Below are 144,179 nucleotides of genomic sequence, written 5' to 3'. Positions count from 1 at the left end.
GTGTTTTGAAGTAAGAAAGACAAAAGGACGATTTTAATTGAAAATATGCCTTCAGGTATGAGTTCTTCTGAATGCCATTGTTCCCTCCTCTTTTGAAACGTACTGGAACTTTGGAGCTGGTACTTTTGAGTTCAACCTCATTTACAATTGGGGTCAATGTTCTGAAGGATGAAATAGTGTGATGGTCTAAACACTAGAAGAAGAGGTCTCTTTAGACAGAGTAATCAGGGAAGGCGTCTCGGAGGAGGTGACTCCTGAAAGGAGACCAGAGATCATGCAAAGGCCCTGAGGGAAGAGAGAGCTTGGTGTACTTGAGGAACCACAGGAGATGTGAGAGATTAGTGACCAACCATAAAAGCCCTGGGAGGGAGGAGCCTGACCTTGTAGGGTCTTGTAGACCTACATGAACTTCCTGATGAGAGCTTGGATTTTATTCTAAAGGGAGTGACATACTCTGATTTTTTTTGGTTTTTTTAAAAATAAATAAATTATTTATTTATTTATTTATTTTTGGCTGTTGTCTCTTCGTTGCTGTGCGTGGGCTTTCTCTAGTTGCTTTGAGCGGGGGCTACTCTTCGTTGTGGTGCGCAGGCTTCTCATGGCGGTGGCTTCTCTTTGTTGCGGAGCATGGGCTGGCTCTAGGCGCACAGGCTTCAGTAGTTGTGGCGTACAGGCTCAGTGGTTGGTGGCACATGGCCTTAGTTGCTCCACGGCATGTGGGATCTTCCCGGAGCAGGGCTCAAACCAGAGTCCCCTGCACTGGCAGGCGGATTCTTAACCACTGCACCGCCAGGGAAGTCCCTCTGATTTGGTTTTAAACGATGTCTTTGGAGAATGTGTTGGAGAACAGCAAGGGTCAAAGCATTGGGACCTGTTAGGAACCACTGTAGTTGTCCAGGCAAGAGAGGATGACAGCTTGGATGAGCGAGATGTTGTGGACACAGAGAGAAGTAAATGGATTCAAGATCTCCTGAGGTGGAACCACCAGGATTTGCTGATGAAGTGATGTAATGTGTGTGTGTGTGTGTGTGTGTGTGTGTGTGTGTGTACATGCAGGCAGGCTAGGATTTGAGCCTGAGTAACTTTGTGTATGGTGGTACTATTTCTAGAAATAGGGAAGATGGGGGAAGAACAACTTTGAGAGGCAGAGGGGTAAGGGAAGTGAGAGTTCCTTTTTGGTCAAATTCATATCGAAATGCCTTTTTGACACCCATGTGAGATACCAAGTAGGAAGTTGGATAAATACATTAAGAGTTTTAGGGATGGGTCTGTCTGAGGAGGCACATTTCAGAGTAATCCACATTTAGATATTATTTAAAGCCAAGGGAGCTGACATTGGAAGGTGGCTGTATTTTCCAGTTTTTTTAACGTCTTTATTGCAAAGTTTCTGAGTGATAAGAAAAAGAACTTAAAGAGAAGGAAGAGAGAGAACAATTCCAATTTTATCTATAGCCTTTGTCTTGCAACAGAACAAGTGTTTGGATTTTGCAGGCTCCCTTTTTAGCAGGGCCTGGGGATGGCACACTTTTATGAGACATGGGACACACACACCACCTGCTGGTCATTCCTTGGCATTTTCCAACACGCCTTTCAGGGCAGAAATAAGTTTTCAGTTTAAGTGTAAGGTGCCATGGGAATACTAAAGAAATCAGGATCAAGGTTGCTGCCCTCCGTACCTAAGAGGCTCCCACTGGGAGACCACAGATGCCGTGGGTGCGGTGGAATAGTGGGTTTGGAGCAGAGAGAGCTGGGTTTGAATCTCACCTTTGCTTAAGCAAATGGCAAGGCTCTTGTAGAGGAGCATGTCCAACAAAACTTTCTGTGTTGTTAGAAATATTCTACATCTGATCCGTTCGATCTGGTGGCCACTAGCCACCCCTGACTGTTGAGCCCTTGAAATGTGGCTGGTGTAACTGAGGAGCTGACTTTTAAAATTGTAATTACTTTACGTTTAAGTTTAAATAGTCACCTGTAGCTAGTGACTACCGTATCGAACAACACAGTTTTAAAGAGTCAGTTTCCTCACCTGTACAGTGGGGATGACAGCAACCTACCTATGGGATCTTGTGCAAGTTAAATGAGATGATTTCAGAGTACATCTACCAAGATGCATGGCTGATAACAGCCAGTTATCATGTGTGTTCAGATATACACCCAGAGGAATCAGTAGAACATTCCACCTGCACACCCGTCACTAAATTTTTCATTAATCTCCTGCCTTGAATTAAAAAGGAAAACAGGGAAGATTCATTAGTACCACAGGTCTGTCTCAAAAAAAAAAAAACGACCATGCTGTTTGGAATGAATCAGTCAGTGTGGTGTTTTGTATTTTTTTTGCTCTCTCTCTCTGAGATGGGAGACTATATCAGCTTATGGTAAGAGAGCCATGCCAGTCAATGAATAATCAAAGGCAAAGCCAAGCAGATGATACATCTTGGCCTCCGTCCTGTGAAGCCACCCACTGAGCAACGTTGAATAAATCTGTTCAGGCTTAGCATATTTTTCAGGGTAATTGGTTGCAGGTTTTTCAGACTCGTCAATTGGTTAACCTTATCTTGGGCTTATTCCAAGCTAATGAAACAGAGAATGAAGTAAGTTCTGATTTTGGTTTTAAGTTTCAGGGAGGGGAACGGAGCATTAGACTTAGTGCTGGGAGCAAAAAGAAATGTTTGTTCAGGCTTCTCTACCCTGAATGCAGGGCAACACCTGGGTTTCTGTTATGTTCGTGGATGGTTCCCGTCTCCATGGAGAGGGCTACAGGTGACTTAGCGTGGACATCACAAGATACCATGTAATTAAACTAATTATGGCTCTGTGGAGGCAGGGTGTTAGCATTTTAAATCGTGGGGTGGGAAAGCTGTGAAGATAAACGAGAGGCACTCTCTAGAAATAGTTAACTGTGGGAGCTTAGCGTCAGGAGATCTGCGTTCAAGTTTTAGCTTCTCCCCTTGGCCACTGTGTGACCTTGAGTAAGTAAGATCTCAGAGCCTCTGTCTTCTTGTTAGTAAAATGGGCCTATTTCTCCCTACCTCAACAGATGGTTGTGAGGAGAAATAAGTTAATGCCTGTAAAGCACCAGCACAGTGCCTGGTTGTAAAGACTAAAAAAAAGGCTGGCTGGTGTCATGTCATCTCTTCTTTTGTGTGAGACAGCAATTGTTCTGAGAGAAAAACCCCACGACACAGCCTTTTTGTGTCCCCCCAATGTTTTCGGTTGCATTGTTTCTCCCCAAATTTGTATGTTGAAGTCCTAACCCCCAGTACTTCAGAATGTGACTGCATTTGGAGATGGGGTCTTCAAAGAGGTAACTAAGGTAAAATGAGGCCATGAGGGTGGGCCCTAATCCAATGTGATTGGTGTCCTTCTAAGATGAAGAAATTTGGATCCACACATGTACTGAGGACAGACCATGTGAAGACAGAGGGAGAAGACAGCCATCTGCAAACCAAGGAGAGAGACCTCACAAGAAACCAGCCCTGCCGACACTCAGACTTGTAGCCTCCAGAACTGTGAGAAAATATACTTCTGTAGTTTAAGCCACACAGTCTGTGGTAATTAGTTATGGCAGCCCTAGCAATCCAGTACACCCACTCTGCCTGGTACTCAGTCATTCTTTTTGTTTTAAATACGTTTATTTATTTATTTTTGGCTGCGTTGGGTCTTTGTTGCTGCACATGGGCTTCCTCTAGTTGTGGTGAGCAGGGGCTACTCTTCGTTGCGGTGCGTGGGCTTCTCATTGCGGTGGCTTCTCTTGTGGAGCACAGGCTCTAGGCACGTGAGCTCAGTAGTTGTGGCATGAGGGCTCAGTAGTTGTGGCATGAGAGCTCAGTAGTTGTGGCACACGGGCTCAGTAGTTGTGGCTTGTGGGCTGTAGAGCGCAGGCTCAGTACTTTGGCACACGGGTTTGGTTGCTCCGTGGCATGTGGGATCTTCCTGGACCAGGGCTCAAACCTGTGTCCCCTGCATTGGCAGTGGACTCCCAACCACTGCACCACCAAGGAAGTCCAGTCATTCATTTTTTTTCCAGCAAATGTTTTTATGCCTACTGTGTTCTAAGTTCTGAAGACACAAAAATGAAGAACACAGTTTCTATGCCCACGGAACATATCTTCTAGTTGAGCACACAGATGAGATAATTCTTATCGACAGTACAAAGGCCCCAAGGAAGAAATGAGCTTGGAGGGTTGATGGAGTAGATGGATGAGGGAGAATGGTTATGAGACAAGGTGGAGAGACAGGCAGGGTGCAACCAGCTCACCAACTCGTAAGTTTTCATGTGTGTTTGATTCATGAAAAGCCAGCACTGGAACTCAATCCTGCTGAGTCCCTGGCCTCCGCTGTCCTCATAAACGCCACTGTGATTCTTGTTGAGTGTTGAGCGTGATGGGCGCTGTGACGCACCACTCAGATCCTCCTTCTGGAAAGAAGGATTATGCCCCTAGGACTTGGGAATGATGCTGGAAGAGAGCCATCTGTGGTCATTCCACTTTGGGGCTTGCATTAACTGAAGAAAACTGCCTTGCCTCCAAGGTCATGCTTCCTTCCAGAGCAACGCATATCCAGTGACGGAGAGATGCTAGGGTGTAAAGCTGACCCTCCTGCTGCAAATCGAGACAATTCAGGAGGACCAGCTCAGCCTCAGAGCTGCCCATGAGATTAGCTGAGACCTTTGTTGAGAGTGCCTTGCGGGTCAGCTTGTCCCTCTGTCCAATCCTGCTTCTGTCCCTTCTCTTTCACAAATCTTGTCTCCAAGACCTAACAGTCATCTGGCTGCTAATCTCCATCTCCGAATCTGCCTCTCGGGAGCCCCACCTGTGACAATGTCCCTACTGAAAATCAAGCATGGGTGACCAGCAAATGCAGAAGATCTTCAAGGCTTCCAAATCAGAGGATGGCTGTGCGTCGGGCAACAGTGAAGCCGTGAGAGATGGAATATGATTTTTAGAGGGGATCATGAGTCTTCTGGGAGTGCTTGCTGTACTCCCACAATCCCTTCCCAGTGATCGCTGATGCTTGGGCCACCACATGACCCTGCATCTTGGCTCCAGCTGCCTGGACCAGGGGCAGGTGTCAGACTCAAAGGCACTCCTCTGTAGGCAGGCCACCAGCCAATGAGATGGCGTTTTGCAAGCACCGTGTCTAACAGATCCTCCTGTCTACCTCTCCAGACTCTCTGCAATGTGGTCCCTGACTTCACTTTCCAGGGATGCTGGCTTCCTGCAGCTTCTCCTTCGCTAAGGCATATCACATGGAACTGCCTCGGCCTGGAGCCAGAGGCATTCACCCCTCCCCATGCCTCTCCTCTACCGTCCTAGAATGACTACTTACCCTTTTATCTTTTTTTTTTTTTTTTTTTTTTTTTTGCGGTACGAGGGCTTCTCACTATTGTGGCCTCTCCCACTGCGGAGCACAGGCTCCGGACGCGCAGGCTCAGCGGCCATGGCTCACGGGCCCAGCCGCTCCGCGGCGTGTGGGATCTTCACAGACCGGGGCACGAACCTGTGTCCCCTGCATCGGCAGGCGAACTCTCAACCACTGCGCCATCAGGGAAGCCCCATCCTTTTATCTTTTAAAAGTCGCTTCTTTGAGGAACTTCCTTACCACTCCCTGACTTTTTGTAGTTTCCTTCACATAACTTACCCCAGTTTGTAAATCTATGTTAGGATTGATGTCTGGGAGCCACGCTCGGCTACCGGCCACTTGAGGGTAGGGTCCTGTTCCGTTCTGCTCTTCACTGTACTCCCAGCTCCCACCACAGTGCCCGGAGCATGGGGAGCACCCAGCACTGTTAGCTGAAAAACTTAATACAGATTTTCTTCTTGAAGGGTAACTGAATGAGCCAAATCCATTCCCTTTTCTTCAGATTAGAAGTTTAAATTAGGGATTTCCCTGGCGGTCCAGTGGGTAGGACTCGGCACTCTCACTGCCTGGGCCCAGGTTCGATCCCTGGTTAGGGAACTAAGATCCCTCAAGCCGCACGGCATGGCCAGAAAAAAAAAAAAAAAAAGAAGTTTAAATTAGAAAAATACACACAGAGAGAGTCAGAGTTGATGAGGCTTAGGGTGGAGCAGTAGTTCTCAAAGTGTGGTCCAGGGACCCCTGGAGGTCCCTAAAAACCTTTCAGGGGATCCACAAGATCAAAACTATATTCCTGTTAATTCTAAGATATTATTTTACATTTTATCACCCTCATTTTTTATGACTATATAGAATATGAACAGCTCCTTTTATAGTTTCAGATTCCACATTGTAACAAACTTTCAAGAGACTACCACTTGTCAAGTTTTGGGAAAATACCAAAAAAGAATACCCACAACTCTCTGAAAAGTCTTGTAAAATCTGTCTTTTTAAACAATACATATCTCTGTGAGGCCAGGTTTTCTTCACATACTTTAACCAAAGAACATATGGCAATGTCATTCTGCAGAAACATATATGAGAATTCAGCCATGTTGTATTAAGCCAGACATTGCAAGACAATTGAAAAAATGTGAAACAAAGGCATGCTTCTCACTGAATATATTCTATTGGAAAATGTAGTTATTTTTCATAAAAATATGTTGTTTATACTAACACGAAATGAGTTCATTGTGAGTTTTATTGACAGCTATAAAATTTCTCAATTTTAATTTCTAATATGATAAGTATCAATAATTCACACAAACAAAAGCTCTTTGGGGTCATCAATAAACTTTTAAATGGCACAGAGATTCTGAGACCAAAAAGTTTCAGAGCCACCGGGGTCAAGTATTACTCAGAATTCTGAGTAATTTTGGATACAAGAGACAAACTCAACTCAAACAGCCATAAGCCAAAGCCTGTGTCTCTTCACCTCTTGGTCCCTCACCCCTTAGAGTTAGCTTCATGCTCTGCAGGCATTCCTCAAGAGCAGGTGATGATGGCTGTCTGCAGCTCCAGGTTTAAATCCTATTGGCTTAGCAATCTCAGCACATCCTTTCCAATAGTTCCAGCAAAATCCACAGTGTAGACTCTCATTGGGCTGCCTCCCATCCCATTTTTGTCCCCAAGCCAATCAGCATGACTCTGCTCGGTCAGGTCTTGGTCTTCCATTCATCCCTGCAATGGTGAGTTGTGGGCAGTCAGTCGAATGAACCACGTGGACCAAGGAGGGTGCCTCATTGGAGGAAACTCAGAAAGCTTTGACCAGGAGAAAGGAAAAGGGTGTCATACGGGCAAACAATATTTGTCAACTTGGGAAGATAGGAGTAGAAAGCTGAGAAAATCAGAAGAGTAAGTTACCTCTGAGGAGAATTCGGAATAGGCAGACCTTAAGGGGTTTAAATTCTTTTTTTTTTTTTTTTTTTTTTTTGCGGTACGTGGGGCTCTCACTGTTGTGGTCTCTCCCGTTACGGAGCACAGGCTCCGGACACGCAGGCTCAGCGGCCATGGCTCACGGGACCAGCCGCTCCGCGGCATGTGGGATCCTCCCGGACCGGGGCACGAACCCGCGTCCCCTGCATCGGCGGGCGGACTCCCAACCACTGCGCCACCAGGGAAGCCCGGGTTTAAATTCTTGAATAAATAGCCCATGCCCCCTCCTTTCTCTCTCTCAAATCTTTCCTCTTATCTCCACCAACATCTTGAAGGATCGTTTTTAGAAAAGAAGACAGTAGACAGAGGGGAGGGTATTAGGGAAACCTGGGCTGGTGAGACATGTTGGGACAGGATTGGTAGAGGGAGGTGTTTCTGACTTCCTGTTCCTGTCTCACCCATGGGGCCTTGGTGATGATGAAAAATGAGTAGCTGTGGCCTGTGCTGACTGGATATAAGCATCTCCAGTATTTTGGGGTCTCTCTGCTCCCCAGTACAAACTGGATCACATCTCATGCTCTGACCTCCAAACGTATCTATCCTGGTCCTGTTTCCTGCAGCCTCTGTGCCATATTAGGGGACACTGAGGAAGAAGAGGTGACAGTAAAATAGTTAAGTCAAGACTGGAATTTGGAAGGATGACTTGGGGTCCAGAGTCCTTTAGCATCCCTCAGAAAAAACCATGAAAGACTTTGCCTGTTATTGCTGCAAAGGTGAAGGCTCCCCATGGAGAGCTAATCCTCAAGAAGACTGCCCCCTCTCTCTGCTCTCATATGGACAGAGCTTCACTGTGGACTTTTCCATGCGGAAGAAAATTTAGACTTGTTCCATGTGGACCCAAGACAGGAGAGAGGACCAGGGATGAGAAATAGAGGCAGAAATACTTTGTCTCAGTATAAAGGATTCAGTCCCCTCATCCGGAGCTGGAATGGGCTGCTTCCGATGTGTGTTTTGGGGGGACGGGTCACTTACGCACTGTTGCATGACTCCATTTTCTTCTAGGTCATCAGTGTTGGGAGTGCCGAAAACCAGACTACGAGGTAAGCACAAGATAAATTATGATTTACTCTGAAGGGCTGCTTCTCTTTCCTTCCCTCCCTCCCTCCTTTCTTGCTTGCCTTCATGAATATCAATACTTTATTTTGGTATAAAGACAGGAATCTGGAAAATGCATCATATTTGAAATTTCCTTCGCTCTCCCTCCTGTGGCGGAAAGCCTTCCCTCATCTCTTCAAATCCAAATACTTGAAAACTGCAGCAGCGATACAAACGCGTGACCGAAAGACACCCAGAGGGAGAAGGTAGCCTGAGCCAGTGGTGTCCCTCGGTGCAGACGCCCGGGGTGCTGCACGGGAGCTTCTCTTTCTGCTTTTCCTTGTCTGTCCTTCTTGCTCTTCAGAGAGGGCTTTTGAAGTAGTTGGTGGGTCCAGTGTCGTGAAGCCTCTTCGGTGGCTTGGCTGGAGGGATCTTGGAAGGGGGCACAGGGCAGGGTCTGAGTTATCACTCTCCTGATTGCTGTCCAGAGGGGCGGCAGGAAGCAGGCTGTTCTCATCTTTCTTTGGAGTGGTTTTGAGCCAAACATCTGCATTGGTTTTCCAACCCTTAGCATCTGGGCAAAGGAAGGAAAGGGTGAGTCTTGTTTCAGACTCCTGTTGCCAAAGGAGGACTGCCCTGGGGCAGCGGGTGACAGAGGGGTCAGCAGGAAGTCTACAAGGCGCTCTGCACTTCTGCTAAGAGGGCAAAGGGAGAGGGTGCCCTGGCCCAAAGCGGAGCCGGCGGAGCAGGTACAGGAATCAGAGGGAGGAAACTGCTGATTCTCTTGCGGAGCACAGGCTTCTGGCCACCCGCCCTGGCCCTTGTCTTCCATCTCCCTCATGCGCTCCCAGCAGCGTTCCTCCCAAGCCTTCTTCTGGTGCTGGGGCTCCCCCTTCTTCATGTCACCTGAGAGCATCTCTGGCGTTCCCTTAGCGACCATGGGGGAGGGCTCCGTTTCCTGAGGCTCGGTCAGCGATAGACCTACACTGGGTCTATCCACTAGCGTCTCCCACATGACCTCACGTGTACATCCGGAAAACACCAGCTCCCATCTCCTCTTTACAGAAGGACCCTGAGTGTTGGTAAGATGTGTTAGTGCCCAGAGATTCTGATGCTCCTTCCTTCTGGGTTCCTGGTACCCGAGTCTCCTAGGACCTGTGTTTCTATTGGATCACCTCACCCAATTTTCTAAGGTCCTGGTATCTAAGTAGGGAAACTGCTTGTATGCCTAAGTTCCTCTGGCCCTCTGGAAAGTGGCAGTGCAACAAAAAGCTGCCCGTTGATCTCTTTAATAGTATCACCAGCGTGTGTTGCATGATCACCTGTAGGGTAATGCCAGGAAGAACGAAAGCCTTCATTTCTTAAATACTTAGTGCCTTATGTGGATGAGCTCCTTTACTTCTCTCAACAATATTATGACATAAGTACTATTATTATGTGCATTTTACAGATGAGGAAACCAAGACTCTGAGAAGTTAATTGGCTTGGTCAAGAACACATAGCTAGATTAGCATAGAAAATGGAATTAAAAACCTAGTCTGCCCGATACCAGGGTGCATAATCTCGGCCATCGTACAAACTGCTTCTGGGTATTCCTAGTAATATCTCTATGAGGAGTTGTAAAGAGAATTAAAACACTGGATAGAGAGAGGAAGATGGAAGTTGGACTCTGTATTAATTAGGGAAATGCTAGCTACAAGAATGATTAAGCCTCCGATTTCAGAGTCTTAACACAGGAAAAAAGTATTCGTTACTCACATAACAATCTGATGAAGATCGTCCTGGTGGTGATTCAGGGACCCATATGGTGATTCAGGGACCCAAGCATGTCTCATCTCATGGCTCTGCCATCCCTTGAAGGCTTAGAGACCTCTGTGTCCAAGAGGAAGGGGAGAGAGAAGAAGTGACACACCCTCTTCTTAACTGCTTTGGCCAGAAGTGGCACACATCACATCTGCTCACTTTATATTGGCCAATACCAGTCACACGCCCTTGCACAAATGAAAGGCATTGAGAAATGTATTGCCTCCCTGGGCAGCCATGTTTCAGCCACAACTCTTCTGCATGGGAGGGGGAGCATGAAATATTTGATAAAAAGTTAGTTATTTCTGCCCTGGTCTCAATGAGTATAAGTTCCTTCTACCCCATACGTTCTACGGTTACATGATTTAATTTGTCTGGAATACATGGGAATTTGATGAGGGTTAAGGTCCTTTCAATAGGACAGTGTTCGTGTGAGAAATGATCAAGACAGAAAATGTCTGTGGTAAGTGAATTCTGTGGCCTGATGTTTTCAGCATCTGAGAAATGAGTGTCTGGATCCTTTTTCCATACTCTGATCAGTGTGGTCCATTACCGGATTCTAACAGGAGGGCAGCATGGACTCCAGAGGTGGCAGCCTTGCTTAGACTACATGACTCACTGCAGAGAGAGGTACCCAAAGACGTGGTTTTTACATACTGTTTAGAAATAAGCATCTGAGAAGTGTGGAAACATGCCGTCCTGATTTACCCAGCTCTATCGTTAAGCGCTGGCATTATCACCATCTGCCGAATGTGGAAGTTGTTTAAAAGTGAGTCACCTGGCACCAAAAATCATTTCTGCACAGAGCCTCCCCCACCGTCTCTTGGTATCAACAAAAAGTCTCTGCTGCTTGTAAGTTCTAAGAAGCCTGGGAGAGTGTGCGTCCCCCCAGGTGGCATTTGGTTATTTATCCTCCAGGGCAGAGGCGTCAATTTCCTTGAACCTTATTGGCACACTTACTTTCCAAGGATGCTGAATTACGTTGCATGGACAAATGCAGAATTATTTCTAAGTTCCTATGAGTACTGGCTGAATTACACTCCTTGGCACCTCTTTCCCATCTCATACCCAGTATTTCTTTGATAGGTGGCAGTTTAACCAATTAGAGGCATAATACAATTTGTCTCATACATCCAGAAACATGTTGAACCTGTCCAAAGTCCATTTTTTGGTGATTTCTTTTCTAGGTAAGTCAATGTCCCTTTGATATCCCGTAGCTTAAATAATGAAATATGAGGTGAACTACTATTAACACATCTTATTCTAGAGGCTAGAGCAATGAAAGAGGGGGAAAACTGGTTTGTGTATAAGCAAATATATTCATGTCAAATAAGGAAACATGCGCACAGCTATCACGGTCCTGGTTTCTGCGACTGATCGTGTGGTCGTAGCGGATATTTATGACCACTGTCTTCCTCTACCCACCCCATATTCAGTTTGCCCTTAGCAAGCACATTGTTCAGGGCTCCATGCCAGAGCCCACGCTTTCTTTTTTTTTTCTTTCCTTTTTTCTTGGCTGCGTTAGGTCTTCATTGCTGTGCACGGGCTTTCTTTAGTTGTGGCGAGCAGGGGCTATCCTTCATGGCAGTGCACTGGCTTCTCATTGTGGTGGCTTCTCTCTCGTTGCAGAGCCTGGGCTCTAGGCACGCAGGCTTCAGTAATTGCAGCACTCGGGCTCAGTAGTTGTGGCTCATGGGCCCTAGAGTGCATGGGCTTCAGTAGTTGTGGCACTCGGGCTCCAGAGCACAGGCTCAGGAGTTGTGGCGCACGGGCTTAGTTGCTCCGCAGCATGTGGGATCTTCCCGGACCAGAGATCGAACCCATGTCCCCTGCATTGGCAGGTGGATCCTTAACCACTGCACCACCAGGGAAGTCCCAGAGCCCACACTTTTATTCCTAACCCGCTTATTGTGTAACCCAAAAATCCATCAGTTTTCCGCAGGGCCTAGAACACAAGAAGACTGTGCCGTGGGATCAGGCTGCTGACTGGAGGTGCTTGCAGCACCTCAGCAGAGGGAAACTGTTCCGAGCCCCTGGTATGCCCCCTACAGGTGCCTCCCAGCGGAGAACCTTAGGATTTGGAGGCAAAGCTGAGTCATCCTCAGCCAATAACTATTCTCCTTTAAAGAGGCCTTGGGCCACCAGGTTACCAGGCGACATGAGGTGACCGTAGGGCCTAGGAGGTGTGCTGGCTTGCTCTCCATCAGTTGTGAATTATCAGAATATGTGTCCATCTTTAAGAGCCCAGACAGTTTTATCACAGGGATTTCTGTAAAAGTTATTAGGAGACCCGAGCTACGATCCTAATTGGTGTTACCAGCCAGATGGGTGACTTGAAAATCTACCTTCCTTGTCTGTAAAGTAAGGGTCCCATACTCACTGAGAAAGGACCAAGCAAACCTGGTACAGGGCAAGGTTCCATCCGGTGGATCTGCAGAGCAGTGGATTTGCTCCATAGAGGTTTTTACAAAAGGATTTTATGATCAAATCCATTTGCTAAGCCTAATCATGTCCGTTGCTCTCTTACATGACTTTAAAAAAAATTTTTTTTTATTTATTTATTTTTGGCTGCATTGGGTCTTTACGGCTGTGTGCGGGCTTTCTCTAGTTGCAGTGAGCGGGGGCTACTCTTAGTTGCGGTGCGCGGGCTTCTTATTGTGGTGGCTTCTCTTGTTGCAGAGCCTGGGCTATAGGCTCACGGGCTTCAGTGGTTGTGGCTCATGGGCTCTAGAGCGCAGGCTCAGTAGTTGTGGCGCACGGGCTTAGTTGCTCCGCGGCATGTGGGATCTTCCTGGACCAGGGCTTGAACCCGTGTCCCCTGCATTGGCAGGTGGATTCTTAACCACTGTGCCACCAGGGAAGTCCTTACATGACTTTTTATCATCTTTAATTTTCTAATGTGCATGTGATGTTCAGGAGAGCATGTGTATCATTTCCCAAACTTGTCAAAAAATACATATATTTTTCATATAAATATAAAAACTGGTAAAAACCCCTTCTTATTGCAGACACCTATTAATATCATCAGGAACCAGGCTTCCATGGAATACGGAGCAGGAAGTTCTGTTATGGAGTATTCTATAAAAATGATAAACAGCTGTTTAAATTGGTGAGTCCAATGTCTGGATTTATACATGAGATTTTTTTTTTTTTTTTTTTGCGGTACGCGGCCCTCTCACCGTTGTGGCCTCTCCCGTGGCGGAGCACAGGCTCCGGACGCGTAGGCTCAGCGGCCATGGCTCACGGGCCCAGCCGCTCCGCGGCATGTGGGATCCTCCCGGACCAGGGCACGAACCCGCGTCCCCTGCATCGGCAGGCGGACTCTCAACCACTGCGCCACCAGGGAAGCCCCTATACATGAGAATTTTTATAGAAAATAGATTTAGGTTAAAAGAAGCCAAAGATTAAATTGCATGTCCATATTGATGACATGGAAAATTATATCTAAGTACTTTGAAGAGGAGGGAAAATAAGAGCTAGGGTGTATTTGAGAAGTATGGGACTGTTTTTCCATATATTGGGGTTGATGATAGTCAGTTTAACCGATTAAATTATCAAGTGTTAGACTCGATGGGTATTTTTAAAACAGTGTCCCAGGTGGCCAAGGGTAAGGTCAGGGTTAAGGGGAGAATGAGGCAAGCTCTGAAAACCTACACTCTGCTTTAACTAAATCACCTCTGCCTTTATGTGGAAGCAGAGACACGGGCTGTGGAGTCAGGAACCCTGACGTCGAATCACACCTGCTACAGCCACTGGCAATGTGCCCTTGCTTGTCTCTGACCCTTGGCATCTTTCTCTGTCAATGTACAAAAGGAAGAACCTCCCTCTTAAGGCTGTAGACAGGAGGACATGAGATAATCCTGGCCAAGTGCAAAGCACAGTACCAGGCCCTGTGAAGTAAAATTCTTCCACTTAATGGGTTTCCATGTAAGTGCCTGAGCAAGGGGCCTCACAACTAAAAAGACTTGAAAAACACAGGACTAGATGATTTTTAAGGTCTTTTTCATTGTTAAGAGTCTGGGGGGGCTTCCCTGGTGGCGCAGCGATTAAGAATCCGTCTGCCAATGCAGGGGACACGGGTTGGAGCCCTGGTCCGGGAAGATCCCACATGCCGCGGAACAACTAAGCCTGTGTGCCGCAACTACTGAGCCTGCGCTCTAGAGCCCATACTCCACAACAAGAGAAGCCACCGCAACGAGAAGCTTGCGCACCACAATGAGGAGTAGCCCCCGCTCGCTGCAACTACAGAAAGCCTGTGTGCAGCAACGAAGACCCAACATAGCCAAAAATAAATAAATAAATTTATTTTTTAAAAAAGGAGTCTGTGATCCAACAATATAACAGGTATGTCCAGTGGCAGAAAATTTCCCCTGTTCCTGCTCCTCTGTTGTCACTTCTGGTCAAAAAGGAGAAGAAAAAAAAAGCATTTGTCATATAGTTCCTCAATCCTTGCTTTTTGCTAACTTCATTTGGTTCTTCTTCTAAATAGGAGAACTGGCAGAAATGTCCAAAGGGCTGCAGTTTGTCTTCATACAAAGGCACACTGAACTCTTGATTAACTGAGGAGATGAACAGGTTCACTGGCTTCTGTTTTCAATGTAAAAATTGTCCACTTAAAAAAATACGATTTTCTATAGAAAGTCTACATACTAGAGAGTATCTAAAAATGGACACAGTTTCTTTATAGGAATATGCTTCCTCCTTTGCCAGTGGTACTCACAAAGTGAGTTAAATTTTTACTGGTGAACAGACGGTTTAAGACTTGACTGATAGTGAAGTGAAGAGAATACCCATTGGGTGGGTAATTCTCCATTTGCCCCCAAGCCTTTTCTCCACCCTTCTAGACCCTGCTCTGCACCCTGGGAAGAGAAGCCCTATAGACTGTGTTTGTCACCTAAGTCATCTTGCCCTCTGGCTTCTGATTGGCCCATGGGAGGCACCAGCTAGAGGCTTGAGGGTGGAGGAGAGAGAAAGGTCTGGATATTTATTCCTCCTGACTTGGCTCGGTTTGGGCCATAGCTATATCCCTCTGTGACCTCATCCTCCCTTGGACAGCCCCTCTCCATGGTGCTAACTTTCAACCAGGCTCTGGTAACATCTTCAGGCCCACAGGTAGTAATGACTTCTCAAGGCACTAGTCCCTGGACGCCTCGGTGTCCCCATTACTTCCTTGAACCCCCGCCACCTCCAAAAATAGCTACTCAAAGTCTCTTTAAAAATTCCACCCGGGGCTTCCCTGGTGGCACAGTGGTTGAGAGTCCGCCTGCCGATGCAGGGGACATGGGTTCGTGCCCCGGTCCGGGAAGATCCCACATGCCACGGAGCGGCTACGCCCGTGAGCCATGGCTGCTGAGCCTGCGCGTCCAGAGCCTGTGCTCTGCAACGGGAGAGGCCACAACAGTGAGAGGCCTGTGTACCGCAAAAAAAAAAAAAAAGAAAGAAAAATCCCACCCAGATTTCCCTGGTGGTACAGTGGTTAAGAATCTGCCTGCCAATGCAGGGGACTTGGGTTCAAGCCCTGGTCCGGGAAGATCCCACATGCCACGGAGCAACTAAGCCCGTGTGCCACAACTACTGAGCCCACGTGCCACAACTACTGAAGCCCATGCACCTAGAGCCTGTGCTCCACAACAAGAGAAACCACTGCAATGAGAAGTCTGTGCACTGCAATGAAGAGCAGCCCCCGCTCGCCACAACTAGCGAAAGCCCATGGGCAGCAACGAAGACCCAACACAGCCATAAATAAATAAATAAATAAATAAATAAATAAATAAATAAATATAAAATCCCAGCCAATCATTCCAACTATATGACATGCTGGAAAGGACAAAACTATGGAGATAGTATAAAGATCAGTGATGGTCAGGGGTTGGGGGACAAGGGGATGGATGAAAAAGCAGAGCACAGAGGTTGTTTAGGGCACTGACAATACTGTGTATGATATTATAATAGTGGATACATGTCATTATACGTTTGTTCAAACCTATAGAATGTACAGCACGAACAGTGAACCCTGACGTAAACTGTGGATTTGGGTGATCATGATGTGTTAATATAGGTTCATCAAATGTAACGCATGGACCACTCTGGGGGCGATGTTGTTCATGGGACGGGTAGTGAGCGTGGGTGCAAAGGGGTATTTGGGAGATCTGTACCTTCTCAATTTTGCTGTCCTCTAAAGAAAAAATCTATGAATTAAATTCCCAACTGGATGTATTCTTTCCGTGACTGCCGTACAGCTGCTGTGTGTACACTAACAATGGCATCATAAGAATGATGGCTGTAGGGGCTTCCCTGGTGGTCCAGTGGTGAAGAATCCGCCTTCCAATGCAGGGGACATGGGTTCAATCCCTGGTCAGGAAACTAAAATCCCACATGCCATGGAGCAAATGAGCCTGTGCGCCACAACTAGAGAGAAGCCCATGTGCCACAACTAAGACCCAATGCAACCAAAAGCAAATAAATAAAATATGCATACAAAAAAAAAAAAAAAAAGAGTGATGGCTGTAGAGGAGGAGATAGGCCTGGGTAGCAAAACCAAGACAGCCAATGACCATACCAGACTGTATTAGATGTGAGGGTGCAGTGCAGAGACCCAAAACAATGGTGGCTTCAACAAGAGCCGTGTATCTCTCACACGTAAAACTCCATGCACTCATCTTGTGGGACTTCCCTGGTGGTCCAGTGGTTAAGACTTCGCCTTCCAATGCAGGGGGTGCGGGTTCGATCCCTGGTCGGGGAACTAAGATGCCACATGCCTCATGGCCAAAAGACCAAAACATAAAAAACAGCAGCACAAATTCAATAAAGACTTTTTTTTTTAAAGTGCATTATTAAAATAAATAAAATAAAATAAAAAAACAACTATGTGCTCATCTTTCAAGTGGAGATGATTGTGGGGCTTCCTCATTGGGTTGCTGTGAGGATTCACTGAGCTAATTTATGAGAACTTCATGACCAAGGGGGAGATCCTGCTTTGAACTAAGTAGCACAGGGCTGATTGCTGGTAAGAGAAGTAGGATATTTCCTTCCCCATCTGCTGTTGCTTCCCATTAAAGAAAAAAATTATGTGAGACAATACCAAAAGTAAAAAAAAAATCCCATTATTTAAAAAAAGCCTCAGTACAGCAGCTAGCATGTAATAAATGTAACTTTTATTGCTATTGTCATTTTCCCCCTCTCTCCTTACCTCCCTGCACCTGCCATGCTCCACTCATTCTTTTGATTCTGTTATGTGGAAAATGAAGTCCTTTAATGATATGCTAATCCAGGTTTTGATTTTATTTTGTTCCAACTCTCTTGTTAATTGGTTTTGGAGGACGGAATCCTTGGGCAGCCAGAGAGAGATTAGTGGCAAAAGGAAGGTGGTCAGATAGCAATTGAGAACTTAGATCTGGGAAGTGTCCCACATTGGTGAGCACTTGGTTAGAGGCTTTGCAGGACCTAGCATTTCCCTAAAATTATTTTAAAATATCTACTGTCTATTTTAAATGATGAGAGCATTTAGCTCCTGCCACGCTAAAACACGCCTGCCTCTTTCAACGTGGTGGTAATGTGTGCAGTAGAGACTGGAGCCTGGGGTTGGGGGGTGAGTGCCAGTGTGAGGGGTGACATTGCCAGGCCCCTCAGTACAGGATTCTGATGGAACAAGGTAGATCGCTTGGATGCTGGCATGGACCGGCCACTTCCTCAGTGCACAACCTAACCCACCTCCCGATCTGGGAAGCAGAAACCACGAAAGGACTGAGCTCGACCCTGAAATAACTGAGAAAACCAGGAACTGAGATTTTATTTTCTGCCACGTGGCAGAACAAGGGTTCAACAGAGGTCCAGTTGAAAAGTGGACCGATAGAGAAAGGTCCACTTGCTGCGTGTGGGCTGCTGTGGCTGTGAGAACGAGTCGTTAGGAATGATTGTATGTAACAATAATACAAGCTGAGACTCGCTGAATACAAATGAGTGCCAGGCCCTATGGTAAGAGACTTACATAAGGGATTTCGTCTGATCCTCCCTACAATCCTGGCAGGGAAATACGATGATTCACATTTTATAGAGCAGGGAAGCTCTAATGCAGGGGTCCCCAAGTCCCAGGACGCACAGCAGGCGGTGAGCGGCAGGTAAGCAAGTGGAGCTTTGTCCGCTGCTCCCCATTGCTGGCGTTACCTCCTGAACCACCGCCCACCCCGCCCCTGTCGGTGGAAGAGTTGTCTTCCACGAAACCAGTCCCTGGTGCCAAAAAGGTTGGGGACTACTGCTCTAATGGGTTCCCAGGAGTGAACTCACAGCAATGAAGTGACTGGCCCAAGTTCACGAGACTGGTTTCAAATCCAAGACCTCTTGGTGTGGAGGCCATGCCTCTACCCCTGAGACACACTGTCCCCTAGATCCATCACTTTTAACATACCTTACCTTCTGCTGTAGTTAGTTTCAACGTACCTTATTTTTGGCGACTAGGTTGCAATGTCCTTTAAGGCATGAGCTTGCCTGATTTGTCTTTTTAAACTTCTTATTGAGGTATAACTTCCTACCACAAACACAAATAAGTATATGCAATCACCTAAGTCGAGATTTTTTAGAACATTTCAGCATGAAACGATTTTCCCCTGAGCTCCATCCCAATCAAAATAGTGCCAAAGATGACTACTATTATTATTTCTATAGGTTTTTGCTGTTCTTGAATGTCATATAAATGGAATCATATATGAATATTTTATTTCCTTACATGACTTAGCACATACTTATTCAGGTTTAGTTAATGTGCTCAGGAAATGTTGAATAAATGTTCAAGGCAGGCATGAAGGGCCCTTACCCTTGGTGGCACACAAAAATCTTCATAAATATAAATCTGTATTCAAATCTGTGAATATATAATATATATTAGTAATGTATTATATGTTAGTATTTATTACATATTGCATTATTGTTATATATTACTAATATATGTTACATGCGTATATACATGTAGATGTGTACATAGGTGTTTGTGTATGTATACATACGTGAAAAGCTATTATCTGTGTAATAACACTCATTACACTGTATTTGATGAATCTGTTTAGTCGCCTCCCCTGCCAGCAGTGAGGCCCTCAGGAGCACAGTTGTTCTATTCATGGAGCACATATTTAATATTCAGTGAATGTTTGTAGAGTCAGTGGATAAACCATTCACTGTTTCCCTGTTCTTATTGTCTAATATCTTCTTTTATGAAGTGTCACTTTTGTCTTTTTAAAATTGGGTTAGTTGTCTGCTGTTATTGCATTGTAGGAATGCTTTGCATACCCTAGATAGAAGTCCTTTGTCAGGTAGATGTTTTGCAAATATTTTCTCCCAATCTGTAGCTTGCTTATGTATTTTCTTTTTTTTTTAATTTTTAAAAATGTTACTTACTTTTAATTTTGGCCGTGTTGGGTCTTCGTTGCTGTGCGCAGGCTTTCTCTAGTTGCAGTGAGCGGGGGCTACCCTTCGATGTAGTGTGCGGGCTTCTCATGGCGGTGACTTCTCTTGTTAAGGAGCACGGGCTCTAGGCGCGTGGGCTTCAGTAGCTATGGCACGTGGGCTCAGTAGTTGTGGCTCGCAGGCTTAGTTGCTCCATGGCATGTGAGATCTTCCCGGACCAGAGGTTGAACCCATGTCCACTGCATTGATAGGCAGATTCTTAACCACTGTGCCACCAGGGTAGTCCTTGTATTTTCTTAATTGTGTCTTTGATGAGCAGAAGTTTGAAATTTTAAGGAAATCCAACTTACCTAATTTTCTTTTGTGATTTTGCTTTCTGTGACCTAAGAAACTTTTGCCTACCCTCAGGTCCTGAAAATATCGTTCTACATTTTCCTCTAAAAGCTTTATGTTTTTTTCTTTCATTTACCAATGTTAATATTAAAGGTACATGGACAGATATTTTTTAAATTTAGTTGTAATGCTTAAAAAATGTTTTTTATGGTTTTCTTTTTTTTTTAACATCTTTATTGGAGTATAATTGCTTTACAATGGTATGTTAGTTTCTGCTTTATAACAAAGTGAATCAGTTATACATATACGTATGTCTACATATCTCTTCCCTCTTGCGTCTCCCTCCCTCCCACCCTCCCTATTATGGTTTTCATTTTATGACAACTTATACTAGTCTTCCACTTACGGAATCAACATACAAGTTTCTTTCTTTTTTGGGGCCACGCCCTGCAGCTTGTGGGATCTTAGTTCCCCCATCAGGGATTGAACCCGGCAGTGAAAGCATAGCCTCCTAACCACTGGACTGCCAGGGAATTCCCACAAGTTTCTTTTTCAGATAAACTTATTAAAGTCAAAAAAAGTGAGAATCGAAGTCTTAATAGAATGCATGGTAGTTGACACAAATCATGGAGATGAGATGATACCTGAATGAATAGAATTCGGAAAATGTTGAAATATACTGTGCAAAGCAGTATTTCTCGGGCTCTAGAGTGCAGGCTCAGTAGTTGTGGCGCATGGACTTAGTTGCTCTGCAGCATGTGGGATCTTCCTGAACCATGGGTTCGAACCCATGTCCCCTGCATTGGCAGGCGGATTCTTAACCACTGCACCACCAGGGAAGCCCCGGGAAGGCTTTATTAATTCCCTCTTCTTGCTCTCTCCCTCCCTTCTTCCCTCCTTCCCTCCCTTTTCTTTTCTTTCTCAAAAAGGAAATATAAGTAGAAGTTATAATGACTCAGTGTCTTACCTCAGTGGAAATTCTTCCATCCCATACCCTGTGAGTGAGCTCACATGTTGAAGATCAGAAGATACAGACAACCAAGCAAAAGATACTAGAGGAAGTAAATTGTTACTGTTTAAAAAAATATCCAAGCAGTATAATCGAAAGCCAAAGAGCATTTAGATTTTCTAGCTCTTTTTAATTTTAAAAAATGTCCAAGCTTTGGAATGATTTATGTCCTTGAGTAGATGATAGGGTATTGGCCGTATAGAATTTGAACATTTATCATATATACAAGATAATAGCAGCTATTCCAAAATGTTTATAAATGATGAAACAGTCTCTCCTTTGTAAGTTTGGGCATCGAGCCAGACCGCTGGAGGGCAGTTTTCTTGGATTGTCTTGGTCTCTGAAGGAGACCTTTTATTAAATTCTGCTTCGGCATCAGGCTCATGGCTTGTGTTGAAGAAAACCATAAGAAACAGCTGAAAGTAATTCACTGATATATTTGCTTTAGAGATGCTGTGGAGGAATAACCATTATATCAGCCAATAGCCCTTTATGAAAACTACTGTAGAAAGTTCCCTCAGGCATCAGTGCTAGCAATTCTGGTTTTGTCTTGAACAACTGACACACTGACTGGTGTATGTGTGTGTGAGTGAGTGTGTGTGTGTGTGTGTGTATGTAAAATCAATTAAAATATATTTAAATCTTATATTCAGGGGGCAGAATCCATATTGAAACTGTGTTTTCCTTTCTGCTTTGGCCACCTGAAAGTTTAGTACTTAATTTGCTGCCTACCTTTTAAAATTGTACAGGGCTGTAGAGCATCCTTTATCTTGTTATTGGACCTTGATTTTCCATACTGTGTATCTTTAAGCAAGAAAGAAAATCTTGTGCAATTGTATGCATTTTTTAAAAAGCAGCCTCGAGTCTATTTTAGCATTAGGCTAGGTGCAGTCTTAATTATGAAAATACCATTTCAATGTCCTTTAATCCGTATGAATAACCAATTATTCTAAATGATGGGCATTTTAAAATTTAAGATCACTGAAAAATCTAAAGACTATTGGCATTTATATCCTGCACTTTTTCTTTTAAGTCTCTCAAAATTTAAAAAAAATACTGGATCAATAAATAGCATTCCTTGGGGCTTCCCTGGTGGTGCAGTGGTTGAGAGTCCGCCTGCCGATGCAGGGGACACGGCTTCGTGCCCTGGTCCGTGAAGATCCCACATGCCGCGGAGCGGCTGGGCCCGTGAGCCATGGCCGCTGAGCCTGCGCATCCGGAGCCTGTGCTCCGCAGTGGGAGAGGCCACAACACTGAGAGGCCTGCGTACTGCAGAAAATAAATAAATAAATAAATAGCATTCCTTGATTCCCTTCCCAGTTCAAAACAATCGGGAAATAATACACAGCAGAGAGACAAATGGACATAAAAATGTCATCTCTATTACTGACAAAGGTGACTGCAGACAGTGGCTTCAGAACTGTGTCCCAAAGGGCTTGCTAACATTCCACTAGAATTAACAGATTTTCCCACCCAGGCTCTGGTGTGGATGAATTCCAGGTCTTTCCAAGAAAATAGATCCCAGCAGGGCCTGAGCTACCCTCCTCATTCCTTCTCCCAAAGCCACCAATTAGAGAAGTCATTCCTTCCCTGGGGTGGGGGAGGAAGGGGAACAGAGAGTTAAAAGAGTGTCACTCTATTGGGATGTTGCTGAATGGTTGCCATTGCTATATTAGGCAGGACAGTTTCTGGTTGAAGTGTCCTACACATTGTGAGATCTTTAGCATCCTTGACATGTGGCTCAGTTATTTAACCACCAAAATAATGCCCACATATTTCCAGGTGCACCTTTGCTTAAGAGGAAGTTCCTCCATGGAAACAGGAGGCGTGTGTGTGTGTGTGTGTGTGTGTGTGTGTGTGTGTGTGTGTGTGTGTAGGGGAAAGGGTGGAAGGGGGCAGAGATGGAAGTTCCTTGTTAATGTTAATGCCTTTGCTATTGTTAAACTTTCTATTAGCCATAAACTTTTAAGCTAATTCCTTAGAATGACAGTGAGGCAAGTTGGTGTCATTCTGACCCTACCTGGTGTCCCCAACACGGAGATGTCAGGAGTAGCAAAGTAAGGCAGTCAGCCAGCCTTCAGTTTGCCTCACTGGCTTCTAAGCCCTCCGGTTGGTAGTTCTCATATGAGATCTCAGGGATTGTCATAAGGGAACCTTGGGTGGCTTGAATCCTGATAAAATATCCTGCAAAGCTAAAGCGAAAGAACAGCGCAGGCACACAAGGTACCAAGGGAAAGCTTGTGGAGGAAGTGGGGGAGGCTTTGGCCTCTCCCGTCAGCCACCCTAAACAAACAAAACAGTAAAGGTAGTAATCTGCTCCATCACGGTCCCAATTTTAGCCATCCGAAGGAACTAACAGTTACCATTTTCAACTTCCATTTTCATCCTGAATCCATCACTCACTCTCAGAGATGGCCATTTTTTTTTTTAAAGATTTTTTTTTTGATGTGGACCATTTTTACAGTCTTTTGATTGAATTTGTTACAGTATTACTTCTGTTTTGTTTCATTTTTGGCCACGAGGCATGTGGGATCTTAGCTCCCCTGCCAGGGATTGAACCCTCACGCCCTGCATTGGAAGGCGAAGTCTTAACCACCGGAGTGCCAGGGAAGTCCAGAGATGGCCATTTTTAACGATTTTTAAGTTCCGAAAGTAGTTAACATTTATTTTCAACAGTATACATATTCATGTTCTGTTTTATCGACTGTAGATGGTATCTATTGCCTTCAGGCCATGAGTTATGAAGAACTCAGTGCAGTTTCTTTACTACCTTTATACGCACCACTCTTCCTTCCCTCTTTTTTTTTTTTGCGGTACGCGGGTCTCTCTCTGTTGTGGCCTCTCCCATTTCGGAGCACAGGCTCCGGACACAGAGGCTCAGCGGCCATGGCTCACGGGCCCAGCCACTCCGCGGCATGTGGGATATTCCCAGACCGGGGCAAGAACCCGTGTCCCCTGCATCGGCAGGCGGACTCTCAACCACTGCGCCACCAGGGAAGCCTTTACCAGTACGGTACTTTTAAAAAAAATCAGCGTGACCCTACAGTGACACATCATAATCACCCACAGTCCATAGTTTACATTATGGCTCACTCCTGGTGTTGTATATTCTATGGGTTTGGGCAAACGTATAAGGATACGTATCCATCATTGCAATATTATACAGTTATTTTCACTGCTCCAAAAATCCTCTGTGCTTTGCCTGTTCATCCCCCCTTCCCCTCAAGCCCTGGTGATCACTGATCTTTTTTACTCTCTCAGTTTTGCGTTTCGCAGAATGTCATATAGTTGGAATCACACTGTATGTAACCTTTTCAGATGGGCTTCTTTCACTTAGTAATGTGCATTTAAGGTACCTCCTTGTCTTTTCGTGGCTTAATAGCTCATTTCTTTTTAGTGCTGAATAATAACCCATTGTCTGGGTGTACCACAGTCTATTTACCCATTCACTTACTGAAGGACATCTTGGTTGCTTCCAAGTTTTGGCAGTTGTGAATAAAGCTGCTATAAACATCTCTATGCAAGTTACTGTATAGACATAAGTTCTCAACTCCTCTGGTTAAAGACCAGCTTTTAAAAAATAGAGTTTTCACTCTTTGCTTTTTGCTCTACATCGTAGGGGATTTTTTCAAGATTATCTTCTGGGTTGCTGTCTTGGTCCTCACTGTACCTTTTCTATTATCCAGCCAGTCCATCCAATAATTAACTTTGGTCAGATTCTTTTATTTGGCTTATGTCTTTCTCATATCAGCCTATATTATTTTATGGATGTAACATATTCTCAAGTAATTTTGATGGTCCTAATCAGTTTTTATTAAAAAATTAAATCTGTGTTTCCTGAATTTTTTTTCTTCCTTCCCGGGTCAGTTGTGTTTGTTCATCTTGACCCTTCACTGTTTTGGTTTTCCATAACTATCTGGTGCAGCTGGTCTAAACGTAATTTGTGGCAGTTTGTATTTTCCAAAGATGGGCACACGAAACTATCCCCTCTCGTATACTCTTCTTTTTTTTTTTTTGCGGTACGCGGACCTTTCACTGTTGTGGCCTCTCCCATTGCGGAGCACAGGCTCCGGACGCGCAGGCTCAGCGGCCGTGGCTCATGGGCCCAGCCGCTCCGCGGCACGTGGGATCTTCCCGGACCGGGGCACGAACCCGTGTCCCCTGCATCGGCAGGCGGACTCTCAACCACTGCGCCACCAGGGAAGCCCTAATATACTCTTCTTAAACCTGATGCTTACACTGTTCCATCAAGAAGTGGGTCTATGTTCTTTCCCCTTGAACTGTCTGCAGTGGAAGTGATGCTATACGACTTCCCAAGCTAAGTCATAAAGACAATTCAGTATCTGCCTGGCTATTTCTCGGGATATGTCCCTTCGGAGCCCTGAGCTGCCATGTAAGAAGCCAAACTGCCCTGAAGCCACCACACTGGAGAGACCATCTGTAGAAATCACACAGAGATACCAAGCAGCCCCTGGTGATCTAGCCCCCATGTTTGAACTGCTCCAGTGCTGAGAAGAGCAGACACAGCTGTCTCCAGTGAATTCTGCCTCAACTGTAGATTTGTAAGCAAATAAATATTGTCATTGTTTTAAGTTTTTGGTCGTTTGCAGCCCAGCAATACATGGCCAGAACACTGCTGTTATTCCCGTGATGGCCTCCCAGCTGCCCTTTCCTGTGGACTCCCACCCTCAAGCTTCTCTCATCCTCGGGAAGGATTGCTCTTTATCTGAGTGATTCCTCTCTATTCTTTTCTGTCTTCACCAAATTCCATTTTGCTTCTACCTTTTAGAATTCCCGCCCCGCCCCCCCGCCCCCAGTTTTAGCTCTGCTCCTGGCTCCTTTATTTTGTTTTCCTTCATAGTTGTGGTTTCAGTGGTATAAAAAAATTTCTTTTATCTTCTCAACAGACCTTGGGTGGCTAAATTCTGTGCACCATTGACCAGAGCCTTGAAAAAGTAACACACACACACACACACACACACACACACACACACACACACACGTATGTTTTCAAAATGGAACAAAAACTCTGAGTAGAAGTAACAAAGAAAACTTTTTGGGCATTCACACACAATGAGTTTTTAAGTACTGGGCTGAGAATTGAAGGAGGAAGTGAACGTTCAGCATGATGGAAAGCAAGGTTCCGGTATGAAAAGACTCCTTTATTTTGGTAAGAACACTTAACATGAGATCTATCCTCTTGGCAAGTTTTCAGTGTATAGTATATTATTGTTGACTGTTGGTACAATGTTATCGTGCACATCTCTTCTTACTTAACTAATTCTTCTTAACTGAAACGTCATGCCTGTTGACGAATAACTCCCCATATCCCCCTCCTCCTGGCCTCTGGTAACTGCTATTCCAGTCACTGCTTTTATGAATTTGACTGTTTTAGAAACGTCATAGAAGTGGAATCATGCAATACGTGTCTTTCTGTAATGGCTATTGCACTTGGTATAATATCCTCCAGGTCCACCCATGTTGTCACACATGGTATAATCTCCTTCTTTTCAAAGGCTGAATAGTATTCTGATGTATGTATATACCACATGCCCCCAGTCAATGGAGAACACACGGAGAAGCCAAGAGTTTTCCATGAACCTTCAAGAGCCTGCTTGCCCTTATCTCCTTCTGGGGAAAATATTCCTACAAGGGGCTTTCTTCCAAGAGTTGTCGTATAATTTGAAAAATGAACTCACGTCTCAGGTCATGTGTCATTGGATCAGAAATGGCACCAAAGCTGTCTGAACGTGAGAAACTCCACCCTCTGAGGCTGTGTGGGGTGTGAAACTGTTCAGAAGAGCATTCCACTCTGCTCAGTGAAGAGCTGACCAATCATAAGCCCTTTGGGGGGAAATATATATTCTAAATGAACAAACATAAAGATGGGTACTTGACTCGGGCCATCTCCTGAGCCTCAAGTCTCCGTGAACATTGATCAAAGAAGCATTGGGATGCAGATAGATTACATGGTTGGGGAAAGGTACCATGCTACCTCAGATTCCCTTGTATCCTTGCAATAACCTCCAATCTCAAAAGGAATCTCTGGGCATGTTTGCCAGGGACGACTTAAAGGAAACAGACTAATAGGGTGAGTGTAACAACCAAATTTAGAGTTTATGATTTACTTCTCTGTTCAGCATTAGGACTTTGGAGAGGGCAACACACCTGTCATTGTTTGCAAAACACAAAGTGATTTGTAAATGGAGCTGAAGTCCTTGTTGAGGAACAGTGGGTGTTTGTTTTCGTCTGACCATCTGCCTCAGAGCCAATTGTTGAGAGGTGTCTTGTTTAAAATACAAAAATCTGTGTCGCACTGGATACCTGATTAACTAGACTCTTGAGGGAGGGAGTCCTGGAAATTTGCATTTTATGTTTCCTGAAGCTTGAGAACCCATAAAATACAGGGAGCTTTCTTCAGAGGGTGTGTGTGTGTGTGTCTGGCATATGCACATCTGTGTGCCAAGGGTTTGTGGTAGCCATTCTTAGAAGAGATGGGGCCAATGCCATTGCCTAGAAAATATGGTGAAATCAGCATTTTATATCCAAAAGTTCAAATGACTCTTTGGGAAGCTCCCTTTGGGAATAAGAAGGAGGCAAGTGATGTCAGTTCCACCAGACTGCAGAGCCCACGCAGAGGCATACCCTTTGAGGAGGGATGACCTCATGGGAGCATGTCTGTAAGAACTGGGTTCAAATATTGTGGAGTGCAGTGAAGGGCTCCGTGGGTCAAGGAAAGGAACAGACATCATCTACCTTTCTTCAGGGAGGCACTGTCTAGGGCATGGAATTGGGCAAGCAAGAATCTACTCCCACCATCAGCAACCCCACTTGACAGACCATGAGCTGGGCTGTTTACCTGCCCACACAGGTGTGGCTCTGTGGGTGGTCGACATATTGGAATACGTTTGTAATGGCGGCTCATTAGCCACTGCCTCAATCCTCCGCCCACTCAAGTGTCCCCTCTACCGCGATGACTCTGATCTGGCTTCCCCACCCTCCCCTCCAGTATCCATGATCTAATGAACAAAGGTTAGGTTCAGGAATGATGGGGGTCCCAGCACCCTGCACTGGCACTGCAGCTTGCTTGTCTTCTGATCGGTTGATACCCATGGTATACAGATAGTTCAATATTTTGGGTCACCCCATGTAGTGGGTGGCTCATTTCTGACAATGACATCAAGTAGTAGCTTGGAACATTAGCAGCTCTGGTCAACTCTGGACTCAGAATTCAGGATGCTTCCTGTTGGAAGTCGAGCAGACCCCCTTCTTGGATCCTAAGATCCCCTCTAGAATCCTGCATGCCAAGGTAGAGAGAGCACCTCAACAGACAGATACCAGACTCCCTTCTAATCTTGATATATAAGGCTGTGAACGGGTCCTAATTCAATTTCAAAAATAAAGACATAAAGTTTCTGCTAACCCAGGGTTCAGGAAGCAATTCATACTGGTTAAATAAGCATAAGGAATTATTATTCTTATTAAATTACCACATATGTCACAGAAAGGTTACTGACAACAGATCATCAGGGACTGTGGTTTTCCTGGCCCATTTGAAGATCAGACCAGTAGAACAAACACTTCAGGAGGGTTTTCTTTTTTTCTGTTTTGTTCACTGAGATCCCAACGCCTAGGACCTAGGACAGTGCTTGACGCATAAGTGAGTCCTTGATCCATTTTTGCTATTATTATTACTTTTACTACCACGATTACCATTACTAACGAAAACTCACCAAACTGTCTAATAATGATTACCTCTCTGGAGAGGGAGTGAAGCTGGGGTGCCAGGGAGGGGATAGTGATTCATATTTTCTACTTTATACACATCTGGGTTGTTCAAAGTATTTATACCAATCAGAAGCTACTTCTATTATATATATATTATGTAAATTATTTTATAAAAAATACCTCTCATGTCAAAATTTATTTCCCCAAGTGCCTTTATCTTCTCTTATAAGCAACCAGTGCAATAACAATGAACGCTTTTTAAAAAAATCTGAAAGGTCGATTCAAGTGTTTCTGTTCCACAGCATATTTTTGGCCCCAGAGCAGTATGTGGAACCCCATGTTATTAACAAAGTTTTCTTTGGATGCCCTGAGTCAGTCTTCCGTCAGCACATCCGCAGGGCAGACCACCTGCCTGGGTCTGGTCAACGCCGGGGGCGTTTTGGACGGACGTGTCTATCCTGAAAGCTTCCAGGCCGCCTTTGAACTTGTCTTGGCAGCCAATGAAAATCTGCCGGAGCATCCCAGACGATCCCGCTGCGCGTGGGAGCAGTGGTCCCTCCTCTCGCAGCCAGGAGGAGCCCTGCAGTGCGCCCGGCAGCCGCCAGCTGGAGCTCAAAGGCAGCGGCGCCTCTCCGAGACCGCGGGGAGCCTCGCAGCTGGGGGCGCGTCTGCTCCGCCCGCCCCTCTGCCTGTGTGCATCCCGCCTGCCCGAATCAGAGGCATCCTTTCCGAAGCTGGACGAAGTTAACCTCCATCTCCCTTTTCTACGCTGGTCTCTTTATTCCATTACCAAAGGTTGCTTTAGGACTTTAATAAAACCAAACTGAAACGTTGTCAGAGAAGAGGGATCCGAACGTGGAGAGGACTGGAAACTGGCGTTCATTCATTGGGAAACATTTACAGATCGCCCTACCAGGGGTCAGACCCGCAGCTGGAGGCTTGGGACGCCAAGTTGAGTAAGACAATCCCTGCCTTCAGAGGGCCTCAGCCTTGTAAATAGTAGGGTAAAAGACGGTTCAGGGAAACCATCTGGTTCTGCTTTTGACTGAAGCACCAAAATAATAGATGTCACACGTCAAGGAGATGTGTCAGGTCGCCGTGCAGGACGTGCAAAAAGGGATGGCTTGGAGGTGCTGAACTCCTCGCACTGAGGGTAGGAAAGGGACCCAGAGGGGGAAATTAAAGGAAAAAGTGTTTGGAGAGAGAACCGTGGATGAGTTGAGTCCTTTCGTTCTCATTAACTTAAACCTAGGGCAAGGGGCTTTAAAGGGACCCCTTGGAGAGGCCGCCTGGGAAATCTAAAACGTGTGGCACTGGGTTGACTAGCTGTTCTGACTGAAGAGAAAAAGGTGTTACCACACTGGGGGCAATCTTATCCCCACAGTTTGTGAAGGCAAATTTCAGGGAGTGTTCTCAGGGGACCAGATGTGGGTCCCCTGTGGAGAGAACCGCAGTGGGGCTGTCTTAGGTCTTGTCTGCGGCGACCTCCTGGTGGAGTGAGGAGATCTCAGCAGAAAAAAGGCTCCTGGGTGCTCTGATTCTAAAAGAAGGCAACCTTAAGCCACCTGCTGAAATAGAGATGCACTTGTCTGAATCCAGTGAACTGCAGGTGAGATGTTTCCAGTGCTCCGTGAGGGAAACCATCAGCCTGAAATATCTACCTCACCCAGAGAGTGCCAGCACCTACGGTGGCCTTGTGGGTCAAGTCAACACTTTCCAGCCCCCCACACCCGGCTCCCTGCGTCCAGAGAGGCCTGGAACAGGTGCTCCCTCACATCCCTCAGAAGGAACCAGCCCAGCTGACACCTTGATCTCAGACTTCCAGCCTCCAGACTGTAAAACAAAACATCGCTGTTGTTTAAGCCACCCAGTCTGTGATCCTTTTTCACAGCGGCCCTGGGAAGCGAATACACCGGGAAACAGAAGCAGGCAATCTTGTCCTATATCCCTTCCCAAAGGTCCAGTCTGCAGCTGGCTCAAACTAGGCAGCAGGAGAAATTTTACCTGAAATAATTTTTTTGGTCAGTTTCTTAAAACTGAATCTATTTGTTACTGAACCTGAAGTGTGCGCAGCCATTTAAAGTGACAGCAGGTTGTTTTTTATGGTGTAAGAATAACGGGTGCAGGGGAAGAAGCACTGCCTCGAGCAATGGCCTAGCAAGGGGGAGGGATACTGGGTGCCGCAATGAAGGGGTGCATTTCCTGGTGAGAAGATAAACCCGATAACAAACCAACAGTGATTTATTTGCTTTTTAGTACTGCTGTGCTACAGTATTGAAAATGTCAGTGATAAAATACTCCTCCTACCTGGGGGCCCCTCCTGCCACTCCCACCATTGCCCCAGATTGGATTGGAAGGACAGGACAGCGGGAAATAGGAAAAAAACAAAAGAACGAATGTCGAATCTGGTGGTTTTTCAGCTGGGGGCAATCTTGTCCCCGAGGAATATCTGGCCGTGTCTGGAGCCGGTTTTGATTGTCATAACGGGGCGAGGGTGAAAGGTCAACATCATCATTCCTTGGGTTCTGACCAGTCTGGGATCTCAGCACGTTGTTACCATCCTCCACCACAGTGGGGCCTTAGTTTCTGCAAAACTTCGAGATCTGTGTCAGGTTGTTAGGTATATCCCTTGAGGAGGAACTAGGACTCTGTTTTGTTGCTGAACTATTGTTTTCTTGACTGCTTTTCTTTTGTTCCTGTCTTCCCTTGTTTACTTCAGATCATTAGTTACTGAGACCTGCTCAAAGATCAACATTGTGGCCAGGCTTAGATCACAAAATGGCTTAGGCCAAAAATGGCTTCTCTTATGTCAAGAAAGCCAGGCCTAGTTCTCTTTCTCCAGGACCGCCACTCCCTTCCCTATCTGCTTACACTTTTACCCCCGAAACCATAACACTGACCAGTAATCAAATCCACCAAAAAGCACAGATGACCTGGATGAAGGAGAGATCTATTTGAAAAAAGTTAATGCTTCTATCCAGTACCTGTATTCTTTTCTTTTTCTATTGTTTCTTCTACTTTGTTGCATTTTATTTCATTTCTTTACCTCACTTGGTTCCTTTCATAGACAGTTGAAACTAAAGCCCAGAGGAGGAAAGTGACTTGCCCAAGGTCACTGTTTAGGTTTTAAAGCCAGAATAAGAACTTTTTATTCAAGGTAAGGCTTTTCCTTGCCAGCAGAGTGCCCTTTGCATCGCCCCGAGCATCTGTTTAGTATCTGTTTTCCACCCTTGGAATTCTCAAATCATTGACTTTTCTTACAACGGGGTTGACGAGTTCAGTTTTAGAATAATGAGGAGTGTTCCTTCTAAAGAGAATTCCCTAACTGGTTCTTGCTTCCCTTTTCCCGAGGTTGACGCTCTCTTTTTAAAAGACAAAGCTGGCATTCTGCCCCTTGTCAATTTTGAAGGGCTCTCTCTGTGACCTGGGCTGACGTCCATGGCTAAGGAAAGATTCTGGCTCTTTGACTGACTTGGCCAAGATGCGGCCATGTCCTGTGGAGAAGGCTCAGGTGCTGTCATTTTAAAATGCTGTGAAACTGATAATTAGGCCAGTGGGAACATATGGAATGTGTCACACCCGTCTTATTCCTTGTCCAAAACTATTATCTCATTAGACAGATATGAGGCTGACAAAACAGACAGCTAAGAGATGAGACCCTAACTACTCATTTTCTCAGAATGACTTCATTAGTTTAAGTAGAAATGGTCCCTGTTCTTAAGATTACAACTGAAAATCATGTCGCTAGCTGTGATATTTCCTCCTCCGTGCCTCAGTTTTCTTCTCTCTCTCTCTCTTTTTTTGAGATCGACACAGCACAAGCTTTATTCAGTGGCCAAAGAATGGAGGAGCTGGAACTAAGTTCACAGATCAACTTCTCACCCACCTGGGGAGAGTTATTTATTTTATTGTATTTATTTATTTTTTAATTTTTAAAACTTTTTATTTTATATTAGAGTATAGTTGATTAACAATGTTGTGTTAGTTTCAAGTGTACAGCAGAGTGATTCAGCTATACACATACATGTATCTATTCTTTTTCAAATTCTTTTTCTGATAGCCAAAACTAGAATGGTCTTCAAGGATGTGTCCAGGTCTGATGCCATTTCTTATACAACAGCCATGTAGCAAACACATGGGTTATTCTGATCACTTGCCTTGTCCTCTTCATCCACATTCCCAGGACAATGGGATTCCTGACCTTTACGCGTGACTTGGGAATATATCTGAGCACATGATCCTGCATTCCCATTTTTATTATTTATTTATTTACATATTTTTTAACATCTTTATTGGAGTATAATTGCCTTACATTGTTGTTTTAGTTTCTGCTGTATAACAAAGTGAATCAGCTCTACGTATACATATATCCCCATATCCCCTCCCTCTTGCATCTCCCTCCCACCCTCCCTATCCCACCCCTCTAGGTGGTCACAAAGCACCGTGCTGATCTCCCTGTGCTATGCGGCTGCTTCCCACTAGCTAGCTATTTTACATTTGGTAGTGTGTGTATATATGTCCATGCCACTCCCTCACTTCGTCCCAGCTTTCCCTTCCCCCTCCCGGTGTCCTCAAGTCCATTCTCTACATCTGTGTCTTTATTCCTGTCCTGCCCCTAGGTTCTTCAGAACCTTTTTGTTTGTTTGTTTTTAGATTCCATATATATGTGTTAGCATACGGTATTTGTTTGTCTCTTTCTGACTTACATCACTCTGTATGACAGATTCTGGGTCCATCCACCTCACTACAAATAACTCAACTTCGTTTCTTTTTATGGCTGAGTAATATTCCATTGTATATATGTGCCACATCTTTATCCATTCATCTGTCGATGGATACTTAGGTTGCTTCCATGTCCTGGGTATTGTGAATAAAGCTGCAGTGAACATTGTGGTACATGACTCTTTTTGAATTATGGTTTTCTTAGGGTATATGCCCAGTAGTGGGGTTGCTGGGCCATATGGTAGTTCTACTTTTAGTTTTTTAAGGAACCTCCATACTGTTCTCCATAGTGGCTGTATCAATTTGCATTCCCACCAACAGTGTAGAAGGGTTCTTTTTTCTCCACATCCTTTCCAGCATTTATTGTTTGTAGATTTTTTGATGATGGCCATTCTGACTGGTGTGAAGTGATACCTCATTGTAGTTTTGATTTGCATTTCTCTAATGATTAGTGATGTTGAGCATCCTTTGATGTGTTTGTTGGCAATCTGTATATCTTCTTTGGAGAAATGTCTATTTAGGTCTTCTGCCCATTTTTGGGTTGGGTCGTTTGTTTTTTTGATATTGAGCTGCATAGGCTGCTTGTATATTTTGGAGAATAATCCTTTGTCAGTTGCTTCATTGGCAAATATTTTCTGCCATTCTGAGGGTTGTCTTTTGGTCTTGTGTATGGTTTGCTTTGCTTTGCAAAAGCTTTTAAGTTTCATTAGGTCCCATTTGTTTATTTTTGTTTCCATTTCTCTAGGAGGTGGGTCGAAAAGGATCTTGCTGTGATTTATGTCTTAGAGTATTCTGCCTATGTTTTCCTCTAAGAGTTTTACAGTGTCTGACCTTACATTTAGGTCTTTAATCCATTTTGAGTTTATTTTTGTGTATGGTGTTAGGGAGTGTTCTAATTTCATTCTTTTACATGTAGCTGTCCAGTTTTCCCAGCACCACTTATTGAAGAGGCTGTCTTTTCTCCACTCTATATTCTTGCCTACTTTATCAAAGATAAGGTGACCATAGATGTGTGGGTTTATCTCTGGGCTTTCTATCCTGTTCCATTGATCTATCTTTCTGTTTTTGTGCCAGTACCATACTGTCTTGATTACTGTAGCTTTGTAGTATAGTCTGAAGTCAGGGAGCCTGATTCCTCCAGCTCCGTTTCTCTTTCTCAAGATTGCTTTGGCTATTCGGGGTCCTTTGTGTTTCCATACAAATTGTGAAATTTTTTGTTCTAGTTCTGTGAAAAATGCCGTTGGTAGTTTGATAAGGATTGCATTGAATCTGTAGGTTGCTTTGGGTAGTATAGTCATTTTCACAATGTTGATTCTTCCAATCCAAGAACATGGTATATCTCTCCATCTGTTTGTATAATTTTAATTTCTTTCATCAGTGTCTTTTAGTTTTCTGTGTACAGGTCTTTTTTCTCCTTAGGTATGTTTATTCCTAGGTATTTTATCCTTTTTGTTGCAGTGGTAAATGGGAGTGTTTCCTTAATTTCTCTTACAGATTTTTCATCTTTAGTGTATAGGAAGAATTCCCATTTTTAAAACTTAACTCTAGATATAGTTCAAAGGGAAGAGTACCCACAGGACTTTGTATATGATGGACTGACTCCAGAAGAAAATGCCTCTTCAGTTAAAATATCAAATAAGGGTGGTATCCTTACCCCTATTTTACAAATGAGAAACTGAGCGCCTGAATTGCTAACCAAATGTCCTGAGTCGCTATGTTCCAGAAATAATAACTAGCATTTAGTGTATGTGAATGCTGCACCGGGTGCTATAATAAGAGTTTCATGTGAATTCATTTACTCTTCACAATAACCTTTTTTATTTGCTGATAGCAATATTACCTCCCTTTACAGTAATTAGAGGCACAGAGAGGTTAGACAGCTTGCACAGTTCACACAGCTGATAGGTAGAGGAGCTGTGATCAGAAGGTTCATTCTATACTATGAACACTATACACAAAAAGTGTATCATCTTGCCTTTCATTATCTTACTTAATATAATTTACTATTATTTTATTTAATTCTCACTTTAGTGCTATGAATTAGGTACTATCAGTAGTGTGCCAGTAAATGTCTAACAGCTGGCTCTCCAGGGAAGGGTAAATTGTAGCCTAAATTGTAGTGTTTGCCAATTTCCATGGTGCAAATACTCCCAGAGTGGTTAATTTCAAGCTACCAATGAGAATCGATGAACTCGGAGTTGGGAAGAAATGTTCTCCATTATATGGTATTTCCATCCTGTGGATACACTACTTGTAAATAGCTTCAAGAATATAGCCAAGGGCTTCCTTGGTGGCACAGTGGTTAGAAATCTGCCTGCCAATGCAGGGAACACGGGTTCGAGCCCTGGTCTGGGAAGGTCCCACATGCCGCGGAGCGGCTAGGCCTATGAGCCACAACCACTGAGCCTGTGCGTCTGGAGCCTGTGCTCCGCAACGGGAGAGGCCGCGACAGTGAGAGGCCCGCGCACCGCGATGAAGAGTGGCCCCTGCTCGCCACAACTGGAGAAAGCCCTCGCACAGAAATGAAGACTCGACACAGCAAAATAAATAAATAAATAAATTTATTTTAAAAAGAAAAGAATATAGCTAATAGTAAACTGTATTAAAGTGATTAGGAAATGATAAGTTTTGAGTATCTATTTGAATATTTATGCCTTTCTTTTTAATGAAATGTATTTAACTATAACTGAACAAAGGAAGCTCTAGAATAATACCTACAACATGTTCCCATTTTTGTGCATAAGAGAAAATTCTCTACCCCGTATATGTGTATAAATGTTTGTTTGATCAAAAAAGAGTAAACTCTTAAAATGGGTTACTTCAGAGATGGGGAATTGAGGATGCCAATAGACAGATTCTCTTTTTCTTATCATACCTCTCTACTAGTTGATGGTTTTACAACCATCATATTGTGCTTTTATGATAAAAAATAATTTATAAAGTTTTCTTTTCTTTTTTTTTGGCCCTGCTGCGTGGCTTGCGGGATCTCAGTTCCCTGACCAGGGATTGAACTCGATTGAACTTGGGCAGTGGAAGTGCTGAGTCCTCACCACTGGGAACACCTGATAAAAGGGGTTTTGTGTTTTTTTACTGTGAAACTAGAATCGGGAGGTAAGAAGTGACTTTTCTATTAAATGGTTTTAGAGGTGAAGGAAATTATGATAATTGTAAAGGTTGAGGAGTGTTCAACTTTTCATTTTGAAATTAGTTTGTTGACTTGTTCACTGTCTTTCTGTCTAGAACGGAAGGTCCGTGGCAGCCGACACCTAAGTGTGTCCAAAGTCTTGGGCCCAGCCACCAGCATCACTCCCTTACACTAGTATAAGAGCTTCTGAACCCATCTCACTGCTTCTGCTCTTTGCCTCTGTATTAATTTGCTAGGGCTGCCATACCAAAGGACCACAAACTGGGTGGCTCAAAACCACAGAAATGTATTGCCTCACAGTTCTGGAGGCCAGAAGTCCAAGATCAAGGTATTGGCAAGGTTGGGTCCTTCTGAGGCTGTGAGAGAGAATCTGTTCCAGTTTCTGGTGCCTCTCTTCCAATTCCTGGTGCCTCTCTTCCAGTTCCTGGTGGTTTGCTGGCAATTCCTTGGTGTTCCCTGGCTTGCAGCTGCAACACTTCAGTCTCTGCTTCTGTTGTCCCATGGGTCTCTCCCCTCCTGTGTCTGTGTATCTTCTAGTCTTCTTGAGGAGAAGAAGTCATTTTGGATTAAGGGTCCACCATACTCCACTAAGACCATCTTAACTGATTACATTGGCAATGGCCCTATTTCCAAAGAAGGCCACTCTCTGAGGTACTGGGGGTTAGGACTCCAATGTATCTTTCGTGGGGACACACTTCAACCCATAATGCCTTCCTACAGTCAGTTCTGCATGGAGCTGCCACAGAAAACTTTTAAAAATATAAACTGGTTCACTCTCCGAGTTCCCCATCATATCAAGACCTGAACTAGGGCGACCATACCCTACTTCCTCTGGTCCCTGCATCTTTCTCCATCCATATCTCTTAGTATTAGGATTCTGAGCTAACCACATGGACTGTCTTTCTCTTCCTAGAGCATTCCATGTGCCTTTCCCCTTCAGAGTCTTTGCTGTTCCTTCTGTCTGAAACATGCTTCCACCAGATGTGTGCCTGGCTCTCATTCTCATGTCCTCCAGGTCTTCCCATCCAGGGCCAACTCCTTTGAGAGGTCTACTCTGACCCTAACCCCTAGAACAGGGACCACTCCTGTGTCTTCTTATTCAGTTTTCTTTATAATGCTCAGTACTACTTGGCATTATATCTTATATTTATTTGTTTATTATGTTACATATCTCCCCCCTGGAATGTAAGCTCCTCAGGGGAAGGTATTTTTTAAAATTTGAAAACCTTGCAGATATTTTAGTGTACTTTTTAGTTAAATTAAACTTTTGAACAGGTGACTCATTTACATGGTTGAAAGTGAAAATGATATAAAAAGATATCCAGAGAAGGCTCGTTCCCATTTCTGGGAACTATCCAGTTTCTGACTATCCAGTTTCCCTGACCCCCATAGAAAACCATTTTTACTAGTCTCCCAGTATCTCTTTATGCAACTACAATACGTATTTGTATATATGTACATATATATTCTTGTTTTCCCATCTTGTACTGAAGATGTCGTTTAATACATAGTTGGCCTCTTGCATTTATGTTCCTTCAAAATATTTCCTGGACATCATTCCATATCAGTTTATATAGAACTTTCTCATTCTTTTTTAAACAGCTCTATAGTATTCCCTTTTGGGAACATACTGGAGTTATCACTTCTCTACTGATAAATACTTGTGGCTTCCATGTTTTATTATATACGACAGGGATTTCCATGCTGTATCCCCAGAGTTTTGAAGTCTTTCTGCACAGAGCGGACTGTCAATAAACAATTGTAGAGAGGATGAAAGATGAATGAACCAATATGAATGAGCCAAGGAGGGTAGTAGGTAGGAAAGGAGCCCAAGGGCGGCTCGCAGGTACGCGGTGCTGCACGGAGGCCCCAACAGGTGGCGCTGTAGGCGGCGGGCGCGCCTGGCCGGGGGGTGGGGGTGGGGGCCCGCCGCTCTTGCCGTGGGCGCAGACGGCAGCGCGGGGACAAGCGTGGGGGGTAGGGCAAGTCATATGACCCGTTCGGCTTCCTGGCTTCGGCCGCTGCCGCCGCCAGCCCGTGCCTGCCAGCGTCGAGCCGGGGTCCCGAGGAGCCGTTGCGGGGTTCGGGCCGAGGCCCACTTGTGTGGAGGTCGTCGTCACCGCTGCCTGCCCGCTCGCCCGTCCGTCCTTCCTCCCGGCCGCCATCATGCTGGCTCTCATCTCCCGCCTGCTGGACTGGTTCCGCTCGCTCTTCTGGAAGGAGGAGATGGAGCTGACGCTCGTAGGGCTGCAGTACTCGGGCAAGACCACCTTCGTCAATGTCATCGCGGTGAGTGCCCTCCCGCTCACCCGCGGGGTCCGCGGGCAGGCCTGGCTTGGGGGTCCCCTCTGCGCGGCGGGGCTCTTGGGAGTGTGTGTGTGTTGGGGGAGGGAGTAGCCATGCTTGTCACCTCCCCTAGGGTCAGGACTCGGAGCTTCGCGTGTGTTGGTGGCTGAAGTGTAGCGCTGAGATCGGCAGCTGAAGGGTTAATTCCATTTAGTAGTCTTCTTCCAAGCGCCGTGTTCTTAACGCGGCCGGGGTTTGGAAAGGGTGGAATTGGGCTTGTCACATTTTTAAGGCGCTTGGGGGATTGGGGTTTCCTTCGGGTTTGGTCTGTGAGGGCAGCGGAAGGGTTAACTCCAGCTTGTCACTTTCCTGAAGGGTGGGATTTGGCGACTCCGTGTGTCCCGTGAGAAAGCATAAAAATTGAGATCCTCTCAACTAGCCACTCGGGACGAAGAGCCCCGATGTAGGAAAGCAGGGGACCGGTGGGGACTCATTCCTGAATTCTGTGGGCAGCTTCTCCGCTGTAATTCAGTTACTGGTTTTCACCCGTTCCCCGAGGGGCCAAGATCAAGTTGATTGTGCTGCGCTCACCGGTAAAGCTGGGGAGGGACATTTCCAACCAGTCCAAAGTAGTGCATAGCTTTTATTTTATTTTACTTTACATATCTAATTGAAGTGTAATTGATTTATAAATGCACAGCTTTTATTAAGCCGAGCAATTAGGGGGTCTTTGCATTTCTAGAGCTAAATGTCCTCATCTAGGGGGTAAGATTTGCAGCCAGCGTAAAGTTAACTACGTTGAAAAAGCGGGGGTGGTCTTTTGTGATGGTGCTACTTAAATGAAGGGAGGGGAAGGGTCTGGGCAGGAACGTAGCTTATATTCCACGTCCAGGGAAAGGGTGTCTGGGAGGGAAATTGCCCTGGGAACCTATATATAATGTGGTGTTTATTCAGCAGTGATTGAGGGGAAGGAGGATGATTCAATATTGCTTGTTTGGTTGGCTGGGGAAGAAATAAGAGCGAAAGATTCTCGTCAATCTTTATTTACAGCCCAGGAGTTGCTGTGCCTCAGTCTTAGCTGATAGGGGCTTGTGCTTGCCCAGCTACTCCAAAGAGAGATGGCAGCAGTTCCTCCACCGTTTAGATGATGGGTGAAAAAATAGGCGACTAGCTGTCCAACTGGTTGGGTTACTGGAATTATTCAAACACGCCTTCCTTGTTAGGGAACACAACTTGTGTAACTCGTGACTCTCAGTCCTTGCAGTTATAGAGCAACAGGAATGAGTAAGACTTGGAGAAATAGAGATAAGCAGAAATCCAAACCTCCTTTGAGGAATGTTGCATGGCCTACTTTTTGGGCTCTTTTTGTATAATATGATTGGGGGGGGTGCTTGAGATGACTTTTTTCAACAGTCATAGAAAAGTGGAATGTGTGTCTAGTACCACTAAAATTAGTAAGGAAAAACTTTGGGCTAAGTATCCATATTCGAACTTTTGTATGATGTGGAAAAGATCAGCCTGAGTGCAGCTGAGCTCCTTTAACTGTAAATTTTCTGATATTCCTTTCAGATAAGAATTGGTGTCTCCTCCTAAATTCTATCTTTTTGACAAGACTGAGTTAATTTATAGTGTATATAGGTGTATTACTACAGTCAGTCTTGTTTGTTGCAGAGAAGTAGTTATTCTTGGGAAACCTAAAAAAAGTTTAGTAAATCTTTGAGGAACTTCTAAAAATACAAGCTCGATTTTCTTGCTTATGTTTCCAGTAGACAGTGTAGTTTAATATAATGAGCATGAACTTTGAAGTCAAGCATCCTTGGGTTTGCAGACCGGCTCTGCCACTTAGCAGCCTTGTATCCTCTTTCAGTCCTTGATTTCCCATCTATTAAGAGGAGATAATAATGGGTTTCTTACAGAGTTGCTGTGAGTACATGAAATGACAGATGTTAAGTGACTTGCATCATGCCTGACTATAGAAGGGGTTAGATAAATAGTAACTGATGTTATTATTTGTAGTGGGTATACTCGTTTAATGCAGAAACGATATTTTGAAAAATATTCAGAAAGGAATTAGCTGGGGTCATTTCCGTCTTTGAATTTGTGTATGTATCCAAATGTGGACTGCTGTAGTGGATTCCTAGATTGTGGCAAGTAATCACATCATGTCCTCCCCATTCCCCCCTTTTTTGCATTAGATTATTTTAACATCTGGAAAGCTGTTGAACTCAAAGTGAACTATTATTTTAACGTTAGACTCTTCGTTGCGTTTTGTTTTGGCCGCGCAGTGCGAGTTGGGGGATCTTAGTTCCCTGACCAGGGATTGAACTTGGATCTATGGCAGTGAGAGCTCTGAGTCCTAACCCCTGGACTGCCAGGGAATTCCGTATACCATTCTTTTTGAAATGATACGATGTGGGTAGGTTCTGTTAAGAAAAAAATAGTGAGGGTAATTGCCCGTGACCTTTAAGATGCTGGGAAAAAAGAGACCTCAGTAAATTTCATGCCTTTTTTTAAACCTCAGACTTTAATCTAATCTGTGGTTCCTATAGAATATATTGAGGGTGAGGAAAAAGTTAGTAATTAAAAGTGAATTTACAGAGTTTTAGATAGAAACAGTGTGTCCAAAATAGTAAATTTAGCTTTATCTTAAAAAAAATCAACTGCATTATTCTTTGTATAAAGTGTTTGATGTATAGACTCAGAAATTCAGACGCGTTGACTCCTACGTGTTACTTTAGAAAGTTGGCTGTTTATTTCTCAAATTCAACAAGTAACTTTCCAGGTAGGAAAAGCTTCAAGTGAAGCCAAGTTTCTTGGGTAAAAATCAACTTTTTGTAAACGTCAAATTAAAATGTGTCTTTATTTTCTGCCTTAAAAGTTAAGAAAACTTTGAGTGATGTCATTTAACTTACTCAAAAGGTTTGTGAAGCTGAATTACTTATATGCAGGGTTTGGTCCATTCTGAAATTAGGCAGTTTGCTTACGGAGAGTTTCAGTCCTCAAATTCATATTCTTATGGTTTCAAACCCCAAATGATACTTCATGTTATCTAATGTTTTATGTAGAGACACTTAATATACATAGTGTTCTCTTTGTTTTGAACATTAAAAAACGAAAAGAAACACATCTAGTCTTTAATTTTTTTGATTAGTGTTAGGAAATGAAATACTGCCCATTGCTAAGTATTATGGCAGTTATTACGTAATAAAGCATGTGTCTTGTATGTGTAATGTATGTTGAGTAATCTTTATTTTTAACTGAGACCCTTAGATGGGTTATAGGATACTTATGAAGACATGTTTAATAGGATTTACCAAAATGTTATGGGATAAGTTTTATAGACATTGTGTATTTTGAAATTAGTAGTATTATAAAAATTTGTCTACATTTTTGTGAAGTATCGAGAGCTCAAAGGTTAATCCAAGGAAAAGTTTATTACTGCTGAGAATTAGAAAAAGGAGATATTTGGGAAAATGGTAGAAATCTGGACCTAGAATAATTTTTTTAAGAGTTTGTAAAAACCTTAATTAAGTGGTCTAATTTTACCCTCATTTTATAGTTGTAGGTAGGAGATCCAGAAAGGTTAAGTGAAATTCCTAAGGCTAATTAGTAGCAGAGATAAAATTAGAACCCATGGCCAGTGCACTTTCTGCTTATCTGCGTCTGTAGATTTACCTGAGGTTAGAACCATAGAGCTGTGAATTGGGAGCTCTTAATCCTTTAAACATCTGTTTTGAATATAAATATACTCCTCTTACGAATCTGGATAGCTTTTTAGATCGAACCTTCTTAAGCATATTGACTAACATTTGAGGAATACACACACACACACACACACACACACACACACACACAGTGTTTGTGTATTTGAGGACATCAATTAGAGGAAAGAATGATAATCTATGGAAAGTAGCAATAGTGGAATATTATAATACTATGTTTGGACATTTAAATAACTGACTAACAGGCATTGTTGGGTTATTGAACTACGTTTAATATCTTTTAAGAGCAGAAATAGTTCTGTGATCAGAGTGCTTCTTATTGAATTACTTTGGAGTAAGAAGGGCAAAAATAGTTTTTAAAGAAACCATGCTCACCTGTAAAGTTTAGCAAATCTGAAACTTGACTGTAGGAGCTGGCCTTCCAGTGAAGTCATCTTCAGATACAGATTCAGAGTTGTGGAACAGGAGGCATCCTGCCAAGGAGCATTTCTTCAAAGTTCTTTACCCCCTTCCCCTTTCCCATTGTGTTTTCCATGCAGGCTTAGAATCTCAAAACAAAATGTTCTCGTTAAGAAGCTGTTAAGAGTGCATTAAGGCACTTTAAATTACTAACTTAGAGGATATTTCACAACTTAAAGCACTGTGTTTCTCAGAGATAAAGTGGAATGTCAGTGAACATGGATACAAAATGCATTGCACCTATTAAAGAATAGTTATTTACATATTATTTTTAGAATATCTTTTTTTTCCCCTAATTATCAAAATAGCACAGGGTCATTAGTAGAAATTTGAAAAGAATACTATAAAATAGAAGAAACCGCTTGTTATCTCCACCATCCAAAGTTAACTACTGTCAGCATACCAGAGTATTTCCTTTTCATCTTTTTTTTTTAAAAAAAAGTATGTATCTAAACGGCTAAAAAAGTCTTGAGATAATGTTTATAATGTTTGTATCCTGGTTTGTTTTCTTTTAATTACGGTGTACACATTTTTCTGTGTCTAAAACCGTCTTTAATTCCTTCATAATTTATCCTGTTATAGCATATCTCGTGGATATACCACGTATATTTGATCATTTCCTCATTATTGGACAGTTGAGTGGTTTGCAGGGTTTTGCTGTTGTACATCAGTTTGATCTGCATTTCCTGAGGATGGGTTCCAGAGTTGGCATCACTGGGTCAAGGGTGTGAACATATTTCATGTCAAATGGCCAAATTGCTTTCCAGAAAGTATGCACTCCTACTGAGAAGGTCTTCTGAACAAAACTTGGACTTTATTTAAGCACTTTGTCCTGTGGTATTTTTAGGGCATACTTAGTTTTGTTGGTAAGGTAAAGTTAACCAGCAGTATTTTAAAACTATCCTATCAGATAATTGCTCTGTTTCTTTGTTTAATGTTTTAAGAAGTACCTATTTATGCTTCAGCAACTGCTAAGACTGAGACTATAGAGAACATAATTCCTTTTTCAATTTTCTTTTTTACTAAACTTTGCAGGCAAGCCATATAAATACAGCTCATCCCCTTTAGCTATCACAGCCTAATTTGTTTTAAACTTCCTGGTGGATTGTCTTAGGGGTTTGTACTCCAGAATTACGGCATGTTTCCGTGCAGTCCTTACCTAATCTTGCCTATTATAGTGGGATGCTGCTCACTTTTTTTTGCGGGGGGTGTATGAAAAGCAGTTTTTCCTAAACCAGAGTCTAAGAAAGTTTGCCAGGTAGACCACTTTTTGAAGCTATAGCATATGAAATTTTTACGTTTATAACTTGAGTATCATTTTTACTTGTAAAAGTTTATTTATGTCTTTTGAACTCTTGTACGAAAAAAAAAAAGGAAAGAAATATTAACCCGTCTGCTGAATAGGTCAAAATCAAACGATAATTTAAGGCATTTAGTTTTTCTGAGACAGGACAAACCAAAATTGAAATCTGTAATGGAGTGATTTGAGTTAATTTCTTTCTTCAAAGTAAAAACCGCAAGTCTTACACTCTATTGTGCTATTTTTTAAAGGTTACATTGTTTTTTGTTTTTAATAAATTTATTTATTTATTTATTTTTGATTGTGTTGGGTCTTCGTTGCTGTGCACAGGCTTTCTCTAGTTGTGGTGAGCAGGGGCTACTCTTCATTGCAGTGCGGGGGCTTCTCATTGCGGTGCTTCTCTTGTTGCGGAGCGCGGGCTCTTGGCGCGCGGGCTTCAGTAGTTGTGGCTCGCAGGCTCTAGAGCACAGGCTCAGTAGTTGGGGCGCACGGACTCAGTTGCTCTGTGGCATGTGGGATCTTGCCAGACCAGGGCTCAAACCTGTGTCCCTTGCATTGGCAGGCGGATTCTTAACCACTCTCCCACCAGGGAAGTCCCGTTATATTGTTTCCTAAATTAGATATTGGATCTTGTATTTGGATCTGATTTCATAGTTTTCCCAGTTTTATATAATAGAATAAGATTCTTACTTCATATCCGGACAAACTTTTTTTAAAAATTAAAATATTAATAAAGCTTTAGGGTTCATTTAGAAATTATCTCTAAGAATACTGTATGTTTTAAAAATTATAATACTGGCAAAATAATTTTAGGATTCAGGTACCTAAGTAGTGACACTTCTCTTGAAAATTGAGGCCTTTCCTCTTAAACTGGGCTAGAAAAGTAATCATTTGTTGTTAAAAAAAAATTGTATGATGATTGGCAAAATGCTTCTAAAAATGTCTTTTGTATCAATTTCCTTGATGACAGTTACTTAAGCATCTACCAAAATAGTGTTACTATAAGAATATATTTTGAGCCTAAATTTGTTGGTATATGAATGTGGTATGGTTGAGTTCATTTGGAATATGTATAAGTGGCTACATGAATTAGAATGCATGGAGGTTGGGAGTTGAAAGCCAGATTATTTAGGTCCAGATCCTGACTCTTAACACCTGTACTATTTTTGGCAAGTTATTTAACCGCTCAGTATCTGCTTCCTTACTTGTAAAATAGGAATAACAGTAGTTTCTACCTCATGGAGTTATTACGGGTTTATACTTCTAAAACACTGAACAGTGATCAAAATAAGGCATGTGTTAGCTGCTAGGTTACTATAATGTGATCTCCTGGAGAGCAGGGAATTCTCTCTTTTTTGTTCACTGATGTGTTCCAAGTGTCTTAAACAGTTTCTGGCATACACTGGGTGCTAACATGTATTTTGCAATGGACAAATATTACATTTAAAATATAAAATTAAGAACAAGTGTCTTTATGAGCCCATATTCATATTTCAGTATGCAAAGTGTAGCATAAGGTTAGGAATGAGAGTTTTGGAGTCTGATAGATTTGGATTTGAATATTGACTTGGCTATATATCACTTGTATTAGCATCTGTGTGTTTCATTTTTTCCTCCTCTGTAAAATGTAGATGGTCAAAGAACTGCCTCCTGGAGTGGTTTTCAGAATTAAATGAATGTATGTAAAGTGCTTAGCACTGTGCCTGGCACATAGAGAGCGCTCTAAATGGTAACTGTTATGTGTCAGGGGTAACATTTGATGTAATCATCAGCCTTTATGCTCAATTATTTTTTAGATTTCTCTTAATTATATTTAAATATTTGTAGCTTTTGTTTAGGAAGTAAGGTTTGGTTTTGTTTAATTCTTGGAAAAGTTTTGAGCACGTTATATTTTACCATGTTGAATTTTTTTGGTAGCTGAGATGGGCTGGTAGAAAAAATGTTTTAGCCTCCTGGATAGGCTAGTTATTTTTGATGGACCTACTCATATAATCCTTCCTTTTAGAAAATGAGGTTAATAGATCTATATACTTCTCCTTGGACTGTGTGTGTGTGTCTGTGTATATATAATTGTATTATTTGTTATGGAAAGAATTTACAGGGAATTGGAAATATGAGTTCTTTTGTTTGTCCCACCACTGACTAATGGCAGGACTGTGGACAAGTCATTTAACTTCTCTGTTCTTCGGTTTTGATGCTTGTGAAGAGTGAATAAGCACTGACAACCTTATTCTTTGAGAATTTAGTGGTGCTTTCCTATATCTGGAATTGGAACTCTTACTCATAGATCAGAGAATAAAATAAAAGTATAAAGGCTCCAATATAAAATGCCGGTTATAAGATCCCAGCCTCTCGCCAGAAGAAAAACTGAGATGGTTTGCTGCTTTGTTTAAGAGGTGGAAAGGTAGACGGATCCCAACAGGAAGAAAAGAGTGAACCTTTTGAGTAATACCTGCCCTCTAGAATTCAGGTGTCCTGTACAAATGTATGCTTAGATGAACTTTTAAAATTTGTATTAAACCATAGTAGTGCTTTTTGTGTATGTTTGTTGTAATTTTTAAACCAGGATTTAAGATCCAAGTGGATTTTAGTCACTGTTGACAGCTGTAAATTTGCAAGCCCCAGCAGGCAGTATGCTGTGTCTGTGTTGGCCTGTTCTCCTAGATGAGAACTGGGCTCTGCAGACTGCACGCAGGCTGGGCCAGAAAGGGCTTTTGGCAGAGTTTCCTTTCTTAAGGTGGCTTAAGGTCTGGTTTAGACACTCATCACTAGGCTACCTTTTCTTTACTTTTTTTCTTGAAAGCTCATTTTGTCTGGAGAATGGTTTAACACGAATATATAGATTTGATCATTTCTGAATAGTTTCTTTCAGAGGAAAAACTGGGAAATGGAGGAAATTCACTTTTTTCTCCCTCTATAATCTACCTGTTTCATTCCACTAGCTGTTGGTTTCCTTATTTTGATCTTATTATTTCTTCATTCAGTGGCTGAATTAAAAAACTTAAAACGTTTAAAAAATACACAAAATCCATGTTGTTTAAAAAAGTAGTGTGGATATACAGATTGGAAAAAATAATCTTTAATACCATTAAGATTTAATCACTATTAATATTAAGCTGTATATCCTTCAGATTCTTTCCTCTCCCTTTATATATACAAATATCAGCTTTTAAAAAATTGATGTATTTGACATATAATATATTAATTTTAGTTGTATAATGTAACGATTCTATGTTTGTATATACTGTGAAATAATCACTGCAGTAAGTCCAGTTAACATCACTACCATACATAGTTAGAATTTTTTTTCTTGTGATGATTACTCTCGTAGTAACTGCAAATATACAATACGGTATTCTTAACTATAGTCACTTTTCTGTACATCTCGTGACTTCTGTATGTATTTTGTAACTGGAAGTTTGTACCTTTTGATCTCTTTTCACCTATTCCAGCCCCAATCTGTTCTCCGTCTATGAGTTGGGATTTTTTGTCTTTTATTTTAGATTCCGTATATGTGTCTTTCTCTGTCTCACTTATTTCACTTAGCATAATGCCCAGTATATGCTTTCTTGATAACATTGATGGGATCATGCTGTACATGCTGAGTGGTCTCGAGTAGTCTACTTGATTTACCTACTTTGACGACTAATAGGCAATTCACATTCAGTCAGTTCAAGACGGAATTCCTGATCCCTTCCTCTCTCAATCCAAGGAGCCAACATCTACCCTTATCTTAAAAATATTTTTTTACAAAAGAAAAAAAGGATGTTACAGGCTTTAAATAACCCTTATGTGTACATTTTGGTTACAGGCATGATTTTCCACTGTTGAGTGATTGAAATGTTGGCGCCTAAAACTTTCATTTTGTAGTTTTCTTTGGAGTTCCAGGAAGTGGCCCAAATGATTTGACCAGCTTTAACCTTTACATTTTCCTGTCATCCTATGTATGGTAGGTATCTTCCCCAGTCAGGATTGATCATGTCACCTCCATTGTAATTTTCACCACACTTACCACCATCAGAGATTATCTTGCTTGTTGTCTTCATCTGTCTTCTGAATATAAATTCCATAGGGGCAGGGCTTTTTCCTTTTTTCATTGGTGCATCCCAATGCAAAGAACAGTGCCTGGCACATAGTAAGCTCTCTAAATATTGACTGAATGAATGAATATAACAGCAAAGTAGTGTATCTATTCTTTTATACTCAGACTGTGTGCAAGGCATCATGGTAGGAGATGATTCATAAATGTATCAGGCAAGGTTATTTGTGGTAGAGTATTTGCCTCATAATAGCCATGTATAGGATAGAAATATTAAGTGCCTTAAAATTGGCACATAATGTTATGGGAATCTCCCCACGGAAGACATCAGGGGAGTTTTAGAAAGGCAGTTTGCTGGCTTTGGGTGGGACTGTGTTGAGAATGGCCATGGAGCTGAGCTTTGAGTAGGGTGGTTTTCATTCATTCAGTGGATATTTGAATCAGTGTTCTAGGCAACATATGCATAATGAAGAACAAAAGAGATACGGTTCCTTCTGTTGTGGAGCTTCCAGTGCCACGAAGGAACAGTAGGAGAAGCAAAGACACAGTTGAGGGCAAGAACTTTTGTCAGATTGAGTGTAACCTGCATGAAGGGAAAAAAACCCAAAATCCTAGAAAAATAGGTTGAATCAGTTAACACAAAGCCTTGAGTAAATTTGAATCTGTAGGCATGGGGAGCCATTGAAGATTTTTGTTCATGGGAATGAAGACCTGTGTTTCCAAAGGATTAATTTAGTAGCAATATAGAGAGCATCAAGAAGGAAATTGGTTGCAAGATTATTACAGAAGTCTAGTTGAGAGATAATTAAGTGGGGTGGGGAGTAAGAGAAAGTAGTGAGCTTTATTATGGAAGTGGTGGGTACAGTTGAGCAGTTGAATCAGATGTACAGGGCAAAGGGGAATTTGTAGTCAAAGACCTTTTTAAGGATTTAAGTGGAAGATGGTGGAAGAGTGAGACGCGAGATCACCTTCCTCCCCACAGATACACCAGAAATACAATTTCACAATTTGTATGGAAACACTAAAGACCCCGAATAGCCAAAGCAATATTGAGAAAGAGAAACGGAGCTGGAGGAATCAGGCTCCCTGACTTCAGACTATATTACAAAGCTACAGTAATCAAGACAGTGTGGTACTGGCACAAAAACAGAAATATAGATCAATGGAACAGGACAGAAAGCCCAGACATAAACCCACACACCTATGGTCACCTTATCTTTGATAAAGGAGGCAAGAATATAGAGTGGAGAAAAGACAGCCTCTTCAATAAGTGGTGCTGGGAAAACTGGACAGCTATGTGTAAAAGAATGAAATTAGAACACTCCCTAACACCATACACAAAAATAAACTCATAATGGATTAAAGACCTAAATGTAAGGCCAGACACTGTAAAACTCTTAGAGGAAAACTTAGGCAGAACACTGTGACATAAATCACAGCAAGATCCTTTTCGACCCACCTCCTAGAGAAATGGAAATAGAAACAAAAATAAACAAATGGGACCTAATGAAACTTAAAAGCTTTTGCACTGCAAAGGAAACCATAAACAAGATGAAAAGACAGCCCTCAGAATGGGAGAAAATATTTGCCAATGAAGCAACTGACAAAGGATTAGTCTCCAAAATTTATAAGCAGCTCATGCAGCTTAATATGAAAAAAACAAACAACCCCATCCAAAAATGGGCAGAAGACCTAAATAGACATTTCTCCAAAGAAGATATACAGACTGCCAACAAACACATGAAAGAATGCTCAACATCATTAATCATTAGAGAAATGCAAATCAAAACTACAATGAGATATTATCTCATATCAGTCAGAATTTCCATCATCAAAAAATCTAGAAACAATAAATGCAGGAGACTGTGTGGAGAAAAGGGAACACGTTTGCACTGCTGGTAGGAATGTGAATTGGTACAGCCACTATGGAGAACAGTATGGAGGTTCCTTAAAGAACTACAAATAGAACTACCATATGACCCAGCAACCCCACTACTGGGCATATACCCTGAGAAAACCATAATTCAAAAAGAGTCGTGTACCAGAATGTTCATTGCAGCTCTATTTACAATAGCCAGGAGATGGAAACAACATAAGTGTCCATCATTGGATGAATGGATAAATAAGATGTGGCACATATACACAATGGAATATTACTCAGCCATAAAAAGAAACGAAATTGAGCTATTTGTAATGAGGTGGATAGACCTAGAGTCTGTCATACAGAGTGAAGTAAGTCAGAAAGAGAAAGACAAATACCGTATGCTAACACATATATATGGAATTTAAGGGGAAAAAAATGTCATGAAGAACCTAGGGGTAAGACAGGAATAAAGACACAAACCTACTAGAGAGTGGACTTGAGGATATGGGGAGGGGGAAGGGTACGCTTTGACAAAGCCAGAGAGTGGCGTGGACATATATACACTACCAAATGTGAAATAGATAGCTAGTGGGAAGCAGCCACATAGCACAGGGAGATTAGCTCGGTGCTTTGTGACCACCTGGAGGGGTGGGATAGGTAGGGTGGGAGGCAAGGAGACCGAAGAGGGAAGAGATATGGGAACATATGTATATGTATAACTGATTCACTTTGTTATAAAGCAGAAACTAACACACCATTGTAAAGCAGTTACACTCCAATAAAGATGTAAAAAAAGTTGTTTTTAAAAGGATTTAAGTGAATGGTGGGAAATATGATTGTGTGATCAACAAGTAGCACATATTGGGGTAGAGAAGTTGGAATGGGTGAAGAGAAGGGGATAAGTTGAGTATAGAACGTATTATATAATTAATGATATAAAGGGAATGCTGTTTGGGAAGGGAATTAGTACTATATTTACGTACAGTGGCACTAAAACTGAGGATTGAAATTTCCTCCAAAATCTTGCCAGTGTTTTGTATGCAAGGACCAAGCAGAATATCTCCACTCCTTCAGAATTGCAGTTGGACTATCTTTTTTTTTTTTAAATAAATTTATTTATTTTAGTTTTGGCTGAGTTGGGTCTTCGTTGCTGCGCGTGGGCTTTCTCTTCTTATGGCGAGTGGGGGCCACTCTTCGTTGTGGTGTGTGGGCTTCTCATTGCGGTGGCTTCTCTTTGTTGTGGAGCACAGGCTCTAGGCATGCGGGCTCGGTAGTTGTGGCTCACGGGCTCTAGAGCGCAGGCTCAGTAGTTGTGATGCATGGGCTTAGTTGCTCCGCGGCATTTGGAATCTTCCTGGACCAAGGATCAAACCTGTGTTCCCTGCATTGGCAGGCGGATTCTTAACCACTACGCCACCAGGGAAGCCCCAGTTGGACTATCTTGATTTATTTTTGGTGCTTAGGTACATTAATCTGTGCCCAGAATGCAGGCCTTACATAACAGGTCCTTTCTGCTGCTGAATGAAGGCTGTGTGTTCAGAGTGACTCATACTCTTTTATAGTCTTGGAAGCCCTTGCTACTTTGAAGAGGAATGTTTCTATCCCTGGAACATGTCTGGTTTAGTGTCTTTCTACTGAAGAGAAAAGTTGGTATGTGTAATTTATTTTCTTTAAACATAAAGAGTATCCGATTTGTTGGGATTTTTTCTTAGATGCTGGGTAAGCTTGTAGATAGTATTAGGCTCAGAATATCATTTTTTCTTTCTTGTCAGTTTACATTACTGATTATTTTACTGTGTGGTTGTGAAAACAAAGTGTGATCCTCAGTTCTCATCTCAGGCAGTTTGATATCTGCTTAGAGCCTCACTTAGTGCAGTCTGTCGTGGATTTATAGTGCTCAAAGCGCTCAGACACATCAGTTCATCTTGGAACGTGGACATTACCATAAAACAAGACAGGAAGTGGCTGTGCCACGTACACTATGTCGTTCTCAAGGGTGGTTAACACAAAGAATGTTCCTAGACCTCCTATTTCTTTTAATTTCTTTAATTTCTTTATTTTTAGCTGCATTGGGTCTTCATTGCTGTGCGTGGGCTTTCTCTAGTTGTGGCAAGCGGGGGCCACTCTTCGTTGCGGTGTGCGGGCTTCTCATTGCAGTGGCTTCTCTTGTGGCAGAGCATGGGCTCTAGGCGTGCGGGCTTCAGTAGTTGTGGCACGTGGGCTCAGTAGTTGTGGTGCGCAGGCTCAGTAGTTATGGTGCATGGGCTTAGTTGCTCCAAGGCATGTGGGATCTTCCTGGACCAGGGCTCAAACCCATGTCCCCTGAATTGGCAGGCAGATTCTTAACCACTGTGCCACCAGAGAAGCCCCATCCTACTATTTCTTAATCCTCCTTTTCCTTTATTTCCATCACACAGGGCATTCAAGAAAAATCTTTTCATTCATTTAGTTGATGAAACAGTTGACTGTTTTATGAAGTGCTTTCGCACACAATGCATTGTATGATTTTTTTTGGCTCCTTTGTTAAGTGGGTATTCATTATATAGGGTAAAGGAAGGTTTAAGTGACACAGTTTTTAGATAGATCTGGAATTCAACTCCATTGCTCAGCCTGAATGTTGTGTTCCATAAAGAAGGCAAACTATGATGCATCTATGGTGACCGAAAAATCCTTTAGGGTTTTACTTTGCCACCGGATAAGTACAGTTCTTCCAAGTCCTGTGACAGACTAGTTTGGAAATTGGACATGACCTTGTGTTGTTCCATATGCAATTTTAGCTTTCTTTGGCTGTTTGTTGCCAAATACTTTGTCTCCTTTACTGGTTGTTTAAATAGCCCCTATTTTATCGTTTCTAGGAGCATTTCTAAATCTTAGTGTTTTGTTGTGTTTTTGTGAGACTTAGGAGGGGGTCTTAAATTTGCCAGTGTGGGTGTGGGGAGAAGGATAGAGGAAGCAGGCCTTTGGAATCCATGTTAGACTGTGGTAATGAAGGAGAATGAGACACCCAAGATATCAACACCCCCCCCCCCCCCCCGCTTTTATTTTGGCCTACAGTACAGTTTTTATCTCCCGGTGTTCCTTTTCCCTTACATGACACTGTCTTACACATTGTTTAGGTCCCAGATCTGTGAAACCTTGCCCCAGCTCTTCTCCCAGGCAAAGTTAATTGTCCCTTGCTCTGTTGTCATAATGCTTTGTTCAGAGTTGTATTTGAGCCAGTTATCTGTTCATCTGTCCCTAATTCCAGACTGTAAACTTACTTATTATTATTTATGCCCCCTAAGTGTAGCTCTGGGCCTGACTCAGTAGGTGCTTCATAATTACCGACTTAATAGAGTGAAGCAGAGTCAGGTCATGTATGTTGGGTCAGACAGGCCTAAATTTGAAATCTAGATCTGTCAAAGCTCTGTGATGCCCTCAGAATTTTAGTTTGCTCATTGGTGATGTGGGAGTGAGACTAGGTACCCCAGGGACTCATGGTATGAGGTAAGGTAATCAGCACAATCCCTGGCATATAGTGAATGCTCCATAGTTAGTAATTATCATTGTGGTTGATGTGATGTTTGGGAATTAGGGCAGGGCCATGTGCTCCATTTAGATGGTAGGTGAAATGGAAACCCCTCACTCCTCAAGTGAGCACTGAGTAGGGATTCAGTTGCAGTGGGGGATGAAAGGCTCCTGAGTGTCAGGGTAGAGGTGTAATGGGTGCTAGGGACCAATTTCTGATTCTTGATGAAGGTTTTCCATTATTGTGAGAGAGAAACTAAAATAACAGATTGTCCTTTGCCGTAATCCACTGTAGATGTGCCAGGATGTTTAGAGCAACCGTTTGAAAATTTTGCTGGTTTATTTGGTTTGTCTTCCTGTTTGTACATTTAGTTGTGGTTACTGGTTTTGGCTTGGTGGGAGAGCTTCTGATTGCTCTAAGTTGGTATTTTACTGCACATGCTAGTAGAATACTAGCATAGTATCTATTTACAGCCTCTCAATTGACCATTGAGTGTGTATTTTGTTGTTGTTGCTTTTGAGCATCCTAACGTTGCCTTCAAGCTTCTGGACAGATGATGACCTTTGCTTATTTATCAACAAATAACCCTCAAATGCCTGAAGTATTATATTCAAGTAGTGAATAACAGGGCTTTGAAGTTCAGACTTGGATTCAAATCCCAGTTTTGCCACTATTTATAGCTGAGTGTGTGACCTTGACACCTTGACCTCTAACTTCCATTTCTGTAAAGTGAGGCCAATAAATCAAATGGTGTTGTGCTGCTATGGTTATTTTTATTGTTATTAATAGGGTAAGCCAGCAACATGTATCCTAGCTAATAACTAATGTATTCTTGATGCAGTAATCACATATAACTGGAAAATATTCTTGTTACTTTCAGCCTCTTTCTGCACTTTCAGTTCCCTGCCAAGCTCCCCGCCCGGATGGTAGTAAGTGGGGTTGTAGACAGCTACTGAATTAATAATGATGTTAGCATCTCAGAAGGCTCTGCAGTTTGGAACCTGAGCAGTGTACAGTGACTCAGTGTTTCATGACTGTCCATCATTTAAGAGCTGAGTTTCAGTATGAAGCAATTCTGATTACACTGACTGGGCTAATGGAGTAACCTTACAGTGTTTAATGTTTCTTTGGGGACACCCAGAGAGCCAGAGGGTGAAAAATAGCCATTGAGAGAGAACGTATTCAGATCATTTTGTGCAGCCATGCCACTGTACTGCCAAACTGATAAACATTGAATAAGAGATGCCTCCGCTGATACACAAATAAATAGATAGCTAAAAGAATTGATGTATTTTAGTTTAATATGTTTTTAGGGAATTATTAACTTTAATATTTAAAAAAGTAAACAGCGCTACTAAACATTTTACAGTGGGGGAAGACAAAGCAACCCACATGATGTTATTAGTGGAGGAGATAAGTTTGTAAATCCACAAGGCCAGAAAATGTTACAAGTAGGCAGTAAAGGACTAATAAATTAAAATCCATGTTTTAATGTACCCTAATGATAGGTCCCACAGTTTGCTTTCTCCAGAGTCTGACATCAGAATTGTGTTTATAAACATTTTCTTGCCTCCACTACTTCTGTCAAGAATGCCTAGGCTAGGGCTTCCCTGCTGGCGCAGTGGTTAAGGATCCGCCTGCCAATGCAGGGGACGTGGGTTCAAGCCCTGGTCTGGGAAGATCCCACATGCTGCAGAGCAACTAAGCCCTTGCGCCACAACTACTGAGCCTGCACTCTAGAGCCCATGAGCCACAACTGCTGAGCCCGTGTGCCACAGCTACTGAGCCTGTGCTCTAGAGCCCGTGCTCCGCAACAAGAGAAACACTGCAATGAGAAGCCCGCGCACCGCAACAAAAAGTAGCCCCCGCTCTCTGCAACTAGAGAAAGCATATGTACAGCAACGAAGACCCAATGCAGCCAAAAATAAATAAATAAGTTAAAAAAAAAAAGAATGCCTAGGCTAGTCTTTAAAAGATAAGGGAGGATTGCCTATCTGTTTTATGAAATAATTGTGGAGCATGGTTTTAGTAGCTTCATTTATCTTCCAGATGGAAACGAGAACTGATAAGAGATCATATGCTGTCATCAGGCAAGATATGGTGTAATCCTAGGTTACATTTAGAGGATTTTTCATTCTAACATTTAAGGGTTTCAAGTAGCAATAGTAGTCATGGATTAAGTTCTAAACTAGGAGATGGTTTCTTGGTACCTTCTAAGTAATGTCTTTGACATTTGTTTGATTGCAGATCTAAAAAGCCACTAATGGATATTACAGTTTCAGTGAGCAGTGAAATTTGTTTGCCTGGAAATAGATTGAGGCATACTCAGACAATTGTGCAAAACGTTGCCAACAGTTAGATTTCTTCATGGCCTAGAAAAACTCCTGTATAACTTCCCTTAAAGAAGTGGAGCTGGGCTTCCCTGGTGGCGCAGTGGTTGAGAGTCCACTTGCCGATGCAGGGGACACGGGTTCGTGCCCCGGTCCGGGAGGATCCCACATGCCGCGGAGCGGCTGGGCCCGTGAGCCATGGCCGCTGAGCCTGCGCGTCCGGAGCCTGTGCTCCGCGGCGGGAGAGGCCACAACAGTGAGAGGCCCGCGTACCGCAAAAAAAGAAATGGAGCTGAACAGGAAGCAAAAGTAGTTAATGGATGATATTAGATCTGGGAGTTCTGAATGTGTCAGTTCAGTTCCTACAGGGTGTCCTGTCTAAGAGAAGTTAGGGGAATATGCGATACAGAGCTCGCGGGGCTCCTAGTGACCTTCTTACTCATATTCTTTCAGAGGTGGCAGTGGTCATGGCATCATCTTCCTATACAGGATGTGATAGCTTGTTTTCTTCACTTTGGGGACCATGTGTGGCAGTTTTAAATTTAATGCTCTTTTGGTGCCTCAGGAACTAGGCTTCATGGATAAATTCCAACACAGATTGATCTTGTCTTTATTTCTCTATTTAGAGAACATTGGAGCAGGTTTTCACACTGCTTAAAACTGAAATGTGAGTACAGTCAGAAGAGAAAAGACACCCTTGGGGAAGCAGCTGTATGTGTGGAACTGATTTGTTGTATTCTGAAAATTAGAATAAATGGTTCCTGGGATACCAGGAACTATCGAGGAGTTATCACCAGTAACCTCCTGGCAGGGGAGCTTGGCATGCTCCCACTCCGCTACCCTTCCCCACCAATCTCTGTCTGGGCCTAGAGATTTCTATTTAAGAAGATTTAAAATTACTTATTCCATTTCTTTAATAAATAGAGGACTGTTGAAGTTTTTCTTCCTTGGTAAGTTTTGATAGATTGTAACTTTTAAGGAATTGGTCCATTGCACTGGAGTTGTTGAATTTGTGTGCATAGAGTTCATAGTATTTCCTTATTATCCCTTTAATGTCTGTAGAGTTTAGTGATATCTCTTCCTTCATTGTTGGTATCCATAATTTTTGTCTCCTCTTTTTTCATTTGTTAGTTTATCAGTTTTATTTATCTTTAGAGAACCAGCTCTTGGTTCCATTGATTTACTTCTATGGATTTTCTGTTCAGTGTTATTAATTACTGCTCTTACTATTTTCTTCTGCTTGTTTTGGATGTATTTTGCTCTCCCTCCCCCCTCCCCAGTTTTATTGAGATATAATTGACATAAGCACTGGGTAAGTTTAAGGTATACAGCATAATGACTTGACTTTCATATATTGTGATGAAATGATTGTCGCAAGTTTAGTTAATACTCATCACCTCTAGATACAAAAAAAGAGGAAAAATTTTTTTTTCTTGTGATGATAACTCTTCGTATTTTACTCTCTTAACAACCTTCAAATATACCGTACAGTAGTGTTAACTATAGTCATCATGTTGTACATATCTTTTCTTTTTCTAAGTTGTTAATTTGATACCCTTCTTTAATATAAACATTTGAGTCTTTGAATTTCCTTCTAAGCATTGCTTTAGCTGCATCCCACAAATTTGGATGTGTTTTTGATTTAGTTCCTTGAGACTTCCTCCTTGCCCCATAGATTATATATAATCAAGTATTTGGTTATTTCCAGATACTTTTGTGTTAATTATTTCTAGTTTAATTCCATTGCAATCAGAGAACATACTTTGTATGACTTGAACCTTTTAAAATTGCTTAAGTGTTGTTTGATGGCCAGCATATGGTTTATCTTGAATGTTCCATGTTTACTTGAAAATAGTGTATATTCTGCCCTTTTTGAGTGGAGTGTTCTATAAATGTCAATTAGAGCTAGTTGATTGTTGGTGATGTTAACTTCTGCACCCTTGCTTGTTTTCTTGCTATTTGTTCTATCAGTTAAGAGAGGAATCTTGAAGTCTCTATAATTGTGGGTTTATTTCTCCTTTTAGTTCCATCAGTTTTAAATTTATTTTGAAGCTTTGTTGTTAGGTGCATACATGTTTAGGATGTTATATGCTCTTGGTGAATTGATTTATCATTATTTAGGGTCCCTCTTTATCCTTGGTAATTTTTCTTGCTCTGAAGTCTGTTTTGATATTAATATAGCTACTCCAGCTTTCTTTTGGTTAGTCATTGCATGGTGATACTCTTTCTAGCCTTTTCCTTTTAACCTACCTCTGTCATTATATTTGAAGTGGATTTCTTTTTTTTTTTTTTTGCATTACGCAAGCCTCTCACCGTTGTGGCCTCTCCCGTTGCGGAGCACAGGCTCCGGATGCGCAGGCTCAGTGGCCATGGCTCACGGGCCCAGTCGCTCCGTGGCATGTGGGATCTTCCCGGACTGGGGCACGAACCCGTGTCCCCTGCATCGGCAGGCAGACTCTCAACCACTGTGCCACCAGGGAAGCCCTGGATTTCTTGAAGATAGCATATAGTTGGGTCTTTTTAAAAAAATGTATATTCCAACAGTCTGTCTTTTAGTTGGTGTGTTTAAACTACTTACTTTTACTGTAATTATTGGTATGTTTAGATTTAGTTCTACCATTTTGTTTGTTTTGTTTGTCTCCTTTGATTTTTGTTCCCTTTTTCCTCTTCTGTTTTCTATTCATTCTTCAGTATTTTAATTTATTGAGGTTTTGACTGTTATCTTTGTATGGCTCCTTTAGTGGTTATTCTTGGGATTAAAATATACATACTTTACCTAGTTTACCTGAAATTAGTACATTATCACTTCATGTGGAATGTAGAAACCTTAACCACCATATAGGTTCATTTACCTTTTTCCCTTTATGTTGTGCTTGTCATATCATATCTACATACATTGAAAATCATACCAGACAATGTTGTAATTTTTACTTTCAACCATCAAACATTTTATAGTAAAGAGAAAGTAAACACTTTATTACATTTACCCAGATATTATCATTTCTTTTGCTTTCCTTTAATTACTGAAGCTCTAGGTTAGTTTCTTTTATGGCTGAAGAATTTCATTTAGTATTTCTTTTAGAGCATTATCTGCCAGTTGCAAATTCTTTTAGTCTTCTTTCCTTTGAGGATGTCTTTATTATCTTCATTTCTAAAGGATGTTTTCCCTGGATATAGTGTTCTAGGTTGACAGTCCTTTTTTTTCACCCAGCACTTTTGAATAAGCATTTATTATTTGTGATGAGAAATTCATAATCATTCAAATTGTTATTCTCATGTCATATATCATTTCTCTCTGGCTACTTTCAAGATGTTTTTCTTTGTCTTTGGTCTCAGCAGTTCAATTATGATGTATCTGGGTGTGGATTTCTCTGAGCTTACCCCACTTTGGGTTTGTTGCATTTCTTGAATCTGTAAGTTTCTCTTTTGGCAAATTTTGAACATTTTCAGCCGTTTTCTCTCTCTTTTTTTTTATTGTGTAATTGACATCGAACATTATGTTAGTTTCAGGTGTGAAGTAAAATGATTCAATATTTGTATACATTGCAAAATGATTACTACAATAAGTGTAGTTAACCTCTGTCACCTTACATAGTTGCCAAGAAACTGTTTTTCTTGTGATGAGAACTTGAAAGATTTACTCTTAGCAACTTTCAGATATTTAATATAGTATTATTAACTTTTGTCACCATGCTGTACATTATATCCCCATGACTTACTTATTTTATAACTGGAAGTTTGTAACTTTTGACCCTTTCACTCATTTCTCTTACCCCCCATCCCGCATTTCTGGCAACCAGCTGTTTGTTCTCTATCTATAAGCTTAGTTTTTTTGCTGTTTTGTCTTGCTTTTATATTCCACATATAAGTGAGAGCTTTTAATATTTGTCTTTCTTTGTCTGACTTTTTTTTCACTTAGCATAATACCCTTGAGGTCCATCTGTGTTGTTCCAAATGGCAAGATCTCATTCTTTTTAAAGACTGAATAATGTTCCATTGTGCGTGTGTTTGTATGGGTGTGCACATGTGTATATGTCTATTAATCTGTCACATTTAAAAACTTTTCATTCGACACTGGACACTTAGGTTGCACCGAACGTAAGGATGCATATATCTTCTTGGGTTAGAGTCTTCATTTGCTTCAGATAAATACCCAGAAGTGGAATGACTCGATCATATGGTAGTTCTGTTTTTAATTTTTTGAGGAACCTCTAGACTATTTTCCAAAGTGGCGCAAAGTGCCAATTTACATTACCACCAAGAGTGCACAAGGGTTTCCTTTTCTCCACATGCTTGCCAAAACTTGTTATTGCTTGTATTTTTGATAATAGCCATTCTAACAGGTGTGAGGTGATATTTTCTTGTAGTTTTAATTTGCATTTCCGTGATGATTAGTGATGCTGAGCACTGTTTCATGTACCTGTTGGCTATCTGTATGTCTTCTTCGGAAAAATGTGTTTTCAGATCTTCTGACCAGATTTTAACCAATTGCTTGTTTTGCTAGCTTTTGAGTTGTATGAGTTCTTACATTTTGGATATGGGCCCTTTATCAGATACATGATTTACACATATTTTTCCTATTTGGTAAGTTGCTTTTTCATTTTGTTGATGGTTTCCTTTGCTGTGCAGAAGCTTTTTAGTTTGATGTAGTTTCACTTGTTTATTTTTGCTTTTGTTGCTTTTGGTGTTAGATTAAAAAAATTGTCACCAAGACCTGTGGCAAGGAGCTTAGTGCCTATGTCTTCCAGGAGCGTTATGGTTTGAGGTCTTTTATGTTCAAGTCCTTAATTCACTTTGAGTTAATTTTTTTTAATATGGTGTAAGACAGTGAGTGGTACAGTTTCATTCTTTGGTCAGTGAACCTGGACCACTATCCAGTTTTTTGGTTGTCCAGTTTTCCCAATGCCATTGATTGGAGTGACTGTCTTTTCCTTATTGTATATTCTTAGCTCCTTTGTCATAAATCAGTTTATTTCTGAGTTCTCTATTCTCTTCCATTGATCTTTGTGGTTTTTTTAGGCTCATACAATACTGTTTTGATTACTGCAGCTTTGTAATAGAGTATGAAATCAGGTAGCATGGTGCCTCTAAATTTGTTCTTTATTCTCAAGATTGTTTTGACTCTTTGAAGTCTTTTGTGGTATCATTCTTTTTCTCTTATTCTTGGATTTCAATGACATGAATGTTAGACGTTTTTATAGTCTTATGGATCCTTGAGACTCTGTTCATTTTTTCCCCCAGTCTTTTTTTCTGTTTCTTTCAGCTTGGAATAATTTCTCTTGATCTATCTTCAACTTCATTGAGTTTTTTTCTGTCACCTCCATTCTTCTGTTAGCCCATCCATTGAGGTGGTTTTGGTTTTTTTGTTTTGTTTTTGTTTGTTTTAAATTTTGGTTATTGTATTTTTCAGTTCTAAGATTTCCACTTGGTTCTATTTTATGGCTTTTATTTACCCTCTGAAACTTTCTTTCCATTCATTTCAACAGTGTTTGCCCTTCTTGGAGTATGGTTATGATAGCTAGTCTTTGATATTTCCATTATTTGTGTTATCTTGATGTTGGCATCTGTTCAGTGTCTTTTTGCCTTGCTACTTGAAATTTTCTTAATTCTTCACATATTCAGTTATTTTGGACAGTTTGAATATTATGAGACTCTGGGTTTTGTTTAAATTCTTTGGAGAATGTTGATTTGTTATTTTGTTTTAGCAGGCATTTGGCCCAGTTAGGTTCAGGCCACAAGCTCCAATCAACCTTCTTTGGTCTTTGGTTCTTATGTCAGTCCAGTTTGCGGTAGTACTGTTTGGATCATTCCTGCCTGTATGCTACTGAGGGGATTAACCAGAAATCTGGCTAGTGGTCTACTTCATAGTTTAGTTCTCAAGGCCTTTGTTTAGGGTCAGACCCACATATCACAGTTTGAGGATGAGCCCAGGAGTTCAGATACAACTTATGGGGTTCATTTCCCTAGTCCCTTTCTTTATGAATCTCCCTGATACTGACTCATAGGGCTCTCCCCCTCCCCGCTTCCTGATCCTCTGGCTATAAAGTTGTGGGTGGTTGGATGGAGTCAGTCTCTTTGCTTTGCTGTGCCCTTCGCTCAACTGAATCGCTCAGGAGCTAAGTGGTAGGAGAGAGAATAAAGACCAAAGAAAAGAAAAAAAAAAAAACAGGGATTTCTCCCTCTATCACCCCCAGTGCTCTTCTCATCCGCCCCACCCCCAAGTACTTTCCACAGTTGCTATGGTTAGAGAAGATTCCTCCTCTCAAGGTACTTGCTTGGCCATAGCTGCTGTTAGGTGCTCACAGCTTCAAGACTTGGTTTGTCTGGGGGCTATGGCAGGAGAAAGGATAAAACCCAGGGCATTTCTCCCACTTTCTCTGTCCTATTACCCACCTCCCTGCCCGCCCTCCGCCCCCCCCCCCGCCCCCCCCCCCCCAAACACCCATACACAGTCCTCCTACCAAAAAGAGAAGACTCCTCTCTAAGCTTTTTCTGTTCATGCTTGGTATACATTTCTGGCAATTGGGCTGCCTTTAATCCAGGCTCTGGGAGATTGAAAGGGAAGAAAAAAAAGCAAAGAAGCAACTAGGAAATAGCATCAGATTGCTTATGTTGTGTTTTTTGTTTTTTTGTTTTTTTTTTTTTGAGGATATATTTATTTAAAAAAATTTTTTTAATAGATGTTTATTGGAGTATAATTGCTTCACAATACTGTGTTTCTGTTGCACAACAAAGCAAATCAGCCATATGCACACACATGTCCCCATATCCCCTCCCTCTTGAGCCTCCCTCCCATCCTCCCTATCCCACCCCTCTAGGTCATCGCAAAGCACCGAGCTGATCTCCCTGGGCTATGGTGCTGCTTCCCACCAGCCAACTATTTTACATTCGGTAGTGTATATATGTTGATGCTACCCCAGTTTCGCCCTCCCACCCCATGTCATCAAGTCCATTCTCTGTGTCTACCTCTTTATTCCTGCCCTACAGCTAGGTTCATCAGTACTTTTTTTTTTTTTAGATTTTATATATATGCCTTCGCATACGGTATTTGTTTTTCTCTTTCTGACTTCACTCTGTATGACAGACTCTGGGTCCATCCACCTCACTACAAATAACTCAATTTCGTTTCTTTTTATGGCTGAGTAATATTCCATTGTATATATGTGCCACATTTTCTTTATCCATTCATCTGTCCACGGACACTTAAGTTGCTTCCATGTCCTGGCTATTGTAAATAGTGCTGCATTGAACACTGTGGTACATGACTCTTTTTGAATTATGGTTTTCTTAGGGTATATGCCCAGTAGTGGGATTGCTGTGTCTATGACAGTTCTATTTTTACTTTTTAAAGGAACCTCCATGCTGTTCTCCATAGCGGTTGTATCAATTTACATTTCCACCAACAGTGCAGGAGGGTTCCCTTTTCACCACATCCTTTCCAGCATTTATTGTTTCTAGATCTTTTGATGATGGCCATTCTGACCAGCGTGAGGTGAATACCTCATTGTAGTTTTGATTTGCATTTCTCTAATAATTAGTGATGTTGGGCATCTTTTCATGTGCCTCTTGGCCATCTATTTGTCTTCCTTGGTGAAATGTCTATTTAGGTCTTCTGCCCATTTTTTAACTGGATTGTTTGTTTTTTTGATATTGAGCTCCATGAGCTGTTTGTATATTTTGGAGATTAATCCTTTGTCTGTTGTTTCATTTGTGAATATTTTCTCCCATTCTGAGGGTTGTCTTTTTGTCTTGTTTATGGTTTCCTTTGCTGTGCAAAAGCCTTTAAGTTTAATTAAGTCCAGTTTATTTGTGTTTTTATTTCTCTTACTCTAGGAGGTGGATTAAAAAAGATCTTGCTGTGATTTATGTCAAAGAGTGTTCTTCCTATGTTTTTCTCTAAGAGATTTGTAGAGTCCAGTCTTAACATTTAGGTGTTTAATCCATTTTGAGTTTATTTTTGTATATGGTGTTAGGGAGTGTTCTAATTTCATTCTTTTACATGTAGCTGTCCAGTTTTCCCAGCACCACTTATTGAAGAGGCTGTCTTTTTTCCATTGTATGTTCTTGCCTCCTTTGTCGTAAATTAAGAGATTGCTTGTGTTTTGAGTTCTGATTTCGTTGTCTAATCTATCTGCTACACTTACTTTCAGAGTTCTCAGTTAGCTGCTGCATGCATTCTGTCCATGGTGTTTAGTTACATTCAGTGGAAGGGACAGGGTGGAGTGTGTTTACCTAATCTTAACCAGAACACTGTGAACTACTTTTTAACATCACATTTCTTGGACTCTATGCGATGATGATAGCAAATATTCAATGCTTCCCCTGTACCTGTAACCAGTGCCCGAAACAGGCATTGTTCTAAATGGTGTATGTATTTTAAATCATTTAACTTGAGGTAGAGACTTGGTTATCTTCATTTTACATTTGGAGAAAGTGAGTTTTAATAAAGACTAGGCTTTTGGTTTTTTTTTGGCTGCATCGGGTCTTCGTTGCTGTGCACGGGCTTTCTCTAGTTGCGGCGAGCAGGGGCTACTCTTTGTTGCGGTGCACAGGCTTCTCATTGTGGTGGCTTCTCTTGTTGCGGAGCATGGGCTCTAGGCGCACAGGCTTCAGTAGTTGTGGCACACGGGCTTAGGTGCTCTGTGGCATGTGGGATCTTCCCGGACCAGGGCTCAAATCTGTGTCCCCTGCAATGGCAGGGGGATTCTTAACCACTGTGCCACCAGGGAAGTCCCCTCTTATTTTGTTTTAAAAGAGTTCAAGATTCATTTTACCATTTGTAGGTTACAAGTTGTGATTTCCATCACAGTGTTTTTCTTAAGACTAAAAGGCTTTTGTTATGTATGTAACTCATTGATGTGTAGCATTTGGTTGGTTTTAGGAATCCCCTTTTTAAATTTAATAATAGAAGCCTATTTTAGGATTTGAAGGAAAGTTTTTCTTTTTATAATTTTTTTTTGAACAAGCTGTACATGCACACACAGAAGGGCATACAGTGAAAAATAAGTCTCTTTCTCATTTTAGTTCCATCAATACCCAGTTCTTCCCAGAAAGAGGGAAAGAAACTTTTAAACATAGAAAATAACTTATTTTGTTCAGTATAACTGACGTATAGCACTGTATAAACTTTTAAGGTGTACCGCATAATGATTTGACTTATGTACATCATGAGATGATTACCATAATAAATTTAGTGACATCTATCATCTCATATAAAATTAAAAGAAAAAAATTCCCTTAGAACGCTTAGGATTTACTCTTTTAATAGTTTTCATATGTAACATCAACATTATAATTAATTATATTAATCATGTTGTACATTACATCTCTAGTACTTCTTTATCTCATAACTGGAAGTTTGTACCTTTTGACTGCCTTTATCCAATTCCCCCTCCCCCCACCCCTCACCTCTGGTAGCCACAAATCTGACCTCTAAAAAGAGTGTTTGTTTTTGAAGCATAATTGACCTGTAATACTATGTTAGTTCCTGATGCACAGTATAGTGACTTGATATTTCAGTACGTTACAAAATGATCATACCGTAAGTCATCATCTGTTACCATATATACTTATTACATTATTATTAACTGTATTCCCCCACGCTTGTACATTTCATCTCCATGAGTCATTTATTTTGTAACTGGAAGATTGTACCTCTTAATTTTCCTCAGCTGTTTCACTCATCCCCTCCACCCTCCTCCTCTCTGTTTTCTCTGTATCTGTGGCTCTGTTTCTGTTTTGCTACGTTCATTTGTTTTGTTTTTTAGGTTCCACATATAAGTGAAATCATACTGTATTTGTCTTTCTCTGTCTGACTTATTTTGCTTAGCATGATATCCTCTAGGTCCATCCATGTTGTCACAAATGGCAAGATTTCATTCTTTTTTATACCTAGTATTCCATTGAATGTATATATATCTATACACATGCACGCACATATCACACCCATCACACCCCACATCTTTTTTTATCCATTCATCTATTGGTGGGCACTTAAGGTTGCTTCCTTATCTTGGATATTGTCAGTGATGCTGCAGTGAACATGGGGTGCATATATCTTTTCGAATTAGTGTTTTTGTTTTCTTTGGAAAAAACCGAGAAATGGAATTGCTGGATTGTATGGTAATTCAATTTTTGATTTTTTAAGGAACCTCCATACTATTCCATAGTGGCTATATCAATTTATATTCTCACTGACAGCACACAACAAGGGTTCCTTTTTCTCCACATCCTTGCCAGCACTTGTTATTTGATGTTTTTTGATAATAGCCACTTTGACAGGTGTGAGGTGATATCCTATTGTGGTTTTGATTTGCATTTCCCTGATGATTAGTGATGTTGAGCATCCTTTCATGTGTGTGTTGGCCATCTGTATGTGTTCTTTGAAAAAATGTTTATTCCTGTCCTCTGCCCATGTTTTTTTTAATATTTATCTCTGCTGTTGAGGTCTTAAGATTAGCACCTTTCAACATTTTTATTTATTTATTTTTACATTTATTTTTGGCTGTGTTGGGTCTTCGTTTCTGTGTGAGGGCTTTCTCTAGTTGTGGCAAGCGGGGGCCACTCTTCATTGTGGTGTGCGGGCCTCTCACTATCGCGGCCTCTTATGTTGTGTAACACAGGCTTCAGACGCACAGGCTCAGTAGTTGTGGCTCACGGGCTTAGTTGCTCCACGGCATGTGGGATCTTCCCAGACCAGGGCTCGAACCCATGTCCCCTGCAGTGGCAGGCAGATTCTCAACCACCGTGCCACCAGGGAAGCCCTGCCCATTTTTAATTGGACTGTTTTTTGATGTTGAGTTTTATGAGTTCTTTGTATATTTCGGATATTAAATCCATATCATGTTATCTTCTCCCATTCAGTAGGCAGCGTGTTTGTTTTGTTGATAGTTTCCTTTGCTGTGCAAAAGCTTTTTAGTTTGACGTAGTCACATTTGTTCAGTTTTGCTTTTGTTTCCTTTCCCTGAGGAGACATACCCAAAAAAATACTGCTAAAGACTGATGTCAGGGGACTTCCCTGGTGGTCCAGTGGTTAAGACTCAACTCTCCCAATGCAGGGCGCCCAGGTTTGATCCCTGATTGGGGAACTAGATCCCATATGCCCCAACTAAAAGAGTCCTCATGCCGCAGCTAAAGATCCTGCATGCCTCGACGAAGATCCCGCGTGCTGCAACTAAGACCCAGCACAGCCCAATAGAAAAATAAATATTTTTTTTTTAAAAAAAGACTGATGTGAAAGAGCATATGGCCTATGTTTTCTTGTAGGTGTTTTATGACTTTAGTTCTTACACTTAATGTAGCTGTACAGTTTTCCCATCACTATTTATTGAAGAGGCTTTTTCCCATCATGTATTCTTGCCTCCTTTGTCATAGATTGATTAATCTAGTGTAAAATCCAGCAAAGGGCATGTGTGCCCATGGTGCCGAAAGCCAAACTCTGATAGTGGTAGTTTGCAGCAAAGTAAGGATATGTTGCAGGATGCCAGCAAGGGAGTAGGAGGCAAGCCCCAGATCCACTCCAACTTGGTCTTTGAGTTAGTTTTTTGTTTTTGTTTTTTTAAAGGGGGGAGAACAAAGAAGCTGGGATTAATCATTGTCATGGGACATTTCTTACTTGAAGTTTTGGGAGTTTGGTTTATGAGTATCTGCCAAGTGGTCCATGGGTTGGGGGTCTGTTAGCTCATCTTGCCCTGGAGAACAACCTGAGTTTGTACGTTATTGATGGTATGATGATATCTATGATAGCAGTTTTAGTACATTATCGATGTCATTGACAACAGCTGTTTCAGTCATCCAACTGGTTGATTAGTATTAAGTTAGCACAGCATTGAGGTCAGAGGAGACAAGAAAGGGAATAAAGTATAGGACAGAGAGATTAATGATAAACTTGGTAAGGGAACTTAGTTTTAGGGAGACTCAGTTTCAAGTGTGGGTTCATTTCTGGGCTCTCTGTTCTGTCCATTGATCTATGTGTCTGTTTTTCTGCCAGCACCGTACTGTTTTGGTTATTGTAGCTGTGTAGAATAGCTTGAAATCAGATAGTGTGGTATCTTCAGCTTTGTTCTTCAGGATTGTTTTGGCTATTCAGAGTCTTTTGTGTTCTTATACAAATTTTAGAATTATTTGTTCTACTTCTGTGAAAAGTGCCGTTGGTATTTTGATAGGAATTGCATTGAATCTGTAGATTATCTTGGGTAATATGGTTATTTTAACAATATTTATTCTTCCAATACATGACCATGGTATATCATCTTACATCTTGTGTCATCTTCCATTTATTTAATCAGTGTCTTACAGTTTTCTGAGTACAGGTCTTTTACCTCCTTAGGTAGGTTTATTCCTAGATATTTTATTCTTTTTGGTGCAGTTGAAAATGGGATTTTTTTTCCTTGCTTTCTCTTTCTGATAGTTCACTGTTAGTGTGTACAGACACAATAGATTTCTATATATTAACTTTGTATTCTGCAATTTTACTGAATTCATTGATGATATTTTTTTTTTTTTTTTTTTTTTTTTTTTGGCGGTACGTGGGCCTTTCACTGTTGTGGCCTCTCCCGTTGCGGAGCACAGGCTCCAGACGCACAGGCTCAGCGGCCATGGCTCACAGGCCCAGCCGCTCCGCGGCACGTGGGATCTTCGCAGACCGGGGCATGAACCCGTGTCCCCTGCATCGGTAGGCGGACTCTCAACCACTGCACCACCAGGGAAGCCCGATGAATTCTTTTTGATGGTGTCTAGAATTTTTTATATGTACTATCGTATTATCTGCAAACAATGGCAGTTTTACTTTCTTTCCAGTTTGGATTCCTTTAATTTCTTTTTATTGTCACTTTCTTTATGAAAAGGTATTTGTTACAAAGGAAAGTAAAACTAAAAAAAGTAGTCGAATTGTCTAGAGACCAACCAGTAGTAATAGTATCAATGCCTGAAAATGTGACTTGTATGCTAATTCCCCTGACCCTCATGCTTCGGACTTCAGAACCTGCTTCATCCTACATGTAGAAGATTAGTAGACTTTTTTCATACAAAGATACAAGTATTTATTACAGATTTATAGTGGGCTCTTGATGTTCATGGGAAATACATCCAGACATGTTAATGACTTGACAAGTTAGCAAATACTGTATTTGCTAAAGCTCTCCAGCACTGATTTCTTTTGGGGCCCTTTTTTCATTGTTATTGCATCATCAGAATTTCTGACTGAGTGAAGATGCTGCACTGTGGTGTGGTTGCCCAGTGATTGAGTAGGATGCTTACTAGCAGATTGTTCTATAGACTAGCAAATTAATTTTCTTCAGCAGTTATTGGATGTAGATTTAGTAAAACCGTTACTAATGTGCTGTTAATGAAAGTCGTAGTGAACATAGGAAATAGTCATTAGAGACCTTTTGAAGTGAATTTTCTTCAGGAATAGAGGTTAGCAGGAATGAGAGTTTTCAGGCTCCTAATTGAAATTGTGGGTTTGAGAACATTTTAATCCTCAAGACTTGTCTTTGTTAAGGAGATTGCTGCATAGTAGCTCTATTGGTATTAGCAGGCAGTAGGGATTAATTAGTTGCTTGAAATGAGTTGAATTAGAGCGACAGGCATTTAATTAGTTCCCTATGTCATTATGCTTAGTAAAAAGTTTTTTTTTTTTAATTCGGCTGTGAATTTCAATTAATTTATTTTATTTATTTTTGGCTGTGTTGGATCTTCGTTTCTGTGTGAGGGCTTTCTCCAGTTGCGGCAAGCGGGGGTCACTCTTCATCGCGGTGTGTGGGCCTCTCACTATCACGGCCTCTCTTGCAGAGCTCAGGCTCCAGATGCGCAGGCTCAGTAGTTGTGGCTCACGGGCCTAGTTGCTCCACGGCATGTGGGATCTTCCCAGACCAGGGATTGAACCCGTGTCCCCTGCATTGGCAGGCAGATTCTCAACCACTGTGCCACCAGGGAAGCCCGCTTAGTAAAAAGTTTTTATCTAAAGAATTCTCATCTGTTATATTCAGATTTCATAGTTTCATATCAAAGAAAACATAGTGTCTTTCACCTAGTTTTAATGTTGCTACCTGAAAATAACTTTTAATTCACCTTGCTACTATTTGGGGTGCATAGATAAAACCTAACCAATAGTTAACTTTAAAAATAAACTATTCACCTGAAGTCCCTCCCAAGGCAAAACTGATTGCTTGCCAAATTACCATAAATTTACCATCAAAAAAGAACAAAACAAAAAAACCTGGCAATTTCAATCCTAAAACCTGGAGACTTGCCTAACTGGACCCTTTAAAGGAGTGGTCTTCAGTCCACAAGTATATCAAGAGTGCGTCTGACAGCAGAGAGACAGTTCTTGAGTGGTTTATGAGGATCAGTATAGCAGTTAAGGGTTAAATATTACATATTATGCATCCGAGTGGGTCTGGGGCCTTAAATATCACTCCTTCAGAGAGGCTTTCCTTGGGTACCCAGTCATCCTGCATTATCTCCTCTGTAGGATATATTTGTTGTGTGATGTTATTATATTTGTTTCCTAGTTACTTTTCTTTTCCTTTTCTCTGTTGTTGAATAAGTGAGTGAATAAATGAATGAATAAAGGCAGGGGCACAGTAGCTTTGTGGGTTGATAAAACCATAAAGGAGGGGGTGAACAATAATAGGTGTTTGTGAATCATTACAATACAGATTCATTATCTGTGTCTGCTGTTGATGATTGGATCATCTGCGAAGCAGGCTTTTATAATTGGCCTGCCGACATTAGAACATCTAGACCAGAGTTTGTAAATGCCTAGCATGAGAGCCGCAAGCATGTCTCCCTCATCTGTGTGGATAACACAGATGAAAGAAGAGCACAGCACTCACTGTGCCCAGGTGGAAGCCGCTGCCAGTCAGTTTGAGTTGGCAGACCAGATGGAAAACATTGGCATCTAGACCACAGTCTACACGGGGGCCTGTCTGTGCCAGAATCTAGGGATGCCTTTATCTTTTTGGCTAGTGCTTTTTGAAGAGTTAGAAGTTTTTTTTGAGTCAGTATTGTTGCAAATTACGCCATTTTTTGAAGGGTAATCCTGGAACTTTATGATTCTGTAGAAAGTTTTTATTACTTAATTTGCTTCAGAAAAATAGCTCTTCAGTTTGGTTTATTTGGAATGATGGCCCATTTTCAGAATCTGGGCCATTTGGAGATGAGAGGCCTTAATTGATTATGCCCCTAAGAAACCTAACATTTAAAAATTTTGCATGCTACTTAATTTTTTCTGGTAAGGACTGAAGAGAATCCCTCCCTCTCAGAACAAACAAAAAACACAAACAAACCCACTGGGATTCTGAGAGACATTATTCCTTGGTTACTAATATTTAAATCTCAAATGAATCTTAACATGTGCTTTTAAACTGACATCCTGTGGGAAGGAATTTTGTCTGTAGTTGGAAGTAACTCTGGCACATAAAACTGAGAACAAATTACTGTCTTTTGGGAAGTTATTTAAGGAAATGTCCAAAATGTTCTAAAATAGAAAATGAACATTGTATGATCCTTGAAATACTGCTGTAGTGAATGATCTTTTCTAGCCCCTTAAAAAGAGGTTGTAGGGAGATATCCTTAGATACGATGTATGTGTTCACAGTGGTAACTACTGTATGAAACGTTTAGAAAGAAAAGAAGAAGAATATGTGTTAAGTGGGACAGTTTTCCCCAAAAGTAAGAGGAATTTAGACTTGGAAGAGCACACTATGTTTAATTCATTTCCCAGCTTATAAATAAATATTAAAACATTGGAGTAGATTTTAAAATGCCAATTTTAAAGCTCAGAGGCATTTTCCTTATACTGAAACTATAAAACATGGATTTTTCTATTAGAAGACATTTGTAAGTTAGTATTCTTTTAGAATATTAAAGGACAAAACAAGATTAGCAATGACTTGTTCCTGAACTAGTTGTCATAATTCCTTGTGATTGAATGTATTCATGAATTTCACTACTATTGTAGTAGATAATTTATCTTCTAATTCTAGTTGTGTCCTAGATATGATATACAAGAAGATGGTATTCGATTATTCCATTTAAGAAATCTTTTATTTGGAAACAATTTCAAATTTACAGAAATTTTGAGGGAATAAAAGCATTCCAAAAAACATTTATATACCCTTTATTGAGGCCAAACATTTTACCTCATTAGCTTTATCATTCATGCACTGCGTGTGTCACCTGAGGTAAGTAAGGTCTATGCACCATGGCCCTTATTCCTAAATACTTAAGTTTGTGTTTTCTAAGCTTAGGAATATTCCCTTGCATAACTAATTTAGTTGCCAACTTCATTATGTTAGAAAATGATACCTCACATTTTATCTCTTCCTGTTTTGTCACTTGACCCGATAATGTTGTTTATAGTGTTTTTGTTCTCCAGTGCAGGATCCAGTCTAGGGTCAGCCACTGCATTTAGTTGTCGTGTCGTTTTAGTCCCCTCTATCTAGTCTGAAACATTTTTACAGCCTTGATCTTTTATGACATTGACATCTTTGAAAAATTACCCTCCCTCCCCCGCCTTTTTAAGAGAACGTTCCTCTGTTTTGGATGTTTCTTCATGATTAGATTATGAAGAAAATATGTTAGAAAATGATAACCTCACATTTTACCTCTTCCTATTTTGTCACTTGACCCGATAATGTTGTTTATATTGTTTTTGTTCTCCAGTGCAGGATCCAGTCTAGGGTCAGGTACTGCATTTAGTTGTCATGTCTTTTTAGTCCCCTCTATCTAGTCTGAAACATTTTTACAGCCTTGATCTTTTATGACATTGACATCTTTGAAAAATTACCCTCCCTCCCCCGCCTTTTTAAGAGAATGTTCCTCTATTTTGGATCTTTCTTCATGATTAGATTTAGTTTATGCATTCTCAGCTGAAATACTATATGGGGGATATTGTGTCCTCGTAGTAATACTTCTGTAGGCACATGAAGTCCATCTGAGAAGCCCATGTGAAGTCAAGATGTTGTCTGATTTCTCCATTGTAGAATTGCTTGTTTTTCCCTCTGCAACTGATGCGTAGTTTGTGGGGTACACTTTAAGATCATGGAAATACCCTACTCCTCATCAGAAGTTCCCCTAGATCTACCTTTCATTTTAAATAACTTTAGTAAAAAATAGGTTGCCATTTTTTTAACTTTTGTAAATTGAAATAAAAGAGCAATATTATCAGTAATTCTACTTATTAGTGAAATATAAGAAGCGTAATAATGCTACAAACTAGGAAAATGGGTATTGATAATAACAGTTTTCCATTTGAATTAAAAGTTCTTGGAAAGCAAAATGACTAACTTGTGTATTTATTGGCCATGTCTTCTCACTTGTCAAGTGTGTAAATTTTGGCGATTAAACAAGTGAGTCATAGTGTGAGATGACCACTCTGCTTAACATGCGAAAGTAGTTTCTTTGGCTGAAAGGAGAAATTTAGTATGAGTATTTTGTTGTGCTCTTTATTTCATTCTTTAGCTTGATAACTAAAGCCTTAAAAAATAAAAAGATTCTTAGAGAAAGAAACTGTGAGACATTTGTCAAAGCAGGTATTTTTCCACTTGTGTTTAAAGTTTATTGAATTGGATTGGACTGCTACTACAGAGGAACAGATTAAGCAAAAAGAAACTTTTACTACCATGTTGTTAATAGCTTGATTTCCACATTTGTTCATTTAAAAGAGCAACGGTAAAGTCTAATCTGTTCCATTTGGAGTCCCTACTTTAAAGTCCTGAAATGTATGAGTATTTCACTGTGTTCTCACTAGTGTCAGATATCATGGTATATAAGCGGCCAGTGCTGCATGGTACATCTCTGTACATTAACCTGTTTACAAAGAATAGACCCCTCCCCCATTCTTACTGTCTTAGAGTACACTCAATGAAGTGTCCTTTCACTAATACAGGTCCACTGCCTCCTGTTTTCTGCCTTCGTGGTGTTAACTTTTGCCTTGGTTGTTCTCTTTCCTTCCCCTTTTCTATTTGTCTCATTCCTACGATCTGCAGTAATAAATTTAGGTCAGCTCTGTTTGCTGAAGTTGACACTAACAAAACTTTATGGGACAAGGTCTGCTTTTAGCCTTTGGTATACTAATGAATTTTTGGAGAAAAAAAAAAGAGCCACATTTTTCCTACTGCTGTAGGCATTCATCTCTTAACTATATTTTAAATGAGAGGCCTATGAATAAAACATAAAACCATAAATGTTAGAGCTCGAAGTGATTTTGGAAATACTCTTCCAAGTACCTTCTTCTCTAGTAAGAAAGCTTAGTCTTGAGGGTAAGATGACTTGCATGTGGTTAGTAAGTAGTGTAATTGGTTGTAAGATTCCTGGACCTTGAGATAGTCTTTTTTTTCTACCATTTTATTTTGCTTCAATTTTATCTTGTCCGAAGCCAGATTCCAAAGATGCTACCTTGTGACTTTGGGTACACATTGATAACTGCAGTTCTGTCCACTGTCACAAAATCACAGTGAGTGCCACTTGTGATCTTGAATTTGTGTTATTAAGAGAAGGTCAGTTTATGTTTCATATCCTATTTAGGAAGACAGGTATGAAAGCATATTTTTACTTCTCTTCACAGATCTTAAAAATGATGGGACTTTGAGCAAATGACTTAACCTATCTTTGCCTTGGTTTTCTCATCTGAAAAATGGGCATAATGCTACTTACTTCATAGGGTTGTTATAAGGATTAAGTAAGTTAATACTGATTAATATTTACTAAGTACTTAAAACAGTGCTTCACATTATTTAAGTGTTTGTTAAAATAAATAGCATGATTCACAAGTAAGTAGTACTTTTTTTTTTTTTTTTTTTGGCGGTACGCGGGCCTCTTGCTGTTGTGGCCTCTCCCGTTGCAGAGCACAGGCTCCGGACGCGCAGGCTCAGCGGCCATGGCTCACGGGCCCAGCCGCTCCGTGGCATGCGGGATCTTCCCGGACCGGGGCACGAACCCGTGTCCCCTGCATCGGCAGGCAGACTCTCAACCACTGCGCCACCAGGGAAGCCCAAGTAGTACTTTTAAAGCATCTACTTGTTTCCTGAATTGCTAGTCTCAGCCTAGTGGCATTTTGACAGCATAGAAATAAATTCTGTTATTTAGAGCCCAACTGCCAACTTAGTGGTTTAGTTATTCAACACAAACTTTGAAAAGTGACGATTAAGATTTGATACGAAGAAAGAAGTTGAAAATGCTTCCAAGTCTGTAAAGTTGTTATACCACAGAATCCATTCATAAAAGCTAATGAATGATTTTTGAACATTTTGCTGTACTCAAGACATTTGGGGATTAAAAACCCGAAGATTTGATTACCTAATTTTCAGCCATTGCAGATTAGCAGTGCCAGGTGAATTAGGGAAAGTTATTGTTAACATCTGCCAGCAGTGAGAAGTAATGGTGAAGAGAGAGATGAACATTTATGAAAGTTCAGGGGCAGCCGTGTATACTACAGCCCCCTACATCATTTCATCATGGGCTGGTACTATAATTGATGGTCGTAATCATAAAATTTTACTACCAGAAGGGCCCTTAAGGGTTATCAAATTTAGTTTTGCTTTTTTAAAAAAAATATTTTAAGTATTTTCACTTTTTTTTTGGGGCCACACTGCGTGGCATGTGGGATCTTAGTTCCCCAACCAGGAATAGAACCTGAGCCCCCTGCAATGGAAGCACAGATTCTTTTTTTTTTTTTTTAACATCTTTATTGGAGTATAATTGCTTTACATTGTTGTTTTAGTTTCTGCTTTATAACAAAGTGCATCAGCTATACATATACATATATCCCCATATCCCCCCTCTCTTGGGTCTCCCTCCACCCATCCCTATCCACCCTCTCTAGGTGGTCACAGAGCACCGTGCTGATCTCCCTGTGCTATGTGGCTGCTTCCCACTAGCTATCTGTTTTACATTTGGTAGTGTATATATGTCAGTGCTACTCTCTCACTTCGTCCCAGCTCACCCTTCCACCCTCCCCTTGTCCTCATATCCATTCCCTACGTCTGCGTCTTTATTCCTGTCCTTCCTTTAGGTTCTTCAGAACCTTTTTTTTTTTTTAGATTCCATATATATGTATTAACATACGGTATTTGTTTTTCTCTTTTTGACTTACTTCACTTTGTATGACAGACTCAAGGTCCATCTACCTCACTACAAATAACTCGATTTCCTTTCTTTTTATGGCTGAGTAATATTCCATTGTATATATGTGCCACATCTTCTTTATCCATTCATCTGTCGATGGACACTTAGGTTGCTTCCATGTCCTGGCTGTTGTAAATAGTGCTGCAGTGAACATTGTGGTATGTGACTCTTTTTGAATTATGGTTTTCTCAGGGTATATGCCCAGTAGTGGGATTGCTGGGTTGTATGGTAGTTCTATTTTTAGTTTTTTAAGGAACCTCCACACTGTTCTCCATAGTGGCTGTACAAATTACATTCCCACCAACAGTGTAGGAGCATTCCCTTTTCTCCACACCCTCTCCAGCATTTATTGTTTCTAGATTTTTTGATGATGGCCAATCTGACTGGTGTGAGGTGATAGCTTATTGTAGTTTTGATTTGCATTTCTCTGGTGATTAGTGATGTTGAGCATCCTTTCATGTGTTTGTTGGCAATCTGTATATCTTCTTTGGAGAAATGTCTATTTAGGTCTTCTGCCCATTTTTGGATTGGGTTGTTTGTTTTTTTGATATTGAGCTCCGTGAGCTGCTTGTATACTTTGGAGATTAATCCTTTGTCAGTTGCTTCATTTGCAAATATTTTCTCCCATTCTGAGGGCTGTCTTTTTGTCTTGTTTATGGTTTCCTTTGCAGTGCAAAAGCTTTGAAGTTTCATTAGGTCCCATTTGTTTATTTTTGTTTTTATTTCCATTTCTCTAGGAGGTGGGTCAAAAAGAATCTTGCTGTGATTTATGTCTTAGAGTGTTCTGCCTATGTTTTCCTCTAAGAGTTTTACAGTGTCTGGCCTTACATTTAGGTCTTTAATCCATTTTGAGTTTATTTTTGTGTATGGTGTTAGGGAGTGTTCTAATTTCATTCTTTTTCATGTAGCTGGGCAGTTTTCCCACCACCACTGATTGAAGAGGCTGTCTTTTCTCCACTGTATATTCTTGCCTCCTTTATCAAAGATAAGGTGACCATATGTGCGTGGGTTTATGTCTGGGCTTTCTGTCCTGTTCCATTGATCTATATTTCTGTTTTTGTGCCAGTACCACACGTCTTGATTACTGTAGCTTTGTAGTATAGTCTGAAGTCAGGGAGTCTGTTTCCTCCAGCTCCGTTTCTCTTTCTCAAGATTGCTTTGGCTATTCGGGGTCTTTAGTGTTTCCATACAAATTGTGAAATTGTTTGTCCTAGTTCTGTGAAAAATGCCATTGGTAGTTTGATAGGGATTCCATTGAATCTGTAGATTATTTTGGGTAGTATAGTCATTTTTCAATGTTGATTCTTCCAGTCCAAGAACATGGTATATCTCTTCATCTGTTTGTATCATCGTTAATTTCTTTCATCAGTGTCTTATAGTTTCCTGCATACAGGTCTTTTGTTCTTAGGTAGGTTTATTCCTAGGTATTTTATCCTTTTTGTTGCAGTGGTAAATGGGAGTGTTTTCTTAATTTCTCTTTCAGATTTTTCATCATTAGTGTATAGGAATGCAAGAGATTTCTGGGAAGCGCAGATTCTTAACCACGGGACCGCCAGGGAAGTCCCTAGTTTTCTATTTTTACAATTTGTAAAATAAGCCTGAAACACCAAGAACACATTAAATCATGTTCTATAGACTGTGAGAAGTTAGCCAAGTATGTATTTCATTTTAGAAAGCTTTCTGTGCTTTTTAAAAAGTTTTGTTATCTAAAAACTTTAGCTACAATTTCTGGCTGCTTTATTATGTATAGCACCTTTTCCTAATATACTAAATAAATGAAGCATTATCTCATACACACCTCTCCTCAGATATTAATTAAAGCCTATTACAGTTCACAATGGCGATCTGTAAGACATGTAATCAGCAACTATTGAGCTATGTGACCTTGGGAATTTATTTCTTGTTCTGTGAAGTGGTAGTGATAATTGCCTCCCTTTACATCATACATTTCTAAAAAATGTAAAACACACAAAACGTTAAAATTACCATCTTAACTATTTTTGGGTGTACAGTGCTATTAAATACATTCACATTTTTGTGTAACCATCACTGCTGTCCATCTATAGGACCTTTGATCTTCCCAACCTGAAATTCTGTACTCAGTAAGCATTAACTCCTTGTTTCCCCCTTCTCTAGCCTTTGGCAAGTACCATTCTATTTTCTGTCTTAATGAATTTAACTACTCTAGGCTCCTTATTTAAATAGAATCATGAAGTATTTGTCTTTTTTCTGACTGCCTTACCCTTAGCATAATGTCTTCAAGGTTCATCCACGGTGTAGCATGAATAAGGTTGGGTTTTTTTAATGTCTTTGTTGGAGTATAATTGTTTTACATTGTTGTGTTAGTTTCTGCTGTATAACAAAGTGAATCAGCAGTACGTATATACGTATATCCGCATATCCCCTCCCTCTTATGTCTCCCTCCCACCCTCCCTGTCCCACTCCTCTAGGTGGTCACAAAGCACCGAGCTGATCTCCCTGTGCTATGCGGCTGCTTTCCCCTAGCTGTCTGTTTTACATTTGGTAGTGTATATGTGTCAGTGCTACTCATCCACTTTGTCCCAGCTTACCCTTCCCCCTCCCCATGTGCTCAAGTCCATGAATAAGGTTTTTAAGGCTGAAAAATACTGCATCGTAGGACTAGACCACACTTTATCTGCTCATCTGCAGGTGGACACTCAGGTTGCTTCCACTTTGTGGCTATTATGAATAATTCAGCTGTGAACGTGGTTATACAAATATTTCTTCAAGTTCCTGCTTTCATTTGGGTATATACCCAAATGAACTGGAATTGCTGGATCATATGGTAATTCTATTTTTAATTTTTTGAGGAACTGCCATATTGTTTTTCATTCTCCAGCCCCTGACAGCCACTGATGTTTTTACTGTTTTCATAGTTTTGACTTTTTCATAATGTGATATTGTTGGAATCATACAGTATGTAGTCTTTCCACATTGGGTCTTTCATTAAATACGCATTTGAGGCTTCTCCATGTCTCTTGTTGCTTAATAGCTAATTTCTTTTAGTACTGAATAATACTGCATTGTCTGGATATACCAGTCTATCCATTCACTTATTGAAGGACATCTTGGTTGCTCTCAGGTTTTAACACTTATAAATAATGATGCTGTAAGCATTTATTGTGTGAGTTTTTGTGTGGACTTAACTTTGCAAGTCCTTTGGGTAAATACCAAGGAGTGTCATTGTTGGATTGTATGGTAAGAGTATGTTTGGTTTTGTAAGAAACTGTCAAAGTGTCTTCCAAAGTGGCTGTACCATTTTGCAAACCTATCAGCAATGACTGAGAGTTCCTCTTGCTCTACATCCTCATCAGCATTTGGTGTTACCAAAGAATACCAGATTTGGGCCACTCTTATTGCTTTGTGGTGGTATCTCATTGTTTTAATTTGCATTTCTCTGGTGACACATGATGTGGTGCATCTTTTCATATGCTTATTTGCCATCTGTATATCTTCTTTGATGAGATGTCTGTTAAGATCTTTGGCTCATACTTTAATTGGATTGTTTGTTTTTGTACTGCTGAGTTTTAAAAGTTCTTTGTATATTTCCCATAACAGTCCTTTATAGAATATCTTTTGCACATATTTTTCTCTTATTCTGTGGCTTGTTTTCCGAGTCTCTTGGCATTGTCTTTTGCAGAGCAGAAGTTTTTAATGAAGTTATCTTATTATTTCTTTCATAGATTATGCCTTTGGTTTTGCCTTTGCCCATTTTCAGGTTATATTTTTTGTTCTTGTGTTATGGCTAGTTATGATATATGTAGTTCTGATATCATGACTAGATCTTCACACATATAAATCGTATATGTGAAAGTTGTGAAAATTATAATGTCTGTATGTATAAATAAAGTAGTGATTATGGTTGTGTTAACTTTCTTCCTTTCTCTTCTTTCCATCCTTTTATTTCTTTTTTTCTTTTTCTTTCTTTCTTTTCTTCCTTCTTTCCTTCCCTCCCTCCCTCCCTCCCTCCCTCCCTCCCTCCCTCCCTCCCTCCCTCTCTTTCTTTCTTTCTTTCTTTCTTTCTTTCTTTCTTTCTTTCTTTCTTTCTTTCTTTCTCTCTCTCTCTGTCTCTCTCTCTCTCTGTTTCTCTGTCTCTCTGTCTCTCTGTCTGTCTCTCTTTCTCCTCTCTCTGTCTCTCTGTTTCACATTTTTTTTGAGATTAGCCCAAACTCCACTGAACAGGAGGGGAAAAATTTTTTAAGTAGAACACTTTTGGGGTTATGTAGAAGAAATTAATTTGTAAAATTGGAATTCATTGTGCTTGGTACAATTGGTACTTGTAGACAGTTTTGGAATGAATGTGTGGCAAACAATTGGCCAGTGTTAGGGCCTTGAAAATAGTTCCATTTGTTTAATTACTCCCATGTTGATATATTTCATAATCCCTAATAAATAAGAAACCACTTGAGAAATAAACATTTGGCAAATAAAATATATGAATATGTAAATATATAAAATCTCTGTCAATTGTGACTCATTAGGTCTACTTCATAATTGCAGTCAAAATAAAGAATATGACAAGAAAGATGGAAGACCTGTTAGGAGAGAATTATGATACTTCACTCAACGATATAAGGGATTTGAATGTTTGAGTGGACAAACCATGTGCCTAGGTGGAGAGACTTGGTTAAGTATCAAGAGTTGATAAAGGGCAGTTAGTATTTTAACAGAATTATTAATTTCTAAAGTTTATTTCAAATGCGAGAGATGAAACACATTCCTGAACATTCCAACTTCTTGATCTGCTATATAGAATAATATGTAGGATAAGCTACAGTAATTCATGTAGTCCTAATTTATTTCCAATTAGAAATAAACAGACTAATGGAAAAGAATTGAAGACTCAGATATAGAACTGTCTCTATATGGAATTTGGCATATCACATCAATCTAGTTAGGAAAGTGTGGATTTTTAAATTAGGAGTGAGGGCATCCCTGATGGCGTAGTGGTTAGGAATCCGCCTGCCACTGCAGGGGACACGGGTTGGACCCCTGGTCCAGGAAGACCCAACATGCTGTGGAGCAACTGGGTCTGTGCGCCACAACTACTGAGCCTGTGCTCTAGAGCCCCCCAAGCCACAACTACTGAGCCCACGTGCCACAACTACTGAAGCCCACGCACCTAGAGCCCATTCTCTGCAGCAAGAGAAGCCACTGCAATGAGAAGCCCGTGCACCACAGCGAAGAGTAGCCCCAACTCGCTGCAACTAGAGAAAGCCTGTGCACAGCAAAGAGGACCCAACACAGCCAGAAATAAATAATAAGTATAAATACATAAATATTAAATGAGGAGTGAGGTGATTATAGGTTATACATTTATAAAAAGGACCTTTCTTGCATTGTATAATCAAATCCTAGATGGGTGAACATTTTAAATTTAAAAATACAAATACTCTTAGAAGATATTTAATTTTAGTCCTCTGACAGGAAAGTCAGAAACCAAAAAGAGAATATAATTGATTACGTAAGGGAGGATCATGTTCATGAAGAAAACATTTTATAAGCCTTGTTAAAAGACTGACTCAGAAAAGCAGCAGTGAATTTTAACAGTATTGTCAAAATAATTTCAATCGTAAAAATAGAAAACTTTGAACTTTTACTTCTGATTTACTTGTACCTTGTATGCAAAAATTCACGTGTAGGTGCACAAATTAATAAATGTTCATATGTAGTTGTACAGTATTTCTTAAACTTAAAAATATGTAAAAATTATAGTAGTTTCAGAAGTATCTTTAATGGAAGACTGTGTCTTTGAATGAAAAAAATAATGCACCTCTTCAAGATTTATGGCTATTAGGAGTGTTTTCTTAAGGTATATTGTTACCGTCACTAAAAAATTAGTTATTTGCTAAGATGGGTACAGAGTAATGTTGATGTGAAAGGTTTGCAGTGTTACATGGTTTAATAAACAACGATTAGTCTAAAAATGTTTTCTTTCAGTCAGGTCAATTCAGTGAAGATATGATACCTACAGTGGGCTTCAACATGAGGAAAGTAACTAAAGGTAACGTCACAATAAAGGTACGTCAGCTTCTTGCCATACTTGATTTACATTGTTAGCAGATACAAACTAGGAATTTTTCTGTTTGTTTCTTTGCGTTTTACATGAGTATTGGCAGTTCTTAATTAATGAGTGGGCATGTTCCAAAAGAGTGTAAATCAAGTTTTTTTCTGTCTTGCTCTAATAGATCAAAATGTGTGTGTTGAAATGTTGTTAAGTGCCCATAAAAAACTTAGCATATGGGTTGGCAGAAGTATTATTTGGGATTTAGGTGTTCCTAGGAAAGAAAAATCCCATCTTCAGAGTATTTGGAATGTGATATTATTACATTATTTCATGAATGATATTTTATATTGAAAGATAATAATTGTTTATAATGTTGGTAATTTAGTATTATATTTGTGGTAGCAAATATGGTAAACTAGTTTTCCCTTTCTTTGCTAATAAGCCCTAAAATTAAAACTATAAAACAATAAAAAGTTAACTAGTTTAACATAATTTTGTTTCTAGAATAAGTTTCATAGGTTTGAATTGTGGACTGTTGGACTGTTTTTTAATTTATTAGTAGTATTATTTTTGGCTTCCTTGTTCATGGGGGGAGTTTACTTCTATAGCCTGAACTTTATGGCCATTTTACCCAGTTCTTGTGGTTCACAGAAGCTGTTTACTAAATTCGTTCCGTAGCTTATCTAATGAAGCTGCTAATTTTTCGTGTGTGTGTTCATGCATGTTTCCAGTGTCTATGGCTAAATTGGAAGCCTCCTAAAGATAAATATCATGACTTCAGACCTTTACATAGCCCTACAGAGTAGCCATAATAGTGAAATTACTGTGGGTAGTAGCTTTCATATGGGTAAAATAATTTTATATAAGAAAAGCACCTAGGTAGGAATGTTTTCTGTTATGTACAGAATAACTAAAAACGATTAGATGTTAATATATACCCAGTCAGACAACTAAACTTAAATAGATTCTGAATGAACTGTTTTTTTCTGTCTTGGACTCCAAATATGGATGATGGCTGACTATGCAGATTCTAAGAGTGCTATTTCAAAAAATACGTATTTTCAATATTGGAAATTTATTGGTTAACAGGCAAAGAAAGTATTGCACAGAAACCAAACGTTTGCTCAAGCACCACCTATTAGATCTAATGTAAACATATTAAGTATGAGCTTCAAGTTTAGAAGTGGCCCCAAGAACTTCCAGATTAAGAGCTTGTTTGACCTCAAGTTTTTCAAAAGCAGTTTGGCTCTAACACTGGAAATGAGCATATCTGCTTGATCTTTCTCCCCTCCTTCTGCTGCTTTTTTCTTCAATGTGTTATTTGAAATATCTTTATTAAGAACTGTCTATCTTGATTTGAAGATTTGGGACATAGGAGGACAACCCCGCTTCCGGAGCATGTGGGAACGGTACTGCAGAGGGGTCAACGCTATTGTGTAAGCTGCTTCCACGCCCCTCCCCCCCGTCTCGCCCCCTTGCAGTCAGTTTAGGTTTCAAGGGAAAAATGCTGGTTTTCATACTTCTAAAGGCTCAATTTTTATTTTGGGCAATAACAGTCTTTCTTAGATATTTTCTTAGTGTAATCCCATTAACATCAGACTTTAAAAATAGAATGAGAGTTTTATTTGCTTTTTATGTAGCTAAGAGCTAATGGATATAAATGTTTTACTATCATGTATTAGCCCCCTAAGAACAGTCTACCTATCTACTTATTTTATTGAAGTATAGTTGATTTTCAGTATTGTGTTGGTTTCAGGTATACAGCATAGTGATTCAGTAGTTTTAATTATATTCCATTATAGGTTATTACAAGATAATGGGTATAATTCGCTGTGCAATACAGTATATCCTTGTTGCTTATCTAATTTTATATATAGTAGTTTGTAGAACAGTCTATTAGAAAGTATTTTTGGGTGCCAGCCTTTTAAAATCGAGGACTGTATTTTAATGAACAGTTACAGTATAAATTAAGAAAATTAAAACATCTATTAATTGCGATCATCAAAGAATATGGTGGAGACATATTGAGATCACTTTATGTTTCTGTAAAGCTACATGATAGATGCTGCAGATCGTGAAAAGATAGAAGCCTCTCGAAATGAACTACATAATCTTCTAGATAAGCCACAGTTACAAGGAATTCCAGTGAGTATGGAGTACTGGTTAATTTTACATTATATAATTATAATATTTATAATTATTATTACAAGTATAATTATACATTTTTATTTATTGTGTTTGAAATCAGTAAAATGTCTTTTGTTTTAAAGCGTGGAAGGCTTACATTTACTGAGTATCTGCCACATACTGTGCAGTGTGCTGTTTATTCATTTCTTAACCAGCTGTTTATTGAACTGTATGTAGTAAGAGCAGTGCTTAGTCCTGGGGAAATAGTAGTGAGCAGAAGTGAAAAGAAACACGCTGCCTACAATCATGGAGCTTATGGTTTAGTAGGAAGCTAGGTAGATGATATGAAATCATTTCAATAATACGGCTGTGATCAGTGCTACAAGGGAGAGGTACAAGGGGCTATTGAGTTGTAAGTTAGAGGGGAGATTTAATGTAGTTTGAGGGAAGAAGGAAGGATTCCCTGAGGAAGTGCTGCTTGAGCTGAGATGTGAGGATGTGTAGGCATGTGAGGGATGTGACAGCTGGAGGAAAAGGGAGTTGCAGGCAGAGGCTCTTTGGTAGGAGGAGGTGGGGCACTGGGAGGAAGCCAGTGTTTCTTGAGCACAGAGGAGAGTGAGGAGGGTGGGGTAGAGTGTGGCGAGCTTGCGGCGGCCCGGACACTAGAAGAGGCTGTGTGGGGCGGGACTGGTTGTTTCTCTTTATTTATTTATTTTAATATCTTTATTGGAGTATAATTGCTTTACAATGATGTGTTTCTGCTGTATAACAAAGTGAATCAGCTATACATATACATATATCCCCATATCCCCTCCCTCTTGGGTCTCCCTCCCACCCTCCCTATCCTACCCCTCTAGGTGGACACAAAGCACCGAGCTGATCTCCCTGTGCTGTGCACTTGCTTCCCTCTAGCTATCTATTTTACGTTTGGTACTGTATGTATGTCCATGCCACTGTCTCACTTTGTCCCAGCTTACCCTTCCCCCTCCCCATATCCTCAAGTCCATTCTCTAGTAGGTCTGCATCTTTATTCCCGTCTTGCCCCTAGGTTCTTCTGATCACTTTTTTTCCTTTTTTTAGATTCCATGTATATATGTGTTAGCATTGGTATTTGTTTTTCTCTTTCTGACTTACTTCACTCTGTATGACAGTCTCTAGGTCCATCCACCTCACTACAAATAACTCAATTTCGTTCCTTTTTATGGTTGAGTAATATTCCATTGTATATATGTGCCACATCTTCTTTATCCATTCATCCGATGATGGACACTTAGGTTGCTTCCACCTCCTGGCTATTGTTAAAAGAGCTGCAATGAACATTTTGGTGCATGACTCTTTTTGAATTATCGTTTTCTCAGGGTATATGCCCAGTAGTGGGATTGCTGGGTCGTATGGTAGTTCTCTTTTTAGTTTTTTAAAGAACCTCCATACTGTTCTCCATAGTGGCTGTACCAATTTACATTCCCACCAACAGTGCAAGAGGGTTTCCTTTTCTCCACACCCTGTCCAGCATTTATTGTTTCTAGATTTTTTGATGAGGGACATTCTGACCGGTGTGAGATGATATCTCATTGTAGTTTTGATTTGCATTTCTCTCATGATTAATGATGTTGAGCATTCTGTCATGTGTTTGTTGGCAATCTGTATATCTTTGGAGAAATGTCTGTTTAGGTCTTCTGCCCATTTTTGGATTGGGTTGTTTGTTTTTTTGATATTGAGCTCCATGAGCTGCTTGTATGATTTGGAGATTAATCCTTTGTCAGTTGCTTCATTTGCAAATATTTTCTCCCATTCTGAGGGCTGTCTTTTCATCTTGTTTATGGTTTCCTTTGCTGTGCAAAAGCTTTGAAGTTTCATTAAGTCCCATTTGTTTATTTTAGTTTTTATTTTCATTTCTCTAGGAGGTGGGTCAAAAAGGATCTTGCTGTGATTTATGTCACAGAGTGTTCTGCCTATGTTTTCCTCTAAGAGTTTTACAGTGTCTGGCCTTACATTTAGGTCTTTAATCCATTTTGAGTTTATTTTTGTGTATGGTGTTAGGGAGTGTTCTAATTTCATTCTTTTTCATGTAGCTGGGCAGTTTTCCCACCACCACTGATTGAAGAGGCTGTCTTTTCTCCACTGTATATTCTTGCCTCCTTTATCAAAGATAAGGTGACCATATGTGCGTGGGTTTATGTCTGGGCTTTCTGTCCTGTTCCATTGATCTATATTTCTGTTTTTGTGCCAGTACCACACGTCTTGATTACTGTAGCTTTGTAGTATAGTCTGAAGTCAGGGAGCCTGATTCCTCCAGCTCCGTTTCTCTTTCTCAAGATTGCTTTGGCTGTTCGGGGTCTTTAGTGTTTCCATACAAATTGTGAAATTGTTTGTCCTAGTTCTGTGAAAAATGCCATTGGTAGTTTGATAGGGATTGCATTGAATCTGTAGGTTGCTTTGGGTAGTATAGTCATTTTCGCAATGTTGTTTCTTCCAATCCAAGAACATGGTATATCTCTTCATCTGTTTGTATCATCGTTAATTTCTTTCATCAGTGTCTTATAATTTTCTGCATATAGGTCTTTTGTCTCCTTAGGTAGGTATTCCTAGGTATTATATTCTTTTTGTTGCAGTGGTAAATGGGAGAGTTTTCTTAATTTCCCTTTCAGATTTTTCATCAGTAGTGTATAGGAATGCAAGAGATTTCTGTGCATTAATTTTGTATCCTGCTACTTTACCAAATTCATTGATTAGCTCTAGTAGTTTTCGGGTAGCATCTTTAGGATTCTCTATGTATAGTGTCATGTCATCTGCAGACAGTGACAGCTTTATTTCTTCTTTTCCGATTTGGATTCCTTTGATTTCTTCTCTGATTGCTGTGGCTAAAACTTCCAAACCTATGTTAAATAATAGTGGTGAGAGTGGGCAACCTTGTCTTGTTCCTGATCTTAGTGGAAATGCTTTCAGTTTTCACCATTGAGGATGAAGTTGGCTGTGGGTTTGTCATACATGGCCTTTATTATGTTGTGCAAAGTTCCCTCTGTGCCTACTTTCTGCAGGGTTTTTATCATAAATGGGTGTTAAATTTTGTCAAAAGCTTTCTCTGCATCTATTGAGTTGATCATATGGTTTTTCTCCTTCAGTTTGTTAATGTGGTGTATCACATTGATTGATTTGCGTATATTGAAGAGTCCTTGTATTCCTGGGATAAACCCCACTTGATCATGCTGTGTGATCCTTTTAATGTGCTGTTGGATTCTGTTTGCTAGTATTTTTTGAGGATTTTTGCATCTATGTTCATCAGTGATATTGGCCTGTAGTTTTCTTTCTTTGTGGCATCTTTGTCTGGTTTTGGTATCAGGGTGATTGTGGCCTCATAGAATGAGTTTGGGAGTGTTCCTCCCTCTGCTATATTTTGGAAGAGTTTGAGAAGGATGGGTGTTAGCTCTTCTCTAAATGTTTGATAGAATTCGCCTGTGAAGCTATCTGGTCCTGGGCTTTTGTTTGTTGGAAGATTTTTAAGCACAGTTTCAACTTCAGTGCTGTGATTGGTCTGTTCATATTTTCTTTTTCTTCCTGGTTCAGTCTCGGAAGGTTGTGCATTTCTAAGAATTTGTCCATTTCTTCCAGGTTGTCCATTTTATTGGCATATCGTTGCTTGTAGTAATCTCTCATGATCCTTTGTATTTCTGCAGTGTTAGTTGTTACTTCTCTTTTTTCATTTCTAATTCTATTGATTTGAGTCTTCTCCCTTTTTTTCTTGATAAGTCTGGCTAATGGTTTATCAATTTTGTTTATCTTCTCAAAGAACCAGCTTCTAGTTTTATTGATATTTGCTATCATTTCCTTCATTTCTTTTTCATTTATTTCTGATCTGATTTTTATGATTTCTTTCCTTCTAACTTTGGGGGGTTTTTTGTTCTTCTTTGTCTAATTGCTTTAGGTGTAAGGTTAGGTTGTTTATTTGAGATGTTGTTTGTTTCTTAAGGTAGGCTTGTATAGCTATAAACTTCCCTCTTAGAACTGCTTTTGCTGCATTCCATAGGTTTGGGGTCGTCGTGTTTTCATTGTCATTTGTTTCTAGGTATTTTTTGATTTCCTCTTTGATTTCTTCAGTGATCTCTTGGTTATGAAGTAGTGTGTTGTTTAGCCTCCATATGTTTGTATTTCTTACAGATTTTCCCCTGTAATTGATATCTAGTCTCATAGCGTTGTGGTCGGAAAAGATACTTGATATGATTTCAGTTTTCTTAAATTTACCAAGGCTTGATTTGTGACCCAAGGTGTGATCTATCCTGGAGAGTATTCCATGAGCAGTTGAGAAGAATGTGTATTCTGTTGTTTTTGGATGGAATGTCCTGTAAATATCAATTAAGTCCGTCTTGTTTAATGTATCATTTGAAGCTTGTGTTTCCTTATTTATTTTCATTTTGGATGATCTGTCCATTGGTGCAAGTGGGGTGTTAAAGTCCCCTACTATGAATGTGTTACTGTTGACTTCCCCTTTTATGGCTCTTAGTATTTGCCTTATGTATTGAGGTGCTCCTATGTTGGGTGCAGAAATATTTACAATTGTTATATCTTCTTCTTGGATCGATCCCTTGATCATTATGTAGTGTCCTTCTTTGTCTCTTGTAATAGTCTGTGTTTTAAAGTCTGTTTTGTCTGATATGAGAATTGTAACTCCAGCTTTCTTTTGATTTCCATTTGCATGGGATATCTTTTTCCATCCCCTCACTTTCAGTCTGTATGTGTCCCTAGGTCTGAAGTGGGTCTCTTGTAGACAGTATATATGCAGGTCTTGTTTTTGTATGCATTCAGCCAATCTATGTCTTTTGGTTGGAGCATTTAACCATTTACATTTAAGGTAATTATCAATGTGTATGTTCCTGTTACCATTTTCTTAAGTGTTTTGGCTTTATTATTGTATGTCTTTTCCTTGTCTTTTTTTTCCTGCCTAGAGAAGTTTCTTTAACATTTGTTGTAAAGCTGGTTTGGTGGTGCTGAATTCTCTTAGCTTTTGCTTGTCTGTAAACCTTTAATTTCTCTGTCAAATCTGAATGAGATCCTTGCTGGGTAGAGTAATCTTGTTTGTAGATTTTTCTCTTTCATCACTGTAAATATGTCCTGCCACTCCCTTCTGGCTTACAGAGTTTCTGCTGAAAGATCAGCTTATGTTAACCTTATGGGGATTCCCTTATGTGTTACTTGTATTTTTTCCCTTGCTGCTTTTAATATTTGTCCTTTGTATTTAATTTTTGATAGTTTGAATAATATGTGTCTTGGCATGTTTCTGCTTAGATTTATTATGTCTGGGACTCTCTGTGCTTCCTGGACTTGATTAACTATTTCCTTTCCCGTATTAGGGAAGTTTTCAACTATAATCTTTTCAAATATTTTCTCAGTCCCTTTCTTTTTCTCTTCTTCTTCTGGGACCCCTATAATTAGAATGTTGGTGTGTTTAATGTTGTCCCAGATGTGTCTGAGACTGTCCTCAATTCTTTTCATTCTTTTTTCTTTATTTTGCTCTGCAGTAGTTATTTCCACTATTTTATCTTCCAGGTCACTTATCCGTTCTTCTGCCTCAGTTATTCTGCTATTGATCCCTTCCAGAGAATTTTTAATTTCATTTATTGTGGTGTTCATCTCTGTTTGCTCTTTAGTTCTTCTAGGTCCTTGTTAAACGTTTCTTGTATTTTCTCCATTCTATTTCCAAGATTTTGGATCATCTTTACTATCATTATTTTGAATTCTTTCTCAGGTAGACTGCCTATTTCCTCATTTGTTAGGTCTGGTGGGTTTTAGCCTGGCTCCTACATCTGCTGTGTGTTTCTTTGTCTTCTCATTTTGCTTAACTTACTGTATTTGGGGTCTCCTTTTTGCAGGCTGCATGTTCGTAGTTCCCGTTGTTTTTGGTGTCTGTCCCCAGTGGCTAAAGTTGGTTCAGTGGGTTGTGTAGGCTTCCTGGTGGAGGGGACTAGTGCCTGTGTTCTGGTGGATGAGGATCTTGTCTTTCTGGTGGGCAGGTACACATCTGGTGGAGTGTTTTGGGGTGTCTGTGGCCTTATTATGATTTTAGGCAGCCTCTCTGCTAATGGGTGGGGTTGTGTTCCTGTCTTGCTAGTTGTTTGGCATAGGGTGTCCAGCACTGTAGCTTGCTGGTTGTTGAGTGAAGCTGGGTCTTGGTGTTGAGATGGAGATCTCTGGGAGATATTCACCATTTGATATTGTGTGGAGCTGGGAGGTCTCTTGGGGACCAGTGTCCTGAACTTGGCTCTCCTACCTCAGTGGCACAGCCCTGACACCTGGCTGGAGCACCAAGAGCCTTTCATCCACACGGCTCAGAAGAAAAGGGAGAAAAAAGAGAAAGAAACAAGAAGATAAAATAAAATAGTCATTAAAATAAAAAATAATTATTAAGAAAAAAATGTTTTAAGTAAAAAAAAATGGACAGACAGAACCGTAGGACAAATGATAAAAGCAAAGCTAAACAGACAAAGTCACACACAGTTGCATATACATACACACTCAGAAAAAGAGATAAAGGGAAAAAATATATATATAGCATTGCTCCCAAAGTCCACCTCCTCAATTTGGGATGATTCGTTGTCTGTTCAGGCATTCCACAGATGCAGGGTACATCAAGTTGTTTGTGGAGATTTAATCCGCTGCTCCTGAGGCTGCTGGGAGAGATTTCCCTTTCTCTTCTTTGTTCGCACAGCTCTGAGAGTTCAGTTTTGGATTTGGCCCTGCCTCTGTGTGTAGGTTGCCTGAGGGCGTCTGTTCTTCTCTCAGACAGGATGGGGTAAAAGGAGCAGCTGATTCGGGGACTCTGGCTCACTCAGGCCGGTGGGAGGGAGGGGTACGGATGCGGGGCGAGCCTGCAACGGCAGAGGCCGGCGTGACGTTGCACCAGCCTGAGGCGCGCCGTGCGTTCTCCCAGGGAAGTTGTCCCTGGATCCCGGGACCCTGGCAGTGGCGGGCTGCACAGGCTCCCATGAGGTGAGGTGTGGATAGTGACCTGTGCTCGCACACAGGCTTCTTGGTGGCGGCAGCAGCAGCCTTAGCATCTCGTGCCCGTCTCTGGGGTCTGCACTTTTAGCCGCGGCTTGCGCCCGTCTCTGGAGCTCATTTAGGTGGCGCTCTGAATCCCCTCTCCTCGCGCACCAGGAAACAATGGTCTCTTGCCTCTTAGGCAGGTCCAGACCTTTTCCCGGACTCCCTCCCGGCTAGCCGTGGCGCACTAACCCCCTGCAGGCTGTGTTCATGCAGCCAACCCCAGTCCTCTCCCGGCGCTCCGACCCTGAGCCTCAGCTCCCAGCCCCGCCCGCCCCTGCGGGTGAGCAGGCAAGCCTCTCGGACTGGTGAGTGCCGGTCGGCACCGATCCTCTGTTGGGAATCTCTCCGCTTTGCCCTCCGCACCCCTGTTCCTGCGCTCTCCTCCATGGCTCTGAAGCTCCCCGCCTCTACCTAGTGTGTGGAAACCTTTCCTCCTTCACAGCTCCCTCCCACTGGTGCAGGTTCATCCCGGTTCTTTGTCTCTGTTTATTCTTTTTTCTTTTGCCCTACCCAGGTACGTGGGGAGTTTCTTGCCTTTTGGGAGGTCTGAGGTCTTCTGCCAGCGTTCAGTCGGTGTTCTGTAGGAGCAGTTCCACGTGTAGATGTATTTCTGATGTATCTGTGGGGAGGAAGGTGATCTCTGCGTCTGACTCTTCCGCCATTTTGAAGCTCCCTGGGTGTTTTGTTGTTGTTGTTTTTTGCGGTACGCGGGCCTCTCGCTGTTGTGGCCTCTCCCGTTGCGGAGCACAGGCTCCGGACTCGCAGGCTTAGCGGCCATGGCTCACAGGCCCAGCAGCTCTGCGGCATGTGGGATCTTCCCGGACCGGGGCATGAACCCACATCCCCTGCATCGGCAGGCGGATTCTCAACCACTGCGCCACCAGGGAAGCCGTCCCTGGATGTTTTTAAATGATGAGATTTATCATCTAAATCATTCTGATGTCACTTTAAGAATGGATTGAAGCGTGACTATAAGGAGGACAGTTTTAGGAAGCTATTGAAGTTGTCTTGGCAAAATAGAGTGCCATGGATTAGGGTGGTCGTAGACAAGGTTGTGAGAAGGAAATAGACTGCAAGGATCTTTAGGAAGAGTGGCCACCAGACTTGGTAATGTTTTACATGCGAAGATATGAAGAATTATTCCTAGTTCCTGGCTCTTTTAGTTAGATGGAAGGTGGTGCCGTTTGTTGAGCTAAGGGATGCTGAAAAGGACTAGGCTTTACCCTCATGACCAGTTCACGAGTGTCAGATCCTCGAGGTATGTTGTCTTAGTTAATCCTCACAAGGTATTGAGGTCGATGGTGTGATCCCTCGTTTGTAATAGCTGTTATTCACTCAAGATCACATGGTCATTAGCATTTTGGCACAGCTAGGTTTTGACTCCATGTCTTTCTGACTTCAAAGTCTATTCTTCTTCTTCTATGTTAACAACTAGTTCTACATACCATGAGTAAAAGAATCAGTCTTATCTTGGTCACCGTAAGAGTTCTCAGTTGCAAGCAATAGAAAGCTGATTTAAGTAGAAAGGAATTTACTGAAAGGATATTGGGTAGCTCACCGAGTCTGGGAGAAGGCTGCCCATAACCATCTTCAGAAAATAGGCTGGAACAAGGGAGGCTCAGCAGCTGCTAGGACCACATCCAGACTTACACCATCGAGTAAGTCTGGTGACTTCATGCAATTTCTGAACACCAGACACAGTTGCTCCGATTGGAAGGTCATTTAGTTGATGCCCGTTCCCTAGCAGAATGGATTCTCTATCCCCACTTTCTTGCAGTACTGACTCTGCATTCATAGTTCTGGTTGATCCTAGATTATGTGTCCATTCTCTAGCAGAAAGGAAGGCTGGAAAAGAAATTGTCTACAGAAGCAAGAAGCTTTATCGGGAGGCAGGTTCATAAGGTGGAAGATGTCTTAAATGTAGGAAGAGGGCTAAGATGTCAGGCAACCCCCAAACTGACAACTGATCACAGATGACCATGATGCAGTTTTTAAAACTCACACAGGTCCAGGTTGAGAACGTGGGGTGACTTAAATAAGAGTGTAGAGAGGGGTAAGAGTTGGGGAGGGGAGGACGGGCTGACCGAAGGTGTTGAGATTTGGCTTTTGGCTCTCTGACCCCTGTGATTTAGCATTCCCCGGGGAGCTCCTGGTGACCCTGGCTGTCTGTCTCCGTCCTTGGCTCTTTCTCCTTCGTGAGAACTAAGCGTCTAGGGCCTAGAAATAGAATCAGTCACCATGTTTGGAGTTAGGGGTCGGGGTAGGGGCATGTATTAAGTGAAAGAAATAGGTTTGACAAGTGTTTAACAAGATGACAAGGTAGACATGGCGTGTACTTTCTTAGGATTGGTCAAAGATACAGTTTCTTAGAGAACGTTGACTCAGTAAGGATGTTATCAAATACGTTATATGTACTCATAGGTTTTGCTTTTCATAAGGCAGAAAGGATGTACCTGGGAAAGATAGAGTGATGATTGGGACGCCCCTCTCCGCTTTCCTTGTTTTTCAAAGCACATCTACCAATCAGATGGTGATATTTATTCTCAGAGTTTATGGCTACTGCATTTATTCTGATCCCCAGGCTTATCCATTATCTTAGAATATTTATACATTATATTTTATAGGATGGGTGTAGAATTTTAAAGGCTTATTTACATGTTTACTGTTAGATTAATGACTAACAGATAAAAATAGTTTAAACTCATTCCTCCACCCTTGGTTGTTAAGATCATATTCACTTTTTGGTAAAGATTTATTAAGAAATAGCAGAATGTATACTGTAGCCTTAGAATATTTCAAATAGAAGTTGGCAGCCACATATTGAATTAAGGACATGTGCATGGTAGGAGTTAGAGTAAATTCTAATTTGAATGATTAAATGAATGAGATAGGCCACCAGTCACATAAATATACTTTAATTATGGCATGACGTAACATCCTGATTTTAATGTCTACAGATATGCATATGGTATGCTTCTGTGACATTTTCTTATGTAAAATTTATTCAGTATCTTTTCTTTTTAAAGGTGCTAGTACTTGGAAACAAGAGAGATCTTCCTAATGCTTTGGATGAGAAACAGCTAATTGAAAAAATGTATGTCTTAAGAATGAATGATGGTTTTTTAAAAATAATTTGGTTCTGAATTATACTGTTTTGCTCACTGCTTTGTTTAGCATTGCTGTATTATTCAGTAATGATCATAGTCAGATTTTGGAGTACATAAACTTGACATACTAGAAAAGTGAACCCGTAAATTTTTTTTCCCCCTTAAACATTGTTTTTTTAATGAATGAATGAATTAATTTTTGGCTGCATTGGTTCTTTGTTGTGGTGCACAGGCTTCTCATTGCAGTGGCTTCTCTTGTTGTGGAGCGCGGGTTCTAGGTGTGCGGGCTTCAGTAGTTGTGGCACATGGGTTCAGTAGTTGTGGCACACGGGCTTAGTTGCTCCGTGGCATGTGGGATCTTCCCAGAACAGGGCTTGAACCCTTGTCCCCTGCATTGGCAGGTGGATTCTTAATCCCTGCGCCACCTGGGAAGTCCCCGTAAAATTTTAGTATCAGTAAAATAATTTCTTCTGTATAGTAATTCAAAAAACAAGCAAAATTGAGCAGTGAGTGAAAAGATGACAGTTGTTTTAAGCACAGACTTATTTTCTTAATTCTGCTTTTTATAGGAATCTGTCTGCTATTCAGGATAGAGAAATTTGCTGCTATTCAATTTCTTGCAAAGAAAAGGATAATATAGGTAAGAAATGACTGGTGTTTGTGGAAGAAGTGGGTATCATTAGGAGGGATGTCTCATGCTTTTTACTGTTTATTATCTCCATTTCTGTTTAAGTGATTTCCCTTATAAAGTACTATTGCTTTTGTCTCAGGAAAAAGAGTACACATTATACCTTTTGACAACAAATATAATATCCTGAATCTGCTCCACGCTATTTAAAGAAGTAAATGCAAAAGACACACGAAGTTAAGCATTATGTGATATCAATTTATTGTATTAATTTTTGCAGAGCTAGTGTCCAGCTGTGCATTATAACAGGATGATGTTTTTGAAATAAGACTTTACAAAAATTGGTCTATAGACATTATTATGATTTTGCATGTGTCAAAATCAAAATATATTACTGCAATATGTTAGCTGTCTAAAGGATAAGCCCAGAATACCCTTTATCTACTTAATGTCTGTATTAATTTCCTAGGACTGCCATAGCAAAGTACCAGTCCTGCTTAGCTGCCTTGTCCTGTCAGTCTAAGTGCCTTTCCTGGCTATTCTCGGCCACTGTAGCTTCAGTTGCCACCTCTACGATGCTGTCTTGCCAGTCTCCATCTTTTCCTCAGATCTGTACAGATGAAACTACCTGCTGGACATCTCCATGTGCTACCTTCTCCATCTCAAACTTGGTGTGCCTACTGCCGAATTCTTAGTCTTTTTTTCTCAAGCCTGTTCTTCCTTTAGCTACTGTTAGTCAGCAGCTCCATGACACACACACTTATTCAGGCCAGAAGATTCTTTCTCACCCCCTGCATTTGCTCAGTCCTGTTAGGTTCTATATTTTGAACATGCTCCTCATTTTATTCCTCTCCATTCCTACAGCACTTGATTTGCTTCAGGCCTTCGGCCCTTTCCTGTTCCTGTTGTGATAGTCTCTATAATGGCAGCCTTCCAAGTTGCCCTCCTCGGTTGCCATTGTTGAACTTACTACAGTAAACTTAACAGTTTACAATAAACAGTATGGTTTCCCTGCTTAACATTCTCCAATGACTTCCTGTTGACTTGAGAATAAAATCCAAACTTCTGAGCATCTTAGAATGGCACACAAGGTTATCTGGCTCCCTCTAGGCCTGTGGTTCTCAACTGAAAACAGCTGAGCTCCACAGGGGACATTTGGAGATAATCTGGAGCCATTACTTGTCACAGCTGAGGATGGGGGGGGTGGTGATAATGGCTTCTTGTGGTCAAGGTTATAGATGTTGCAGAATATTGTACTATGCACAGCAAAGAATTATCCAGCCCCAAATGTGAAAAGGGTGAGCTTGAGAACCCCTGCTCTAGCCGTAGCAATGAGTGGCACCCCCGCTTACCCATCCCTGTGCTTCAGCCACATCTTATCACTTGTAATCCAGCCAGAGCTCCACATAGTTTCATGCCTCTGCTTATGCTATGCGTTTTGCTCTTTCATTTGCCTGGAATTCTGTGGAGGCTGTCCTCCAAACCCAGACGACTACCTGCATGTTTTCCAGCATACTGAAAGCTCCTCGAGGGTGGAGAGTGGTTTTCCCATCTCTTTGCATCCTGGAGCTTCACACACAATACCTGATCTTACAGGCAATCAGTAAACTTTTGAATGAATAAAGGAAGGCACAAGCTGTTCTGTACACAATTTAGCTTTTAAATTGGAGACTCTTCAGTCTCTCGTGTTTCCAGATTAACCTCTTGAAGGTCAGGGAGTGAAGAATAGTAGGATAGATACAGATATCTATATAACTATAGTAGTATAGAGGCAGAAAAGAAGAGGGCAGGCCCAGGATATGCTTTGAAATAGCTGCGTTTTAAATATTCTCTGATACTTAGTTTCTTAACTTTGGTATCGTAACATCTTCACTTTTTTCCCCTCCATCTTTAGATATCACACTTCAGTGGCTTATTCAACATTCAAAATCTAGAAGAAGCTGAAGCATCTCCTGAAGTCTTCCAGTCCTTCCTGGCTACAATCCTAGAATTATTGTCCGTTCCTCTGAAGTACTTCCCAGAATATGGTCCTTCCTAAACCCAAGAAATTGCCTTTTTCAGAGTTTATTTCTCATGTGCACTGCTGAAGATGTGTATCCTTAATCCTTCATAAAGAATCAGCTAGAGTTGTCATGATAAAGTCAGCACATAAAAAGGCTTCTTATACATACTTGTCTTAAACAGTGTGTAGAGCTTTTTTTAAAAAAAACACACTTTTGACCATCTTAAATCAAGAAAAATTGCATATTTCTGTTCTGGTCTTTCTGGGCCAGGTTTTTATATTGGTTTTCGGTAAATGTCTGTCTACGATATTTCATTATAGAGTCCAGTAGCTTAATACTGATACTGACTTGATACAGCATGAAGTTTCTAGTGCCACACACAGTATTTAGAAAACCTTTAGCCTGACTCGTGGGATAGAAACAAAATGTTTGCATATCTCACAAATGCATGTGAAATGTATAATTACACCTTAGGAATTTCAGAAATGGTCTGCAGAGAGTGAATAGAGGCACCAGATCTATGTTGTTGTTCCTTCTTTACACTGGCGAGATCTTGGGCGATGAATTTTAAACACATTCTGCCTTCTGAGAGTTCTTCTCCAGATAGCAGTTGGGCGTACGGGAGGAACTGAGGCATGCTGTTTTGTATCTGTCCAGATCATTACTTCTATATTTTTTCTTTTCTTTTTCCTGGTTCAACACACTTTTTTAAGGGGTTGGGAACTGAAGATTTTCTCAAAAGCTTTCATGAATTGAGAGCATTCCAGCCAATATAATAAACGTGTTAAGAATGTCAGACTGTTCAAAACACCTGTCTGTTCTCTCTCCAGCCACTAAACCAGCGCTGCTGCGTGACACTCCGACTCTTGACTTTTTATATTCAGTCATAAAGTTGACTTTCAGCACAATAGATACTTATAAACAAATTACAATTCTTATTTTTCTCTCTTATCAATGTAAGGTTTGGCACTCTGTTGTCTGGTGCCACTAGACATCTTGTTTATTGTGACAACTCTAGACCTGCCTGCTTTATCTGATGCAATCATGCACAACGGCTTCAGGTTGTTGAATAATCACACAGAGGTGAGGAAGTGATGCTGTCTGTCGTTTGCTTCTATGATACAGAGATGTATAAAACTTACCTGAACATGTTTTGTAGTTTAGTGATCTCCACGCACATAAAGGGACATATTAAAACTGGAGCACTTGTAAATTGTTACGTAGCCCACTGTAGTAGATAAAACTCTATGGTACACTTGCTTATGTGTTGCCTCACACTATGTGTGACTTTGTTTCTTTTGTTAAGCAGCACTCATGTAGACAGTGCATTTCCAAACATGTTGAGCACTCAAAGTGCAGTCAACAGTAAGTTCTTTTAATGATATCAGTTCTAATTTATAGACTGCCATGGCCTTAATGATATTCTGTACAAAATACTGCACCGTGTTGCACAGACACTATTTGCTTTTCTCCATTCACGTTTTTATGAGTAGAATCTTGGCTTTAAAAGTTCTGTTCTTATTCTTTGAAGCATGTTGCATACTTCCCTGATGGGATGGATGGTTCTGTAAATGAAGGGATATTTAAACTTGCTACTGTACTTCAACGCCATTAATGGTCACTGTGAACCATTACAAAGAATGTGGCAATTTGCTTGTGCCTAAAAGGAGGAATCAGAACTAGAATGTGTGACTCTGTGGGGACTGCGTAGGTTCATTAATTGACCTACAGCTAAACCGTAATGTGTTTGTGTGTCTGTTCATTGCTTCCAGGGTTTCAAGACATCCAGACACTACTACCAACATTTTCCTGTGCATTAACCTCTGCATGTGGAACCTAACAGTTACTGAACTTTGTAAATATGTGAATTTTTTTATTTAGGTGGATGCGTTTTTTGTCTGTTTACCGCTCTTCTCAGCTTTATTCAATAAACTTGCATTTTGAGGGTTGTATTGACGGTTTTAACTTAAAATGTCCATCATGCTGGAAGGTGCTGACTTTTTTGGAAATGGGTGGAAAGAAGGTTACCATGAGCAGGGTCTGTAGACCATGTGCTAGAAAGAAATCAGCTCAGCTCTTAAAGAATTGGGTCTGTGAGCTAGTTAAAATAGAAACAAACTTTTAAATATCCACAGAATTGACCTTGCGATGGGGCGAAGGGTGGGGTGGAGGAAATGCTACTACTTGTAAACTGTCATAATACACCAAATTTAGGACTTTTTAAAAATAAGTATTGAGTTAGTTAAGCATTTTGTAATCTGGTTTTAAAAATCATAACAAAACTATTAATAAACTGAAATTACAAGATATGTCTACTTGCTGACTTCAGTTCCAGAATGAAAAGATTTAAAGTATCAAGCCTGGTAGTTTTTCCCAGAGAGGCACACTTTTAAAGTAAAACATTTGACCTGTTTTGTATAGTATGTTATCTTTTGCACTATAGAAGTGAACGTTTATCCCATCAAAGCTCTTGGGGAAACGATTTTATGTATTTTTACTCAGAGAAGTTCAACTCGGCTCTTCCTCCGTATGCACACCGTCCTTCTGTGCAGCCAAATTGTGTTGGTCAGTTGGATGTGTGATCTTGCACTTCTAGGATAGAAGTACTTGGGTATCAGGTTTAAATTCTTTTATTGAATCAGTGGAGCCATTTAGTCAAGCTATCAGTTTGCTTGTTTTCTCAACAGCTTCCTATAAAGAGATTTTCGAAAGAGGAGTGTGTTGAGGGCATGGCTGGGGAGAGGATATACGTTTAGCTTGCTTCACCCTGCTTCTGAGTCTTATGTTTGCTTTCAAAAATTGAGACTTCTAAAATTAGTTCCTTTGGGGACTTCCTGGTGGTCCAGTGATTAAGACTTCGCCTTCCAATGCAGGGGGTGAGGTTCGATCCTTGGTCGGGGAGCTAAGGTCCCATATGCCTCGCTGCCAAAAAACCAAAACATAAAACAGAAGCAATGGTGTAACAAATTCAATAAAGACTTTAAAAATGACCCACATCAGGGCTTCCCTGGTAGCGCAGTGGTTAAGAATCCGCCTGCCAATGCAGGGGACACGGGTTCGAGCCCTGGTCCGGGAATCTCACGTGTCGCGGAGCAACTAAGCCCGTGCGCCACAACCACTGAGCCTGCACTCTGGAGCCCGCGATCCACAACTACTGAAGCCCACGTGCCACAACTGCCAAGGCCCGCGCACCTAGAGCCCGTGCTCCGCAATGGAGAGGCCACTGTAATGAGAAGCCCGCACGCCACAATGAAGAGTAGCCCCCACTCGCCGCAACTAGAGAAAGCCTGCGTGCAGCAATGAAGACCCAACGCAGCCATAAATTAAAAAGATAAAAAGTTCCACGTCAAAAAAAAAAAATCTTAATAAAGTAAAATTAGTCCCTTCGATTCTGTCAAGTAAATTGGGTGTGTTGGACTGTGTCTGCTTTTGTGTTTATTGTTTTTGACTGAGGAACTAATTGCCTTGTGTATTCTATTCGTGCAGGATCCAGTTACCCTGAAATCTTGTTGCTTTGGTAATTCCAACCTCTTCAGGGGTTGGCGGATTGAGAACTGGAGCAGCTAATTTACTGTAGCCAGAACCATATCTGTAATATCCAATTGGCTGAATTCTGTTCTCTAAAAAATGTGCCATTGGGGGAACCACCATGTTCAGTACGTGAAATATTTTCATTTTGTTAGAAAGTTTAAAGGTTGTACCCTCAGCAGCATGTATATCAGTGAAGATACTTGAAGACAGTTAAAGCAAACACTAGGCTTGCCCGTCTTCCCTTCAGCTTGCAGTTCTACAAATGTACAACCCAGGGCAGGTGCTTCCTGTTGATTAGTAAATATCCTCCACACAATTTCTGTTTAAAATTCAGCTATTAATAAAAGTGGGTACTTTTGTAATTGCCGCCTCTTGAATGTTCTTAGGGAAACAGAAGCAAGTCATTGACATGCTAGACAGACTCAGTGGAAAGTTCCTTAATCTGAGCAACAGCAGTAGTCATTCATTCTTCCATCTCATTAACAAGCTCTCTCTGTGTGAGGTAATTCTATTTTAAAATCCCAAGGTAGCTGGTGATTTAGGTAATGCACATTTCCTGGCAGGAATCGGGAGGGGGAGGGGACCTTAGCCTCATTTTACTGGGGCTTGCAGGTCTTGCATTCATAAAAGGGTTGTGGTGGGGAAAGAATTGTCAGCTTAAAATGCTCACTTGGTTCTGTCAGGAGTGCTGGATCGGCATTTAAGAGAATGAATTCTTTGCTGTTAACTGATTGTGTGACCGTGGTGAGTTGCTAAACCCCCTCTGGCTCCGTAGTTTTCCATTCTGCAAAATGAAGAGTAGAGGATTTCTAATATTATTTCTCCTACTCACAGGCTGTGTGGTTCTAACAGCCTAGAGATTTGGTTGGTGGTGAAACAGAAAGCAGGGAAGAGAGTTGAAAAAGCCCACTGCTCCTAGTGTCTGTCCTAGTGATTGTGTTAGTGTTGCGTGTGTTCCTTCTGCTTGAAAATAATCCTGAAACCACAGAAATGTTTACATTTTGTAACTTTTAACATAGTTAAGGGCTGGAGATCACAGACATTTTACAGAATGATGTAATAACATATTTTGTTCGAAGGAAATGCTGTAACCACACGGGCTTATACTTTGAAAGCCATTTAAAAATTTTAAAGCATTTCTCCCAGACTGCAGAAAAACGTGTATTCTGGTATACAATGTGGAAAAATATAAACCACAGATATACTACCAATTTGGGGGCAAATGTTTAGAGTGAGTGTTTCAACACTTTATAACTGCTGTGTTGCTAAGTTCTGCTAAAATTTATTTAGAGCTTGGAGAAACAGGGGGCAGTTAGAAAATAGTCCTTAAAATAGCAAGTGGGGGGGAATCCCCCAACAAAATCAATATGTTCCCTTTTGAACATGGGAAATAGAACATCAACAGATTGCTAATTATAGTATGTCTCCAACCAGCTCTTATATAATCCACAGCTTTGGCCTACCCTCAGTTTTGTACAATTTGTATCACATAATGTACAACCTTGTTTCTACATTTTCAGAGTCCATCTTTTGTTTGTTTTCAGTACGCGGGCCTCTCACTGTTGTGGCCTCTCCCGTTGCGGAGCACAGGCTCCGGACACGCAGGCTCAGCGGCCATGGATCACGGGCCCAGCCGCTCCATGGCATGTGGGATCTTCTCGGACCGGGTCACGAACCCGCGTCCCCTGCATTGGCAGGCGGATTCCCAACCACTGCGCCACCAGGGAAGCCCCAGAGTCCATCATTTTTATCTACTGTTACCCAATACATGAATTAGATGACTCCTTTTTCTATTTGTATCATACCCTAAAGAAAAATTGTCATACCATGAGCCAATTTATGAAATTGCTAGCTCTCCTCTCCCTTCAAAGAAGGGTTAGGAACTTATTCCTACTTTTTCTGGGCGCGTCAGTAACTTAAGGGCTGGGGCATGGCACGTGAATGGTGATGAAAATCAGTTCTCGATGGAAAGTTGCAGTGTTTGATTTAGTGGTATAGTAGTTGGAACACGTGGGCAAGCGACTTCCCTGGTGGTGCAGTGGTTATGAATCCGCCTGCCAATGCAGGGAACATGGGTTCGATCCCTGGTCCGGGAAGATCCCACATGCCGCGGAGCAACTAAGGCCGTGTGCCACAACTACTGAGCCTGTGCTCCAGAGCCTGCGAGCCACAACTACTGAAGCCAGTGTACCTAGAGCCTGTGCTCTGCAACAAAGAGAAGCCACCGCCATGAGAAGGCCGTGCACCGCAATGAAGAGTAGCCCCCGCTTGCTGCAACTAGAGAAAGGCCGCGCACAACAACGAAGACCCAGCACAGCCAAAACTAAATAACTTTATTTAAAAAAATAAAAGTGTGGGCCAGAAAGCTCATCATATTTTCTCCAAGTTCCATTTGTTTTTTGAATAAGTTGATTTTTCATATGTATGTTACATGTTTCAAAAATTGAAAATACATAAAAAGACGTAGGAACTCGATCCCACCCATGACTGAGTAACCACTCTTCCACTACCACCTGGTCTTACAGGTCACCCTTACATCAATTTCTTATTTATCTTTCTAGTGTTTTATACAAAATACAGGAAACAAGTAGAAATATATACTTTTTTAAAAGTCTCTTGTATAGGAGGTATTTGAACATAGCTTTTTTCCATTTGCTATGTACGAGTGATATTTCCACAGCCCTATGTAGAGAATTCCTCATTTTCTTTGACAGTAGTATGGTTCCCATTTCACTGTGTGTGGTTTTCACTGTCTGGTTTCCGTAATTTATTTAACTGGTCCTTATTGATAGACATTTGGGTTGTTTATATAACCTTTTGCTTTTTTTTTCCCTTTTACATTTATTTATTTATTTATGGCTGCGTTGGGTCTTCGTTGCTCTGCGCAGGCTTTCTCTAGTTGGGGCGAGCGGGGGCTACTGTTCATTGTGGTGCGCGGCCTTCTCATGGCGGTGGCTTATCTTGTTGCGGAGCACGGGCTCTAGGCGCACGGGCTTCAGCAGTTGTGGCTCGCGGGCTCTAGAGCGCAGGCTCAGTAGTTGTGGCGCACGGGCCTAGTTGCTCCGCGGCATGTGGGATCTCTCCGGACCAGGGCTCGGACCCATGTTCCCTGCATTGGCAGGCGGATTCCCAACCACTGTGCCACCAGGGAAGCCCCCATAACTTCTTAGAGTAGAAAAATCCCTCCTTTTTATAGACTAGTCCCGATATTTAATATAGGAAGCTCTGGGACTACCCTTTAGGGTCATCAAAGGGCCAGAGTGGGCTTCCCTGGTGGCGCAGTGGTTGAGAGTCCGCCTGCCGATGCAGGGGACACGGGTTCGTGCCCCGCTCCGGGAAGATCCCACATGCCGCGGAGCGGCTGGGCCCGTGAGCCATGGCCGCTGAGCCTGCGTGTCCGGAGCCTGTGCTCCGCAACGGGAGAGGCCACAGCGGTGAGAGGCCCATGTACCTACAAAAAAAAAAAAAAGAAAGAAGGCCAGAGCTTTTTTTTCTGGCTTTGCAGTTTTAGGAAACTAGTGCGTTGATTCACCCCCTCAGCCTCACAAAACTGATCCCCAAAACTGTAATGTCTATTTATTTACAGTGGAGGATATCTTTAAAGGCACTGAAATAGAGGTAAGCAGTCATCTCCTTCAACTATCAAAGTAAGAGGGTGATTGAATTAGGATGACCTTTTGGGACGTAACCCAAATCACACAGATTTAGGACCTTGATGTGTGGAAGCCGGAACAGGTTAAGTTAAATAGAACTGGAATTAGACGAGGATTCAAAGCTTTTTCAACTGTTCTTAGACTGTGGTAACTTTTAGCCCTTGTCCTATTTTATGCTCGGTTGACTTAGACACATTTTTCTCCTAAAATAGTGCTTTGAAAATTGTAGGGGCTTAGTTATTTAATTCATCCAACAGACCTCCGCCTTATATGTTCCAGGTACTTTTACTAGTTGCTGGTCTTAACACAGAGTAGATGAGTAATAATAATAGGCCTCACCATGTATGTGGCACTGTTGTAGGTATACTATATACAATAAAGAATTTAACTCTCACAACCGTATGTGGTAAGTACTGTTTTTATCACCCTCATTTTACAGATCAGAAAACAGGTCCTGAAAAGTAACTTCCCAAGGTTACTCAGAGGGCAGCGCTAAGATATGAACACCTGGCAGCTGGACTTCTGAGTCTGGGTTCGTAGCTGTTATCTCTTTGGCGTCACCCATTTTTACCACGGCGCATTTCAGTGTTCTTTTTAATCAGTCCCCTGATGCTTTTGTGAGCTTATGTGTGGAAGAACCTATCACAAAACAGTCTCTTAAGGAGTTGATTTTTAAGGTTGGGTTTTCTAGTTAGATACGGGTGTTGTTCCAGTCTTAGCCACATTTACCTTCAGGGGAGTCTGGTCTAATCTAAAGGGCTAGCACAAGATTTTCGTTGTTGTTGAGTTTAATTCGAGAAGGAGATATTTTCTGAACCTGGCCCCTAAATCCTAGGCTGTGCCTTGCAGGACACTAGTGTCAGCATTGTTGCTTTGGGAAGAATAGAGAAGGACCAGTCTTTCTTTGCTTTGAGGGCCAGCTAGTTACAGTAAATTTCTGGGACTAAAGTGTGAGAAAGCAGGGCAGTAGCGCTTTTTCTGCCTAGAGCCAACTAGCTTGGAGGACTTGAGACCCGCAACCTGACTTCTTCCCTTATGGTTTATGGAACAGAGCATATAAGGTTTTCTGCGAAGGTTAAATGAGTACACTTGAAAGTAGTTTGAAACTCGCCAGACATATACAGTTGGCAGGTATTGTCAGTTTGACCATGAAAACATCTTTCAAAAGTTAGATGGTTTTCTCTGGTTACGAAAAAAGATTTGTTTTTATTAGACCTTGTCTCTAATGTGGAAACAGGAGCTATTATCAATGTGGTCTGTAGTTGACTGTGGTGAGTTAAGATTTGCAGTAAAATAACTTAGGGAGGAAACATACAACGTGGTCCTTAATATTCACATTCAGTTTGCAAGTTCCAAGAAGGCGGATCTGAAAGTTGAGGATCAAGCGCTGGTGTTGGACTTTCAGCAGGGTCCCTAGGTGCCTTTCACAGAGGAAAAGAATCTATAGGCAGAAGACCCACGCTCCAACTCTTTACACTCTTTTCAGTGCTTGGGCAGGCCTATCTCAGGATTTTGGACAGGAATACGGCTCAGCCAACAAAAAGGGCCTTCCTATGTGCCCGCTACCTTGTGTTAAGAGTCAAATGTTTCTTTGGGTTCCTTCTCAGTCCCCATTATACCTCCTCTGTGTTGCTAAAAGTCCTCTGACTCTGAGAATGTGATGAGTGCCACGTGACAACTTTATCATCCTTAATCACTCCCTTGGTCACTCAGCCAATGTCTGATTTGGCCACCCGTCAGGCCTTGCTTCCCAAGCACATGGTCTAAGCTTATGGAGGGCAAACCCTAGCAGACATTTTCAAATGCAGCAAAAGCAAAAGAAAACAAAACCCCTCAACTGCTCAGTCATCGCGTGAAAGCAGTAGACCTTCCGAGCTGACATTTGCCACCTTATTAATTATGGGAAGCAGATACAGAGGGGTAAAGTGACCAGGAATCTAGCCCACACCTCAAAGAATAGGTCACTGCTACACTGTACAGGAGAGATGGTGGCAGTGGGAGGGGCAGGAGGGGACATGATTAAATAGATCTAGTAAAAATACTTCGGTGGTGGCAGCGGCAGCCTTCACTCCTACCGCTGTATCTTTTTTTAAAAAGATCCTATTTCCGAGACAAAGGCAATGTAACCTAACTCAATATTTCCTGAGATTGCCGGATGCTAAGAATTGCTCAAGAACACTTGTTATACACACATTCTCGGGACACTTCATTGGAGTTCGATAGGTCTAGGACAGGACCTGGGAACAATCACCGTGAGCAATTCTTCCAAGTTAGGGTGTTTCAATAAAGAAAGTGTTAAAAGACTACAAATTAGGATGTTTTAACAAAAAGAATTCAGGATACCATTTTGTGCAGTCTTAAGCTTAAGGATAGTATCACCCCTACCACATAACATTCTCTACCACATAACAGACAAATTAAAAATCCTGTCCTACAGAAATGTCCTTTTTCCTCCTCGTTCCTTACGTCTTTTATCTGTCACCATCCCTAACATAGAGCTGGAGTAGTTTTCCTCCATCCTAGCTCTGGGAGAAACAGGCTCTACGCGGAACCGGTTGGGCCCGGGGCCACGTCCCTGTCCCGCGGCCGTCCGCTCCCGTGCCGCGCTCCCATTGGCTGAAAGTTCCCTCGTCCGGAGCCCGAGCGGTCCCTACTCGCCACGCCAGCCCATCCGAATCCTCCCGCCCAGGGGGCGGGGCCAGGAGGGCGGGGCGGAAGGAGGGGCGGGGCCTCGCGGCGCTGGAGACGTACGGGTGGCCTATGGCGCGGGAGGGGGTCAGCTGCCGCGCCCCGCGAGGCCGGGCCGGGGCCGGGCCAATCCGGGCGACTGGGCGGGCGAACGTGGGGCCTGGCCGGCCGGGCCCGAGGTGCTGGGGGTGTGGGGATAATGGGCCAGTTCCTGGTGCGTCACGAGGGAGTTCCTTAAAGGGGAAGTGAGCGGAGCTACTGGGTGGACGTGGGGTGCGGTGGTCGGCGGGGAAGGCCCCCCGCGTTTGTAAATAATGCCCGCGGTGCCCGCGCGACCATGCAATGGCGAGCGCTCGTCCTGGGGCTGGTGCTCCTCCGGCTTGGCCTCCACGGAGTGCTGTGGCTCGTCTTCGGGCTGGGGCCCAGCCTGGGCTTCTACCAGCGCTTCCCGCTCAGCTTCGGCTTCCAGCGCCTGAGGGGCCCCGACGGCCCCGAGTCTCCCGCCTCGGGGCCCGCGGGCCGGCCCGGGACGCCCGGGGGGCCGTCGGGGCCATCGTGGCTGCAGCCGCAGGTCCCTGGGGCGGCGGCGGGGCGGCGGCGGGCTCCGCGGCGGCCCGGGCCGGACGTCTGCGGCCCAGGCCACTGGGGCTACGTGCTGGGCGGCCGGGGCCGCGGCCGGGACGAGTATGAGAAGCGCTACAGCGGCGCCTTCCCGCCGCAGCTGCGCGCTCAGATGCGCGACCTGGCGCGGGGCATGTTCGTGTTCGGCTACGACAACTACATGGCGCACGCCTTCCCCGAGGACGAGCTCAACCCCATCCACTGCCGCGGCCGAGGACCCGACCGCGGGGACCCGTGAGTAGCCCGCGCCGGCCCGACGCCCAGGACCGTGCGCCGCACGCGCTTCCTTCCGTTCTCCCGGCGGGTGCAGCCTTCATTCCTCCGGGTCCCCCCATTGGTGCCCGGGCGTTTAGGGTCCTGGGGGCAGCGCCCACCCGTCCGGCGCCTCGGCTGACCGACCCCCTTTGAGGTCGGCCTGGTTTGGGGGTTGCGTGGACGGCCCGGTGGCTGTCCTTCTCTTGCTTCTCCTGGAATCTCTGTTACTGGACAGCTGTCAGCGCAGTCTCTTTTACAGATGGGGAAACTGAGGCCCAGAGACCGGAAAGGACAGTGGCAGTACCGAGGGGTGGCTTGGGGGGCCTTAGACTTCCGTCTCCAATCCTCTCTCCAAGTGAAAGTCAAATCAAAATGAAATCCCTTGTAAGCGCAGCTTCGAAACGGCGCTTATCTCCCTCCACCTAGCCAACTCCAACTTTACTGTATAAAAATATAAAAATTCAGGAGTTGATCCTGAGAAGGGACTTTCTAAAGCCATCTAGTGAGTTTGAGGCAGAGCAGGGCTACAGCCTTTCTCCTTTATCACAGGGGTGGCTCCTTAGGCTGAGGATGGTAGGTGGAAGGGAGAGAGAGAGGCTGGGTGGCCCAGATTTGGGGTCCTGGTGCTCAAGATGACATTCCTTGCTCTGTAGGGTCTGTTCCATAAATTCCCCCACCCTGGTGGCAGGGCTGTCAGGGAAGATCTACCAGTCTTCCCTTTCCATCAGCCGTGTTTGCAGAGGCTGAGCTTCAAGGGTTACTGCTGTTGACATCAGAGTCCAAGAGGACAGCACACCCAGCCAAGGACCTCCTAGCTGGAGGGAACCGGTGTGCCTTGACACTGACCCTGTTAGGCTGGATACGACTGCCTTTCTCTCGGCCGCTCCCCTCAGTTGGCAGTGGAGGAGTTGAGCTGCTTGGTCCCTTTGGACATTTGAGGCCTGTGTTTTTTCCTTCACCTGATGAAAAGCAGCGGAGTCCAGTCCTTAGGTCCTAAAAAGGAAGCCCATACACTAAAGGGACTTAAGGAGTTTTAAAAATGGTTGGATTATCTACAGATTCTTGTCTTAAATTGCATTTGGAGAGCATGATTTTTAGTGAAGCCAGGGGGACATCCCAGGTTAACTTAAAAAAGACTTGGCCTTTTTAAAGTTGTAGGAAACTGATGAGTTATATTTTTCATGTTTCACTGTGTCAGCCTTTATACATAGAAATGTATTTTCTATCTCAATTTTTTTTTTTTGAGAAAAATTTTAAGTAAGTTTTTTTAAAAAAAATTACTAGGCCTTTCCAGATTTTAGGAAATTGTGTTGTTTTGCTCTAGTTTTCTTTGCTTGGGGAGGACATCTGCTGATGAGTGGTTTGGTTTGACTGTTCAGTGACAGTCTGGATAAGTTGAGGTCAGGTAGCTTTGAGACAGATATATTGCTTTTGGAAAGATGGAGTTCGAGATATTGAGGGGATGCCATGTGGGAAGGGTTGTGCCCTTTCAGTTGGTCAGCCTTGGTGTCTTTGAGAAGGTGAAAGAGCTCTGGGGTTATGGTAGCCTTGAGTAGACCCTCACGCTGGCCGCTTGTAAAGAGTGGAAAGTAAATTTTTCTTAGTCCTTTTCCTTTCACTTAACTCCTCTCAGACTTCAGTGTTTTCAGGAAAAGAGCAGGCCACATTTACATCCCTGAAATAAATAACTGGTAATAAAAAGTCTTTCAGATATTTATTTTAAGCAAATTCTAATTGAATTTGTATTCTAATGATTACTGTCCAGTGAATTCTAATGACTCACTTAAAAAAGAGAGTAACTTAGCCATTAGAATATTGTGTAAAAAGTACAGAAACAAAGTATGAGTGCTAAATGTGCCTGTCTTCTCTTTTTAGTCACGTTTACTTTAGGCTTATCTTACCTGTCTTGTTTGACTGGAGGGAGGATGAAGAGTATTGACATGAAGTAAATAAAACCGGAACACTTTTTTAAAAATAGCAAACGTTTCTGTCCAGCTACAAATCACTATGTAAACTCAGTTCCTCTCACATCCCCGATTTGGGTTGGAGGATCCAAATTCAAAAGTTTCTTCAAGTAAGACTGGATATTGAAATTTTGCAGTCTCATGAATAATAACGTTAGTTCAGACCTTGGGTGCATGACCCTTCTTTGTTTTCTCCCCAACCATATTGCTGTTCAAACAAAAAAGCAAATCAAACCAAACCGATGCTGGCCCCTAAACCGACTCATGCCTAGGCACCCCTAGTTTAAGATGGCCTCCTCTGCATTCCCCTTTCTTCCTAAAATCTTGGCTTCCTTCAGAGTCAGGCTCAAGTCATTTTCCATGACGCCATTGAACTGTTTGAAGATGACTGTCCTTGATCTACTCAGTTCTCCTTTCGGTTCCTTTCCTTTGAGCTGCTTTTCCACCTTTTAATATCGTGTGAGACTTGAGTACTGTTGTGTGTTCACCTTCCTTTCCCTTTGTCTTGTCTCCCCAGATTGTCAATCCCTGGAACACAGGGACTGTTTCTTATATTACCTCTGTGCCTACCCAGCACCAGGTAGATTTCTGAACAGCTGTTACAGGTTAAGTATATGTGGAATTTTTTTTTCTTTCTTACACATGCGTTTAATTTTGAACATGCTATGTTAGCATTATGTTAGCTGCGTCGCCAGAAATTTTCTGTGAAAGGCCATAGTTTTCTCCATCTTCTCTGTGTGGGGGTAATAAGAACCTTAAAAATGCAGCGTGGGGTGAATGTCACAAACAGGCACACAGGGTAACTTAAGTGGCGAGCCATCGTGGTTCGGCAGCTGGTTATGTGGAAAGATGGGCACTTTTGAACCCAGCCTTGTACCTGAAGTTTGAGTTCTTGGTCAGGCTGGCCATAGATCAAGAAGGTTTGCACAGGACAGACGGATCACCGTCTCGCCTGGATGGTGGGCTGGCCTCAATGGATGCCCGATAATCCGGTGCTGTTAGGCCAACAGGCTTCTGTGGAGTCTTCTGTTTCCTTCCTGCCCTCCCCATTTTTCTTTTTTCTAGTTTGGCACATTTTGAAAGGGTGTGTAACAATCTGGTAGAAAAGAATTTGGAAGTGTTTTCATGAACGCGTGGAGAGAAGGAACCACCAGTTACTACAAACACGTTTTTTCTTGTGCCAACTCTTACAATTGTTCTTTGTCGTGGCTGCTTGGGCGTTCTATTGAGAAGTGTTTTAAAACTGGGTCCGTTGTAGTTATAGCCTGAAAGGAAAAGCACAGTAAACCATGGGAAGGAGTGTAGTGCTCCAGATTAGTCCTCCCTTCCAGGGCCGGGGCAGGTGGAAAGGGTGATACGCCACAGAGGAGGGTGTCCCTCAGGGGAAGGTGGTCACACGGGGTTCACCCAGCATCCAGCCTGGAGGCTAAGTGATGAGGGACCCGTTTTGTGATGAGGTGGGCTGTTGGAGGCAGCTCTTGGTTTCTGAGCAGCAGACCAGTGGAGGTAAATATTTAAGCTCAGTAGAATGTTCTTGAGTGGGCAGCATCGAGGATCTCCCTGTCTCCTTTGGCCTTCCCCTCCAGCTTTTGACACTTCCTATATCCTTTCTGGCTGGCACTGCCCTTGAAGGGCTGAGCTTAACCCACAGCTCTCGTCTTCAGAGGACCTTCTGCAATCATATTCATGTATTCAGAAAGAATCGACAGCTAGAAGCAGCAGGTGCGGTTCTTCAGCAGGTGTGGTGTGCTGGCCTCGCGGCTTGGGAGAGACATGTGAGAGCCCTGGTTCCTAGATCGTCCCTTCTAGATAGTTTGTTTCAAAAAAAAAGGAGGTACAATTTTGCCCTACATTCTTTGTCCTAGATTAAGTGACATAATCAGCCTAAAACAAAGGCTCAGGTAAAATCGGATGTGAGGTGTGTTTCACGTGGGGCCCACTTCGCCCCAGCTGAGGCACATAGGAGGCCTCTCAGAGAGCAGGGCGAGCAACAGGAACACGGAGATGCTGCCCGCAGGGAAGTGAGACAGGACCCATCAGAGAGAGCCACGGAGCAGGTAACGTGGTCTGGGCTTTGATGGAAGACGTCATAATGACGGTGAATCAGTTGCTGAAGATAAAACTAGGGTGTTTTCACTGTGGTTTTTCATAAACATAATCTTGAAACAGTCATCCTCTTTCTCTCCCGACTTACATCTTTTTCGTTTCTCTCCTTACTTTCAAATCTTTGCAAGCTTCTGCAGTTGCTTTCTGGGTTTGTGGGAATGGGACAGGAATAGCTGAACTCCCTAGAATTTGTCAAGCTGACTTTATGACTTGCACTATTTCTCCGTCCCCACCTTTCCCAGATGTATTAGTATTATCTTTTTCGTTTTTAGTGCTATAAAGAGCTGTCAGTTACCCTCATTGCAGCCCTGAAGTTGGTGTCTTAAGATTGTTTCAGAGTGGGCGACTGGTGTTGATCATGGGGCAGGAGGTGTGTGGTAGAATCATTAATGCAGCTGCAGTTACGAGAAGCCCTGGCTTGGTTCATGGTAAAACAACAGCTCCTCACAACTGATGGAGCTGGTGGGGATTCTTTGGGTGGTATGTTAGGGAAAAAATGATACAAAGCAGTTAATTTATTCCCCCACCCCAAGGACAGATGAGTGACACTGAGCCTGTAACTGAGGTATTTATTTGCTGCTTTGTGTGTGTAATCTGCGCCAGTGTCTGATTTCTGTATTAAAGTTTTATTTGCAGGTCATGTGACAGGCCCTCTCCTTTTTCATTCCTAATGATTTCGAAATCAGTGCTTTTTGAAGCTGGACAGAAAGGTCATTTGTGCTGTTTAAAACTGTATCTTGGAGAGGGCAATGACTCGTTTCCCATTTCCTTACTTCCTGTTTTGTGTTCTTTCCACTATAGTATAAGCGTGTGTGTCTCTGCTATTCTGTGACACTATAGAGACTGTCCCTTGTGAGGCAGAAGAACCATTGCCATACTGATCCACCCACAGTAGTCCCTGAATAAATAAGTTTCCAGCCATTTTAGTTTCTGATGAGTGTTTAGTTTTGTTGTCTCTTTTATCTTTTAAAAGTACCTTTGTTTAGGGCTTCCCTGGTGGCAAAGTGGTTGAGAGCCTGCCTGCCGATGCAGGGGACACGGGTTCGTGCTCCGGTCCGGGAAAATCCCACATGCTGTGGAGCGGCTGGGCCCGTGAGCCATGGCTGCTGAGCCTGCGCGTCCGGAGCCTGTGCTCCACAACGGGAGAGGCCACAACAGTGAGAGGCCTGTGTACCGCAAAAAAAAAAAAAAAAAGTACCTTTGTTTAATTTTAATTTTCTTTCTTTTTCAGTTCAAATCTGAACATCAACGATGTCCTAGGGAATTATTCACTGACTCTTGTTGATGCGTTGGATACACTTGCAGTAAGTGTTCAGCTTTATTATTATTTTTAAAAATTAAGATATTTTGGAGTTAATTACCCTTACTTTCCCCCAGGGATGAGAATTCCAGGAAACGTGATTCTCAACATGTATTCATAGCTCTGATAGCTATTGTTTATTTTAATGAGCTTAATGCTGAGAGCAAGAAGAACATTGAAGGTTAGATGAGGGGAAATGTGATTCCCCTAAAAAAGCAGAGGAGAAAGTGTGATCGTTGGGCTTCCCTGGTGGTACACTGGTTAAGAATCCACCTGCCAATGCAGGAGTCACGGTTTTGAGCCCTAGTCCGGGAAGATCCCACATGCCGTGGAGCAACTAAGCCCATGCGCCACAAGTACTGAGCCTGCTGCGCTCTAGAGCCCGTAAGCCACAACTACTGAGCCCGTGTGCCACAACTACTGAGCCCGTGTGCCACAACTACTGAAGCCCTTGCTCCTAGAGCCCGTGCTCCACAACAAGAGAGGCCGCTGCAATGAGAAGCCCGTACACCGCAACTAGAGAAAGCCCACGCGCAGCAACAGAGACCCAGTGCAGCCAAAAATTAATTAATTAATAAATAAATAAATTTTTAAAAAATGTTTTTAAAAAAAAAAGAAAATGTGATTGTTTTGGGGGAAACCTATTTTTCTGCAGGGTCCCCACTATTTTATTCCTTAAAGGAACCAGTATACAGTTACTGTAGTTAAGATTTCAGAAGTAAAAGACAGGATCTCAGGATTTCAAGATCTCCAGGGCACCAGATCCCCTGAAATGTGCCCCAGCTACTGGCTCCCCAAAATCAAGTCTGAGCCCTGGTTCCAGCCCCTGCGCAGAGACCCTCTGTGTAAACAGTCTTGTTTTATTTGCTGTCCGTGTTTTGTGGACACTACCCCCTCCAGACTTGGGCTGCCAGCTCAGGAGCAGCCTTTACATGCTCAGCCCTTGGTTTCCCTCAAGGCAGCTGGAGGCCTCTAGACAGATGAGCCAAAGCATGTGGAAGGCCGTCAGGCACCATGCGTGGTTCTTACTGCCAGGCTGCCGTGTGCGCTTGGTGTGCCTCACGACCCTTTGCTGTAGAACACAGCAAGGGACTATATCCCAGCGTAGCGCTGAAAAATTTCCTTAGTAAACACGATTCTACTGCCTCTTTGCTCTCCTCCGTTGTCCGGCACACCTTTACCGTAAGAAAATTTGTACTGTAGTTGATTCCAAATCCTGCATTTTAACTTTCCTTAAACAGAGTTTGAAGCTGTCAGGAGTTAGAGTTGGGTAACGCTAGCTAAGTTTGCATTACAGCTGTCCCAGATCTTGCTAGTAGTAGAATTACCGGAACTTGGGAAGAGCTAGAGCGGTCCTTCTCAATTCCCCTAGGCTCATGGTCTAAGAGAGAGCCCGGGGTTTCATTCTGCCAGGCTGTAGTTGCACAGCAGTTTAGTTTCCCAATCTCTCCTTCTGAAGTGATTGCTACTCCCTGTCAGTCATCCACCATCACTGGTCAAAATGTGCCCGGACGGGTGTGTTCACCCTGATTAGAGTTAACTTGTTGAGGGGACCAGCGGCTGACTCAGGCTACAAGTGTTGCTTAAAAAAAAGTCCCAAGACTCATATATAGCTTATGAAAGCACACCTTTTCCCCCTGACCCTTTCTCTTTTTGCCCCATTGTGTCTTTTTATCCGTCTGCCATGCTCTTGAAGTACAGAGACCTCGTCCCTGTTACAGCCACTGCACTCTGTCCACACCGCGTGGTGTCTGATACGTGATAGGAGGGCAAATACGTGTTAAGAAAATGAATTTCTAGTAACCTGGCACTTCCCAACACAGATTCCAAGGGTGTTCTCCCTCAAAGAAGAATTCTGTTCCCAAATGAACTTGAGAAATTCTACCAGTCTGTCCCACTACTGGAGAGCCACCATGCACACCAGCAGCTTAAAGGCTCTGAGAAGTTCTGAGAAGTAAAGAAACCCAGTCCAGCTTTTCTTGAGCCTGAGTGAGCGATTTCAGAGCCTCGTTACTCTGTTCCGTAGCTGTCTAAAATGGCAAATTACAATATATCATTGAAAGCTGTTGGCTTCCTTTGCCGTCCTCCACGTGATCTGAGATCATATCAGTGCCTGCAGCTGCTATAACAGAGTTTGCTGCTGGTGAACATCTGTAGGGAAACAGACCCATCTCTGTGGTTTTCGTTGTAAAACATCCGGTCTTTAAGGTACACTTCAGGCTTATTTTTCAAGTGTTGCTTCTGTTGACGTTTCCCTTTTCTTTTGCTGACATTTTAAACAAACTTTAACAGGTGTGCTTTGGAAACCCTTGGACGATAGCACTCCCTTGACTGTTCTGTGCAGCTTGCAGCGTGATCGCATAATCTTTTAAAAAGAAAGAACCGAAAGCCAGAAAAGAAACGTCTGCACTTGCTCTGCATGTAACAGCAAAATAGCAATGAGGGGGAGAAAAAGAAAAAAAGATGCACTAGATCAATAAACACTAGGAAATAGGACATACTTGAAATAAGTAGTGTCTGAATGAAATTGTTTTTTTCTTGTTTTTTTTTTTTTGGCTGTCTTTATGGTGTTGTTATAGTGCCAGGATTGTCATAAAATTTTGAACGGCATGAAAGCATTTCTATTCAGGTTATTTTTATCAAGTTTTATGTCCAATTTGCACTTCATATAAGAGAGAGAAGCTTGGAATGACACCATATCCACACACCCAAAATAGGAATCCTAGTTCTAGAACATTTCTTACAAAGGACGTAGAGCTGGTTATTTGTGTGTTTTGTTTGTTTTGAATGTCCTTGGTCTTATGCTGTGCTCCAAAAGATAATACCACTGTTTCCCAAAGTGTTCAGACATCTGGGTAACAAGCAAGGAGTCAGTTTTCCAGATGTTTCGGTCTCCTGGGAGCTAAGCACCCAAGCCGTCACATGATCTGAGGAGCAGAGGGAAAGCCATGTTTTTCGTTTCTTCAGTTTTGGGATTTATTGTTACTCATTTCAGGAATTTCTGGAAGTGTGATGCCTTGCATGCTAAACAAGATCAGACAGAAGGTGAGGGAGAATGGGGCAGGACGAGGAGGGCTGCTGATGATTTTCTGAGGAGTTACTGACACAGTTTTGCCGTTTGGAGAGAGGATGCTTGAGTTTGGTGGAAACGGGCTTGCCGTCTGTCCCAGAATGTGTTCTAAGAGATAACTGTGCTCTTCTGCCTTTTGTGTTTCTACTCCCACGAGTGGCAAAACCACACGTACAGACATTCAGATGAAGTGGCCCAGCTCCTGCGATCACGCAGCCTCAGTGTCATTTCAGGCCGTTGTAATGGTTTGTGTTCCTCTTTTTAAAGATAATGGGAAATTCATCCGAGTTCCAGAAAGCAGTCAAGTTAGTGATCAACACAGTGTCATTTGACAAAGATTCCACCGTCCAAGTCTTTGAGGCCACGATAAGGTAAAATAGTACATCAAACGGATTGAAGGCTGCTTTTGGGTGTGTAAGGAGAAAACTCCTGGAGGGTCCGCCAGCCCCGGGGTCCAGGTAGGGAGTCCGTGCAGACCTTGTGGGCACTGTGTCCCTTTTTCATCTGCTTTGCATTGATCAAAACTGAAACAACTGCCATTTCATTAATTATATTTGGGGCCAAATAGAAAGAAACATTGTAATGCAGGTTTAAGATAGATGTCCCTTTAAAGGAGTTTCTCATTATTTCACTTTATGTCTGGTCTCATTTCCTCCACTGTGTCCTAGGAAAACCCCTATATATTTCTGAAGGAATCATAGTTTCTCCTGTCACCCACCGCCTGCAGAAAACCACTGCTGACCATTTGGGTCTCCCTCCCTCTCCCTCCCTCTAATGGACAGGGCTCATGTTTTATATCTTGTCTTTTTAGTTTGATAGATTGCGACTGCCTTCCTATTGCATTTAAACTTTGAAAGTTGTATCACTGCATAACATTCCAGACGTAGCGTTTATTTAAAATTAAAGTTATGAAAACATTTGTTCTGAAAAATGTCACAATCTGTTTCACCTCATTGGAGGGGGACCTGAACTCGTGGCTGCTGGAGGGTGAGATCTAAGCTGGGGGCGCCTGCCTCTCAGTCGGGTCATTCTCTCCTTCTCCTTCTCCTTCTCTTCCCCACCTTGCCTGTTTAGCAGAAGTTGGAGAATTTGACGTTGCTTGGCAGCCAGAACTACAAAAGTTACTTAGTGTTTGTGGTCTTGTTCTTTTCTGTTTTTTATTTTGCTAAGTTTTTTCCCCATGTGAGAGAAGCCAAGAGTAGTTTATTAATACTAAAAGGTGTTATTTATTCTGGGAATGATTAGGACACTCCCTTCTGATGAGATGATGAAAATGACTAAACATTGTTACTACTTCAAGTGGGATTATTCTCAGTAGCCTCAGAAGAATGGTTCGCTTTCTCCCTTTCCATAATGCTGTTAGCTAACAATTGATCATTTACTGTCACGGCTGGAGAGAACTTCAGGGGGTCATTAAGTGCAGTCCCCCTGATTTCAGGCAGTGCTAAGTCCATAGGCGATTCAAGCCTGCTTCTGTCATTCTGAGCTGCATTGTGCACATTTACAACCAACGTGATTTTATTCTTCTTTTGTTCTTCCTGTCATTAGGGTCCTGGGAAGCCTTCTTTCTGCCCACAGAATAATAACTGACTCCAAGCAGCCCTTTGGTGACATGACGATTAAGGATTATGATAATGAGTTGTTGCATATGGCTCGCGACCTGGCGGTGCGGCTCCTCCCTGCCTTTGAAAACACCAGGACAGGGATCCCCTACCCTCGGGTAGGTAGACGGCGTCAACAACTCACCACCTTCCCGAATTAAAACTCTTTGTTGATGAATTTATTTGCGGGAAGGAGTGGGGCTGATGCGGAAGAGGAAAGCCATGTCCTTGAGAGAATTTGGCCCTAAATATGATAGAAATGGTTTTTAATTCATTCAGCATTTACTGGACACCTGTTGTGTGCTGGGCATACAGTGACTTTTTTTTTTTTTTTTTTTTTTCGGTACGTGGCCTCTGTTGTGGCCTCTCCCGTTGCGGAGCACAGGCTCCGGACGCGCAGGCTCAGCGGCCATGGCTCACGGGCCCAGCCGCTCCGCGGCACGTGGGATCCTCCCGGACCGGGGCACGAAGCCGTGTCCCCTGCATCGGCAGGCGGACTCTCGACCACTGCGCCACCAGGGCAGCCCACAGTGACATATTTGACTTAATCCTTTCCCTTAAGGAAGTTATGTTCCTGTGCTCTGTATTCTTAACCCTTTTTGCAGGTGGGATTCATATCCTCTGCTGCAAAACAGTGGGGGCAGTTTGTCTTCATTTCTGACTTGGGTCCATTTCCCCACATGTACGCTGTAGGAGCTCAGCAAATGTTCTTTTGGACACTTCATGTGGATCTTTCAAATAAAGCCTTTACAGACCAGTAAGTTAGCTGCTGATTTAAATGCAAGGTCTGGAATGAGATTCTGTCTTTGTGGCATCTGACTTACTGAGTCCAGAACCCCTCTGAGAATTGAGTCAGCCTTTGGGTCAGCAACCAGTGGAGAATTGCCAGACCACTGAGCCTCGGTGGTCAAACAGGCTTTCACTTGCTCGCTGGGTTCATTTCTCTCCCAGTCCAAGATTTGTTAATGTTTGCTGAGCAGGAGTGAGTTCATAGCAGCTCACTTAAAATTTCTACGTGGCTCCACAGCTTGCCTTTGTCCCCAGTGCCAACGCCTGGTGCTGCGTCACCATGAACAGAACCTGCTGGGAAGAGGCAGCTTAGTGAACAGCGCTACAGTGATCCCCCCAGGACTTGCTCTTATTAATAACACAGGGCTCTGGTGTTCGTGCTGTCTTGTTTGTGTCTTAAACTTACTCCCATTTTCCTTTTGGATGTAAAGTGGGAGGCAGCGGGCTGACTCCCCCTGTAGTGAGCTTGGTTCATTAGTGGAGTGTGGTCGCTGTAACCTGGTCTTCTAGCCCTGTGGGTTCCTTGACTTCTGCCACAAATCCATTGTCTCTTCCTGTCCCCAGGTGAATCTAAAGACAGGCGTTCCTCCTGACAGCAATAATGAGACGTGCACGGCCGGCGCTGGTTCCCTGCTGGTGGAATTTGGGATTCTGAGTCGACTGCTGGGGGATTCCACGTTTGAGTGGGTGGCCAGGCGAGCCGTGAAAGCCCTTTGGAACCTGCGGAGCAACGATACGGGATTGTTAGGTGTGGGGCACCTGTGAGGCCCTTGGCACTGTGCACATCGCCCCCTTTCCTTTCCTCTTCTCTGGGGCCCTCCCTCCTTTCCACTCCTTCTTCCTTGTACCACTGAACCTGAAAATGGACAGCTCAGAGAGAAGGGCCCTCCCTCAGTGTCTGCCACATCTGATTTCTCCCTGTGACTTTTCACTTAGAGGGTGGGTGGAAGGTTTGATGGGACAGAATAATGCTCTTCCTCTTTGAGGGCTCCCTTCTGATCTGAATCCCTTGGCATATTCCACTTGAAAATGATTGTTAAATGCTATAAAAAGAACTGCCTCGGTGGCAGGTTACATTGCTTCAGTATAAGGTCCCAAAGAGAGGAATTTAGAGTTAACTGGTAGAGTGACTTCCTCCTTTTAAAAAATCACGGCATGTGGTAGTAGGTTAAAAGCCCAGGTTAAACCTGTATTAGATTTTTTTTTTTTCCCTTGAGAATTTTGATCAAGATGTTATTAAAAAATTATTACGGAAAATTTCAAACATAGTGAAGTAGGAAAAAGTATAATGAATAATGAACCCCTATGTACTCATTATTTATCTTCAATGATTATCAGTATTTTACTAGCTCGAGACGTTATTTTAAAATAGGTCGTTTGCCTCTTATAACTGTTTGTCTTATTTTGAGAAATATTTTCTTTTTGTCATCGGGAAGGAACTGGATTGGCGGTCCTGGAGCCTGGAGTGTCATAGCAAAAGCACTGCTTTTTAGAAGTGATCTTCGATTACTGTTCCTTCTTCAATTTATTTACAGATTTTTTGTATTTAACAATAACAGTAGAAACAAAACAGTTGCCCCGTCACCCCATTACCAGTGTCACCCCAAACTGTCAACTTTAAAATTTTCCATAGGCCCTTGCAGCCTGTCATGTGCAACTTTTTTTTTTTTTTTTGCGGTACGCGGGCCTCTCACTGTTGTGGCCTCTTCCGTTGCGGAGCACAGGCTGCGGACACGCAGGCTCAGCAGCCATGGCTCACGAGCCCAGCCGCTCTGCGGCATGCGGGATCTTCCCGGACCGGGGCACGAACCTGCGTCCCCTGCATCGGCAGGCGGACTCTCAACCACCACGCCACCAGGGAAGCCCCATGTGCAACTTTTGTATACTTTCAAATTATAATATAGATATTTTTATTCTGCCTTTCATTTGGCAAATCATGCAGGTGGTTTTAAGTTGTTATCTTGTTTTCACAGTTATTGTCTTTAAAATCTATATGACAGTCCATTATCTCTTCTGATGTTGGACATTCGGATTATTTCTGTTTTTTTTTTTCTTTCCATTTTACAGATAATGTAAATTATATAATCCATCATTCTCTGATGAACAACACCCTTTAGGCTTTTGAAATGCGTTGTCAATCTGGAAAAGCAACACGACAAGCCTAGTTTTCTTGTGCATTAAACGTTTTCCCCATTTTTGTGTCAGTGTTGAAACACTGTATGTTCAGGAAGCTCCGGCCGCGCATGCTGCTGGTAGGACCGATAAAGACGAGAGGGCCACGCGCTCATCCCTCCTCTTCCTGTGAGGGACGGAAGTGCTGAGGAGCAGTGGGGCTGAAGTAGGAGGCCCCCCTGCCCCCCACCCGGGGGCCCTGACGAGCTTGCTTGTTTTCACAGGCAATGTTGTGAACATTCAGACGGGCCATTGGGTCGGAAAGCAGAGTGGCTTGGGTGCCGGACTGGACTCCTTCTATGAATACCTCTTGAAATCTTACATTCTCTTTGGAGAAAAAGAAGACCTAGAAATGTTTAATGCTGTATATAAGAGTATTCAGAACTACTTAAGAAGAGGGTATGTCTCCTCACCATCTCTCTTACTGTCCCGTCAAGCAAATAGAATGTATTGTGAAATGTTCGTATTTTTCTCAACATAGATTCACAGGGTCTTTTGGTCTCTGCCCTCATTTTACTGCCTCCTAGTTGTTTGTTAGTCATTTGAGGGGGTGGTGAAGAGGTGTGTTAGCTATTAAGTGCTGCGTAACAAATTACCCTGAAACCTAGTGGCTTAAAACAGCGAACATTATCTCACCCATTTTCTGAGGGTCAGGAAGCCAGGAGCAGCTGGGCTGATCCAGGGGCTCTCACGAGGTCATCCACAAGCTATTGGTGAGGGCTGCAGCCTTGTCACGGCTCACTCAGGCCTGGAGGGTCCCCTCCTAGGCTTCAGTTCTTCACGTGCTGTGGCTGGAAGTGTCAGTTCCTTGCCATATGGGCCTCTTTGTAGGCAGCTCATGGCAGCTGGCTTCCTCAGAGTGAGTGATCTGAGAGATGGAAAGAGAGCCACCAGAATGGACGCCATATGCTTTCATGCCCTAACCTCAGAATGACAGCCAGCACTTCTGCCGGACACTGTCGGTCACACAGACCAGGGCTGATGTAGTCTGTGAGGGTACTGCACAAGGGTGTGACAGCCAGGAGGCAGGGGTCACTGGGGCCGCCTGGAGACTGGCTGCCACAAGGGTGACGCATCCCGAGGTTTCGCTGGTTTTAATTGCACGTAGAGCTGTAATGCGGCACCGCTGTGTTGGTTCTTTCACTTTCTAAAGAAGTTGGGATTGATCTTTATACTTGATGAGAGAAAGGACAGTTACCACCCTCTTTTCCCTCTGTGTTTGTTTAAAACGGCTTTGTTTGCCGCTTGTCAGTTGTGCGTTCAGGATGGCAGAAGAGAAGTGCCATTCGAAGCTGCAGCGGCCTCGACCCTGGTGCCGCCTCTGTCTTCCCTGGGTCTTCCCTTGTGCACATGTGTGTGTTAAGTGGCCAGTGCAAGTGATAGCTACTAGTTGCCTGCCCATTTCTACCCTAGCTGTCGTAGGATCATTCAAGTGATGTGTTTTAGTAAGAGGCTGTTTGGCCAGAGTTCAATCCTTTTCGATTTTTAAAGCCCCTGAATTTACTAAATTAGTAGTAATCACTGAGCTTCTTGCTCTGAGGTGTTTCTCCAGGCCCATGGTGTAGAATTTTATTAGAGAAGAGACTCTTTTTTATTTTGTGCAGAAATAACCAGACTTCCCCACTCAGGTCAAAACTGACGCATGCTATATACCAAATTACGTGCAAGTATTTCTCAAACCTGATTGTCAAAGTGCTTTCTGCAAAATGCAGTGAAATCCCAATGTGTTACCATGGCTGAGTTTAGAACTTTTATCCTTTAGTAAGTGTCATCTTATGCTGGAGTCTTGTATTGAGAGGTAGAGGCAGCCTGTCTCCAAAGGTTTAAAGAATGAGTGAGGAGAAAAGGTTAATGTTGATTCCATCTAAGTGACACTGCCAGGGGCTGCTGGGGGGACAGAGCCTGAGCTGTTTCTCTTTCTTCCCCTTCGGCCGCTCTGCGTGGCTCCTCAGTCGGGAAGCCTGTAACGAGGGGGAAGGGGACCCGCCCCTCTACGTCAACGTGAACATGTTCAACGGGCAGCTGATGAACACGTGGATTGACTCTCTGCAGGCGTTCTTCCCAGGACTGCAGGTATTTTGCAATCCTGTTTGCTAAGGAATAGCAGTCATTGGAAAAGGGCTTTTTTTTCCCCCCTCTGTTTTCTTTTTATGGTACCAGAACATTCTCTGGCTCCTTCGGATTTGGAAGGTGAATAGCACAGTACATCCCCACTATTCTCTTTGGACATTACTCCACGCTAAATCAGTGCAAAGCCATGCCAGAAAAGTAACGGCGTGTGACTTTTGGGTGATTCATGTCTCAGCTGTCCGTTCTCCATTCACGAGTACAGCTAGCCTCTTGTCCTGTGCAGTTCTCAGGGCTTTGGCATTGATGGCCAGATGGGGGGTGCGGGGTCTGTCTGGGAAGCTCCTTTTGGGTTGGTTTTGTCTCCAGCCACGTTTGTAGGTCAGGTGACCAGTGGGGGGAGGGGGAAGCCCAGGGCCTGTGTCACATCTTGTCGCTCTGAGAACAGTGTCTTAGCCTGGTGACCTGCGCCTTCCCTGTAGGTTCTGATAGGAGACGTGGAAGACGCCATCTGCCTGCACGCCTTCTACTACGCCATATGGAAGCGCTACGGGGCCCTCCCCGAGAGGTACAACTGGCAGCTGCAGGCCCCCGACGTGCTCTTCTACCCACTGAGACCTGAGCTGGTGGAGTCTACGTATCTCCTCTACCAGGTACGAGAGCTTGTTGAACAGTAGTTTGCGTTGAAATGCTGGGAAGACCTGTAGCAGTTGGTTCGTAGGGAACACTTGCTGACAGGTGGGGAATAGTGTTATTTCACAGCGACCGTTAGAGTGACCACCGGCCCAGAGCCTCGTTAGCGCTCAGTGTCTGTCCTGGTCGCACGGGACAGGGAAGACGTCTGCGGTCATGTACGCGTTTGCCCTACATTCTGCAAAGCTGAGTCGTATCTTTACTGCAGGGCTTGTTTCTCACGTCCTTCAATCAAGAGGAAGATTTGGTACTCTCTGTTTTCCAAATTTATTTGACCAAACAACTCTTGTTGGGGGATGCATTTCTGTCCTCATGTACTGTGGAACCCTGGTCTGTGTAAAGTATTCAGACAGAAAAATTATTTTTCTTAGTTGGAAAGGGAATCATCTGGGATTGTCTGAGTGCCTACTTTTGTTTAATCGTTCAAAAACACATACATTGTTCCTCTTTTGTGGAATTACTTGAATGCCAGAGGAAATGTCACTCTAACTGTGAAGAATCTTCTCCCCGACGGTTTAAGGCCGATATTTGTACCTCTGGGCGTGCCATACATAGATACACATGGAGAGTTGTCAGCCATTCGCACATTCAGCAGCACATTCAGCTGCTCACTTTCCAAGAAGCCGGCCGTCCGTGCGTTCGGCAGACGCGCGTAGTGGGCAGGCCTCGCGAGGAGATCTCATGAGCTCTGGTCGTAGGATTAGTAGTTGAGATTTATTCCATAGTTTTTTTTAGCACCGAGTCCTTGCCATTTGTTCTGAAACAGGGAGAAATCCTATGCAACTGGTAACTGACTTCAGGTGTAGAGAGACCTTGTGAGTTGTATGTAAGCTCTCAGGGGTGGGGAGGTAGCCTCTGATTTTGCCTCCCGGACCCCAGATCCCAGGGTAGAGCCCGGGCCACTCAACGCTGCGAGGGTGACACACTCGGGTGCTGGCTGCGTTCTCCTCTTAAGCTTAGGTCTGTTGCCTTTGGGTTGATGCCTCTTGGTTTTGTCACTGCTTTTTTCTTCTTGCAGCTTCTTCCTCATGTTGACTACTTTCTTAGAATCCAGAGAAATCTGTGGCTTTCTGGCCCTGCCTTCGGAAGCTGCTCCGTGTGCCCTGACCCTGTGCTCGTTTGCTTTTGCTGCTGCACGGTTGGCACTGGGCACGAATTATAGGTGATGCCCAACTTTCAAACTAGTTTTGGGATAAAAGTCTCATCTTGCCAGAGAATTTTTTTTTTCCCCTAACGAAACCATCTATGAGCATGTGACAGAAGAGGAAGCAACAACCCAGGGACTGAGTTCCTAGGGTGATTAGAGAGCACAGCATGTGGAGGCCTCCTTAGATACTTTGAGAGTCTTCTTGTCCCTTAGCCCTTCTCACGGTGCTGTGGATGGAACGGGGGCAATGTCCTGTTTCCCTGTGTTTGCAGCTTAAGTGTCTAGCCAGTTCTGAGGCAACACAGAAACTGGATTTGTTCTCAGATATGGGGCTGTCAGTGAGGCGTTGTTTCATTTCTGATCATGATGGGGATCACGAGAGCCAAAGCCAGGGAGTTGATGTGCTCTGGGGCAGATCTTCTCGCCCCCCCCCATCCCCGTTCAAGTTAAGCAGATTGGAGGTGCGCTTTGATGTGAACCGGCAGAACACCTTAATCCTGTAACATTCGCGACCCTTCAGGATAAAGTGAACTGGCCCGTGCCTACCTTTGGACAGTGATTCATCTCCTCGGGACCGTCCTGCAATCACCGCGATGCGTGTTGACGGCGTGTCTTCCAGGCCCCCGCTGGATCACATTCTCTCGTGTTCTCTCTAGGCAACCAAGAATCCCTTCTACCTCCATGTAGGAATGGACATTCTGCAGAGTCTGGAAAAGTACACAAAAGTCAAGTTAGTTTTCTAAGTTCCTTCCTTTTTCTGTTGGCCACTTTTGATTTCATTTGAGTTGTGCTGAGGTAATATTATTCTGTTTTGCATTTTACTTTTTAGAACAGGTCGTTAATGTTAATTTTGTAGGGAAATTGCTTACTTTTTGTGTAGTAGAACCTGCCCATTATAGTGGGAATTAAAATTTATTTTTCACCTTTATTCCTGTAGGGTTCCAGCAGACTGTATGAACTCTTTTTAAGTAACTTATTTCCCCTGTTATACAAATAATATATATACTAAAAAGTTCATGGAAGATAGAAAATATTGAGGTAGAATATTATCACTGTAATCTCTACCTGCAGAGATAGCTACCATCAGCATTGAAGTATATAGTTTTATACTCTTTTATATATTGAAGTATATAGTTTTATACTCTTATATATTGAAGTATATAGTTTTATACTCTTTTATATATTGAAGTATATAGTTTTATACTCTTATGTATTGAAGTATATAGTTTTATACTCTTTTATATTGAAGTGTATAGTTTTATACTCTTTTATATATTGAAGTATATAGTTTTATACTCTTTTATATATTGAAGTATATAGTTTTCTACTCTTATATATTGAAGTATATAGTTTTCTACTCTTTTATATATTGAAGTATATAGTTTTATACTCTTTTATATATTTATATGTAAATCTATAATGTGTGTATATATGTATAAAAACTCTATTTCAGTTTTTTGAGATGTGCTTTTTTTACCTAGCTATAATATCATGAGTATTTTCTTTCAAAATATTGTCTTAGACTATCAAATGATTAGTCAGTCTATACAAGTATTGGGACACGAAATTTAAATCAGTCCTTTTGAATTTGCTGCGAGTCATTTTCTTGGTGTCCTGTTATGCTTTTGGCAAATACTCTCCTCCACCCCCACCCCACTTCCGGTACCATTAACCTGATGATTCGGCAGCCAGACCACTTTTTAATGAAGCTTGCAGACAATCTAGGCTGAAAAAGGACAGCCCTTAAGCCTACCCTAATTTGTTTCTCACGTGGTGTTTGATGCCTTGGTTCTGCCTCTTCAATTAATAAGCAGGTGGGAAGGAGCAGAGGTGGGCCTCACTGGGTGATTGTTTTGTAGGTGTGGCTATGCTACGTTGCATCATGTCATCGACAAATCCAAAGAGGACCGGATGGAGAGCTTCTTCCTCAGCGAGACCTGTAAATACTTGTATCTGGTATGTGTGTTGTAAGATTAACCCAGGAAGTGCTCCATTCTGCTGACAGCAAGCGTTCCTCCGCCTACCATCTGACATACGCCACCAGGCGCTGTTCCAGGCTGGGCGTTTCGCTGGCCCAGGGGCACAGTACTGTCGGAGCAAAGGCACGTTGCTGTCTGCTCCGTGGTTCCTGACCTCGTAGAGGAGGCACTGCCGAGTACACACATAGACACTCTTTGGGTTACACGTTGTGTGAAGTGCAGGTAACGATTCCTGGGGGACCTTCGTTAGTGTGGTGGTCACGAGGCTTCCCTGAGGAAGACCGCAGAGTCTCAGCTCTTACTTCCCCCCTGACCTGGGCGCTCTCAGTGAGACCCACAGTCCGGCCGGGTCTCTGTCCATACACACATCTGCACGTGTTTAGGGAGAGACTGAATTTTTGGACCTGGAAGGAACCTTCGGGATCATCTAATCAGCGTTCATTCTTCCTCTCAGGGGAAGTGCCAGAGGTCAGGTGACTTGCCGGGGTTCTCGGGGTGACGACATGGCGGAGCCGCGGCTTGAGCCCTGGGCCCGATTCCTTGTCCAGTGCTCTTTCCGCACGGCTGCTTGGCCACGGGCGTGCACGGCATCTGTGTAGTGCACCTGGCCGCTCTCCTCCCCTCTGTCACTGGCTCGTAGGGCTACACGCAAAAGAATACTTTCTCAGGGCTCAGAGGGTCGGGATTTCCTGGTGGGGAAACAGCGTGGAGAGTTTAGGCCGAGATCCAGAGATACCCATCAGTAGTGATAGGTTCGTTTTATCCAGTTCAGTGGTCCCCAGGCCCCGGGGGCGGCTGGATTGGAGTCACACTGTTAAGATTACAGCCATGTTGAATGGGAATCTTCAGAAGCGGGCTCAGGAGCCTGTGATGTTGACAGGTGCCTCTCATGGTCCTGTGCAAAGCCGGGTTTCAGAAGCCCCGGTCTACTCCTCTCAGGTGACACTGCTGCTGGTGTCACTTCTCGTGGCAGGCAGAGGAGGTGTGCCCGCCCGCTGGCCATGTGGTCCTGCCACCAGGTCCTGTGGGCACCGAGGTCTCCCACACTGCACAGTGCGGCCAGTCCGGTCGGCTGCCGAGAGCCTGGCGGGCATCCCGTCCGGCAGCCGTGGGGTCCGGGGTATTCACGGGGCAAGTTCTGGAGCGAATGAATGGAGGAGACCCCCAAGGTGTTCCTGGAGAAAGAACTCAGGGTTGGGGGTGGGTGGCGGAGGGGGAGGACCCAGGCCGACCCTGTTCTCCTCCTGGGAGCCATGTGAACACGGAGCAGCTGTGCCGAGTGTTCTTCCTCGTTTGTAAAATACCCGAGGTGCCTGTGAGGTTCCCTCCGTCTCTTAAGAGTTCTGCGTTCTTCCTCATGCATCGTTTACCGCACGCCTGTGTTAGGGGTTCTTTCTAGATGCCCCCGCTGCGCCCTCCTCCACCCCCCACGCCCGCTGCTGAAGGAAGGACTGCCTGGGGTGCCCTGTGCCCTCAGAGCCCACACAGGAGTGCGCCACGCGGTGGCACGTGTGTCAGGCTCTGGGGACCTGGTGAAGGATATAAACCACAGACCTCCTTCTCTCCAGGCTTTTCCAGTTTCAGGCCTAGGTGTGTGTAAGCTGGGGGTAGTTCCAGGATTCCAGCGCTGGAACTCTCCGGAGAGCGTGGGGGCATCATCTAGGGCTTTTACAGATTAGTGGCGCTTTGGTCTTAGCCCCGGGCTTTCTAATCTCTAGGTGTGGGCGGGATCGGGGAAGTCCAGGCGTCTGAGTTTCAACACAACTGGGGATTCCGCCCCGCAGCCTCAGTTGGCCTGAGAGCCAAGCAGGTTCTTGTCCCTAAGTAGTCTGAACTCAGCTGCCCTATGAATTGGTTCCAAACCTGCTACAATTGTGTCTGTTTTCTTTTCTTTTTTCTGCTAGCTCTTTGATGAGGAGAATCCAGTACACAAATCTGGAACCAGATACATGTTTACAACTGAGGGACACATTGTATCTGTGGACGCACATCTCCGGGAGTCACCCTGGAAGGAGTTCTTTTCTGAAGAGGGAGGGCGGGACCCAGTGGGAAAGTCGGGGCACAGGCCGAGACCTCATGAGCTAAAAGTCATCAACTCCAGCTCCAATGTAAGTTGTTTTCTCCAGGGGTGGTTTGCAATTAGAGGAAGAGAAAACACTGCTCATCACATTATCATCCAGAGTGTCTGACAGAATATTCATGGCACACTCGGGTTGGGTAATTTGAGAAGAGTTTCAGAAAGAGGCCATTTCTGTAGCTATAGATAAGACCCTGAAATTTATATTAGGCCGTGGAGTGTAGATTAAGCGAACAAAGCGTGATTGAGAGGAAAGGGGAAAACAGAAGGAGAGAGAATAATCATAGCCAGCATGTATTTATAGAGCTTACCACATGCTGAGCACTGTGCTAGATGCTTAAGTATGTTAACTTCTCATAGCAGCCCTGTGAGGGGTAGGTATCGTAATATCCCTGCTTCACAGACAGAAAAAGGGAGGTACAGAGAGGGTCAGGTCACACGGTGGAGCCGCGTGGTGGAGCCCGGATTTGTACTGAAGGAGACCCTTGTCTGATAGACCGGATTCCATTGTGCCGGGCACTGGGGATGTGGGCCGGTCAGAGGGGTCCTGGTGCTGGACGGGCCCAGGGCTCAGTGTAGAGATGGGTTCCTCCCGGGTGCTTGTCAGTAGGAGGCTGTGTGAAGTGCTGTTGAAACACCGAAGAGGGAGGAATTATTCTGCCAGGAAAACGAGGAGGCCTTCACTCGGGAGGTTGCCTCTCAGTAGCTCCTGGAATGATGGGGGGGGGGCTTCCCAGGAGGGATGCTCTGGCAGAAGGCCCAGCACCTACCAAAAGCCCAAGTGGGGGCCGTTGGGACCAGCTGAAGAACCTGTCAGTCTCGATCTTGCAAAGTTGAGGAGCAGGGCGTGTGAGTTCAGGTACAGAGCAGCGAGCAGATGTTTCTTTGAGGAAGAGCATGAATATATGTGGAAACTTTCCAGGCAGCACGTTTGGTTCTCAAACTTAAATCCCCTTTCAGAGAGAGAAAAGCAAAAAAGCCTTTAATTAAAAAAAATAAGTAAATAAGTAACACTCTTAAGCATTTAGGTTTTAGCTGTGGATGAGAAGAGCAACAGACTCAGAAAAACAACAGTATTTTCAAGTAGCTAAAACAGTTTTTGCGATTCTGGGTGGATTGAGGACCCAAGGGGTGCAGGTTTTAGTCCCGGCCCCTCTTCACTTGGGTGCATGTGTTTTAGCCTCCCTGGGTTTCCATTTCTTCACCTGTGAAGTGAGGAAATTAAATTACATCAGTGGTCCTCAACTGGAGGTGACTTTGCTCCTCAAGGGACATTGAGCAATGTCTGGAGACAATCTTGGTTGTCACAACTGGGGCTTAGGGGCAGGGGGCATATAGCGGGAGAGCCCAGGGATGCTGTTGACCATCCCGCAGTGCACGGCACAGGCCCCAAGTGTTGACAGTGCCAGGATGAGAAACCCCGGGGGAGGTCATCCAGTCACATCTGAGGAATTAACACATGGCGTCTTAACTCAAAATTCGAATTGTCCCTCATTCACTTTCTTTCTAGTGCAATCGTGTTCCTGACGAGAGGCGATATTCCCTGCCCTTAAAGAGCGTCTACATGCGACAGATTGACCAGATGGTTGGCTTGATTTGATCTGCTCTCCCCTGTGTGGCCTCATCTGAAACTGGACCTAAAACAGCTGAACCCAGGCCAGGCTGAGACCCAGTCCGAATTGGAGGAGGCTAGGCGTCTGGCTGTCCACGATGGTGTAGGAATCTCTGTCCAGCTCCCCAGCCGCACCTGGTAGATTCTTGGATACTTTAGCGTTTCTCTTCTGTTCAATAAAATGCCCTGTTTGTCTTAAGGATATACTTTGAAGTGAGAAGGTACGTAGGAGTTGGCTTCTTACGACGTGCTGATGTTACTGTACACCGTGGATGGGCCTCTTTGGCTGGATCTCCAGACCTTCCTACCGTGGAATTGTCGAGTCTTCTCTGCCGGCGCTTGTCGCCCGCTGCCTGGCCGCCTCTCTGCCAGAGGAAAGTGAATGAATTTCTGTGCAGCAGGGCCTGCGGTTCCCCTGACATCCCTGTTTACTGCATTTTGTCATCCTCTCTCTCTGATTGGATAATTGGGCTGTCTCCCAGGTCTCCACCCACGATTGTCGGTCACATGGGGGAAAATCATCCAGTTATGCATTTGCGCCCCATGCAGTTCGTCACGGTGTTGACAGATTATTTGCTCACGAATTTATCCGAATTCTAACAGGCAGTCTCTTAAGTTGTCGCCTCACAGTTTAAGAGCTTAACAGGTAGGTCTTTTGGATGGTGTTCTACATTTATTATGAACTCACCTGAGGATCTCCCATAGTTTCAGAACCAGGTGCCTTTCAAGGGAGAGAAAAATACCTATGATCGTCTGAGCTTTCATCTGTCTTATATTTACTAACCAAGGATTATCAGTTCCGACCACGTTCGGGTTGGAATTGTTTCATTTTTGTTTCCTGTGTCTAGTGCCAATCAGCTAGGTCAGGGAGAAAGAAATGATCAGATGACTTTCTGGCACCCTTGAGCCATTTCTCTGTGCAATGCCGGCTTTTGATGGGTGCCTTATACTCTTCTGGTTTGGGCCACTGGATGTCACAGCTGCTGCTATGATTTTAACCGCCTTGTTTTGTATTGCTACATGGTGTGACCACAGCGAAAGGGGCATGGGATGGATATCAGGCAGGTTCTGGAAACTTCTTGGTCAGTCCTTGCCTTTCAACCTGATATTTTAAGCAAGCATACATAAAGAGGAAGTTGTGCTAAAACGCCTCTTTTCTTTGTTGGTATTATTTCTTTAGTGAGCACGGAACTGTGTCTCTTTGAACTTGTGCCGAGGGCTCAGAGAAAGCAGAGGTGGGTTTGAACCCTGAGCTTTGGCTTCCCTGTAACGTCAGAGGCTGAAATGAACCTCAATAGAAAGGGTAGGAAGTCTCTTAAAAACCTCCAGTTTCACCTGTCGTGTGGCTCACCCGTCACCGCTAGGGTACTTCAAATGATTTTATTTTAGTCTTTTTAAAGCTAGAAAGGAATGCTGTGTAAGCCATTGCATTTTCAGTCAAAAGGGAGGAATTTTATTCTTGAAAATTTAAGTGTTGCTGGTTTTAAAATAGATATCTAATTCAGTTCTTTGAGGTTTTTAGAAGAGGGATTTTCAGTAATAAACGTCACCTCTGTCTTTTAAACATTTACTCTGCAAATGTTTTAAAGGAAAAAAAATCAAATGCTTCTGTTTTACATTTTTTCTTCATTTCAGAAGCATTCTGTTTATCAACATTGTCTCATCTACTGAACAGAAAAGTTTCTTTGAGAATACTCTATATATTTAAAATATTTTCATTGCCTCAGTAAACCCAAAATAGCCCCTTTTAAAGACACACACCTGCATGAGCATCTCTGCACCTGTTCTCCAGGTAAACCAAGGTGGGACTATAAATGGGCTGTTTGGGAGAATGGGGCACCTCAGGGAAGAAAGTGGGCCCTTTGTGATCACACTGTTAGGTTATCGCACCCCAATGTTCCCCCTCCTCTGGGCTCAGGTATCCCATCTCCCTCCCGCTCTGGAACAGGGACCTGGGCCTGACTGCCACAGAGGCACCTCACGGCTACAGGCTGGCATGAGACATGTTTTGTATTAAGTCTCAGACCTTCTTGGCTTCCAGGCACTGGACTTGTACCAGTCGTGAGTCCGAGGGTGAGCGACCCATTCTCAACCTGGTTGCTGAGCTTCCAGACTGCCCAGTCTAACGTTGGATGCCATGTCGTCAGTGACTAGATGCCAGAGTGCCCGCCTCATGGCTAGTTACAGAGAAGGTCCTTTGAGCCACGTTCAAAACTTGCTTTCTCTTTAAAGGTCTGAGTGTCAACAACTGTGATATGTCCTTCGGGGTCTTTGCTGTTTCTTCTGTTCTGTGTCGTGGGAGATCAGGAAGGCGAGGGCTAAGGAGGGGAGTGTCAGAGAAATTCCCTTGTGATTTGCCCTAGGAGCACCCTGATTGCAAACATTCCATGCTTTGGAACAGCTGACAGCTTGCACCATCCTTGCAATCCTGTGTGTAGCTAACGTCTAGACTCTGCTTTGGTTCACACGATGAAAGTGGTTTTGCCAAACCTTTGTGGGAAGCTACCTTATAGCTACCTTTGTGGGTGGAGTCTAAATCTCCCACCACAGAGGTCTACATTGTTCCAGGGCAGGCTTCGCTGGCTGAGACGCTGTGACTGAGGAACTCCATTTCCTGGAGGAGGAGGTGACGAAGGAAGTGTTCGCTAGCTCTCCAATTGTCCTGGCCTTTGTGGAAATCCAGCTTCCACGTTCAGATCTTCCCTTCAGAACTTGGAAATCTTCCGTCAGAGCTTGCTCTGTGCGACTGAATCCCCGGGTCCTGAGGCTGTCCTGGATCGTGGGGCGTGCGCACATCAGTCCAGTAGTCTTCTGTGTGTTTATGCACCAGGATGGTGTCTGTGCAGATGGAAATTAGCTCCCTGGCTGGATACGTGCAATCTGAGGGTCTCAGCCTGATTCCTCTCGCCTCCCTGCTGTGTCCTCCACCAAAGAAAAACATCCCTCTCAGCTATTTTCTTAGCTCAGTTACTGAATGAATTCAAACTGTAATCCTTCACTTTGGGTCTTGTAGACAAAATATCAGAAATTCTTTTTTTCTAGAGGTCTGTCTTTCTTTTTGCCGACCGCAAATTTAATGCTGGTGACCAGGTCGGGCCGGATGATTGCCCCAGCCCTAGAGTGGCTGAGCAGGGACTTTAGTAGACAAAATATCAGAAATTCTTTTTTTCTAGAGGTCTGTCTTTCTTTTTGCTGACGGCAAATTTTTTTTTTTTTTTTTTTTTTTGACCGCAAATTTAATGCTGGTGACCAGGTCGGGCCGGATGATTGCCCCAGCCCTAGAGTGGCTGAGCAGGGACTTTCGAAAAAAAAGTCTTGATCTTTCTTTCCTTTTCCATTCCCAGACATCCAGCTCCTTCTCTAGTGCCTGTTCCTGCAGGGCAGGGACTCTTGTGAAAGTGAGAAGGTGAGTCGGCTGGGCTGTGTGTCCCCAGGTTTTGCAGGGCTCGGGGTTAGTTCCCCCTTGAATTTACATGTGAATCTGGCGAGAATGTTAAGTACCTGTGGACCTTCTTGATTTGTTACCCCCCTTCCCTCTTACTGAGAGGCAGAGAAATACTATTTTTAAAGGTGTTTTGTTTTAGTTTTAAATAGCAAAACACAGGCTGCATTTCTATTTATTATGCACAAGAAAGGTAAATATGTTTTTACACACACAAAAAAATCTAGAGTTGGAAACTCTGGGAAAAACCTATTGGAATATACAAATGCTTCTCTCTGTAACGTGCAATATGCTTTGCAACTATAGATGATATTTTATGTTTAATCTGTAAATAAGAAATGTATTTAAATTAAAAGGGAGCTTTTTGTAAAAGGACCAAATGTTCTTTATAAATGTACTAAGAAATATCTTGCTCTTTGAAATTTATTAGGATTTTTATGAGTAATTTTTATTAAAAGATTCTTTTTTTTCTGAGTTGTCATTTTGTTTCTCCTTTATATACTCACACATACACATTATATAGAGGATAAAGAGGGGAGCAGAGTCTATGAAACAGGATGAATAAAAACTTTATTTTGTTTCCTTACAGCTAAGCCCTGAGTAATACCACTTCAGGCTTGTCTGTCATACCTTCATTTAACCGTCCTTCACGTATGGGTCAGAGCCACTTTTAATGACCTTTGTCCTATCCCTACCCTCTTCACCTTAGCCTCCTTTCTCCCAGGCCTGACTCACTCTCAATTCTTGCTGCCATTTACCTGAGTCTCTCTAGAGCCTGGAAGGAATTCTTGGTGTTACCTTAAGCAAGGCAATTCCTTTCTCCTATCTTCTTACAGGTTAAGATGGGATTAATGGTCCAGGGGAAGCACGACCTAGGAGGGTTTCAGAGGGATGGCCTCTGTGCCTACTGCTGCCTGAATCTTGATGGGGTCTTGAAGGGGATTGCTGATTCTGCCCCTGTGACATCCTGGTGTCCCAGCTCTGTGTCATCGCAATTTTGATGGGGCTTTATAAAAATCCTGAATTGCGACAGGGTGAAGGGCAGTCCCGAGTTTGGAAGCACCTGCTGATCTCAGAACACATGCAGGGTGATCTCAGAACAAGGCAGGGTGAGTGTGTGTATGAAGTCCCATGGGTTTGTAATCCTCTTGACTTCAAGTCCAAGCAGGCCCAGTATGCCAGTGGACAGCTGAAGGGCCATAGATCACGCCTCAGCCCCGCCTTCCCTCTCCAAGATGCAGAGCCCTGGTAGCTGGAGCCCTCAGTCAGCTGTGGAGCAAGCGGACTGGAGCATCCTGTGTGGACAGCGCTGGAGGGTGTCGGGGTGAGGGTAGGGACTCCGGATCCACGCTCTTTGGGGTAAGTCCTAGCTCTGCCACTGACGAGCTTTGTGCCAAGTTACACAGTTACACCATCCATTTTCAGTTTTCCCATCCATTACATGGGATGGTGATAACAGTCCATATGCACAGAGTGGACTGAGTGGATCATTATGTGTAAAGTGCTTAACATGGCACCTGGCACACGGCAGGCTCTGTGTGTGTGTTTCCTTTAATCATGGCCAAATTGGATTTGATACCCAGGACAAGCCCTACGGTCTTCTTTTTAAATTATTTTTTGACTGTGTAGGGTCTTTGTTACTGCGCGCAGGCTTTCTCTAGTTGCGGCGGGCAGGGACTACCCTTCGTTTTGGTGCACGGGCTTCTCGTTGCGGTGGCTTCTCTTGTTGCAGAGCACAGGCTCTAGGTGCGTGGGCTTCAGTAGTTGCAGCATGTGGGTTCAGTAGCTGCGGCATGCAGGCCCTAGAGCACGCGGGCTTCAGTAGTTGCGGCGTGTGGGCTCAGTAGTTGTAGTGTGTGGGCTCTAGGGCATGCAGGCTCAGTAGTTGTGGCTCGCAGGCTCTAGAGCACAGGCTCAGTAGTTGTGGCTTGCAGGCTTCAGTAGTTGTGGCACGTGGGCTTCAGTGGCTGTGGCTCATGGGCTCTAGAGCACAGGCTTAATAGTTGTGGCACAGGGGCTTAGTTGCTCCGTGGCATGTGGGATCTTCCCAGACAGGGGATTGAACCTGTGTCCCCTGCATTGGCAGGCGGATTCTTAATCACTGCGCCACCAGGGAAGTCCAGCCCTACAGTCTTTAAACAGGGACCCCAGGGAGGGATAAGAACTGGGACTGGCTCGGAGAGGCCCGGGCCAGAGGCTTTCCCCACAGCTCAGAATAATCTCCGTGCCTGTGTGGGGATGTGGGAAGGAGTCAGGGAGGCCAGTTGGGGGTCCACATGGCCTCCACACAACAGAAATGCCCTCTTTGAAGAGCTTGGTCCTCCTCAAATATCCACCTTTCCAAGGCGGGGATTTCTGGCATCATGGGGTACATTGAGGAAGCTCTACTCTGAAGGGAGCAGGGTGAAGGGCATCTTCAGTGGCAGGTTGATCAAATTCTTGGAGAAAACTGCCCTGTTATTTGAAAAGCTTGACACCTGCTTAGCAAGAAAACCAAAAGGGAGCCAAGAGCCGGCTTCCATTGCTGGAAAGCCCATCTGGGCCACCCTAAACTGATTTTGTGGGTAAATAAGGACATTTTAAAATGAAACTGAAAGTTACTCTCTTAAATATATTTGTTTAAATCTAAAGACCATTGCAATTTGTTACCTACCATCATCTATTTAAAAGTACTTTCAAACAAGTTCTTCTTTATTCCTTTTTCACCACAGAATTTTCTACTGATTTAATATATTTCAGTCCTTTAAAGTTTTGCTGCCCACCCACTCAAACTGTGCCACAAAAACATACGTAGTTTGACAAATAGAAGGTCTAACAAATTTTCTGTGATCATAAAACTCCAAGTATTAAAAAATGTCTTCAGGATTGAACTAACATTACAATTACGCTGTATTTACAAATAGCGTAAATATGTATTTTGCTAATTATTAAAAAGGTAAAATTCTTTTGGAAAAGTTTCCTTTTATTAAATAACTTGTTTTTTTCTCTCTCTCTCTAATTGAATTGTATGTCTCTGGATGAACACTACTTATTGCCAGAATGAGATGGGTTTTAGAATCAATTATCCTATTTTTCATTTTTATAGATGTAACCTCATTCACGTAAATAAGTGGATAGAAGTACAAAGAGTTTTTATAGCTATTATATATAAATATCTATAGCTATAGATATCTTAATTCTTTGAACTTAGCGATATGCCAAAAATTACCCAGTAGTTTATGATCAGAACTTAATTTTTAGAATCCATTTGCTGACAAATAAATTGGGCTCTCTTTCAATTCTGTTACAAGCAAAGAATTGGAAACCAGTGACTTGCAAAAAGATTTGTTATTCAGTCATTAGAGTCATTCACTTTCGTACTTTCTGTTATATATTCCAGAAAGGCCTTCCAAGATTTGTCAAATGATTATTTTTTTGTACCTGTTATTTTTCAATTTAGAGGCACCTTGTGTAACCTGAAATACTCAAAAGTGCTAGGAAATTTTAAAATATTATTAAATGCAATATTATCTCTGATAATTCATTAAAAAAATAAGTGCCTTTATCTTATGACCTCCCTTAAATATGTTTGCATCAAAACCTTGAAGCTGTAGACTTACTCAGTTTAGAAAAATGTAGCCATCATTTAACATAATTGGCTAAGCGGACGCTTGTTTTCAAGTTAATTGGCCCTATCAGGCTTATTTGCTCACCGGAAATGTCTGATTTCATTTTTCAGTCCTAATAGTTGTGGTAATGCATGTCCAGTAATAGCCATCTCCCTTCCGAGTTCTAGGATGGAGAGATGCTGGCAGGAAGTCGCGCTGTAGTTTGCTGCAGGAATGGAACGTATGGAGACAACCTCTGGAGCAAGGCACTGTTTGCCAACAAGGAGGGAAGGGAAAAGGCAGGTTATTACATGAAAAATATTTCACACGGACCCTTTGGTGCCCCAGAATAAAAACTCGCCATGGCTGTGCAACCAGAGGGGTGAGATTCTGGGTTTGTGAGAGGCGTGCCCTCTGATAAAGTAGAAGAGGGGATTGTGGGTGCTGAGAACTGGTAGATCGTAGATCAGGTCTCAAGCTGATCGATTTTAGGTGAAAGGATCAATACAAATGCATATTTTTACCCTGAGGATCTGGAAATGGATTCCCTGAGAGCTAATGGTGTGCAGAGTTCAGAGTGCCTCCAATACATCTGGAGTGTCTGTGAAAACACAGATTGCTGGGCCATACCCCACAGTTTATGACTCAGTAGGTCTGGGGTGAGACCTGAGAATCTGCATTGCTAACAAGTTTCCAGGTGAGGCTGATGCTGCCAATCTGGGGACCACAGTTTGAGAGCCCTGCTTAGAGCTTTCCCTGCAGCCATGCCCCTTGGAAAATCTTGCAGTAGGAAGGACACTGTCGACTTTTCTATGTCTTGCAGGGGTTGATCCAAGTTTTAGAGGGATCCCTTTAAGAAAAAGAATATAAAGTTTTGAAAGTGAATGTAAAAGTGAATATGTATGTAGGAAGAGAAGTCTAGCAAATCACAACTGTTAAAACGCTAACAAATAATAACATAAAAATCCATAAAAATTACAATGTTTTAATTAAAATTACCTGATTCAGCTCTTCTGTTCCTACATTTTTTGGTTACCTACCCTTTGCTTACTCTCTGTACTTACATTCACATTAATATATAAATTAATTAATGTATGTAATTTTGTGGCTCACATTTGTACACCCCTCTCCTAACACACACCCTCAACCCTCTGGTTACGGAACCTCAGCTTCCTGGCAGCCAGAGCAAAGAGGGAAAGTAGTTGGGTTCTTGGCCTCTTGTTATCTAACCAAGCTGAGCCTACTTCTTCAACAGGAGACGTGTGGTTCTGAGGCAGACGAGTTTATGTGGATTTACATAGGGGATATTCCACTATACTCCTGATTGCATTTTATAAAAACTACTAAGATAGCAGCAGCCAGTATTTACTGCTTGCATTTTCTGCCTCAAACATAGCAAGCTTTTCCCATTCATTATCTCAGTGAACACTTAGACTAAGCCAATGGGAAAGGGTCCATCATTACTCCCATTCTGCACACGAGGAAACAGATTCAGAGAAGTGGAGGATCTCGGCCCAAGGTCACCCAGCCAGTAGGTGGCTTCCGCATCCAGCTCTTAAACCCTAACTGTATCATTCCAGTTGGCTTTCTGGATCCGTAGATACAGAGGGACAACTTCACTGTGATGTTTTTGTTTTTTTGCGGTACGCAGGCCTCTCACTGTTGTGGCCTCTCCCGTTGCGGAGCACAGGCTCCGGATGCGCAGGCTCAACGGCCATGGCTCACGGGCCCAGCCGCTCTGCGGCATGTGGGATCTTCCCAGACCGGGGCACGAACCCGCGTCCCCTGCATCAGGAGGCGGACTCTCAACCGCTGCGCCACCAGGGAAGCCCTCACTGTGATGTTTTATATAAGGGACTGGAGCGTCATCAGGTTTTGGCATCCTTGGGGGTCCTGTAACCAATCCCCCACAGATACCGAGGGATGACTGTATATTCACGGGGGCCGTTTCTTGGATTGGCTTCCTGTAAGTTGACTAATATTGAATGGTGGTCTATAGTTTTTTTTAATGAGCTGATAAAAATCCTCAGATAAAAATTATATAGTGATTGAATTTATAAAACAGATGACCCCACATACAGACAAACAACCCAGAACTCGTAGCTCTGGTGAAGTAGGGGTGGTAACAGGGACTCTCCCCGCTTGGCACGTACACCGTAACTTCCCTGCTTCCCCAGCCAGGCCAGTTTTACAAGATCCAGGGTCCCCTGGAAACCACTGAGACAGCTGCTTGCTCCGCCTTCTTCGCTAGTAAGGTGGTTTTATTTTTCAGGGTCTTAATATGTTGTGTGGTCTGTATCCCGACCCCCCGACCCCCAAATGGCCTCAGCCTCAACCACCAGTCTCGGTTGCCTGTCTCTCCTCAGTAGGAGGGCTTCAGAGTTCTAAGACATGATTTGGATTATCAACATCATCGCCTCCACAATGTGTAAGCCTGGTTCTGGGGCAGGAGGGAGATACAGAAGCACAGATTTCTGCCACTCAGGTGCCCAAGGGAAAACGACTTATCTTCAGTTTACACAAGAGTAGGGCTGCTGTCAGAAATGCATGAAGTCAGGACTCAGCTACTTACTAGCGAAATGCAAAGCCAAACTACTGCACACCCTTGAGTTCTGCAAAATGTAAGGATGTCTTTACCAAGGATGTCTTCACCAAGGATGGTAAAGACATCCTTGGTAGGGATGCCCCTTGAAGGGGGCATCTTCACACCGCTGGGGGAATGCAAACTTGCAGAACCACTCTGGGGAAGCGTTTGGCCTCACCCAGCAGAGTGGGATGTGGCCCTGGCTCAGCAGGCTGGGCTGCAGCTTCCGGCTGTAGCAGGCTGTGCAGTGCACGCTCGGGTTGCCACGGAATTGTGCAGTGGGGTGGACCCGGCAGTTGCACTCCTCAGCAGGCCATCTTTAGCAGGAGTCTGCAGACTATGGGACCATAGCCCGAATCTGGCCTGCCATCTGCTTTGGTTTTCTTTTGTTAAAATTTCGTTGCAGCACGGTTGTGTTATCTGTTGTGTTCTGTTGACATCGGGTCCTGGTTGCTTTCCTGATACAATGGCAGAGTTGGATAGCTGCAAGAGACAGAGACTGACTGGCTTGTAAAGTCCCAAATATTTACTGTATGTCCGTTTACAGAAAACGTGCTCCCACTTCCAGTCTGGAGGATTCCCTTGCATGTGGGAATCAGGTGACATATGAGACTGTTCATAGCAGCATTGTTTGCCAATGTGAAAAACCGGAAAAGACCCAAACGTTCATCAAAAGGAGTTGATTTGGGGCTTCCCTGGTGGCGCAGTGGTTGGGGGTCCGCCTGCCGATGCAGGGGACACGGGTTCGTGCCCCAGTCCGGGAAGATCCCACATGCCGTGGTGTGGCTGGGCCCATGAGCCATGGCCGCTGAGCCTGCGCATCCGGAGCCTGTGCTCCGCAACGGGAGAGGCCACAACAGTGAGGGGCCCGCGTACCACAAAAAAAAAAAAAAAAAAGAGAGTTGATTTGTATCAATACAATGGATTATTATAGAGCAGAGATAGAGCAGAGAAGTTCCATTTATGTGCAGTTCAAAAGCAACTCGAACTAAAGGTATGCTTAGAAATACAAACACTTGTGGGAAGCTGTAAAGAAAAACAAGGCAATGGTTATCATAAAAGTTAGCCTAGGGGTCATCCCCGGAGAGGATGTGCTTGGAGAGGCACACCGGGGTCCTGGCAATGCTCATTCTTAGTTGCATGAATGCTCACCTTATTTTTATTCTTTATGCGGTCCACATATTTTAGGTGTTCTCAGTGTTTATGTCAAATTTCATAATAAATTTGTTGTATGTGAAATTGGTTTCCCAAATCTTGAAATGCAAGTCATAATTCAGTTCTGGTACAGCATAAAAAAATGGCAAAATGTTCATCAAAATAGGGGAAAATAAAAGAAGGTGCATCATTTGGTGGAGAAATCTACCAAGTATTTTGGTCGTCCTCCAGGCCTTTGAGTTCTGCTACACCTATGCCAGCATTAGTCTTTCCTTGCCTTTCATGGTCACAAACAAAGACAGTGGTTTGTGGTCAATGGGTTGCAGCCCAGTTTTTTTTTTTCTTTTTAACTTTTTATTTTATATTGGAGTATAGTTGATTAACAATGTTGAGTTAGTTTCAGGTGTACAGCAAAGTGATTCAGTTATACATATACATGTATCCGTTCTTTTTCAATCTTTTTTTCCCGTTTAGGTTGTTACATAATACTGAGCAGAGTTCCCTGTGCTATACAGTAGGTCCTTGTTGGTTATCCATTTTAAATATAACAGTGTGTACATGTCAATCCCAAACTCCCTAACTATTCCTCCCCCTCCACCATTCCCCCGGTAACCATAAGTTCCTTCTCTAAGTCTGTGAGTCTGTTTCTGTTTTGCAAATAAGTTCATTTGTATCATTTTTTTTACATTCCGCATATAAGTGATATTATACGATATTTCACTTTCTCTGTCTGCTTTACTTCACTCAGTATGACAATCTCTAGGTCCATTCACGTTGTGCAGCCCAGTTTTGAATGGGCGTCCAGGAGGGAAAGCCTTTAAGTAGCGTGGCCCCGTTTTGACAGTGATATTTGAAGAAAATGCACTTGTATGCCCAGCACAAAGCCACTGAAACTCAATGCAACGCTGAATCTCAGAGCGTATCTCCCAAACACCTGCTTCAGACCCACCTGGCTGATGGAGGGGTGCAGAGCGGGAAGGCTGGTGGCTGACAGGAGGAATCAAATTTTCATGGCCCTGAGGAAAGGCTCCCAAGTATAGCCTCAGGTTTTAGGCCTGAGCCTTCAAAAACCATCCACCCTGAAAAAAGGGCATTTTTCTACCAGTGGGCTTCAAAAGATCCTGTGTGATTCACATTCTACAATTTATAAATTGTTGTATGTTCTGTTTACTTCCACAAGAAACCACTATTGCTTCACTTTTCCTAATGGTGCTTTTAAAAAAGTATAGTTTTAGCCACCAGTGATATAGAAAAATACAGTGTTGGCATGTTTTAAACACAGCGTGGAAAAATGTCATTTCATGGTCCTTTGGAATCTTGTACTGAATTCTTGGCAGGCTGCTCGTTGAAATATGAGTGATGGTGAAAATGACAATGAGGACACTGGGCCTCTCTGTAGAGACTTCCTCCCAGGATCAAGCTCTTTCATATATATTATTCAGTTAAGACTCACAGTGCCGTGTGTCTTGGGGTTCCTGTTTTCCAGAGAGCGCAGCTGGGGAAACACCATGAGTTGCATGGTCAGGTGATGATACTTCAGAACAATGGGAAGTAAGAACAGGGGAAACTTCCAGACTGTTCTTTTGGAAGCACACCAGGCCTTCCTCAGTGTTCAGGTGGGTGATTTGATTTTCATCTCAATTTGCTTTCAGCTTGATATGGAATTGGGCACGTACATCATTCTAGAGAAAGCTTGGGAAGGAGGTCTCTCAGTGCCTTGGGAATTTCCCAGGTGACTGCTTCCTCGGACTGTCCTTCCTCACAGCCTCTCACAAGCAGCCTCAACTCTGGATATTAGAAGCTTCTGGGTCCTGTGGAACCTTACCTCCTAGAGCCTTCTGCTCCTCACTGCCCTGCCTTGTTTCCGTTATCCCATTTGGCAGACAGAGGGCAATATTTGCAGTCAAAACTGTGGGTTTGATTCTGGCTCCTTATTGCTGGGCGAGCTGGTAGTAAACCTCTCTGAGTCTCAGTTTTCTCTTCTGTGAAATGGGGCTAATTATACTCATCTCATAGGGTTTGGCAGGGATTCAAGCAATTGTGTGTGTAAAGGGCCTGACACGCAGTGGATGCATCTGCTTCGCAAATCCTTCTTCCGTTTCTTCCTCTCTTGCCCTTGATCAGCTGCTTCTGTGGTTATGGGCCTTGAGTCTAAGAGAACTCAGAGAATACTTGTTACTCACCTAATTATGTTCAAGTACAACCCAGCAGTCCTTGGGGCAGTGGGTCTCACATTTAAATAAGAATCTCCTGTTCAATTTGGAGATGCTCGGCCAGGCGGGTCTTTGTGGGGATCTCCGTCAGGAGAGCATGGCTGGCCGTTGGCCCTCCTGCCACCTCCAGCCCCGGTACCTGGCTGGGTAATCCAGATCGCCCTCACCAATATGGGTGTCATCCAATGCATGGCAGGCCTGATGAGAATGGAAGGACAAAGTCACTGTCTGCTGAGTAAAGGCGTCCATCTTTCCCCTGCCCTTGGACTGCTGGCTCTCAGGTCTTTATAAGTCATCTTCAGGGACTTAAACCACTGGCTCTCCTGGTTCTCAGGCCTTCAGACTTGGACTGGAACTACCCCACCGGCTTCCTGGGCCTCCAGCTTGCGGTCGGCAGATCTTGGGACGTCTCGGCCTCCATAACCAGGTGATGCCAATTCCTCACAAATCTCTTTCTATGTACCTTAAAAAAAAAATCCCTTGGTATGATTGCTAAACAATTCCTGAGTCAGAAGCTGCTTTTCAACAGTCTCTCCAGGGGGTTATGAGGTTGGTGGCCAGAGGATCACGGTTTGAGAGCCACAACTCTGGGAGTTTGCTGGCGGGGAGCCGCACCCCGTCCTGGTATCTCAAGGCTTCCCTTCAGGGACTGATTGATTAAAATTCGCGAATCTGGCTCTTCCAGGCAGCTCCCCGCTGTACCGTCCCGTAGACCCCGGGGCACGCGGTAGCTGCCGGCAACACTGGAAATACCATTAGATACAGCTTGGTTCTCAAGCTGTGGTTCCAGAAGCAGCCCCA

General features: G+C 42.8%; 2 protein-coding genes and 1 long non-coding RNA gene across 4 annotated transcripts in view; all 3 read left to right on the top strand.

The window, feature by feature from the left end:
• LOC116762068 overlaps positions 1 to 6,575 on the top strand; it is an 8,492-nt gene extending 1,917 nt beyond the window's left edge. The window contains exons 2-3 of the long non-coding RNA XR_004352214.1: positions 1 to 55; positions 3,370 to 6,575. The exon at positions 1 to 55 is cut by the window's left edge and continues 68 nt beyond it. This is a non-coding gene — a long non-coding RNA (uncharacterized LOC116762068). The remainder of the gene's footprint in view (positions 56 to 3,369) is intronic.
• A 31,891-nt stretch (positions 6,576 to 38,466) lies between these two features.
• On the top strand, positions 38,467 to 99,037 carry ARL8B (ADP ribosylation factor like GTPase 8B). Its single transcript, XM_032648778.1, is given in 8 exon segments — positions 38,467 to 38,632; positions 38,634 to 38,792; positions 82,103 to 82,183; positions 83,532 to 83,605; positions 84,221 to 84,314; positions 94,361 to 94,428; positions 95,011 to 95,081; positions 96,964 to 99,037. Coding segments are annotated over 8 exon segments (735 nt in total). The 5' UTR covers positions 38,467 to 38,494; the 3' UTR covers positions 97,014 to 99,037.
• An 8,047-nt stretch (positions 99,038 to 107,084) lies between these two features.
• On the top strand, positions 107,085 to 134,313 carry EDEM1 (ER degradation enhancing alpha-mannosidase like protein 1). 2 transcript variants are annotated; one of them, XR_004352149.1, is made up of 13 exons: positions 107,085 to 107,799; positions 113,122 to 113,194; positions 116,528 to 116,631; positions 117,809 to 117,980; positions 119,215 to 119,398; positions 121,047 to 121,221; positions 122,775 to 122,895; positions 123,372 to 123,542; positions 125,386 to 125,459; positions 126,589 to 126,685; positions 128,613 to 128,816; positions 130,296 to 133,487; positions 133,651 to 134,313. XR_004352149.1 is itself a non-coding variant. In XM_032648273.1 (12 exons), the coding sequence occupies exons 1-12, from the start codon at positions 107,282 to 107,284 to the stop codon at positions 130,383 to 130,385; spliced, it is 1,983 nt and encodes a 660-aa protein (XP_032504164.1). In that variant the 5' UTR covers positions 107,085 to 107,281; the 3' UTR covers positions 130,386 to 134,313. The 2 variants fall into 2 exon arrangements, 1 of the variants encoding a protein (XP_032504164.1); XM_032648273.1 differs by having other exon boundaries at positions 130,296 to 134,313.
• The last annotated feature ends 9,866 nt before the right edge of the window (positions 134,314 to 144,179 follow it).

The sequence above is a fragment of the Phocoena sinus genome, chromosome 11, assembly GCF_008692025.1.
Source record: "Phocoena sinus isolate mPhoSin1 chromosome 11, mPhoSin1.pri, whole genome shotgun sequence".
In the NCBI taxonomy this organism is placed as follows: domain Eukaryota; kingdom Metazoa; phylum Chordata; class Mammalia; order Artiodactyla; family Phocoenidae; genus Phocoena; species Phocoena sinus.
The sequence above is the reverse complement of the archived record's forward strand: the minus strand, read 5'-3'. Positions and strand labels throughout refer to the sequence as shown.

What these genes read in the sequence shown, in the direction of transcription:
- EDEM1 (XM_032648273.1), top strand. Translation starts at nt 107,282, where the DNA reads ATGCAATGGCGAGCGCTCGTCCTGGGGCTGGTGCTCCTCCGGCTTGGC. An exon ending in CAGAACTACTTAAGAAGAGG is followed by an intron (nt 121,222 to 122,774) that starts GTATGTCTCCTC and finishes GTGGCTCCTCAG; the next exon opens with TCGGGAAGCCTGTAACGAGG. An exon ending in CTACGTATCTCCTCTACCAG is followed by an intron (nt 123,543 to 125,385) that starts GTACGAGAGCTT and finishes TGTTCTCTCTAG; the next exon opens with GCAACCAAGAATCCCTTCTA.